A 144,179-nucleotide genomic window follows, 5' to 3' on the forward strand; every position below is an offset into this window, starting at 1 on the left:
ATTCATTCCCTATGGTTGCAGTAACCAATCACCACAAACATAGGGCTTAAAACAACATGGCTTTACCTTGCAGTTCTGTGGGTTCAAAGTCCAAGACAGGTCTTCCCTGGGCTAAAGTCAAGGTGTCACATGATTGTGTTCTTTTCTGCAACCAGTGGAGGAGAACTCCCTTTCTGGTGGTTTCCAGCTCCTAGGGCGCCTTCCCTCCAGCTTCAAAACCACCAAGCGTCAGCCAAGACCTTCGCCGGCTGGTGTCTCGCTCAAGAGTGTTTATGATTTCATTGAGTCCACCTGGGTAATCCAGGCTGCTTGCCCCGTGTCAAGATTAGCTGATTAGCAGACTGGCACTTCAATTCCAACTGTACTCCTAATTTCTCTTTGCCATATATGTATTACAGGTTACAGAGATGAGGATGTGGGCATCATTTGGGGGTCATTATTCTGCCTATCCCCTGGAGAAAGAAATGGCACCCCACTCCAGTACTCTTGCCTGGAAAATTGCATGGACGGAGGAGCCTGGTAGGCTACAGTCCATGGGGTCCCAAAGAGTCGGACACGACTGAATGACTTCACTAACTAACCTAACCTACTCTGCCTATCAATGGACGAAGCGCTTCCTTTTTTAAAAATTGAATAACAGTTGATTTACAATGTTGTGTTAGTTTCAGGTATATAGCAGGGTGATTCAGTTATACATGTATGTATACGTCTATTCTTTTTCAGATTCTTTTCCGTGGTAGGTTATTACTAGATACTGAATATAGTTCCCTGTGTGATACAGTAGATTCTTGTTGTTTATCAATTTTGTACATAGTAGTTTGTATCTATTAATCCAAACTCCTAATTTATCTTATCCTCCCCTCCCTTTCCCCTTTGGTAACCATAAATTTCTTTTCTATGTCTGTGAATCTATTTCTAAACAGCTTCCTTTTACGGTTGTATCCTTGAAATCACACTCAGCTGACCAACATCCTGTTGGACAGAATTTAGTCCAAAGGTCACATTGAACTCCAAGGGAGGTTGAGAAATATAGCCTAAGTAGGCAGCCCTGGGTCTGGTTAAACCATGGAGAGTTCTATTACCAAAAGAAAGAAGTGGGGTAATGAACAGCACTTTCTAGCCTGTGCCCTGTATCAGGCTCCTTTGTTCTTGCCAGGCTCTACTGTCTGTTTCCCTTCACTTCATCTTGCCCTCTGGTGGTTCGGCTAGTTGCACTCACCTACAGGCCCCGAGCCAGGCTTTACCTGGAGTTGTAGTTTCTAATTTAGGAGAACGGAACTATTTCCTAAACGGACCATATCGGATACCTCATCACCAGTTATCTCCTGATCGCCATAATGACTTTCGTGATCTTCATAATGAACTCGTAGATGAGCTGTAAATGTTTCTAGCTGGTCTTTGGTAACAGGGTTTCATCACACTTACTGGCCCACCTGTGTCCTGTGTGACCCACCCAGCCCATGGTTCAGCACCTTGCCTTACCTCCCACATTCAGCGTCTTAGATCCTATCTGCCCGCCCCTGCTGTTGAATCTTCCAGTCTGTCTCTATTGATCTGGCCACCACTCCCAGTAACTTTGGCTCCCAGCTCCTGCCCTTCCCCCAACCCCTCCTCTTGATTCAGCCTAGCTTTCTCTATGTTGGTCCCTCATACATCAACAGACCTCCAAGTGCTGGGTGGATGATTTAGGAAAGTATTAGAAAAATTATAATAGAGGCAAAGGAAATTGATACATATTGATGTCTGTAGGCATTTTATAGGAAGAATTAAAATGTATCTTCTTCTAATCATATTTTCAGTTGACTATCACCTATGGGTGCTTTACATACTTTTAATTCTTTTTTGGCTACTTACATCAAATTATCTTTCTTAGACAGGAGGCTGAGCCATGCCTTTTATCAGGAAAGCTGATGAAGCATTGCTTAGGCAGAATCCATGGATCTAAAAGCAAGAGTGGAAATATATGTGACGCTTCTCACAATTATGCCTAAATGACTCAAAGGCAAAATTTTACTTTCTGTACCCATGACATTAGGCTCTTGTCTCTAAGGAAGTGTGTTTTCACTTAATGACATAATAGTTGTTCTACTGAATTGGAATGCATATCAATTTCCAGTTTTTCAGGCTCCTCATGCTAAATGATAAACAGGTTGCAAAAAATGAGGGGGTGTGGGGGTGGATTCTATAATAATTTCAATGGGATCTTGATTTTTAAAGGGAAATAGAGCTGTTGGGACACAGTGGCTAGAATCTGGACAGTCTAGTCCTGCCCTGTCCCAGGGAAAAACATAAGAGCATTCTCCCCTATTCATGGAGCACCTTCCAAGACTCAGAATCCTCAGGAAAGAAGGTTTGGGTGATTCTACCTGGCAAAGAGATGTTTGCTGAAGACAGAACATAAAAATCAATAACCCCCAACTACAACTTCTTGAGTAGTTATAAAAATGAAGACTGTGACCTCAATCTGTGTTTCTCAGTCTGTGATGTTTTATACTTATATTTTGTATTATAAAATACATTTAACTTTTTAATCTATTCCCCCACCCCTGCTATTCTGTACTTAGCATATGTTGGTGGTGAAATTTGTTATTTTGATTATGAGTTCAGTACATCAAGACAGACTTATAACAGAAGTGGAAAAGAAATGGAGTTCAGCTGAAGACCCAACTTGAAAGCTGGATGCACTGAATACATGATGGGGGACCTTGGGTTGGTTCCTCTGAAGACATGGGATGTACTTTCAGATGGCTGAGTGAATGTAACATTGTGTTTGGTGGAAATGCTTGTGTTTTGGAAGGAAAGATGGGATGAAGAATGTATTATGGTAATAGAAAGCCAAAGAGGTAAGCTAGAATGGAAACGTGATTCTTTGTTGCCTGGCAGCACAACTCTTCTTACTCTGGAAGAGTTCAAAGATAGATGGAGGCCAAACTCCTTTTCTACTACCAAAGCCCAAGGGGGCAGACATTTTTCTCTTCTCACTCCCTGGCAGCCAGGGCACAGGAAAAGGCTCAGCCAATTGGACACTTCCACCAGGGATGCTGAGTCATGAGAAAGTGACTCAGGGTGCAGAGACAGTTGGAAATGAACAGGACAGTGGTGAGTGTCTATCATGGCCAGCCTGAGCATCCTTACTTGAGTGTCACCTGAGGTGTGATCTTGAATATAAGTCCAGATGCATAATTGTCCTTGGATACATTTTCTCCAACTATTTCTTCATTTTCTGTGCTATATCTTTTTGGGGAAATTCCCTTCCTGCTTGATAAACTATCGTTGGTTTTCAGCATTTGCAATCAAGGCAACTCAGACTGGAAAATATCATAGCATTTGGGTTTTTTTGCTGTTAATTATTGGATTTCTTTCATTTTACCATAAGTAGTGCTGCAGCGGAGAAGGCAATGGCAACCCACTCCAGTACTCTTGCCTGGAGAATCCCAGGGATGGTGGAGTCTGGTAGGCTGCCGTCCATGGGGTCACACGGAGTTGGACATGACTAAAGTGACTTAGCAGCAGCAGCAGTGGATTATCCACAAAACTCCCCCTCCCACCCTTGTGTTTAAGATTTTTTTCTTAATGTACAGGGTTAACTGGTCTTAGGTTAGATCTTGCTATGCATTGTCAAATTACTTTGCAATGTATAAGAGATAACGTTCTCACTGAATCTTTGCCTTGGTCACATCTTGAACAGCAAGTAATAGAAGTGAAGATGATTTATCCGATATTACTGAGGAATGAGATTTTCCACCAAGTACATTTTAAAAAAGATAACCAACGCTTATTATTTTCAACACCAAAGTTTTGAAAGCATAACCACTTTTTAATCACCATCTATCCAAAGTCCACCACATAATTCCTAACCTCATCAGGATGCAATCCCTGGAGGCCCACAGAGATCATGGGTTTATCTTTGCCTTTGCACTCACACTTGGCTCCCCAGATCACACTGCTTTTGTCATGACTGGGGAATTTTCACTCTCTCCAGAACTCAACAGCCTTCCCAGTCAGAGGATAGAAACTCTTCCCTCTTTAATCCTTTCTTTGCTCTGCTGCCTATTATTTGTACAGTCTGCCCACTGAAAAGGTAATTGACATGGTTATTGCAAACAGATCACCATGCTTGCAAAATTCAGTCTATCATTTGTACCAAGTTGAAAGTCAGTATCCCAGCGGGAAAGTTGGAGCATGTTCCACTGTCTATATTGGATAGATATTTTGTGATAGCTGTGTTCTTTGACTCTGGCTCATTCTGTGTGCTGTTGGTGGAAATTTCCAAAAGTCCAAGCGCTAAATGTGTGAAGGATTATAATCATGTATTTCAAGAGAGATTTCTGGGATGGTTGTTTCTGTAGAAAATTTCATCCCATTCTTAAGAATCACCAGGGAAACTGTGATTTTCCTTGGTAACCTACATCTAGAGAAATTTCATATTTATATGTAATCATAAAGCCCCTTTGTTGAGTTTTTAAATCCATCTGTTAAGAGTCAGCCCTTAATGGAAATGGCTCCAGCTGCTTTTTCTCTTTCATACTGATGTATATTATTTCTTATTCACAGATGTGCAGCCAAATTCTCTTAAAATAATCCCTCTGAAGGAGAGCTTTCACAATGTGCTCTATTCTATAACATACATGCAAAACAGGTTAATATGAAATAACAGATCCATTTTGAAATGAAACAATCCTATCTTTTATACTAAACAGTAAAATGATCACTAGTCTTTTGAAAATAAGCAGATTTGAAATGAAACAATCTGATCTTTTATACTAAACAATAACATGATCACTAGTCTTTTAAAAATAAGCAGATTTTTACAGCAAATGTGGTTGCAGACAACTTATGAAAAGTAGCTCAATATTTATCTTCCTTCCTCAATATTCCAACACTAGAATATTGTTCTAGTGTCATTTGGGGAAAACAGAATCCTTTGGTTGAGAGAATGAATACATAGGAAAGTGGGTGTAAAAACGAGTTATATTTTGAATTGTATGCATTTTATTCAGAATAGAGTAAGAGTTTTACAGACAAAGCATATCCAAATAAAATATAGGCCAATCTAGTATATGCCATCCATATTTATCCCATTCTAGTATTAGAGATATTGGCTTAATTTGTTTAAATTTATTTATTTTTATCTTATTGTGTTAACATTTAATATGAGATTTACACTCATTACTTTTTAAGTGTATAATATGTTATTGCTGACTATATGTATAATATGTAGAAGATCTTTACAATGTACTCATCTTGTTTAACTGAAACATCTTGCCTGTTGATTAGAACTTTGCACTCCCCCAACCCCAAGTGCTGGCAACTTATTTAACACTTAGGCCATTGGATTGAAATGAGTATAAATACATACTTATTTATAGATTTACACTTGTAACATGCAAGTCATTATTTTTAAGCTATGAAAGGAAAGGAAGGCAAAAGCAAAGTTTTCTGAAACTAGAGATGATCTCTTTACTACTCCATTTCTATTCCATATGAAGTGGCATTTCCTTGGCCAGACTTCACTCCCCAGCCATGCTGGGCAAGGAGAGGGCTCAGAGGAGGAGGCAGAAAAGGCTGGTCATTTGTGCTTCTCAGCTTCAGCACAGCTCCTCAGGTTTGCTCATCAGAAGCCAGAAATGAAGGCACACATGATTCTGCACTTTAACTCCACCTAACTGTAGCAGGTAGCATAATTATTTTCTTGGTCGATAATTTCATTTTTAATGGCAATGACTTGATCTTCCAACTGTTTCAGCTGATCAGCTTTTTCTTGTTTACTAAGATTCAAAGCTTAGATCTTCTTTTCCAAATCTTAAAGAAGAAAATGGAGGAAATGTTTAATTAGGTCCCATTTGTTTATTTTTGCTTTTATTTCCATTACTCTATAAGGTGGATCATAAAAGATCTTGCTGCAATTTATGTCACAGTGTTCTGCCTATGTTTTCTTCTAAGAATTTTTATAGTATCCAGTCTTACATTTCGGTCTTTAACCCATTCTGAGTTTCCTTTTGTGTATGGTGTTGGAGAATGTTCTAATTTCATTCTTTTACATGTAGCTGTCCAGTTTTCCCAGCACCACTTATTGAAGAGATTGTTTCTTTCTCCATTGTATATTCTTGCCTCCTTTGTCATAGATTAGGTGGCCATAGGTGCATGGATTTATCTGGTCTTACTACCCAGTTCCATTGGTCTATATTCTGTTTTTCTGCCAGTATCACATTGTTTTGATTATTTGATTATTGTAGCTTTGTAGTATAGTCTGAATTCGGGATGCCTCCATTTTTCTTTCTCAATTTTCTCCATTTTTCTTTCTCAAGATTACTTTGGTTATTTGGGGTCTTTTGTGCTTCCATTCAAATTAAATATAGAGATACCATTTGATTCAGCAATCCCACTCGGGCATATATTTGGAAGAAACCATAATTTGAAAAAAAGGCATGCATCCCAGTGTTCATTGCAGCACTATTTACAATAGCCAGGACATGAAAGTAACCTAAAAGTCTATCAATAGACGAATGGATAAAGAAGATGTGGTACCTACATACAAGGGAGTGTTGTTGTTGTTGTTTAGTCACTAAGTGTTGTCCAACTTTTGCGGCCCCATGAACTTCAGCCCACCCAAGCTCCTCTTTCCATATTTTGTTCCAGGCAAGAATATTGGAGTAGGTGCCATTTCCTTCTCCAGGGGATCTTCCTGAGCCAGGGATCTAAACCATGTCTCCTGCACTGGCATGTGTGTGTGCTAAGTTGCTTCAGTCATGTCTGACTCTGAGCAACTCTATGAACTGTAGCCTGCCATGCTCCTCTGTCCATGGAATTCTCCAGGCACGAATATGGGAATGGGTTGCCAGGCCCTACCTCCAGGAGTTATTCCCAACCCAGGGATCAGACCTGCATCCCTTATGTCGCCTGCATTAGCAGGCAGATTCTTTATCACTGAGCCGCCAGGGGAATGTTACTTAGCCATAAAAAATAATGAAATAATGTCATTTGCAGCAACATGGATGAACCTAGAGATTGTCATAATGAATGAAGTAAGTCAGAAAAAGACAAATATCATGATATCACTTATATGTGGAATCACAAAATAGAAACAGTCACAGATGTAGAAAACAAACATGGCTACCAAGGATGAAAGTGGGGGAAAGAAAACTGGAAGACTGGGATTGATGTAAATGCACTACCATATATAAAATGGAAAACTAATAAGAACCTACCACGTAGCACAATACTACAATACCACGTAGCACAATACTACAATAATACTCTGTAATGACCTATTTGGGGGAAGAACCTGCAAAAGAGTGGATACATGTTTATGTATAACTGATTCACTTTTCTCTACTGCAGAAACACAACATTGTAAATCAACTATACTCCGATAAAAATTAATTAAAAAAGAAAAAAAAAATGGATTAAATGATATCTTTCTATTTGATAGATTACTCCTAAATATCCCCATTATACAAAACACAGGGATTTATATGTCAGTTAAGGGCATATTTAGTTTTATGGTTTGAATGCATAAATCACTTATTTTCACCAGATTTCTCAAGGTTTTCACTCAAATCAGCAGATAAATTGGTATTTTTGTCTACAGAGAAATAGATTTCATTAGAAATGAAGAGAGATGATGAGCTTTGGTTGGATATGGTGACTTACTGTATTTACAAAAGTTTATTCTTGCTATTTTAACTTCACTTTTTAAACAAGTTTCCATCACTTTAGGGCTTCCGAATTTTTCAGTAAAAAAGCCTGAAGACATTTTTAAAGACATGTACATTTATTCATTCTTCTCGGATACTGAAGTCCCTGAACAGTAAAAGCAAAGTAATGCCTTTCACTCTTATCCATCCTTTCATCTTATCTATGATTGCATAAATCCATCCACACACCCATCCATGAATTCATCCATGCATGCATCCATCCAAGCATTTACTTATCTGTTCTTTATCCAACAAATACTTGGGAATTATAGTAAACCCTAACCAGGAGCTCATAGTGTAGTGGATGAAAGAGGTAGACAGAGCTACAGTTAACAGTGTGAGGTGGCCTTTAGAAAAGAAAGTGACCTTCTTTAGTGGAACTTCTAAAAGAAAGAAGTAAGTGTTTCACTTCACTTGGTTGTATCACATGTGGATACTCAGTTGGTTTGGGGTTACTGTCAAACTAGCATGTAGCATGTAGCATTATAAGCTAGATTGCTGAAGAAACATGAAACTGTCTTGTGAACAAAAGTTGAATTAACTGGTTATGCTTCAAATGGAGAAAGAAGATTCAGGATATGTACTATATCTATTTTCAAGTACTTGTGGGCAGAAAAGCAGAGTGTACACGTTTGGTCATCCCGAGGACATAGTATAAAACCAGCACATGAAAGCTTCATGAAGGAAGATTCTGTCTGAATATAAAGAACTTTCCCTGGTGGTCCAGTGGTTAAGACTCCATACTCTCAACACAGGGAGCATGGGTCTGATCCCTGGTTAGGATCAAACATGTTACAAGGCACAACCAAAAAAAAAAAAAACAACAACTTTCTAGTAGTCACAGCAGTTCAAAGACTAAGAAGTTGCTATGGTAGGTGATGAGCATTCTATTAATCACTAGAAACTTTCACATACAGGCCATGTGGGATTAAAGAGGGGTTTTAGCATTAGAAGACTATTTGTAGGAAGAGAAAAATATTAATAGATCCTGGTGTTTCTACCAAGTAATTTAATAAGAGCATGCTGGATACTCTTCATTTGCCCCACCAAATCCGTTCCCCATCCTGCCTGTCCTGGAAAGCCAGCCTCCCTGGATGATATCACCTGGCTCCCTTGACCTCTGGCTTTCATTCACACTTGGCAGCCAGGCGGTTCTGAGAAGTGATGGGTGGTGGGGGGAGGGGAGTGAGCAGATTGCATCCCTGGGGAGCAGCAGGGTTCTGGCAGTTCTGCCATCTTTTGAGTCCAACTCCTGCAATGCGGCCTCCTCCCTTCTGCCCTGGTGTTCCCAGGGCTGCTTTCTAGCACTCACACTCCTGCTTCTCGTGGCTTCTTCAGGGATGCTAATGGCTTCTCTGCTGGTCACCCAGGACCTCCACGCCCTTGGCTGATGCTCTTAATTCCTGGGCTTCTATTCTAATTCCTTCCGACAAGAAATACAGCCTATTTACCTTCTCCCCTCAAACCAGGTCTAGCTTTCTTTGCCAGATGTTTGGACCAACAGAAAGCAGAAGAAATGATGTTGCTGGACCTCAAGAACCTTGGGCCTTCTACTCACTCAATGGAACCCTGTAACCACCAGGTTGTCAAGCAACCTGAGCTGAAAGACCCGGTGGAGAGAGGCAGTACCTCAGCCAATCCTGGGCCCTGGCAGACCAGCCAGTTGATCCATCAGCCAATGCAGCTGCTTGAGTAACACCCCAGGAGAGACCCACAGAAAAACAGTGCATGCTTGTTGTTCTAAGACGTTAAATTTGGGGAACAGTTTGTGATGTGTTGAATACCTAACTGAGACAACTCTGCTTATAAACACACGATCCAGAATTGTATCCAAGTGTGTTTTCATTTCTTGCTAGGATCCTGACTGACACAAAGCTCTGCAGAGGGATCTTGGCTATAGACTGGGGCCCACTCTCTACTCTCTTCACTTTGACCTGGTCAAGTTAAGTCAGGGCTCCTTTCTGGAATCCCATGGGCCTCTCTTCCTAACAGATGGGATAGAATACAACCCTTGTGGTTCAGCCTGTTCCCAAGTGGCAGAGTTAGGAAGATGGCCAAACCACTGTTTTATTTTCCTATCTTGTGGAGTTGTGAAAACAGCCTTAAAGTGAGAAGAAAGAAAGAAGTAGAAGGCATTATTTTCGGTCTCTCTGAGTAGATGTCCCCTGACTTAAACTTCTCTTCCAACTTAATTTCAAGAACTGTGAAAGTTTTAGTCTATGTGGGAAAGTGGAAACAATGTGGACCCTGACATAAAATATAAGACAGAAAGGATTCTTCTTGTGTTTTTGTTCCCATAACAGGGACCAAGGTCTGGGAATAATAGAAACTGATTCTTCATGGTATTGCCCCTGGAATTCAAGGTAAAAAAATATTTGTCCTTTTGAATCTTAGTATTTTTAAAATTATTAGGAAAATACTGAAAATGAAAAGAAGCTCACTACTTTTAAAACAATTCTACAAATGTAAAAAGTAGTATTTTTCCTCTTCACCCACCCCTTCCCCAGAGATATCCAACAGTAAGAGTATGGTGTTATTTTCCCTGACTTTGGCCCACAGTGACGTCGCATTTTCATTTTTTTTCATGTCATAGCAGTGATATAAATGGTTATAGGGCCAAAGACTCATTTTATAATCAGTTCAGTTCAGTCGCTCAGTTGTGTCTGACTCTGTGATCCCATGGACTGCAGCATGCCAGGCTTCCCTGTCCTTCACCAACTCCTGGAGCTTGCTCAAGCTCATCTACATTGAGTCAGTGATTCCATCCAACAATCTCATCCTCTGTCATCCCCTTTTCCTCATGCCTTCAATCTTTTCCAGCATCAGGGTCTTTTCCAATGAGTCAGTTCTTTGCATCAGGTGGCCAAAGTACTGGAGTTTCAGTTTCAGCATCAGTCCTTCCAATGAATATTCAGGACTGATTTCCTTTAGAATTCAATGGTTTGATCTTGCAGTCCAAGGGACTCTCAAGTCTTCTCCAATACCCCAGTTCAAAAGCATCAGTTCTTCAGCACTCAGCTTTCTTTATAGTCCAACTCCAGTATCCTTGCCTAGAAAATCCAATAAACAGAGGAGCCTGGTGGGCTACAATCCACGGAGTCACAAAGAGTTGGACACGACTGATCGATTAACATACACACACACACACATCCATACATGGTCACTGGAAAATCCATAGCTTTGACTGGATGGACCTTTGTCGGCAAAGTAATGTCTCTGCTTTTTAATATGCTGTCTAGGTTGGTCATAACTTTTCTTCCAAGGAGTAAGCATCTTTTAATTTCATGGCTGCAGTCACCATCTGCAGTGATTTTGGAGCCCCCAAAATAAAGGCTCTCACTGTTTCCATTGTTTCCCCATCTATTTGCCATAAAGTGATGGGACCAGTTGCCATGATCTTAGTTTTTTAAATGTTGAGTTTTAAGCCAACTTTTTCACTCTCTTCTTTCACTTTCATCAAGAGGCTCTTTAGTTCTTCTTTGCTTTCTTTGCATCTGCATATCTGAGGTTAGTGATATTTCTCCCTACAATTCATTTTATAATAAAGAAGCCCTTATAAGTGAGGAGTTTCAGTTATTTTAATATTTTGAGAGTTACTTATATTCCAAATGAATCTGGTTAACTTGAAAGCATTTGTTGTTCAGCTGCTAAGCGGTGTCTGACTCTTTGTGATCTCATGGACTGCAGCACTCCAGGCTTCCTTGTCCTTCACTATTTCCTGGAGCTTGCTTAAACTCACGTCCATTGATTAGTTGATGCCATCCAACCATCTCTTCCTCTGTCATCTCCTTCTCTTCTTGCCCTCAATGTTTCCCAGCATCAGGGTCTTCGGGAAACAATAAACACAACAATAAGTAAAACTAGACCACTCATCATTTGATATTTCTTGATGATTTAGAGGTGGTTCAGGACATGATGACTGCCCAGAACAATAACAAGTATCAGCTGTGGGAAAAGTAGACCGATTAACTTTTAAATTATATGTGTTCTGTGTTTACATAACTATTTATTTACTTAACTTCTGATGTCCGATGGAAGCTAATTCTTTAGCCAAATTGGTCTATGTTTTTCATGGTTCTTTGGCTTTTATTATTTAAGTTAATTTTTATTGGAATGTAGTTACTTTGGGTTCTCCAGGTGGTGCAAGTGGTAAAGAATCTGCCTGCAATGCAGGAGACACCAGTTCGATCCCTGGTTGGGAAGATCCTCTGGAATAGGAAATGGCAACCCACTCCAGTGTTCTTGCCTGGAAAATTCCATGGACAGAGAAGCCTGGCAGGCTATAGTCCACAGGGTCACAAACAATCAGTCATGACTGAGCATGCGTGCACATAGTTGCTTTACAATGTTGGGTTAGTTTCCACTGTAGGCTTAGTTTCTTCTGTACACCAAAGTGAATCAGCTATATATATATACATATATCCCTTCTTTGTGTTTTGATTTCCCTCCCATTTAGTTCACCACAGAGCTCTGAGTAGAGTTCCCTGAGCTATACAGTAGGGTCTCATTAATTATCCGTATTACATATAGTACCAATATTTACTACACTTCTTGTGCATCAAAATTTCCATTTTGTTCAGTGTGTGTTTCCTTCCGAGTTGCTACCTACAGACCCGTGCGAAATGACGTAGCATTCTAGAGTCTAGATCATACTAACTCCAAAAAAGTAATTTGAAGGAGAAGAGAAAATGAGCAGCATAGGTGAGGACAGGGTTCCCCACCTTGGCACTAGTGATATTTTGGGCAGAACAACTGTTTATTATCAGGGAGACATTCTGTGGATTATAGAACATTTAGCAACATCGCTAACCTCCATCCACTAGAACGTTAGTTGAACCACTAGTTGTGACAAACAGGACTGTCTTCAAACATTTTTATCCCCAGGGGAGGGGAGAAAATCACCCCTGATTAAGAAGCACCAAATTAGGGAATTTTCTTGGTGGTCTAGTGGCTAAGACTCTGTGCTCCCGATGCAGGGGGCCTGGGTTCAATCCTTGTCAGGGAACTAGAGTCCACAGGCTACAACTGAAGATCCTGCATGCCACAACTAAGACCCAGCGCAAGACCCAGCACAGCCAGAGAAATAACAGAAGCACCGAATTAGGACAAAGGCATTTTAAGGTGACTAAAGGCGATTTCAGTGTGCTCCAATTAGTACAGGTCAGAGTTCATCAATACTCTTTGAAGTGAGACCAGGCAAAAGGCATGTTCTGTTATAGTCACAAACCCAGCTCCTACTTCTGTCTCAACTCAGTGGACTCATAAGTGGTTAAACTGTGTCAACCATAAATTGAAACCAGTATTTGTCCTACTAGGAAGGTGGAATATTATTAATATGATGTTATTGTCAAACAGGGGGAGTGCATAGAAGGATAGATAGAACTATTACATGATCTGGGAATCTTCAACGTGTGTATTCATCTGAAAGAAACAAAATCTGTATCTCAAAGAGATACTGCTCCCCTGTGTTCACTGCAACACTATTCACAACAGCTGAGACGTGGAAATAACCTGTGTCTGTCCATGGACGACTGGATACAAACACTGTGAGAGGCATATATTCACGTATCAGATATATACATATATACATATAAATATAGTTCAGCTATTAAAAACAAGGAAATCTTGCCCATATGTAACAATGGATGAACCTAGAGGACATTATGCTAAGTGAAAATCAACCAGACAGAGAAAGACAAATACTATATGATCTCACTCGTATGTGGACTCTAAACACACAGAATGAGAATTGCGGCTGCCATGGGTTGCAGGGGCGTAGAGGACATTGCGGAGATGTTAGTCAAAGAATACAAACTTCCAGTTGTAAGATGAATGGTTCTGTGGATCAATCAGATTGTATTGTGCACACCAGTAGATCAGAAGCATTATTACCACATACACGAAAAGGCTGGGCTTCCCTGGTGGCTCAGAGGGTAAAGAGTCTGCCTGCAATGCGGGAGACCCAGGTTCAATCCTCAGGTCAGGTAGATCCCCTGGAGAAGGAAGTGACAACTCACTCCAGTACTCCTGCCTGGAAACTTCCATGGATGGAGGTGCCTGGTAGGCTTCATTCCATGGGATCACAAAGAGTCAGACATGACTGAGCAACTTCACAGGCATCCCTGGCAGCTCAGTCAGTAAAGAATCTGCCTGCAGTGCAGGAGACCCAGGTTCAATCCCTGGGTTGGGAAGATCCCCTGGAGAAGGAAATGGCAACCCACTCCAGTGTTCTTGCCTGGAAAATCCCATGGACAGAAAGGCCAGCCTGTGCAGTCCATGGGGGTCACAAGAATCGGACACAACTTAGTGACTAAACCACCAGCTCAAAAAGGTAGTTATGTGAGGTGGTGGATGTGTTAACTTAATTGTAGTAGTCATTTCACAACATACATATTCATCAAACCATCACATTGTACACTTTAAATACATACAATTCTATTTGTCGATTATACCTCCAAAAATCTGGGAGCATATAAAGAATGGGTACTTGCTCTTCTTCCCATCTTGTCCTCTGTGTCTCCAGCCGGTTTCGCTGCAGCACCTTCTGGCTGTTTCACTTTTCCTAATGTTTCCTTCGTCAGCCCTGATGCGCTCATCTTATGCTGAAGAACAGCATATTGATTCTGTAGCTCAACAAACTCCTACAACACAGTAACATTCTCATTATCAGAAGATACTTGTAAAGCACACACACATGTGATGTCTGCCTGATACTGTTCATAAAAGGAGTGAGAGGCAACCCTCATCTACTCAATATGCTTGAGTCACTCTGAGATGTCCAGCAGGGCTTTCATTGGTATTGCTTGTTTGTTTACAGGCTGAAAAAATTCTCAGCTTTAGTGAACTAAAAATGAAAATTTCCTGTTGTAAAATATCAAACATTGTTTTATGTGATGGCAACTATTTATGAGGTACCAGTTTGTCCTGAAGTATAAGGTGAGAGCTACACAGGACAGAACTGACTCAGGGCTGCCCTGGACAAAGGTCTTGGTTCAGTTGGGTTGAGCACTTACAAGTGCAAGGTGAAGGTCAGAGCGAGTGGTGAACATTCAGAAGCAGCAAGGACACAGGATTTGCTTGGTACAAAGGTGAGATAGGAGCGTGGTAGGAAGGGAGGCAGGAGGTTATGAAGCGCTCCCTCAATATTAGAAGGGAAATCTTCAGGGTCAGCCTGAGTGGCTGACAACCTAGAACGTTAGACAGATGAATACAGGCCCGACCCAGGAATGGACTACGGAAGTGGTAGAAGGTGGGCAGGAAGCACCTTTCTCAACCTCTGTTTCACAGAAAACACCCTCACCTCCCAAGTCAGCAAAAAATGTACCCTGCACATTAGGAATTAAGAGCAAGAAAATACACCAGTTATAAAAAACACTTCAACCTCTTTCTTTTGCTTAAGCTGCTATATGAATGAGACCAACCGGATTTCCTGCCAAGAAAATGAGTTGACAGCCTCTTTCAGCAACCGAAATGAATAGGCCATTTTCCACAACTGGTTCATGAATTCACTCTGATTTTTGTAACTCAATCTATTCTCTTTGGCAGGTGACTTGTAGTTCTTTATCTGCGATGTGATTTAATTAGAGCAAAGGGCAAATACGTAGTTAGACCCGTGACATAAATTGTGAACGTTTGGGAGTTTAGGAAAAAATTCGACTAGATGGGAGTAAACAGTCTAACATAATCTAGTCACAAAACTCTTCTTTGGGAGACAGCCCTCCGTGTACAGAAGAAGCGTCTCCACGCCCAGCGGGTTCCCTACACACACACTAGGGAACACGGACCAGCACTAAAGGAAATGCTGACAAATGACTCAAAAATCTGGGGTTAAGGGATTATCTTTCACAGAAGCACTGTTTGTCTGCTCTTGGTGGCAGAGGTAGGATCAATGACCTCCCCAAGGCCCCCAGCCTGGTGCCGGGCCGCTTCAGCCTGAGCTCGTGCATGGCCAGCCTCTCCTCGATTCCTCTGCAGTGTGGTCTGCAGCTGGGCAAGTCCACCCTCCAACGCTGACTGGTGCTTTGCTACGTCTAGCTTATTCTTCATCTCCTGGGCCTCATTTTCAGCCTGCTGTTGATTGAAACACCAGAAAAGAAGAAGTCTCCTTAGGTAATAAACAAACAAGAAAATAAATGATGTAATGATCCCTCCACAAATAATCTAGGTGTAAAGGGAAAGAAAACTGTTCCTTTGCTTTTTCTGTTCTATTAAAACAATGTTATAATAAGATGCTTCTGATAATAGGGTATAAGAGAAAATATGGCACATATCAATGTAGCCACCCTCTGGCTTCAGAGTAAGTAATGCCATGAGCCAAGGCCTTAGGTGTACCACCCTCCTCTCCATACCTCCCTCCACCTCCTCAAAGGTTAGCACCACCCTGAATCTAACACTTTTCATTCCACATACTTCCATTTCATTCTGTGTGTGTGTGTGTGTGTGTATTAGCTGTCTTTTTGGGTATTTCTAACAAAATACAGTGGAGAAGGCAATGGCACTCCACTCCAGTATTCTTGCCTGGAAAATCCCATGGATGGAGAAGCCTGGTAGGCTGCAGTCCATGGGGTCGCTAGGAGACTGAGCGACTTCACTTTCACTTTTTGCTTTCATGCATTGGAGAAGGAAATGGCAACCCACTCCAGTGTTCTTGCCTGGAGAATCCCAGGGACGGGGGAGTCTGGTGGGCTGCCGTCTACGGGGTCGCACAGAGTCGGACATGACTGACGCAACTTAGCAGCAGCAGCAGCAACAAAATACAGTATTTTCTACTTTTAAACTTTTTACATATATAGCATCCTGTTTTTTTCTGCAGCTTGAATTTTTAAATTAAAAATTATGCTTGTACAGGTCATTTAAGCCAATTTGCATAGCTCTTGTATATTCACTTTTACCAATTTAAAGTGTCTCACAGTTTGACTGTACAAAAGTTGACTTTTCTCTTCTCTGGTGATGCAGGGGTGGCTTCTAATTTTTTTCTCCCTTATAAATAATAACAAACCTTTTACCGTTATTTGGACAGGGAGGCCTGATGTGCTGCGGTTCATGGGGTTGCAAAGAGTCGGACACGACAGAGTGACTGAACTGAACTGAACTACCCTTATTCCTTATTTTGGTGACTATGCTTATGATGTCTAAAAGTCTGATTTGTCATTTGTTATCTCTTTCGTTCTTTGGTCAAAGTTTCATACCTTCTTTGATTTTTCTTAAGCATAATAAACACTCTTATTTTGTATCGGATATCCAGTAATGGTTATATTCAGTCTCCTGCATTCTGATTCTCTTGTTTGCTATTTCTGATGATTCTTCCTTAAGGCATTTTGTTTCTTTATTATGTGTTTTAAGGGAACCCTTTGAGGCTTGGTTTTAAGGTACAGTCCTTTGGAAAGGATTTCTCATGGCCTCTGTCAGGCATCTGAGGGCCTTGACAACTCAGGGTGACTTTAAATGACATTTTTAGCTTGGTTTATGGGGGTCACACAGGTAGTGTGGATTCTAGCCCCATCTTACCTGAGAGCCAGCTTGTTAATAATTCTCAGTGAAGATTATCCCCCTCTACACAGAGGCTAGTGTCTATACCATCTCTCTCTGTGTAATGGTCTAACATTTCCTTGAGGGTGTGCCTTTTAAGGACCCTACCCTCTGCAGGGGCCTCATGGCTTCCTTGCATAGGTTTTTCTATTACTTATGGCAGCTATGAAAACCAGCAGTGCTGATACCCCAGGGATTGGCAGCTGCCTTCTGCCGGCTTCCTGATCAATTACCTCTCTGGATCATGCTTTCCCGTCATTTTTGGCCTCTGAAGATGTCCTCCATTTTTTTTTTTTACCAATTCAGCAATGCATTTAAAAATGTTTTAAAATAACATTTTCAGGTTTCTTTCTTTTTTTTTGGCTAGGCGGGTTCCTTTGTGTACTGGTCCATCACGCTGCTAGAAACAGAGAAGCCCCTTCCTGTGCCCTCAGGTATATGTGGGAGTTTTTCTAGAGTAGGAATCTGTAAGTTTTTTCTGTAATGGGCCTGACAGTAAACATTTTATACATTGTGGTCCAGAAAATCTTGATTGTAACTATTCAACTCAGTGCTGTGGCTGCGCAGATGATCTATGGACAATATGTGGCTGAATTCCAATTGAACTGTGTGACTTTGGACACTACAACAGTTGGTGGGTGCATGTGGCCCCTGGGCTGTATTTTGCCAACCCCTAGTCTAGAGTAGATGTACAGAAGGAGAAAACCTGGAGGCCTTCTTTACTTTTTGCTCCTATATATGTGCAACCTCTTCATATCTAAACTTTTTTTAATTTACTGGTGTCCTAATCCTGTTCTGGTGCTTTCTGCTTTTCTTTTCAGGATGCCTGTATTTAGATATCTAAACTGAGCTGAAGAGCAGAGACTGAGGAGCTTGCAGTCTGCTGGGAAGGGGATGAGCCTTGGAGGAGAGATGTCATGGACTCTCAGACTAGGACCCGTTTTGTCCTTTAACTGCCAGGCTTCCTCGTCCAGACCCATCAAGTGGGTTAAAGCATGGCTTTATTCCTGCCAAACTCTGGATGGAACCCTTTCTTTTGGGTTATCTTTCAGTTTTAGGATATGCTGGTGAGATTTTCTGTAAACTTCATTATAAAAGTCTGGCAACAATTAACTTAATTTCTTTGGTTGGTGAGCTTTCAAAGCTCTATGACTTTCCCTGGTATAAGAAGGGATAATATGACATCACTTCCAGGTGGAATTTAAGATACAACACAAATAAACCTATCTACCAAACAGAAACAGACTCACAGACATAGAGATCAGATTTCTGATTGCCAACATGGGGAGTGGGGGCGGAGGGCTGGGAGGGATGGACTGGGTATTTGGGGGTGGTGGATGTTAAATATTACATTTAGAATGGATAAACAACAAGGTCCTACTCTATAGGACAGGGAGCTATATCCAATCTCCTGGGATAAACCATAATGGAAAAGAATATTTTAAGAAGAATGTATATATATGTAAAACTGAATTACTTTGCTGAACAGCAGACACTGGCATAACACTGTAAATCAACTATACTCCAATTTAAAAATTAAAAAAAAAAGAAGGGACAAACTGTCCTCAAATCTATCACTAATTAGCTGTGTGACCTTAGGCAAATGACTTAGTCTCCCCAGGTCTTAGTTTCTTCATTTACAAGTTGGTGGTAGCACTTGCTTTGTCCCCCAGGCTTGGCCAACAGTGAAAAGAGATAATGCTGGGAGAGCTCTGTAGTACATTAATTACACATACGATACGATCATAGCCTAATTTATCATAATAATTCCATTGAACAGATAAGACAAGCATGACATTGGCAGACATAAAACCTGTGCTGTCTCCACAGTTGAAGTTTATTTCAGGTTAGTTTCAAAGAAGATAAAATACCTGAAGTTCGTCCTTTCTGAATTTTGTTATCTCGGCAGTCAGCTGTGTGATGGTAGAATCTGCCCGTCCTTGAGTGATCTGAACTTGTTGCAACTTATTCAACATTTTGCTGAGATTTGATAGAACATTTTCTGCTTTTCTGAGGTAAGATATTAACATATCAGATTAGATAAATATACAATTATTCATTTATTTCACCTTGAGAGTTCATTCGACTCAACCAAAAACTTTCCTGAATTATTTATAAAGTCTGTTTAAATTACTCTCAAGCAAGGCAAAGCACTGAAGTCTTCATTTTGAAAAACAGGCATATTTAAATGCCAATAAAAACACATATTGTATATGCCTACATAGGTACAGATTTTGCCAGGTATGGAAATCAAAGATATAGATATCATTTCTTAACTTGTCATAAGCAGAGCTGTTTGGGTAATAAAAATGCCAAGCTTGGAACAACAACAACAAAAAACTATCTTCAGCCAGTTCTTTCCTGACTCCTCAAACTTAAGCAATGCTCTTGAAATTCTTATTGGAGGTGAGGGGCTGGGGGTGGGCAAGTCAAGAGGCTCCACAGAGAGCAAAGAGAGTGAAAGGCTTCGCATTTACAGGCTGTGTTTATTCAGGTTTATTTAAGCTTCACTGACATTCCAGGCGCCCAGGGGCCCAGTCAGAGGTTAAAATCACAAGCATTCCAAGTGATAGTCTATTTTACAGAAATGAGCTCACCTCAAGTCAACATTCACCAGATACTTAGATCTATGGGCTCAGAAGAACCTTTGGAAGAAGGTACGAAGTCAGGGAGATAGCTGACTGACCTTAGTAGAGGCATAGTAGAAATGCTTGTGTAGGAGCAAAAATAGCTAAATGGCAAAACATCCTCTTCTCCAATCAACCCATTCTCTCCTCCCAGTGGTAATTTTTTTCTTTTTAAAGAAAAATACTATTTTTTTAAGAGCAGTTTTAGGGTCACAGCAAAATTGAGAGGGAGGTACAGAGAGTTCCCATACACTTATAACCTCCCCAGTTATTGACACCCCGCACCAGAGGGTCCATTTGTTACAACTGATGAATCTACACTGACACACCATAATCACCCAAAGTCCACAGTTTACATTAGGGCTCACTCTTGGTGTTGTCCATTCTGTGGGTTTGGACAAATGTATAATGACATGCATTTATCACTATAGTATCAAACTGAGTATTTTCACTGCCCTAAAATTCCTCTGTGTTTGCCTATTCATCCCTCGCCTCAATCCCTGCAACCACTGATCTTTTTTTTTTTCACTGTCCCCATAGTTGTGCTATTTCCAGAAGGTCTTAGAGTAAGACTCATACAGTATGTAGCTTTCCTTTCCTACACTCCTTTCTCTACAGTTACAGAAGGGGGTTCTGGAGTCTTGCCTTCTCATAACTCCCCCTATCCCTGTATCTTTTTACTGTATTCTTTTTTCCCTTAGATTTTCAATGTATTGCTCATTATAGTACATTTAGAGAGCACTCCCCAAAAGAGAAGAAAGAAGAAAAAAATATCGGAGAGAAAAATGTACCAATGGTTCTACCACTTTTTATGATATTGGCATATTCTAACATTTTTGTCCTTACAAGATTTTTGTTTTCATGACTGAGAGCCTCTTCTGTGTATAAAGTGTTACCTTCTTTTTAAACATATTAACATTATACACTGTAAAAATCTCTGCATGTTACTTCATCGGCATCATTTTTAACAGCAGTATGATCGTGCTGTAGTTACTTAATATTCCTAGTTGTAAATAGTAAAACTGGGAGGGGCTGGGCTTTCAGTGGAGTCTGAGGGACTTTATTTGTATAAGTGGATGGTGAGATAGTTCAGGTCTCAGCTCTGCTTCAGGGCATCCAAAAGTGATGGTGGATGTAGAGGATGGTACCATTATCCACTGACCCTATGACCTTGACTCACAGTACCCCATGATCATAAAAACATCCAGGTGGCTTCTCATCTTTGGTTAATGAAGTCGACAAGGGCAAAAGGAACCAAGAACTGGTTGGCTTTGTGTGCTGTATGTATCATTCTACTCCAGTACTACTCTTGGGGCACTAGAGTCCTTTTCTTCTCTTCCTTACCATCATATCTTTTTAACGTGAGATATATATATTTTAAGTTTAGATTTTCAAAGTACTGCTTATTGCCATAAATATAGAAAGAACCAAAAATCAGTGTAAAAGAAGGGGGAAATACAGATATTCCCACCACTTGTTAAGATATTGGCATATAATTAATACATGAGGAGCCTGGTAGGCTGCAGTCCATGGGGTCACTATGAGTCAGGCACGACTGAGCAACTTTACTTTCACTTTTCACTTTCATGCACTGGAGAAGGAAATGGCAACCCACTCCAGTGTTCTTGCCTGGAGTATCCCAGGGACAGGGGAGGCTGGTGGGCTGCTGTCTATCTATGGGGTCGCACAGAGTCGGACATGACTGAAGCGACATAGCAGCAGCAGTAGCAGCAATATACGGCATTTACTGTTGTATATCGGTATAAAGAGGTAACAGACCACAGGAAGGGCGCTCAGTCTAAGAAAAATGGGAAACCAGCACCTTTATGCACTGCCTCCCAGCTTCCCAGCTTTCTGGGGCACCTCCACAGACAACTTCAATTTGGGCAATGAACTATCAGAGGGTAATTTCATTTGAATGCTATAGCCCCTTATGCTAGCTCCTTGGGCAAATATTTTTCTGATGGCCTTTCAGCAGATTGCCTGTTAGAGCATGAGGAGAATATTAATATTAATTGTACTTAATCAGCTGCTTCTGCCTTCACCAAAACCTCCTAGGCTTCATCTGTTGCTTTGTTTAGCCTGTCCTCTTCTGCCCTGTAGTCCTCACAGAGTTGCATAAGTTTCTGTATTTTGTCAAGTTCATGGGTTAGATTTTGCGATGTTATTGGGAGGTGGATGTCAAGTACACGATTTGCCACCTTCTCTACGTCCTCTGGAGGCACGTGTTCCTCTTAAATAAGAAGATGCATTTTAGATAACTGTGTCTCCTTATCATTCTATCTTGCCAATAGCATCACAATGAATTCTAAGCTAAATCTACTTGTATTTGATTAGTGTCTCTAGAATATAGGAACTAGACTGTGAGTGTCCCATAGACTCTTCTGCATCCTCAATTTTCCCTTCTCTGTGAAAGAAACACTGTTTGTGTAATGATGAACACACCTGAACAAATGTTTGTTGGAAAAATAACAGATTTGGGATATTTTGTGACCTACAAAATGTCTTCACAATAATTGCTTATTGTAAGTACAGATTCAAAAGCAATTAAAATGTTCAGATGCCTGTTATTAAGATTCAAAACCATGGAAAACTATTAAGCATAGAATGGATCAGCAACAAGGTCCTACTGTATAGCACAGGGAACTATATTCAATATCCTGTGATAAGCCATCACGGAAAGGAATGTAAAAAAGAATGTAAATATATGTATAACTGAGTCACTTTACTATGTAGCAGATATTAACAACAATATAAATCAGCTATAGTTCAATTAAAAAAAAATAAAAGATTCAAACACCGTGAATGAGACAATAGGGAAGCCCTGGGTTTGGACTCAACAAAACTCCACTCTAATCTCCCATGACATTAAAAAGGCTCACAATTGCCTATTATACAAAGTGAATTAAGTCAGAAAGAGAAACACAAATACTGTATATTAATACATATATTGGAATTTAGAAAGATGGTAACGATGACCCTATATGCGAGACAGCAAAAGAGACACAGACATAAAGAACAGACTTTTGGACTCTGTGGGAGAAGGCGAGGGTGGGATGATTTGAGAGAATAGCACTGAAACATGTATATTACCATATGGAAAACAGATGACCAGTACAAGTTTGATGCATGAAGCAGGGCACTCAAAACTGGTGCTCTGGGACAACCCAGAGGGATGGGTGGGAAGGGAGGTGAAAGGAGGGTTCTGGATGGTGGGGCACATGTACACCCATGGCTGATTCATGCTGATGTATGGCAAAAACCACCACAATACTGTGAAGTAGTTATCCTCCAATTAAAATAAATTAATTTACAATAATAGAAAGGCTAACAATTTTTGCTTATCTGCATAATGGTAATTTTATATGTGATACTGCTTCTCAAAGGCCTATTTTGAGAAGGGATATGACAAAATACAGTATGGGCAACATATTATCAAGAAACTTCTAAATACTATGCCCTGCTTTTCAGAAAATAGAATTGGCCTCTTTTGAGAACTGAAGTGGAAGATGTACTGTTGGTATTTGGGGTAATAACTCTTTGTGTCTTTCTGGCTCCTTTCTGAGACACAGATCCTGAGTCCCATGGGGGAAGTTAGAGATGAATTAGATACAGATCTGATCTCTGATACAGATCTGACAGAATGTGGTCCACTGGAGAAGGGAAAGGCAAACCACTTCAGTATTCTTGCCTTGAGAACCCCATGAACAGTATGTAAAGGCAAAATGATAGGATACCAAAAGAGGAACTCCCCAGGTCAGTAGGTGCCCGATATGCTACTGGAGATCAGTGGAGAAGTAACTCCAGAAAGAATGAAGGGATGGAGCCAAAGCAAAAACAATACCCAGCTGTGGATGTGACCGGTGATAGAAGCAAGATCCGATGCTGTAAAGAGCAATATTGCATAGGAACCTGGAATGTCAGGTCCATGAATCAAGGCAAATTGGAAGTAGTCAAACAAGAGATGGCAAGAGTGAACGTCGACATTCTAGAAATCAGCGAACTAAAATGGACTGGAATGTATGAATTTAACTCAGATGACCATTATATCTACTACTGCGGGCAGGAATCCCTCAGAAGAAATGGAGTAGCCATCATGGTCAACAAAAGAGTCTGAAATGCAGTACTTGGATGCAATCTCAAAAACGACAGAATGATCTCTGTTTGTCTCCAAGGCAAACCATTCAATATCACAGTTATCCAAGTCTATGCCCCAACCAGTAACGCTGAGGAAGCTGAAGTTGAACGATTCTATGAAACCTACAAGACCTTTTAGAACTAACACCAAAAAAAGATGTCCTTTTCATTATAGGGGACTGGAATGCAAAAGTAGGAAGTCAAGGAACACCTGGAGTAACAGGCAAATTTGGCCTTGGATTGCAGAATGAAGCAGGGCAAAGGCTAATAGAGTTTTGCCAAGAAAATGCACTGGTCATAGCAAACACCCTCTTCCAATAACACAAGAGAAGACTCTACACATGGACATCACCAGATGGTCAACACTGAAATCAGATTGATTATATTCTTTGCAGCCAAAGATGGAGAAACTCTATACAGTCAATAAAAACAAGACCAGGAGCTGACTGTGGCTCAGATCATGAACTCCTTATTACCAAATTCAGACTTAAATTGAAGAAAGTAGGGAAAACCACTAGACCATTCATGTATGACCTAAATCAAATCCCTTATGATTATACAGTGGAAGTGAGAAATAGATATAAGGGCCTAGATCTGACAGACAGAGTGTCTGATGAACTATGGAATGAGGTTCGTGACATTGTACAGGAGACAGGGATCAAGACCATCCCCATGGAAAAGAAATGCAAAAAAGCAAAATGGCTGCCTGGGGAGGCCTTACAAATAGCTGTGAAAAGAAGAGAAGCAAAAAGCAAAGGAGAAAAGGAAAGATATAAGCATCTGAATGCAGAGTTCCAAAGAATAGCAAGAAGAGATAAGAAAGCCTTCTTCAGCGATCAATGCAAAGAAATAGAGGAAAACAACAAATTGGGAAAGAGTAGAGATCTCTTCCAGAAAATTAGAGATATCAAGGGAATTTCATGCAAAGATGGGTTCGATAAAGGACAGAAATGGTCTGGACCTAACAGAAGCAGAAGATATTAAGGAGAGATGGCAAGAATACACAGAAGAACTGTACAGAAAAGATCTTCATGACCCAGATAATCACGATGGTGTGATCACTAATCTAGAACCAGACATCCTGGAATGTGAAGTCAAGTGGGCCTTAGAAAGCATCACTATGAACAAAGCTAGTGGAGGTGATGGAATTCCAGTTGAGCTATTTTGAATCCTGAAAGATGATGCTGTGAAAGTGCTGCACTCAATATGCGAGCAAATTTGGAAAACTCAACAGTGGCCACAGGACTGGAAAAGGTCAGTTTTCATTCCAATTCCAAAGAAAGGCAATGCCAAAGGATGCTGAAACTACTACAAAATTGCACTCATCTCACATGCTAGTAAAGTAATGCTCAAAATTCTCCAAGCCAGACTTCAGCAATACGTGAACCGTGAACTTCCTGACGTTCAAGCTGGTTTTAGAAAAGGCAGAGGAACCAGAGATCAAATTGCCAACATCCTCTGGATCATGGAAAAAGCAAGAGAGTTCCAGAAAAACATCTATTTCTGCTTTCTTGACTATGCCAAAGCCTTTGACTGTGTGGATCACAATAAACTGTGGAAAATTCTGAGAGAGATGGGAATAACCAGACTACCTGACCTGCCTCTTGAGAAATCTGTATGCAGGCCAGGAAGCAACACTTAGAATTGGACATGGAACAACAGACTGGTTCCAAATAGGAAAAGGAGTACGTCAAGTCTGTATATTGTCACCCTGCTTACTTAACTTACATGCAGAGTACATCATGAGAAATGCTGGACTGGAAGAAGCACAAGCTGGAATCAAGATTGCTGGGAGAAATATCAATAACCTCAGATATGCAGATGATACCACCCTTATGGCAGAAAGTGAAGAGGAACTCAAAAGCCTCCTGATGAAAGTGAAAGAGGAGAGTGAAAAAGTTGGCTTAAAGCTCAACATTCAGAAAACGAAGATCATGGCATCTGGTCCCATCACTTCATGGGAAATAGATGGGGAAACAGTGGAAACAGTGTCAGACTTTATTTTTTTGGGCTCCAAAATAACTGCAGATGGTGACTGCAGCCATGAAATTAAAAGACACTCCTTGGAAGAAAAGTTATTACCAACCTAGATAGCATATTCAAAAGCAGAGACATTACTTAGCCGACTAAGGTCCATCTACTCAAGGCTATGGTTTTTCCTGTGGTCATGTATGGATGTGAAAGCTGGACTATGAAGAAGGCTGAGCGCCGAAGAATTGATGCTTTTGAACTGTGGTGTTGGAGAAGACTCTTGAGGGTCCCTTGCACTGCAAGGAGATCCAACCAGTCCATTTTGAAGGAGATCAGCCCTGGGATTTCTTTGGAAGGAATGATGCTAAAGCTGAAGCTCCAGTACTTTGGCCACCTCATGCGAAGGGTTGACTCATTGGAAAAGACCCTGATGCTGGGAGGGATTGGGGCCAGGAGGAGAAGGGGGTGACAGAGGATGAGATGGCTGGGTGGCATCACTGACTCGATGGAGTTGAGTCTGAGTGAACTCTGGGAGTTGGTGATGGACAGGGAGGCCTGGCGTGCTGCGAATCATGGGGTCGCAAAGTGTCGGACACGACTGAGCGACTGAACTGAACTGCACTGATCTCCAAGGGGTTTACCATCAAGTTGGGAAATTATAAGTCATTTCAGATGATTACTGATATTTCATAAGAGGAGAAGTGATAAATGTAAGACAAAATGATGTGGTGTTCAGAGGGAAGAGAAAATATTTCAGGAAGAACTTTAAGAAGACATTCAAATCCGGCCTTAGAAGCCTACACAGATTAAATCTGTGGAGATGTGGGTTGAAGGGACGGGTAAGGGCATTGTCAGCTCAGGCAAAAGCTCAGGGTAGAACAGATAGTGTGTTTGGCTGGCCAGTGGAGGGGGTGTGTAAAAAGTATGTGAAAAAGTTAAAAAGTGTCTTAAAAAGTTTTAAAAAAAGAGGTGAAGTTCAAGAAGGCTGGGAGTGAATCACACAAGCCCCTAAATGTGGGGCTAAGGAAACTGGACTTCATTCAAGAGACAATGGGAGCCATCGATGACTTTCAGGATTTGAGTGACACGACCTAAGTATATATCTTTTTGCAGTAATTTTGCCTCAGCTAGTTTTAATATAAAAGAACTATTTTACTTTTTTTTTTTTTTTTTTTTAGCTGTGCCATGTGGCTTGTGAGATTTTAGTTCCCCAACCAGGGATTGAATCTGGGCCCTTGGCAGTGAATGTGCCAAGTCCTAACCACTGGACCGCCAGCAAATTCCCAAAGTTAATGTTTCATTTCCTATAATGCTTTTGAAAAAATGCAACAAGAATTTTTCATGAATAAATTAAAGCCATATTTTAAACAGAACCATGGATCTGGCTCTTTATAGAAATGGTAACTGTTTTGTTAAAAAGAAAAGTTCCAATAAAAAGTGAATTGAACGTAATTCCACACTCAGTCATGAAACATTTATTGCCATTGATTATGAGATTAAAAATTAAAATTTAAATGATTGTAAATTCACCTTCAGGAAAAGTGACACAAAACTCTGTTAATAAGGAATTCAGATCACAAGGAAAATATTCAGATGGTCAAAGAAGATCTCCATAGTGTGGCCACCATAAATGTAATATTTTTATTTGGGCTTTACAGCCAAGAAAATTGAAGAAACTGGGTGGGCGAAAGGTACCACTTCCTGGTGACCAAGAATCTCGGGACTCTAACCGGGGAAGTGCCTTTTATGGAACAGGATTTTTCTCGATGCCTAGGTCGCTAAGAGTCGGACACAACTGAGTGACTTCACTTTGACTTTTCACTTTCATGCATTGGAGAAGGAAATGGCAACCCACTCCAGTATTCTTGCCTGGAGAATCCCAGGGACTGGGGAGCCTGGAGGGCTGCCGTCTATGGGGTCACACAGAGTCGGACACGACTGAAGTGACTTAGCAGCAGCAGCAGCAGCCTAATTTTTGTTGTAATAATCTGAACACAGTCCCCCCCGCCCCAATTCCTTAGGCTATTTAAAGTGACATTTTTATTGTGACTCTATTTAAAGTGACATTCTAGTAGCAATGAGAACCAGGACCAGGATAGCAATAGGCTCTATGATCCAGTGAACTAGGAGGAAAACAGGTAGAACCTGCTTTGTGATCTGTTGCTTGAGCTCAGGACTGTATTTTACGATTTTCACACAACAGCGGTGGTAGTTCTGACATTTAGTTTTGGTGTCTGAATTAACTTGCATCTGCAGAAATAGCTAATGTATTCCTCACATTAATTGGCATTAATTGTGAGTATAAATCTACTAAATTAAATCACAGATCTACTACGATCTGTGCCTAGTAAATATCAATCCATCTAGTTTCTCATTGAAAATTTGCTTTTGAACAAACAAATGTCCAGCTGACTGATTTCATACTCAGTCATTTTCACTGATTATTTTGGTCATTTTTATTAATTATTTTCACTCCTTATTTTTTTCTTATTTTGAAAATCAGTATTAGAGCTGCTAATACAATTTCTAGAAACAATGAAATAGAACTTGGCCACAGGGGTCTCATAAAAATCAATAGCAAAGAGATTTAATAAAGTGACTGCAAAGATTGTAACTGACACCCTGACTGTCGATTAATTCATGTGGAGATATTAAATTACTGAATTTGGATGATGGCTATGGGAGAGAAAGCTATCGCAGATCAATTCCATGCAGTATGGTACCCAAATGACATTATTTGCAGAAAGTGAGGTTTCAGGTCAATTTCCAGCTGTACTATTTGATTTTTATCTTTAACTGCTAATTCTCTGGAGTTTAAAACAAAGCTTTCCCAGGGACTTCCCTGATAGTCCATTGGTTAAAGCTATGCACTTCCACCGCAGGGGGCATGGGTTCAACCCATGGTCAGGAAGCTAAGATCCCCTATGCGGGGGGTGATCAAAAACAAAGAAAACAACAAATCTCTCCTAAAATAAGGCCCTATGAGGGATATCAAGTTTATAATCATAATAATAATGAATCAAATAGTTCCATCTGGCAGTCACAGAAAGCCAACATGAGTCTTGGAAAACAGTTAGTAACAGTTATCCAAAATAATCAGCATTTTAGATGCCACTTCACTACAGTGTCTGATATACTAACCAACAACCGGCATACCTTGATCTAGAGTCTTCATGTTAGATTTTCTTTTTTAAAAAATAATATAATTTTAAACGCTAAGTTCACTTGTTTGGAATTTTAACTAAATTCTAGGATTTATTACTAAATTAATCTTATATAGAGAACCATATTTTTTGATACAGAGTGAGTATTTTGCAGTTGTTTTCATTAAGAAATTTAAGATCAACGAGTACGTCTTGTTTTGGTTTTAGGCATGTGATTTCCAATTAATGTAATTTGGAATTGGTTAATGCTTCGGTATACATTGAAAAGGAAGAAAAAGGAAGAGGAGATGGGGGAGGGGGGGTAAGAAGGAGAAACAAAAATTAGTCCTAAAATTAAAAAAAATTACCTAACAAAAATATTTTCAGTTTTTTTTACTAGAAGATTCATTTTTTCTTCTTCAGATTCACTTTGGTTTTTCATTTTCCTCAGTTTCTTTCTTAGCTGTAATGCACTCTTTTTGCATACTTCTGCCAGTTTACTTATATTTCTGTTCTGGAATAGAAAAAACAAAAACGAGGCAAACATAACAATCAGGCATATTCTGTGATGTCTCTTTACTTAGCTGACCAAATAGAACTCACTAAAACTAAAACAGAAGTCTAGACAACTAAACAATAAATTCATGAAAAGGACTCTTTTAAAAGGTGATATTGGTTGTTTTCTTAATAATGTAAACTTCTCTCTTAAAACATTATTAGTGATCAAAAGTGCTATTTGAAAACAATGACTTTTCCTGATATAAATTGAAAATACAAATTTTCTCTTTAGGAGATGTTAGTATTTTAGGGTATCAAAAAATTCACAGAATTACAGTGATCATCATGTTTAGGAAGCTGAGAACATTTTCTTTAATATCAGTTAAAATATTAACTTTAATAAGTTTAACATAAGTTAAAATCTTTACTCTTAAACATTCTTCAAATTCAAATAATATACGCTCTTTGAGTGTATAAAGGAAGCATTCTTTCTTTTAATAAATGAGTTTGAACTCAGAGCAGGCTACAAAAATAAATTACAAATACTGTGTATACTTGGTGGAGAAACGATAAGGACTAAAATGCTTACAACTTAGAAGTGCAAATTCTTAACTGTATGATTTGAAAAAGGTCATGGACTTTTTCTTAGGATTCCAAAAAATGAGAGAAAGAGAAAAAATGGAGACTAATAGAACAATATCACCCACAAGTTGAGCTGCACTGAATAAATTAATAGTGACAGAAGCAGGGCTAATTAGGATCAAACATAGTTAGGGGGAAAAAAATCTCCCTTTATTTCCCCATAAAAAAGCCAGCTTAATTTAAGCCATACAGATTCTGTGGAAAAGGATTTAATGGTAGTCACTGGCAAATGATGAAACAAGACAGAAATATTTACATGATGAAAAATATGTACCGTAATTTTTTGGAGTTGTTCCTTATTTCTCTAGAACTTTTTACACTTTAAAATGGATACCAGTTGCTAAGAGAGATTTTAAAAGTTCTTATCACAGGAAAGAAAATGTAACTACATGTGGTGATGGATGGATGTTAACTAAATTTATTGTACTAATCATTTCACAATATATACATATATCAAATCATTATGTTGTTCACCTAAAACTAATACAAATTTCCTATGTTAATTATATTTCAATAAAAAATAAAGTAGAGATATTGTGAGTAAGAATACATAGAAGAAAGATGAGAATTTCAGAAATAAATACTCTGGTCAGGAAGCACCAAGTTACACAGATGAAATCTCAGTGTAGATTAGTTGATGCCATATTCAGAAAGAACAAGATTGCTAAATTACTTCACTCTTAAAACATCTCTCTGCAATCCATCCTCTGTCACGACTCCTGAGAATTCTCTCGTAATCTCTTCTGGCATGCTTCCCCCTTCTAATCAAGAGGAAAATAGCACACCATTTTATCAACATGACAACCTTCATCCTTTTCTAGTTCTCCATTTATATGTTGATTAAGCAAGATTCAGCTATTATATACTTCACAGGTTATCTTTTAAAAGTAATCACTTAACATGGGACTTATTTAAATGGTGTGAGATTTCTGGTTTTTGAGGAGGGACACAATAATAGTTTAACATTACATGGAATGATTAAGGGTTGATTTAAGCACAGGGATGCAAGACCAGGATTCGTATTTGCTCACTGTTGAATTCCCAGCATGTAGATAAATGCCCAGCATGCAATAGGTACTCAAAGAATATTTGTTAAAGCATTGAAGGATAATATATAAGTGAAAAAACTAGGTGGCAATACAAATTTGAATGCTAAGTCGCTTCAGTCATGTCTGACTCTTTGTGATACTATGGACTCTAGCCTGCCAGGCTCTTCTGTCCACAGGACTCTCCAGGTAAGAATACTGGAGTGGTTGCCATGCCCTCCTCCAGGAGATCTTCCTGACTCAGGGAGTGAACCTCTTATGTCCCCTGCAGTGGCAAGCAGGTTCTTTACCACTAGCGCCACGGATGACTATGTAAACAAAAAATGTCAACATTTAGGATGTGTAAGGATGTTCTTCAACCTGACTATCATCAGAGACCTGCTCCAGAACTTGGATTCTGAAGCCTGTGGAGCAACGATATTGGACCAGCTGGGGCTCAGGTCCATGGAGACGAGGCTCATGGAACAAATGGCTGCTCTGCAGTGTGTATGTGCAGGAGTGTGTATCTTAGCTATGGTTCTCACCCATTTTCAAGTCTGGCTCTGTTTCCTTCTTTCAATTCTGAGGCCCAGATGTCTGCATGTACATTTCCTTTTTGTTCAGGAGTTGGTTTCTGCCACTTGCAAACAAGAGGGCTGACTGATATAATATTTATCTTATATTGATTTAAAAAATGCAGCTTTTCTTCTTCAAAGGCTCTATGTATATTGCCCCCAAAAAAGGAAACTAGGGAGCATACCAACTTATTTTCAAGATGAACACAATGTACTCACAAAACTCTTACATTTGTATTTATCCTTTCAAGATGAATATAACGTATTCATCAAAAAGCCTGAAGAAAACTAGGTAACTGAAAATTATACTCATTTTTTAGAAATGATTTTTAAAATTGTTTAAAATTATTTGAGATTCTGTTATCAGGTACTTAAATATTAAAACAACTTTGTCTTATCAACCTAGGAAGGAGTTTAAGGAAGTAAGGGTATAATCCTATTAAAAACATTTTCTAACCTTAAATTCTAACATTAAAATTTGTCTATTTAGTAGAATTTCAAACACCTTCTTGAATTAATGAAAAATTATTCTTGACTTGGAGATTTCTGTAGTTTTCAAACCTTCAAGGCTAGGAATTTACACATTTCTATGCAGTGTTTGCTATAAAGGAATCATAATCAAACGTCTATGTATGTCCTATGAACATATACTTTGTTTTTCTCTTCTCTTTCTTTCCATACACACACACACACACAATGTTATACACATATACATACACATGTTTATATATCATATATATGAAAAAATTTGTTAATATTCTCATCTACTTCTAAATCACCACTTATAGTCACGTCTATATTTTTAGAGCTTCCTTGGTGGCTCAGATGGTAATGCAGGAGGATCCAGGCTCGATCCCTGGGTATGGAAGATCCCCTGGAGAAGGCAATCCACTCCAATATACTTGCCTGGAGAATTCCATGGACAGAGGAGCCTGGTGGGCTACAGTTCACGGGTTTACAAAGAGTCGGACATGACTGAGCAACTAACATTTTCATAACTCTTCTTTATTTTTATTTTGTATTTCCAGGCAAAAGAACACCTAACATCAAGAATCTATTCTTTCACTTAGAAGATAAATGGAAATTTAAAAAATTTCAAGCACTTTGCTTTTTTAAAAATTGCTATAGCTTTGCAAATAAAGCATGAGAAGATATTTACCTGTTTCTTCCACCTGTGAACTTGGTTGTTCAAACTGTGAAGCACAGACTCTGCTTCCTGAGCTTTCTGCAGGGCATTCGTTGAGAAGGGAGGGGAGCCGTAACAGCTCGGGCCGCCGCAGGACGAGAGCACGCAGGCCGAGAGCACGCAGGCTGAGAGCACGCAGGCCGTGTCCTCTCCTGCTCCGCACACCTGAGAGGAAAAAGGATCTGTGTGAAAAAGTGACTTGTTGGCAGAGGGTTTTCCTAGTGTCATCCAGGCTCACTGAGGCAAGACACCGCTCTATTCATGTGTGTTTATTCACAGCTGTTCAAGCTTAATATGTAGATATGACCCATTAAATATTTCCTAGTTAACTGAGTACGTATCTAACTTATTTGTTGTTAGCACCGGTGTCAATCAATAACACTCTCATACTTATGGTTTCTTTGGAAAATATTGAGCATTTCCATGTTAATTTCATCTTTTTAAAAATAAAAACTACCTTTCACTTATGAAGCAAGAGGAGTAAATGTCCACAGTCTGTACCATTTGGGAAATAGTAAATAGTATAAAATAATAAAATCAAGCCACAATCTTTACTTTTTGATTTTTCTCAAACTTGGACTTAAGAAATTTTTTAAAATTACATTATTTTTAGATTAAATATATTTATATTATTTATATATTATTCCTATACTTATAGAATATAAATTAAAAATGAAATAAAACATTAGACAGAGAAATAGAAAAGATTTGTACATCAAGTCAGGCTTCCCAGGTAGCATAGTGGTAAAGAATCCACCTGCCAAGGCAGGAGATGCGGGCTTAATATCTGGGTTGGGAACATCCTCTGGAAAAGAAAATGGCAACCCATTCCAGTATTCTTGCCTGGAAAATTCCATGGACAGAGAAGCCTGGCTATAGTCCATGGTGTCCCTAAGAGTCAGACACGACTGAGTGATCAAGCACACACATATCAAGTAAAAACCACAGATACTTTTACTCTGCTGTCATGAATATTTACCTTTTCTTGCAATATTTGAATATTTGGCATCTTGATCTGCTTTAATTTCTCCAATGACAAGTCTTCTTTTGAGGTTAGTATATCTAAGATGCTAAGTAAGATATTCTTGGTATTTTTGGAGTTGTTAATGATGGATGTAGTTTCATTAGTTTTCTTTTCAGTAGATAAAGAACTCTGATAATACTTCTTGATGTTCTTTGAGAAATCTATATCAACACCAATTGAGGTAAGATAAATTTTGTGGAAACAACTGAAATTATACATGGGCTAGCAACATAATTATTCTCCGACTTGACTAGACTGTCTTGGTCTCAATGATCAGTACAAAAATTCAACATCCATTCCCTTGAGCTTGCACTTCATGGGGAGAAGTTAGAAGTTCTGTCATAGACACAGATGGTAATGCCTACAGAGCACTGAGGTGTAAGTCTGCAGACAGATTTGAATGCTGGCTTCAACCTTGACTGTGGGGGCATGTCCTTGAGCAAACCCATTAGTCTCTTAGATTATGTTTCTTGTAAATTAGTGATAATAATTTGTGAAGATTAAGTGAAATAATATAAAAATACTCTGTGAAATATTCCACATATGTAAGGTATTAATTTTGACTACCTATATGAACTCTAAGATGATGAACCAAGTTTATCTCACTATATAGCACAGAAGTTGACAAACTCATTCTACAAAGGCTGGAGGATAAATGTTTCAAGCTTACCTACCATTACATTGCTGTCACAACTACTCAACTCTGCCACTGTAGAGTAACAGTTACCATGTAAATAAATAGGTGAGATTGTCTCCTAATGAAACTTTATTTATAAAAATGGACTGGGAGGGGAAATATGTATACCTATGGTTGATTCCTATTGATGTATGGCAGAAACTAGTTACAATACTGTTATTGTAAAGCAATTATCCTCCAACTAAAAGTAAATAAATTGTTTTTACAAAAGGAAAAAAAAAAAAAAACCAACCTATCACAGGCTGTGGGTAGGATCCGCAGGCAGACTGTAGTTTGCTGACCTGTGATGTTGAAGCTGATGACAACAGCTACTGTGCTAAAGTGAAAGTCACTCAGTTGTGTCAGATGCTTGGTGACCCCATGGATTGTAGCCTGCTGGGCTCCTCTGTCCATGGAATTCTCCAGGCAAGAATGGGTAGCCTTCTCCAGGGGATCTTCCCAACCCAGGGATCGGACCCACGTCTCCTGCATTGCAGACAGATTCTTTACTGCCTGAGCCACCAAACGGTGCTAAGTGCTTTCTATATACCTGTACTTCTGATGAATTTTCATCCTTAATTTTACAAAACTCCGTGAGAATTAGCCCAACCACCGTTTTACAAGTGGAAAAACGAGGCTCTGATGACAGTAAATTCTTGCTGATGGTAAGAGACGCAGCAAGGATTTGAAGCCAGGTAGTTTGACTCTAGAGACTGTGTTCTTAAACACTTCTCTACATTTTGATAGAAATACAAATTCCTTAAAGCATAAGGTGATGTTTTAATGTAAATGATAGCATATTAGGGTTTTAGACTATTTTAGGAACCAAAGGCCCATGATTCTGATCTTTACTCCATACATAACCAGAGTCCAGGCGTGACAACCATTCTTTATCTTCTAAATATTCCTGGTTTTTATACTAACATACTCGGATGGCATCACCGACTCAATAGACAGGAGTATGAGGAAACTCTGGGAGTTGGTGATGGACAGGGAGGCCTGGTTTGCTGCAATCCACGGGGTGGCAAAGAGTTGGACACAACTGAGTGACTGAACTGCTCTTAATATATCATGATTTTTATTTACCATGAACCACTTCCCTAAACAAACAAAAATCATCTTTCCATTGCTTGTGATGATTTTCTGCCTTGATTTATCTGGCAAATTTATCTTTATTCTATGAAGCCTTTTCTAATATACCCAGGAATAATACCATTCTCTCTACTTTGTTCCTGAAACAGTTTGAAGATGCTCTAACAGAGTCTGTTCTCTGTTTGGGGTTGTTTATATGCCTGGCTTTCCCACATGAGATTGGGATGACTTCAGGGTGAGGACTGGCTGAATTTACTGCCTGTCTCTGATGCCCAGTACAGTGTCAGGCGTTGAGAAAAAGCCCAGTAACTTCTGTTGGAAAGCAAGTTTGAGAGGATCAGCATGGGTCAGTTTTGCTTTCTTCTACCTGGCTTGGTTGACTGCTGATGGATTTTCAATTCTTTCACTGGGTACCTTCTTCTAGATTGGGAATCAGAGCAAATTCCTTACTCTTTATATGGTATTTATTAAGGATCATCAATTATGATTTCATTAAATCCAGGGCCATCTTTTTTTTTTTTTTTTTTCTCTTTTAGCTCAATATCAGATGACAAACAGGAGCATAGACATAGGATAAGGAAAAATAGATGATGCTTTTGCCTTGAGATAGGTTTCATCTCTCAACTAAATGGGTTCTGTGTGAGTAAGATCAGTGCTGCCTCTCCTGGTAGTTAACAAGATGTCTGTCCATTTCCAAACATAACAAGGATCTCATGGGAAAAGAGGATATGACTTAATTCAAGTTTTGTTTCAGAGTTCCCTTTCCCCTCCAAGTTGGTCTTGGCTTTGGCATGGCTCCCATTCATTTTTTAAAACTATGCAATATGTATTACAGCCTGTTAGTGTGTTACATGTCTCCAAATTCCTACAAAGTTCTTACAAGAAATATGTAAGTTCTTTTTGATTCATATCCTTTTGTGTTTATGATTGCTGGAAACTGAGTGGCTTATATTCAGGAAGGTATCAAAACATATCTCTTTCATTTTCTTATGGCCACATTAGTATTTCCAAGCTGATGGTTACACAAGATCCTTGTGTGGCTTGGCATCTGAATACTTTGGGTTTTAGTATATGTTTAGTATTGCATAACTGTTAGCATTTTTTTGTGCAAATGCTATCCAGTCTCTGCAATGTTTTAAGAAGTTGAAATATTCGTGCACAAATAATACCTTTAAAGGGTATGTTTTCATGTTTTAAAGTGCTTGGGTGCTGTGGCAACAAGCACAGGGTGATTCACTAATGTAATGCACTATGGATTTTATCAACTTCTATCCATAAACAGACAGTTAAGGTACATTTTCTCTCTTACCCATGAGGCTTGCATTCCAGGCACTGGAGTGCAAATCATTTCCTTCCTGAAGATCTTCAAGTAAGAAGTTTGTTTCACTCCTCATTCTGACTATTGTTTCTTTCAGGTCTTCAAATTCATCCACTGTTTTCAGCTGCTCACTTAGTTGCATGATTTGTTTACTATAGGGGAAAATGAGAGTAAATGTAGCAAAGCTTGTATTACATTTGACAGATTGGTGGAAAACACACACACACACACACACACACACACAAAGAAATTGCCCTCATTATTAAGTATCCTCATACCATGGATGGAGGAGCCCGGTGGGCTGCAGTCCATGGGGTCTCCAAGAGTCGGACACAACTGAGAGACTTCACTTTCACTTTTCACTTTCATGCATTGGAGAAGGAAATGGCAACCTACTCCAGTGTTCTTGCCTGGAGAATCCCAGGGACGGGGGAGCCTGGTGGGCTGCCATCTGTGGGGTCACACAGAGTCGGACACGACTGAAGCGACTTAGCAGTAGCAGTCACAGTCATACTTGGGATGGATTTCAACTGCAGCAGTCTAACTAACTTCTGAATCTATGCTTATGGACATCCTGAGTGCTCTGTCCTTCCTCTACTGCCAGTTTCATTTGTAATTTACCCAGTGAGCATTTATTATTTAACTAAACCAGGCCTGGCAAATACAATCATAGAGAAAACAGCTTTGCCCACAGGAGCTCCTCAGTGAGGTAGTGGCAAATGAACTACAAAGACGTGGAAAGATGGAGAAGGAGACACATCCTTTCTCTGAGGTCGTCAGGAAAGGCTTCAGAGAGGGGGCGGTGTTTGGGTGGTTGTTAGAGAGGAACAGGAGTTCAAAAGGCGGACCGGGAAGGGCAGGCGCCCCTTACCATTTCAGGCCTGGCACTGGGGCTCCTGCTCCTTTTGCTTCCTTCTCTCTGGCTCTGCTCTGGGCTCTTGCAGTCTCTTTGTTTGGACCATCCACTATGGACAGGCTCCTTCTGCTTTCTCAGTTCCATTTTACCTGCTAGGTCTGACACCCACAAACTAGTGGTCCGTGGGCCAAGCTCATTCTCAGACACGTTTCTTTGGCCTATACAGTGCTTTTAAAAAGTGCTATTGAATTAGCTGCCTATATTTTAAAGTGGGGACATTTCCATAGAAATCTGTGATATATGACATCACTTAAAAAGCAGGGAGCTCTGGGAACCCACAGTCTTTACAAGGGTACAGAAGTGCTTGTTCTCCCCTGCCAGCTTAATCTGAACATATTGCCACCCTGGGCCCTAGAGCTGTGTCTATGATGCCAGTGGCCCTTCCTCTGAACTAACCAAGTGAGTTGCATCATCCTCCCTGTGTAACTTTTAAGCAATTACTATATACTTCTGGAATTTTTGTCTGGTGACAAAACTGACAAAATGAATGGCCTTATATTTACACTTGTGTTTTATATAACATGAAACTTTGTAGCTTCAACTATTCTTTAATCCATGAGCTTTTCTGGGGAGGAGGAATATTTTTTTATAGAACCATAATCTTCTTGGTTTCTTTGTAGCCTGTGTGCTCCTAGATGGGTAGAAACTATACCCAACTCATCCTCGTTCGCCCAAATCAGGTCAGCAAACTTTTTCTGTTAAGGGTGAGAAAGTAAATATTTCAGGCCTTGGGGGCCATAGCAACCCTGTCACAACTGCTCAACCCTGTCATTGCAGAGGGACAGCAGCCACAGAGGATGTAAATGTAGTTATGGCTGTGTTCCGATAAAACTTTATTTACAAAAGATGTGATGGGTTGGATGTTGCTCATGAACCATGTCTTGCTGACTCCTGGCCCACAGCAATCAACATCATCTCTAGAACTATTTGATGAATGAAAAAAATGATACTGCATTTTGAAAGAACTACTGTACTCATTATACAACTTCACAGTAATGTATGGGCATGTAAACAACTGAGGAATTTGGGAACAGTAAGCAAATTTCCCTGAGCACATGGTTGAAAAAAAAATGTGTATTAGAAACCTTCCTACTTCCAATTTTGTGTCCTTCAGCTCTGCTGAGTTTGGGCTTCCCAATTAACCTTGTGGTTGCCTTTTTGTTATAATCAATGATATCCTGAAAAATCATATGCAATCCTAACTAGATAGGAAAGAGACAGACAGATATGATCCTCGGCCTGGTTACTAACTGAACAATGATCATCCTCCTAATGTTAACAAAGGTACATTTCTAAGCTGAAAGCTGTTAAAGCTCTCGGGAGTTAAGGTAAATCAGGAACTTGGCGACCTATTACTTTTGCACAAACCTTACCGAACAGAGTCATGATAATCCTTGACTTTTGAGAATTCCTCAGATGAGAAAACAGGATGTCTCCAAATCCTTTCTATTTCAGACATGTTTTCTCTGAGGCCTTTGAAGTCGGCCTCACAGACAGGCAGGGTCTCTCTTTTATCTTCCATGTTAGCAGCCAGCCTAATTAACCCTTGCACCACTGTGGAGAGGGAAGAAATAGTGTGGTCCCATTGATCAAAGCACAAGTGACACCGAAGACAAGTGGGGAATTCCTGGTCGTGACCCCGGGCACAGCGATCACATCGAGGGCCGCTAATGCCCTCCTGGCATCGACACGTGCCTGTGTCCTGGTCACAGACCGGCTTCTGGGAACCTTCCTTGTTGCAGTCACATGCTGAAAAAGATGGGAGAAGGAGCAGAGAATGTCAGTCACCTGGCCTTTGGCTCCTTACTAGCTCAAGAATAAAGTCCCCTCCTTTTCCCTGAGAAACTTCCTAAATCCCATTTCTAAGGTGAACATTTAAAGCAGGATAATTATAGAGATCTTTGTAATGGCCATTAAAACACAGCATCCCTCTTTTCACTCCAGACAAGTCAGCTCCTGGGGTTTCTGTTCTGTTTTTTTTGTTTGTTTGTTTTGGCCAGGCCACTGGGCTTGCAGGATTAGTTCTCTGACCGGGGATCGAAACTGTGCCCTCTGCAGTGCAAGTGTGCAGTCCTAGCCACTGCACTGCCAGGGAAGTCCCAGGTCTTGGTTCCTACATGGGCATTATTAGATGTCACTTCTACTGCAAGTGTGTGAGTTGTTCCCATCTGGGCTCTTCACCTATGTGAGTGAAGAATATCGACCTAATGACACACTTGTGGGCAGCTGCTACTGTGCCTGCACGGTGGTTCAGGCATGTTACAGACTCTCTAAGAAGGCCCATGATCACACTTTTTCTTAGTGAAACCAGCCTGGATGTGGTGTCTGCCTTGCATAAGAAAGACTGTTCTGTTCTCAAAAAAGTGTGTGTGTAGAATCTCCCTTTGGTATTTACCCAAAGGAATTCAAAACACGTCCACATAAAAACCTACAAATGGATGTTTATAGCAACGTTATGCATAATTGCCAACTAAGATGTAACCAAGATGTCTAGGTGAATGGATAAAGAAACTGTGATACATCCAGACAATTAAATGTTACTCAGCATTATAAAGAAATGAGTGTTAAGCCATTAAAAAAAACATGGAGGAACCTTAGGGGTTTTCTACTAAATGAAAGAAGTCACTTTGAAAAAGGTACATACTGTAATATGATTCCAGCTATAGGATATTCTGAAAAGGCAAAACTAGAGAGACACTAAACCGATCAGTTGTTGCCAGGGGTTAAGGGGTGTGTAAGGATGGATAGAAGGCAAAGCACAGAGGATTTTTAAGGCAGTGGAAATACCCTGTATGATACTATGCTGATAGATACATGTCATTAGACATCTATCTAAACCCAATACCGAGTCAACCCTAATATAAACTATAAGCTTTGGTGATTACAATGTATCAGTATAGGTTCATCGATTGTAACAAATGTACCACTCTTGTGGGGAGGCTGATAATGAGGGAAGGTTATGCATATGTAGGGTCTGGGAGTACATACGGGAAATCTCTGCCTTCCTCTCAATTTTCCTGTGAACTTAAAACTGCTCTAGAAAATAGTCTTTTTAAAAAAATGGGAACATTAAAATTACCATCTTAATTAAAAGAAAAACAAACAAACAAAAAAACACCTCGGATTTAGGTGGTGGTCCAATGGTTAGGACACCCTGGTGGTCCAGTGGTTAGGGCTGCATGCTTTCACTGCCGAGGGCTTGGGTTCAGTCACTGGTCTAGGAGCAGATCCATAGCCATGCAGTGTAGCCAAAAAATAAACAAATACTCTCCCCAAACCTGACACTATATGTACTTCAGATGAGTAGGTTGTTGATTACAGCTAAGGATGGAGGATGAAGAGAGCTACTGAAGTTATTTGAAGCAATTATTACTATTATTGAAGCAATTTCCGAAAGGTCAGGGAATCACTAGCCTATGCCACAGGCTTAACTGTAAGGAACAAGTGATTTAAAAATCCATTTGGCAGCCTGAGTGGGAATAATGCCAATTACAAATAAAAGCTGATTAACACACTAGGCTCCTCCAATAGACATCATCTATCTGGCCCATTCGTTTTGGTCCAGAGGTCTCTGCAGGAACCCTTGGGGGGACTCTGTGCATTTCACCACCTGGAGGCCAAGGCTCCCCCTTATTATCTGTTCTTCTCCAGGAGCACTACTGGGGTCTGTAGCCTGAGCTGACTATTTGCAAAGTTTCCTCTATGAAAGCATTTTTATAAAATAAGATTATTAAAATATTAGAGGGACACAGGAATATAGGCTCTCTAAGAAAGATTTTCTAAGAGCCAACATTCCTTCCTGGTTTTTAAACTAGCAATTCCACTTGGAAAATTGCATCTTTGAATGTGGCAAAAAACCAAAGGCTTTTTTTTTTAAAACCACAAAAGCACATTTATAAAGGAATGGACAGGAAGAACGAGTTCCCATATGTGGCTACACAGCATAGAAATGACTGCAATGGTAAGTCCATCACATCTGATATTTCTTTAGTTTGACTTCTTTTGGAAGTGGATTTCAAAGAGAGATTCAAAAATCCCTCCTCCTAGAAATAATCCAGACTCTACATTTGCACTGTCCAATATGGTAGCTACTAACCACATGTGCTATTTAAATATAAATGGATTAAATGAAATAAGCAATTGTTTTTCTCACTTGCACTAGCCACAGTGCAAGTGCTCAATAGAACTAGTGGTCCCTGCACTGGACAGTTCAGATGTAAAATGGGTCCATGTTTGCAGAAAGTAGTAGGAAACAGCCTTGCCCTGGAAATTCTCTGGCAGTCCAGAGGTTAAGGCTCCACTGTTCCACTGTGGGGACATGGGTTCGATCCCTTGTCTGGGAACTGAGATCCCACATACTGTGAGGTGCAGCCAAAAAATAAATAAAAAGACAATCTCATTTTTTAAAGATGCCAGGAGCACTGGCTGTGTATTAAGAATAAATAAATAGAAAACAGCCCTGCTTTAAATCCTATAACTAGTGCTAATGGAATGAAAGGCACTAGGAACTCAAACTCCTCAAGTTTGGAGGCTTTGCCTTCTTTGTTCACTACCCTGAGTACCCAGTAGACACTCTATGTATATTTTTAAATAAATAAATAATTGAATCTGTGATAAACCCCAAGTTATGAAAGCCATGTTAAGGAAACATCTGCTCTGCTGGCTTCTTATGATCCACTTCCCAGCCTCTACCTTGATCCAAATTAGCTGTTTCTGTCAGCATGCTTCCAGATAGCAGAAAATTGGCTACAAGTTATGATCTCAAAAATCTGTTCCATATTAACAACTTTGAGGAATTTTCATATAACCTAACATTCAATATAGTGCCAAGTTTTAATATAAGAGAAAATACTTTTAAGGGCTAAAAATACTTTTTTTTTTTTTTCAAAACTAAGATTAAAGTTTGTGAATTTTCAAATATAAAGCATGACACCACAAAATTCCTCGATGAGAACTTAGGCAAAACATTCTCTGACATAAATCATACTAATGTTTTCTTAGGTCAGTCTCCCAAGGCAATGGAAATAAAAATGAAAATAAACAAATGAGACCTAATCAAACTTATAAGCTTTTGCTCAGCAGAGGAAGCCATAAACAAAATGAAAAGACAGTCTCTGGACTGGGAGAGAATATTTGCAAATGACCTGATCAACAAGGGCTTAATTTCCAAAATATACAAGCAGCTCATAGAACTCAATAACAAAACAAAACAAGAAAACCAAACAACCCAATTGAGAAGAGGGCAGAAGACCTAAACAAACATTTCTCTAAAGAAGACATACAGATGGCCAACAGGCACGTGAAAAGATGCTCAACACTGCTAATTATTAGAGAAATGCAAATCAAAACTACAAGGAGGTATCACCTTATATTGGTCACATGACCATCATAAAAATGTCTAGGGCTTCCCTGGTGCCTCAGTGGTAAGGAATCTGCCTGCCACTGCAGGAGGCATGGATTCGATCCCTGGTCCAGGAAGATCCCACATACCACAGAGCAAATGAGCCACAACTATTCAGCTGTGCTCTAGAGCCCAGGAACTGGAACTACTGAGCCAGCACTGCAGCTAATGAAGCCCTCGCAGCCTAGAGCCCGTGCTTCTCAACAGAAGCACTGCAATGGGAAGCTGAGCACCGCAACCAGAAAGCACTCCCGCTCTGCACAACTAGGGAAAGGGTGAGCAGCAAGGAAGACTCAGCACAGCCAAAAATAATAAATAAAATTATACATATAAAAAAACCTATAAACAACAAATGCTGGAGAAGTGTCGAGGAAAGGGAACCCTCCTACACTGTTGGTGGGAATGTAAATTGGTTACAGCCACTACAGAGAACCATATGGAAGCTACTCTAAAAACTAAAAATAGAGTTGTCCTGTGGTCTAGCAATTCCACTCCTGGGCATATGGCTGGATACATACACCCCTATGAGCACAGCAGCACTAGTCACAACAGCCAAGACATGGCTACAACCTAAATGTACCTAAATGGATGGATAAAAGGCATGGTACGTATATATAATGGAACACTGCATAGCCATAAAAAGAATGAAATAATGCTATTTGCAGCAATGTGGATGGACTTAGAGATTATCCTACTAAGTGAAGGAAGTTAGAAAGAGGAAGACAAATACCGTATGATGTTGCTTACATGTGGAATCTGAAACATGACACAAATGAATTTGTTTTACAAAACAGAAATAGACTCACAAAGAACAGACTGTGGTTGCCAAGGGGGAGGGGATGGATTGGAAGTTTGGGATTAGCAAATGCAAACTATTATATATAGATGGATAAACAATAAGATCCTACTATATAGCACATGTGTGTGCTAAGTCACTTCATTTGTGTCCAACTGTGTGTGACCCTATGGGCTATAGCCTGCCAGGCTCCTCTGTCCATGGGATTCTCCAGGCAAGAATACTGGAGTGGATTGCCATGCCCTCCTCCAGGGGACCTGACCCAGGGATGGAACCGGAATCTCTTGATGTCTCCTGCATTGGCGGGTGGGTTCTTCACCACTAGTGCCACCTGGGAAGCCCACACTATATAGCCCAGGGAGCTATATTTAATATCTTGTGAAAAACCATAATGGAAAAGAAAAAAGAGAACTCTAACTGGTTTATACAGCTTTCATTTTATTAATATCTTATAGAAAATTTGTTTTTTAAAGTTTGTGAATTTTCTACCAAATAAAGGAATTTAAAATTCAGTTGGTTCACAGCAAGCCTGTGGCAGGACCAGGTTGACTGTACTCACATTTTTAGAACCAATACTTACGAATGCATCGGCCTAGGGGATCCTCATAATGATTTTCCTCACACTCAGAGCAGCCTTTCCCATCATAGCCTAATCTACACGCACACTGGCCTGTAAGCTGTGAGAATGGTCATGGGTAAGAAATTGACAAGCTCTATGATCTAAAAAAAAAAAAAAAGCAAATTAATACAAAACAACTTTTGCCTCCAGTGATTTAGGACATACAGCTGTGCAGAGGCAGGAGGAGGATTCCCATGGCCAGCAACAACCCCCGACAACACCAAAGATCAAGAGTTAATGTGTTTTGGCTGAGGGCTCTTGAATATACCGCCTGCTTCCAGCTGTTCAGGGACAGGTGGCCTCAAACTGGGAAACAGCCACAGATGTAAATGAAAACAAAACACTTAATAGGAAATGGGCCACATTCTTCTCCTCTACGGTTCTGGGAGTTCTCCCCTAAGAGAGAGAGACCAAAGACCTGGTTTTAACATCCATCAATAAGTTTGGCAAATGTTTCAATTATGAAATGTAAGTTGGAGTCTTTCCCAATTAGGCTAGTGTTTTTCCTCCACAAACTTTTTTTTTTTTTTTTTTTAGTAAATGAAGCTTAATCATTTAGTGACAATTATTTAACTGTATTTTGGAGAGAAGGCTGAACTTCTCTGTATCCTCCCAACTGGATTCTTGACCAGATTTTCTGAACACTGAGGAGATTTAAAAATTAGTGAGAAAAAACACAAAGCAAATCCGTATTGTTGTGGTCCTGCATTATACTTGACCAAATCTGCTTACCCAGTGAGGACTCTAGCAGCAGCTGAATTCTCAAAGTGACTGGACTACCGAAGCTTCTACCCATCTCTGGAGTAACCACTGGCTTTTGCTCAAATATAAGGAGCTGCAGGAGCCTGTAGTCCCAAGAGTTGTTATGGTGCCACGTTGTCTCTGACTGTTGGGCAATTCTTTCTGTATGTTGATGCAGAATCCGCTCCTTGCAACTTGTTCCCATTGTTCTAAGCCCAGTCTTAAGGAAACTGCACAAAACGTGGAGCTTCCCTCTTCTTTTGTACAGTCCATCTCCCAACTAGAGGTGGCCACTCTCAACTTGTATATGCTTCATTATTTTAAATCAATCACCCCTAAGGCTTCATCACAAAATAGCATGGTTCTTTTCCACTATCTACAGACACTAGTTCGTCAGTTCAGTGCTTAAAATGTGGCACTCAGAAATGGCAACAATGTTCCTGGGAGTCATCTGACCAGTACAGAGGACAAATGGGGCAAGAGAGGCTGCCCTGGAGCTGGGCGCGGCACTCCCACTCCTGCCTGAATGGGCATCCCCTCTTTGGCAGCCAAGCCGCACCACTGGCTCACTTGGAGCACACAATGAAAATCTGGTGCCAAGTTATTACTCCCTCTCTGCATTTATGCAATGGATTTAAAAAACTCAATTGCAAAACTTTATTTTTATTCCACTGACATGTCATCATTGTTTCCAGTCAATAAGACAGTTGTAAAATATCTTGTCTCTTGTGCTGTCTTGATCATGTTAACATAATTTTGTAGTATCTGCAAATTTGATATGTGTGTTTCTCCATCAAAACTGTTGATGAAAATATTGCATAGCATATTTCTTTCTCTAAGAATGCACTAGGGACCACCTACGGGCTGACACAGAGACATTTATCAGTAGTTGTTTAAACAGCTGGAAATCTCAAGGATCGTGTGGCTCTTCTATACTCCAATGAAAGTGTTTCCTGATTGTAAAGAGCAAACTTCCCCTAGGAATCCCCTGTGGACCAGATTACCCCAAATACCCTGTCATAAGCAGGTCTCCAGTTAAACCGACACCATCTGATCTTCAGCTTTGTAGGCTTCCCTCAGCCTCCATGGCAGAACTGCAGTCACTGCCAAGTGCTCCTACAGACATGCTTCCCAGAAAGTGTAAGCAGCATACCAGACAGTGATGTCATGAGCATGAGGACTTCCTCATGGATTAAGGAGCCAAGCAGTGTGTGGAAATCTGCTAATTTGGTCAACATGTTCTGTGGTTGGTGGCTGGAGGTGTGATGAGTGGAGAGGAGCATATAAAATAGTCATGGTCCTCTAGTGCCCAGATCTTGGTTTCTAACATCATTCTCCAAGAGAAGGAACCAGTGCTCCTTAAAGAAATGGCTGATTCTAGGGCAGAGGCAGGAAATATACAAAAGGAGCTTAGAGCATCTTGCTGTGCAAAAAGTAGGGAGGTACTTAAAATAAAAACGAAAACACACCAATGATATTGAGGTATGTCAAAGGCCTAAAGAAACCAACTGAAAAAGTTTCCCATGACCAAAGCTGGAACAACTTGAACAACAAAATTAAGTAGCGTTGATTTATAACTCAAAGAATAGTACAAATACTGTTGAGTTCACTGATATAAAAAATGATTAAACAAATGAAGAAATGGGAAACAACAGACAAAACTCCAGTGCAGAAGAATAGAATAATTTATGGCGATACTCTGCCCTCAAGGGGACAGAGCATAACTCCCTACTCCTTAAGTGTGGTACTGTGCTTAGTGATTTCTTCCCGAGGAGTACAGTATGGAAAAGAGCAAAAGGATCACTTTGCAGGAGAGAAACCTGGCGCACACTGCTTCAGCCAGGAGGTCAAGGTTCAGGGCAGCAGTGGCAAGTTATGTAAACAGTGTATAGCTTTGATGCAATGTGATGAGAACAGCACTTTACCTCCACGGGTCATCTTTTTCTCAAAACCCATAATCCAAGTCTTACCAGGAGTGAAACACAGCATAAATGTGAACTGAAGGACATTTCACAAAATACTCAAAACTGTTACGGTATCAAAAATAAGGAAAGTCTAAGAAACCCTCACAACCAAGAGCAACCTAAGGGGATATGATGACTGAGTGTCACGTGGTGTTCTGAAGTCTTGGAACAGAAAAAGGGCATCAGATAAAAAACTAATCACATACGAATAAATTATGAACATTAGTTAATGATAATGTAACAACACTTAATTCATTAATTATGAGAAATACACCATACTAATATATAACAAATTTAATAATAGAGGAAACTTGGTATGGGGTACATCTTCTCTATCTTCATGACTTTTCTGTAAACCCAAGTCTATCTTAATATAAAAAGTTATTAAGGAAAAAAAGGCCATGGTGTGCCTTTGTGTGGATATGGGTTGGAGGACGGAAGGTTGGAGATAAAGAAAAAGAGAAGGGAAAACCCATTCTATATATAAGAACTACTTCAAAACTTTCTTTCTACAAAATTTGACCTTTCATAAGTTGAACAGTGGAGCTGAGACATACTTATTAACTGGGAAGATTCCAGCTTCTGAAATGAGCATTTTGATTCTAATTAAGCCCTAATTCCTATACTGTGGATTCAACTCTAAAACTTCTCATCATTATTTTACCCTTCTTTTCACATCTCTATTAATGTGAAAAGTGTTTCAAAGAATATATTTACTAATCAAAAAACCTTATCATGAGATTGTTTTTTCCATAAATAATGTTAATATTCTTAAAAAATTTCCATTCTCATCGTTTCACTGACTGAAAACCATACATGCAGTTAAGTGTAGAGTTAATTGTACATGAAACAATAAGGGTTTGCTCCTAGACTGCATTCTCTAGAAGCAATTGCTGCTGGTCTGGTAGCTTGAAGATAAATGAAATAAGAGGACATCTTTTTTAACCGTACGTAAAGTAACTGGTGAACCATGGGGATGACAGCTTGATTTTTAAAGATGGAATTACGGATTCTGAAGGCACTCAATTTTCATTCTGGTTAGTAATCAATTCTGATTAATGATGGATTTCTTGGGGCTTCCCTATGCTTCTGTGTACGAAACAATGAAAGAGAAGACTGACTTGCTGTGTGTGAATCTTGACTCGCCCAGTCCCTTTGACGACTGGAGAAAGCTGAAGGGGTCAGAGCTTAACTTTCAGACCCTTATTCTCTCTTCTTTGGTGCTTTTCATTCCTTGATAAATGCAGATTCTATGCCCATAAAAGGCCAATCCTATCTAAAAACACTGATTAACAGCAATACATAAAGAAAGCATTCTTTACATGTTTAGAAAGCATGTCTCCCCACTGTGTCTCATTCTGACACCATAGGAAGGTGAGAGTTTCTTGCCTGGTCACAGCGGCTGCTGAGCGAGGTCCAGGGGTCACAATCGCATGGCTGACCTCCTCTTCCAGGGACCAGATTCCAGTATCCATCAGCACAGTGGTCACAGGTCCGGCCTGTGACGCTGGGCAGACATGGGCACATGCCAATGTCAGGATCACAGAGGCAAGGTTCCCCACTGGGGGGACACTCAGTGGGACTCACGCCAGAGGGGTGACAAGAGCACCCCAGAAGCACAGAGCCATCACTGGGGGTGAATCCACGATAACACTGGCAGTCAACAACCCATACAGATAGCTTTTAAGAGTGAAGGCATCCTTTCTTTAAAAGGCCCGAGGAAGAAACATTTTACAAGAACGAATTTATCAAAGAATCTAGGTAGGTTGAATTCATTCAACTGTTTTTGATCTCCCCCAACTATAATTTCCTATGGTTCAGCCAACTACGTCCCAAGAGCTCACAATTAGGATGAATGAAAGTATCACTGTTTCTTCACATCAGTCACCAAAGTTCCACTTAAATCAATGATCTGAAAACAAATCGTTTACTAAATTGACTTGGGTGAACTGATAAAATTAAAATATTTCCTAAAAATGAATAGCATATTCCTTGAGAGTGAAAAAGTTGGCTTAAAGCTCAACATTCAGAAAAGGAAGATCATGGCATCTGGTCCCATCACTTCATGGGAAATAGATGGGGAAACAGTAGAAACCGTGTCAGACTTTATTTTTTGGGGGGCTCCAAAATCACTGCAGATGGTGACTGCAGCCATGAAATGAAAAGACGCTTACTCCTTGGAAGAAAAGTTATGACCAACCTAGATAGCATATTCAAAAGCAGAGACATTACTTTGCCGACTAAGGTCTGTCTAGTCAAGGCTATGGTTTTTCCTGTGGTCATGTATGGATGTGAGAGTTGGACTGTGAAGAAGGCTGAGCACTGAAGAATTGATGCTTTTGAACTGTGGTGTTGGAGAAGACTCTTGAGAGTCCCTTGGACTGCAAGGAGATCCAACCAGTCCATTCTGAAGGAGATCAGCCCTGGGTGTTCTTTGGAAGGACTGATGCTAAAGCTGAAACTCCAGTACTTTGGCCACCTCATGCAAAGAGTTGACTCATTGGAAAAGACTCTGATGCTGGGAGGGACTGGGGGCAGGAGGAGAAAGGGATGACAGAGGATGAGATGGCTGGATGGCATCATGGACTCGATGGATGTGAGTATGAGTGAACTCCAGGAGCTGGTGATGGACAGGGAGGCCTGGCGTGCTGCGAATCATGGGGTTGCAAAGAGTTGGACACAACTGAGCGACTGAACTGAACTGAGGACAGTAACATTACATTGCCAACAAAGGTCCATCTAGTCAAGGCTACGGTTTTTCCAGTAGTCATGTATGGATGTGAGAGTTGGACTATAAAGAAAGCTGGGCACCGAAGAATTGATGCTTTTGAACTGTGGTGTTAGAGCAGACTCTTGAGAGTCCCTCAGACTGCAGGGAGATCCAACCAGTCCATCCTAAAAGAGATCAGTCCTGAGTGTTCATTGGGAGGACTGATGTTGAAGCTGAAATTCCAATACTTTGGCTACCTGATGCGAAGAACTGACTCATTAGAAAAGACCCTGATGCTGGGAAAGATTGAGGGCAGGAGGAGAAGGGGACGACAGAGGATGAGATGGTTGGATGGCATCACCGAGTCAATGGACATGAGTTTGGGTAAACTCCAAGAGCTGGTGATGGACAGGGAGGTCTGGCGCCCTGCAGTCCATGGGGTCGCAAAGAGTTGGACACAACTGAGCGACTGAACTGAGCTGAGGACAATGCAACTCTTTAAACTCAACATTTTAGAAGATGCTCATTTGCTCTGTAGAAAGGTTTTCTGCTTCATATTGAAAGTCCCACAGCTTAGTCATATCATCTAATTTACATGCATATTTTAGGGATACAAAAAGCAAGGTACCAGGCAAATGCAAGTTACTGATTTATCAGACAAAGTCCAGTTCATAACAAGATTTTGAAGGATGACGAAATGATGCTTTATCTTCCCCTGCCCGTCGCGATCACTCTACACTTCAATACAATTGATTCTCTACTCAGTGGTCCTTTAGAGAATGTTGTGAAATCAGAACAAAAGGGAAAAAAAAGGTGCATATGAATGCCATACCTTTCACAGTTTCTCCCAGTTGTAAATCCGCCACAGTTGAAACATGACCCAGTTTCTGGATCACAAAGTTCAGCAAACCCATTACAAAGGCAGGGGCAGCAGTTGGGAAATCCGAAGTAGCCTGCCAGGCACCGGTCACAATGGCGGCCGGCCACTTCTCCATGGCAGGGGCACTGTCCCGCTACTTGGCCACATATGGCGCTCTGTGACCTTTGAGGGTGGCAGTGACAAGCTGAGCAAAACAAAGAGAAACCTGTCAGGGTCAAGGGGCTAGTGGTGGGTTGGTGAGAGTCACAGTTCTGATATCATAATCTCTAATTTACTGTATCAACCCGATCAAGGTAAATAAATTTGAGTCCATACAGTGCTTAGAATAGAGCCTTGCATGTACTGGGTCCAGGTATATGTGCTCAGTTGGCAAGTTATATCTGCCTCTGTGCAACCCCATGGACCGTAGCCCACCAGGCTCCTCTGTCCATGGAATTTTCCAGGAAGAATACTGGAGTGGGTTGCCATTTCCTACTCCAGGGTATCTTCCCAACACAGGGATCAGTCCTGTGTCTCTGTGTCTCCTGCACCCAGTTACATATGATTTGTTAATAAGAATTCACTGATTTCATTTGATCAACAGTATGTTGTAGACAACTGCAGTGTTTTATTTTTTTAATTGTGGAATGACATACGACATTATATTAGTTTCAAATGTACTACATGATGATTCCATATTTGTATATTGCAAAATGATCACCATCATTAAGTCTAATTAATATCTGTCACAACATACAGTTACAATATTTGTCTTGTGATGAGATATTTTAACTTGTTCTCTTATAACTTTCAAATATAGAATACAGTATTATTAACTAAAGTCACCATGCAGTACATTATATTCCCATGGCTTACTTATTATATAGCTGGGAGTTTGTACCTTTTGACTTTGTTCACTCATTTTGCCCACCTCACCTCTGGCAACCACTGATCTATTGGTGCTCTATATCCATGAACTTGATTTTTGTTTGTTTGCTTTAGATTCACATATAAATGAGATCATACTCTTAGAGAGCAAACTTATGGTTACCAAGGGTAAAGGGTAGACAGGAGGGATAGACTGGGAGTTTGGAATTGACAGGTACATACTACTATGATACATGTACATACATAACTGAATCACTTTGTTGTACACCTGAACCTAACACAATATTGTTAATCAACTATCCTGTCATATAAAATAAAAAAATAAATTGAGAAAATGTGATCACACAGAATTTGTTGTCTTCTGACTTATTTCACTCAGCACGAACCCTCTAGGTCCATTCAAGTTGCTGCAAATGTCAAGACTTCCCTTTTTTAAAATGACTGAATAATATTCCATTATTATATTATAGATACATGTATCAGTTCAGCTCAGTTCAGTCGTTCAGTCATGTCTGACTCTTTGCAACCCCGTGGACTGTAGCGCACCAGGCCTCCGTGTCCATCACCAGCTCCTGGAGCTTACTCAAACTCATGTCTATTGAGTCAATGATGCCATCCAACCATCTCATCCTCTGTCGTCCCCTTCTCCTCCTACCTTCAATCTTTCCCAGCATCAGGATCTTTTCAAATGAGTCAGTTCTTCATATAGGGTGGCCAAAGTATTGGAGTTTCAGCTTCAGCATCAGTCCTTCCAATGAATATTCAGGACTGATTTCCTTTAGGATGGACTGGTTGGATCTCCCTGCAGTCCAAGGGACTCTCAAGAATCTTCTCCAACACCACAGTTCAAAAGCATCAGATCTTTGGCACTCAGCTTTCTTTATAGTCCAACTCTCACATGCATACATGACTACTAGGAAAACCACAGCTTTGACTCAACAGACCTTTGTTGGCAAAGCCATGCCTCTGCTTTTTAATATGCTGTCTGGGTTGGTCATAGTTTTTCTTCCAAGGAGCAAACGTCTTTTAATTTCATGGCTGCAGTCACCATCTGTAGTGATTTTGGAGCCTCCCAAAATAAAGTCTGTCACTGTTTCCACTGTTTCCCCATCTATTTCCCATGAAGTGATGGGACTAGATGCCATGATCTTAGTTTTCTGAATGTTGAGTCTTAAGCCAACTTTTTCACTCTCCTCTTTCACTTTCATCAAGAGGCTCTTTAGTTCTTCTTCACTTTCTGCCATAAGGGTGGTGTCCTCTGCATATTTGAGGTTATTGATATTTCTCCCGGCAATCTTGAACTCAGCTTATGCTTAATCCAGTTCAGCGTTTCTCATGATGTACTCTGCATATAAGTTAAATAAGCAGGGTGACAATATACAGCCTTGATGTACTCCTTTCCCTATTTGGAACCAGTCTGTTGTTCCATGTCTAGTTCTAACTGTTGCTTCCTGACCTGCATATAGGTTTCTCAAGAGGCAGGTCAGGTGGTCTGGTATTTCCATCTCTTTCAGAATTTTCCAGCTTGTTGTGATCCACACAGTCAAAGGCTTTGGCATAGTCAATAAAGCAGAAGTAGATGTTTTTCTGGAACTCTCTTGCTTTTTCCATGATCCAGTGGATGTTGGCAATTTGATTTCTGGTTCCTCTGCCTTGAGTATCTGGAAGTTCACAGTTCATGTATTGTTGAAGCCTGGGTTAGACAATTTTGAGCATTACTTTACTAACATGTGAGATGAGTGCAGTTGTGTGGTAGTTTGAACATTCTTTGGCATTGCTTTCCTTTGGGATTGGAATGAAAACTGAACTTTTCCAGTCCTGTGGCCACTGTTGAGTTTTCCAAATTTTCTGGCATATCGAGTGCAGCACTTTCACAGCATCATCTTTTCGGATTTATATATCATATTATATCATGGAAATACATATCTATATATACATCACATTTTATCTATTCATCTGTTGGTGGAAACAGGTTGTTTCCATACCTTGGCTACTGTAAATAATGCTGCAGTGGACAAGAGGGTGCAAGTATATTTCCAAGTTAGTATTTTCATTTTCTTTGCATAAGTACCCAGAAGCAGAACTGCTGGATCATATGGTAGTTATTCTTAAGTTTTTGAGGAACCACCATGCTGTTTTTCATAGTAGCTGCACCAATTCACATTCCTAGTGTACAGGGTTCCCTTTTCTCCACATCCTTGCCAACACTTATTATTTCTTGTCTTTTTTGGCAATAGAATTTCTAATAGACATCAGGTGATATCTCATTGTGGTTTTGATTTGCATTTCTCTGATGACCAGCGATCTTGAGCATCTTTTCATGTAGCTATTGGCCATACGTGCATCTTCTTCAGAAAAATGCCTATTCAGACATTCTATCCTCTGTTCATTTCAATCAAGTGTCATAAATGCTGTTTATACAGAGCATCTGAGTAAGTAATGTTTTTAGTGATTCAAACTTCCATGAAACTTAGGATTCAAACTTTCCAATTATAAAAATAAGAAGAATCACACTTAAATGGCTAGATTTTTCTTTTCCCTATGTGAGATAATAGAAATTCAATCTTTTTCTGGTAAATTGCAGAATTCTTTGAGCCAATCTTCCCTACACAAAAGTGTGATGCTTGTTTGTTTGACAGGGTGGTACATGGGAGAAATGTTTTCTCCTTTGTGTGTCAGCATTTCATAATTTTTTTAAAGAAAAGAAAAAGAAATGATGGACCAAAGCACTGTCTGCTGAGTAGACAACCATGCCCAGGTGATGACCAGGAAGGTATGCCATCTCTCTGAATCATAACTGAAAAGATATGTTCCCTGATTTGGAAGGAGAATTAACCTACCTGGGTGTTTTCATGGTTCATAAGGAAGATTTCTCAGCAGGGAGCAGTGTTTTCACTAATGGTTTACATTGTGAACAGAGAACTATTTACCCTGAACATGACAGTCTTGGTAAAGAATTAGCAACGCTAGATGAAGCCTCACCTAAGCCCTTATTAAAGGGTGGCTTATGAAATGAGTTCCAAGGTTAGTTGTGACCCCAGCAGCAGAAAGGGTAAAATTTTGGCGACAGGGTCATCCCACTTTTCAACTTCCCAATCTTATGGTTTTAGCCTTTCCAACCACTGGGTTTATGCACCACGTGATAAAGCTGGGGTTACACAGACAACTCCATGGGGTTCTCACATCCTCCCTGGGCTACTACGTTCCTATCATCACGCATGGTACCTAAGAGAGCTCTGCACACAGTCAGTGCCCACTGCATGAAAGAATAAAGTATGGCAGAAAAATTTTCAGTGTTTTACCTACATTGATAGTCTGAACAAATATAGACAAATTCCCAATTCCACCTCTTTTAAACTCCCCACATTGATTTTCCCACCTTTAAAACTCCAAGGTTGAGAACACGTGTGTTTTCCCCATCTGGGTTTTGCTACGTACAGTGACAGCCACGTTGCCCCAAACCATAGCTTCCTGTTGAGCACGTGTCACAGCAGCAGCCAGTCACACCAGGCTTACATCGGCACTGGCCTCCCAGTCGGCTGCAGCTGGGTCCCTTCGAGCCCTGTGGATGACACTTGCAAGCTGCAGGGAACAAAGAAAGTTAGAGGGAAAGGAAGTGACAGCAAAGCACCTCAGCCCATTGGTGGCTCTAGTTTTGATCTGTCTTTCTCTTTGGATACCTCTACCCCCTCAGATTATAAGGATTAAAGACAATCATGCCTGTGAAGTACTTAGCACAGTGTTTGGCACAAAGTAAGTACTCAATAAACACTACTTAACACACATCACTTAGCAGTAAACATTACTTAACAAGTTACTGAAAGGCTTGAAATAGATCACTTCAATCATTAGTTGTTCCAATGTTATTCTTATTGATGCTATTATTTCTTCAATTCCTGATGATCTATGTTGATGCCAGATTATGCCTTTCATTTCCCTTATTCCATCTTTCATGAAATTGTGGGCATCCTGAAGCCGGAGTCCTGCATGGAAGAAGCATCTGACTGGAACTCAGGAAGCCCAGACTCTCACTGTGGCTGTCACTCGACAGCACTGATTCTCAGCTAGGGGGAGATCTTGGTCCCCAGGGGACATATGATAAAGTCTGGGGGCATTTTTGGATGTCACACCTAGCAGGAGGGTGCTGCTGATATCAGGTGGGCAGAGGGTAGGGTAGCTGCTAAACATCTTACAACACAAAGGATAGTGCCCCCTTCCCAGCAAAGTGTTACCCAGACCTAGATTTCAAAAGTGCTAAAACCCTATTCTACAGTTTAGTGAAATGGGCAAGTCACCTCATGTTTTGGACTCAGTCTCATTTATTAAATGAAGGTTGAGGGATGAAAGAGGTTGTTTATAGTTCATTCTAGCCCTAACATTCCAGGATTCCAAAGAAATATTTTAGGACCGTTGTTCCAGAAATCTGGCATTCCCCAAGTGACTGCCAGGCCCTTCTTTTACATACTTTTTCCGTACTGTAAGTTATGATTTCAACACATGGAGAGAATGCACTGTGTATTTAATCATTGAGCAATTGGTATTTACATTGGCTGTTAAGCTAAAACATATTAAACCATTTCACTCATGTTCCTTTGTATAGACAACGGTGCTTCAGCGGAGCCCATTGAACAGATACCCACGGCCCCATTGTGCAGCCTGGCAGACAAACTGGCTATAAGCCTTTCACATGCTCCAGGGAGCACCTGAGGTCCCGATGCTGAGGCAATTTCAACACAGTTATGTAGCTGATATTCATCGAAATCCTGCTTGCTGCAGAAATTCTTCAGTGAGTTGATTTGGGGAATAAGACCAAGCTTTTAAAATAATGGGAAAAAAAAGGTTTCTGTTCATAGTAGGATCCTGTTCAAGATTCCAGTTATTAAAATAATTAGATCTATGAGAGTCATGGTTGAAAAGAGACTCAATTGCATCCTTTTAATTGCATGCAACTGAAGATTTTAAGATTTTCAGTTTATTTAAGAAATCTTCAACTAAATATTTACATTTGTTGACTTATGGCAAAGAAAACAAGCCTTTATCTTTTTATTATTATATTTTTTTACTTGCTAATCAATTTGTCTTAGATTAGAAAGACTGCTAACTAGACTACTTGTGATGGATTAAGAAATGACAGCTTAGGGAGTTTCCTGATGGTAGCGTGGATAAGAATCCACCTGCCAATGCAGGGGACACAGGTTTGATCCTTGTTCCGGGAAAATCCCACATGTCAGAGAGCAACTAAGCCAGTGTACCACAACTACTGAGCCTGCGCTCTGGAGATCAAGAACTGCGAGTACTGAGCCCACATGCCGCAAAATAAATAATTAAAAAATTAGGACTTAGATGGTGCACTCTGTAGTATTACTGTGGAACTCTAATTCCACAAAACCCTCCTTTAGAAAGTTTTGTCTTTTTCTATGGCTAATTCATGTTGATGTTTGGCAGAAAGTAACACAATACTCTAAAGCATCATCTTTCAATTAAAAATAAACACATTAAAAAAAAGAAATTTTGTCTTTTTCAGTTACACATGGACAGTGCTGTTCTACATCAAACAATCTGCCTCTTAGGTGACTTGCAGTACAGATTAACATATTAAACCTCTGAGAAGTACTGCAAGAAAGTTACCTTTGTTTTTATTGAATTATAGTTGGTTTTTAATGCTCTGTTAGTTTCAGGTGTACAGTACAGTAGTTCAGTTGTATATATATAAAAGAATATATATTGGAGTAGGAAATGGCAACCCACTCCAGTATTCTTGCCTGGAAAATCCAATGGGCAGAGGAGCCTGGCAGGCAACAGTTCGTGAGGTCATAGAGAGTCAGATATGACTGAGTGCACACACTCATATAAAGAATATACATATACATATGTATTCTTTTTCAGATTCATTTCCCTTAGAGGTTATTACAGAATATTGACTTTAGTTCCCTGTGCTATACAACAGGTCCTTGTTGTTTACCTATTTCATGTAGTTTATACCTGCTAATCCCAATCTCCTAATTCATCCTTCCCCATATTTTTCCCCTTTGATAACTATAAGCTTGTTTTCTGTTTTGTAAATAAGTTCATTTATAGAAAAATACTTTCAAAACTCAGCATTTCCACACTTATTTTATGGCTTGGTCCTATATCCAAATAATATTTATTTACATCCTGTATGCTTAGTGTTCCACAGATGCATTTTGGGAATTGCTGGCTAAAACCACACAGCTATTATGGGGACAAGGACATCATTTCAAGCTTATTCTCAAGGAGAAATGATCTATAGTTTTAATAGTTACATGAAGAATAACTGTTTAGGTTTCTTGAGATTTTATCTAAATTATAACCTAATACTATTCAAAACGTTTCCTAATGACTTGGTTGAAATAGTGAAGAATGGTATAGCAAACTGATCACCAAGTTTGTCGTTTTGAACAATTGGTGGAAAAAACAGCACTGGAAATAAGTTTGAATTCAACAGGTCAAGTTGGGAGGTGAACCTGATGGCGCAGATAAATCTCCCCTGATCTTTTTGCTTTGTCTACACTGACGTTAGTTTCCATGGGCTTTACTTCAAGCCTCTCCAGTCTTTTCCTTCCTGTCCTCTGACACACCTGCACAGCGGGGCGCAATCTCAAACTTGGATGACGATTTCAGTAATCCACGCTTTTCTACTCCTCAGATTTCTAACCTCATCCTCCCAGCATGTCAGCCTCTCACCCCTCAAATTTCGTAGAGAAAACAGCAACCACAAAGGGACTGGAGTCCCCTACTTCCTGTTGCCCAGATCCTGTCTCACAGGGACTGACACCCATCCTCACCCCTGCGAGCTGGTGAGGGAGAGGTGTCCCAGGGAAGAGATGTCCCGGCAGCTACGCCCTGTGCCCGAGGGGACTTTCCTGTGGAATATGGACGGGGAAGCCTGCTGTGCTCCAGTCCATGGGGTCTCAGAGAGTTGGACACGACTTAGTGACCAAACAACACTGCCCTCCTTCTTCAGTCGTTCCCTTTCAATCGACATCTGTATGTGCTTAAATCTCTCCCATCTGTAGAGTCGCCTCCTTGATCTCAAATGTGTCTCCCGCTACTGCCTTGTCTCTTGATTCCTTGGAAGTCAAATTTCTTTAACAATTGTTTCCTTGCCATCTTCACTACCTCCTCGCCCATTTACCCTTATGCCAACGCAACAGCCCTCCCCTAAATGTTGGGGCTCCTTGGGGTTCTCTCACAGGCTCTCTTCTTACCCCACGTCCATTTCCTAAGTGATTGTCATGAAGCTGTGTCTTTGCTTTTCACCTGCATTTATGTCTGCTGCCACATCTCAGTCCTGGTTCCAGCTCTGCACAGACAAGCCTATCGGTTGTCCCACAGGTACTGCCAATCAAACACACCCACAGTCTCCTTTCCTTTCAGTGCCTATTGCCAGGAAATAGTGCCACCATCTGCCAAGCTGCTTGGTGCAGAAAACTGAAGGCCATCTTTGATACTTGCCTCATCATAATCAACACGCCCAATCCATCCCACTTGCTCCCACCCCCAACATCAAGTTCTTAACAAGCCTGGTCAGTCTGACCGACTGATATGTCTCAGATGTGTTTATCGCTCTTCATTTCCCATCACTTCCCTAATCTAGGCCACCCGGATGACCATGGTGAGAGCCCCAAAGATGTCCCAGTTCAGTTCAATCACTCAGTCATGTCCAACTCTTTGCGACCCCATGAATCACAGCACACCAGGCCTCCCTGTCCATCACCAACTCCTGGAGTTCACTCAGACTCACGTCCATCAAGTCAGTGATGCCATCCAGCCATCTCATCCTCTGTCATCCCCTTCTCCTCCTGCCCCCAATCCCTTCCAGCATCAGAGTCTTTTCCAATGAGTCAACTCTTCACATGAGGTGGCCAAAGTACTGGAGTTTTAGCTTTAGCATCATTCCTTCCAAAGAAATCCCAGAGCTGATCTCCTTCAGAATGGACTGGTTGGATCTCCTTGCAGTCCAAGGGACTCTCAAGAGTCTTCTCCAACACCACAGTTCAAAAGCATCAATTCTTCGGTGCTCAGCCTTCTTCTCAGTCCAACTCTCACATCCATACATGACCACTGGAAAAACCATAGCCTTGACTAGACGGACCTTAGTTGGCAAAGTAATGTCTCTGCTTTTGAATATACTATCTAGGTTGGTCATAACTTTTCTTCCAAGGAGTAAGCATCTTTTAATTTCATGGCTGCAGTCACCGTCTGCAGTGATTTTGGAGCCCCCCAAAATAAAGTCTGACACCGTTTCCACTGTTTCCCCATCTATTTCCCATGAAGTGATGGGACTAGATGCCATGATCTTCGTTTTCTGAATGTTGAGCTTTAGGCCAACTTTTTCCCTCTTCTCTTTCACTTTCATCAAGAAGCTTTTTAGTTCCTCTTCACTTTCTGCCAGAAGGGTGGTGTCATCTGCAAATCTGAGGTTATTGATATTTCTCCTGGCAATCTTGACTCCAGCTTGTGTTTCTTCCAGTCCAGCATTTCTCATGATGTACTCTGCATAGAAGTTAAATGAGCAGGGTGACAATATACATGCTTGACATACTCCTTTTCCTATTTGGAACCAGTCTGTTGTTCCATGTCCAGTTCTAACTATTGCTTCCTGACCTGCATACAGATTTCTCAAGAGGCAGGTCAGGTGGCCTGGTATTTCCATCTCTTTCAGAATTTTCCACAGTTTATTGTGAACCACACAGTCAAAGGCTTTGGTATAGTCAAGGAAGCAGAAGTAGATGTTTTTCTGGAACTCTCTTGCTTTTTCCATGATCCAGTGGATGTTGGCAATTTGATCTCTGGTTCCTCTGCCTTTTCTAAAACCAGCTTGAACGTCAGGGAGTTCACGGTTCACATATTGCTGAAGCCTGGCTTGGAGAATTTTGAGCGTTACTTTACTAGCATGTGAGATGAGTGCAATTGTGCGGTAGTTTGAGCATTCTTTGGCATTGCCTTTCTTTGGAATTGGAATGAAAACTGACCTTTTCCAGTCCTGTGGCCACTGTTGAGTTTTCCAAATTTGCTCGCATATAGAGTGCAGCACTTTCACAGCATCATCTTTCAGGATTTGAAACAGCTCAACTGGAATTCCATCACCTCCACTAGCTTTGTTCATAGTGATGCGTTCTAAGGCCCACTTGACTTCACATTCCAAGATGTCTGGTTCTAGATTAGTGATCACATCATCATGACTATCTGGGTTGTGAAGATCTTTTTTGTACAGTTCTTCTGTGTATTCTTGTCACCTCTTCTTAATATCTTCTGCTTCTGCTTTCCTGTCCTTTTTCAAGCCCATTTTGCATGAAATGCTCCCTTGGTATCTCTAATTTTCTGGAAGAGATCTCTAGTCTTTCCCAATTTGTTGTTTTCCTTTATTTCTTTGCATTGATTGCTGAAGAAGGCTTTCTTATCTCTTCTTGCTATTCTTTGGAACTCTGCATTCAGATGCTTATATCTTTCCTTTTCTCCTTTGCTTTTCACCTCTCTTCTCTTCACAGCTATTTGTAAGGCCTCCCCAGGCAGCCATTTTGCTTTTTTGCATTTCTTTTCCATGGGGATGGTCTTGATCCCTGTCTCCTGTACAATGTCACGAACCTCTGTCCATAGTTCATCAGGCACTCTATCTATCAGATCTAGGCCCTTAAATCTATTTCTCACTTCCACTGTATAATCATAAGGGATTTGATTTAGGTCATACCTGAATGGTCTAGTGGTTTTCCCTACTTCAATTTAAGTCTGAATTTGGTAATAAGGAGTTCACAGTCTGAGCCACAGTCAGCTCCTGGTCTTGTTTTTGTTGACTGTATAGAGCTTCTCCATCTTTGGGCATAGAATATAATCAATCTGATTTTGGTGTTGACCATCTGGTGACGTCCATGTGTAGAGTCTTCTCTTGTGTTGTTGGAAGAGGGTGTTTGCTATGACCAGTGCGTTCTCTTGGCAAAACTCTATTAGTCTTTGCCCTGCTTCACTCCACATTCCAAGGCCAAATTTGCCTGTTACTCCAGGTGTTTCTTGACTTCCTACTTTTGCATTCCAGTCCCCTATAATGAAAAGGACATCTTTTTTGGGTGTTAGTTCTAAAAGGTCTTGTAGGTCTTCATAGAACCGTTCAACTTCAGCTTCTTCAGCATTACTGGTTGGGGCATAGACTTGGATTACTCTGATATCAAATGGTTTGCCTTGGAGATGAACAGAGATCATTCTGTCATTTTTGAGATTGCATCCAAGTACTGCATTTCAGACTCTTTTGTTGACCATGATGGCTACTCCATTTCTTCTGAGGGATTCCTGCCCACAGTACTAGATATAATGGTCATCTGAGTTAAATTCACCCATTCCAGTCCATTTTAGTTCACTGATTCCTAGAATGTCGACGTTCACCCTTGCATCTCTTGTTTGACCACTTCCAATTTGCCTTGATTCATGGACCTGACATTCCAGGTTCCTATGCTATATTGCTCTTTACAGCATCGGACCTTGCTTCTATCACCAGTCACATCCACAACTGGGTATTGTTTTTGCTTTGGCTCCATCCCTTCGTTCTTTCTGTAGTTATTTCTCCTGTGATCTCCAGTAGCATACTGGGCACCTAATGACCTGGGGAGTTCCTCTTTTGGTATCCTATCATATTGCCTTTTCATACTGTTCATGGGGTTCTCAAGTCTTCCATTTTTGTCTCCCCTCCGTCATCAATTTTCTTCCCTATTGCCACAGCAACCTTTTGAAAGGCAGTCTATTCAGATAACATTCCTTCTTCAAAGTTTCAGTGACTTCCCATCGCCTTAGGATATCTAAGTCACATCTCTTTTCATTCTGCTGCTCCTTGACCTCTCAGCTCACTGGTTCTCTATGTGGGAGGTACCCACCCACATGGGGCATTTTAGAAATTCCAAGGGGTAATTTTGGTTGTCAAGGTAATTGGGTGAGGTGTGTGACTGGCATTTAGTGGGTGGAGATCACAAATGCTAGACATTCTCACAAAAAGGAAAATCATCTCATGTCTCTGATAGCTTTTGAATGTTTCACCGAAGATCCATGAAGGAGGATTCTGTTTATAGTTATGAGTTGAAAGCTTTACCCTGTGTTTTTAAAACATGTTAAACATTTTTACAACACACCTGCTTGCATGGCTGTCTCATATGTAGTGATTCTACACGTATGAGCATCTCCACACTTCACTGTCTCCCAGTGTGTTCATGTCCATGCATGTCCATATTGAAGGACATACTATAGCTCCATAAATTACTTCCCTTTTATTTCACCTTTGTGTTTGCACATAACACTGATAGTATTTAGAAGTTGTGTGTTCAGGTAGACTACAATTCCTGTGAATTTCACTGGAGGATAGGAAAGAGTGATACAAAATATTTGTAATAAGAAGGGAAGGTTGTGTCAGCTGACATTTAGAGCCACTGCCTGAGCCAAACCAAAGGACCTGTCACAACTCCCAGTATCTGCATGACTGGGCTGCCACTTCTGCGTAACTGCCTACATCTCCTCCTTAGAGCGTCAGCCCTGGTGACGGCAAGGAAGGTTCTAGTCTGTCTTACACCTATGCCTACCCCAGTGGCTAATTTTCAGTAAATGCTTATTAAAAATTCTGCAGTAAAGAAGTATACATGCATTCTTAGTATTATTGTATCTTTAAGTTGCTACTAAAACAACTCTGCATTCTCCAAACACAAACCAAGCAGGGTGACACTCAGAAGGAAACCAGATGGGTTAGGCTTAGGACTGAGGACAGCCAATCCAGGACTGCTGTTTACAGTTCTTGGTCAGAGTTGGTTTAAGAGCTGGCCATTCTTGGTGCCAAGCCGATGGAACAGATGACAAGAGTTCCTGTTAGCTGCAGAGGTTTATAATGCCGACTCACTTCGCCTAGAAACTTCTAAGGACTTTATATTACCAACTACAGTCCATCCCAGGGTTTAAAAGAAGAATGCCAGTTTTATATTCTAGAATGCATTATCTACGTTTGAGTCTCAGCACATTTTTATGGACGCACCTATCATGTAGTTAGGGCGACTGAAAAAAAAATGAACTGACTCATAAACAAAAGATATTTGTGCAGAAGGGTTGAACACAGCGCTCCTCTGGTTTTCTTGGTAATGCATCTCAGTTAATCAGGTTACAGAGGAGAATGAACTTAGAGAGGGTCAAATTCCAAGCAATCAAGTATTTCTCAGAACAGCAGAATTGCTTTAGTCTGTAATCATAATGTGCAAGGATTTTCTCCTACTGTCATCCTGGGTCAGGGACTCTCGGGGACATTGCAGGTGCCCTGCTTAGATCTCCCCACCCACCAGCTGCTGTGGCACTGGATGCTGAAAGCTCACAGCTGTTCCCTTCTCCAGAGAATTGGACTCAGTCAGTGTCCAGGAGTGGGTGTACTCCCAGGGGGCAAGGGGTGGGGTGGGAGCCTGTAGCTGATGATGACCCGGGCACACAAAACCCTACCCCTCACCTCCATGTGGAACCAACCCATGGGGCAGTTCATGCCCCAGAGCTCCCTGAGCCCATCCTGGCTGAGTTCCTTCTGCTGTCTCCTCACTCCTCTTTCCCAATGAGCACCTCAAATCAGGAGCACCTGAATCTCTGCTTATAAGGAATCTCACTCTAAAATGAGGACTAAAGGCCTCTTCTGGGGTTTTGGACAGTTTGCCAAGATCTGGTGGCTCTCTTAATTTTTATTTTGGTTTTAGGATTTTTCATGACTATATGTAAGAGAATGATCACTTGATAATTGACCAAATGGACCTATTTTTAGTTAATTTCAAATTGTCCATGTATATTCTACACCTATCAAACATCATTGCGGTGGTTTTGTTTACACGCTGTCTTCTATATCAGGCTGAGGATGTGTTGAGGGCAAGAACCAGATTTTTTCCCCCTCAGGAATCAGCACAGTGCCTGGTTGTACCCTCAGAGAATGAGTGATGAATGGACAATTTGATGGATGCATTTAACACAGCATCCAGTGATTACTTTGGAATTTATAAACTTTAGAGATATTTAGGACATGGATTTAAAATGAGAAGTAACTTGGATCTCATAAATGTAAGTTTCATGACTGTTAATGATTACAATAATAACATCCCTTTGTTACTAGGAATCCTTATTTTCTTCCTTTCCCTTTCTTTTCTCTGCCTGGGTTCCCACCTGTTAGGGTTTTTTCCCCTTAATTAAACCTGTTGGATTTGATTCTCTTTCTTTGTAACTCACATGTTGGTTCATGAGCCCAGTTCTATTTAAAGTTCCTCGTCAGAATATGAATTATATGGGTTAGCGAAATCATGACAGTTTACATTTCCCATTCAGGAGTTGGCTTCCACTTTTCATTTCAATTATATTGAATTTCAGAGAAACAGTGAATAATTTTTTAGTATGTCTCAAGTAATATTTGAGGGCAATATTTGGCACATATTTATGTCATATGCAAATGTAACTGGGTGCCCTGTATCTTTCCTCCCTCCATCTCTCCCTCTTTCCTTCCTTCCTTTCTTTCCTAAATCTTGCAGTCCCATCTTTGATGAAATAATCTTAAATAATGGCCTTTTAAAAATGTTATAATAGCTGAACTTGCTAAATACAAATCCAAGATATACCTGCCCCATACTAAATTCTATAATAGATAATGAAATTAAGAAGTTCTAGCTTGTAAATTAAAAGTGTTCAATAGTTATAAACTGAAGTTTAGAGATACAATACACAAAATATGGAGAGAGATATATACATATGTATATACTTATATATAGCTAATTAAATCAGGGGTTGGCAAACTTCCTATAAAGATCAGATAGTAGAGGACAGAAGGAAGGCTCAAGAGGGAGGGGATATATATTCATATTCACATATACGTACGCATATGTATGTGTATATATATGAATGACTGATTCGAGTTGTTGCACAGCAGAAACCAATAAAACATTGTAAAGCAATTTTCTGCCAGTTAAATTTTTTTTTTAAATCCAGGAAGGCCAGATAGTTAATATTTTGGCTTTATGATCATAAGATCTCTGCTGCAAATACTCAGTGGTGCCTTTGGAGCTTGAAAGCAGCATAGATAATACGTAAACAAACAAGGCGTGTCTGTGTTGCAATAAACATTGGTAGGGTTGTAGTATGCCAATTAAATCACGATATTAGGAGATTCTCGCAGATATTTAAAAACAAAATTTAACAAAGCAATTTGATTTTTATCCACAAAATTTTTAAAAATCTCACACAATTCTGTACAATTCTGCTAATGGTGGGATGAAACTGGCACTTTCATGCATTACTGATGATCCTGAAAATTAATTGATGAATACCTACCAGAAAATTAATTTGACAGATTTCAAGAGCCATGAAATTTTGGTAAAGTAGGACTGCATTTTAAACTATTAAAAAAATATACCAACTATGCAGAGTTATAAAAAAAAGAAGCAACTTAAAGACCACAAGTAGGGGAATAGGTAAGTAGATCAAGTAAACTTATTCAGTGTCTAAACTCTGCCCAGTGACAGGACTGAGCCTAAAGATGTGGACCGAATGAAAGGTTTGGAATGAATACCTGTGGCCCAAATTTAGAGGGGAAAACAATGAAAGAAGTTACTCAAGGCAACACTATGCATGGTTCCTAAAAATGGTAAGCTTACAAAAGCACCAGAAGAAAATGCTTATGATGTAATATAAAGTACCAAAAAAAAAACATGAAAAAAAAATCTTGTCTGAGCACTCTGATTACAATGATAGAAAAGCATAATAGGTAGAAATTGGAAAGTTACAAGATGACAATAAGTAATTAATTATTGGTGGACTGTCTCCCCAAACTTTCTATAATGCAAGTACACAGCTGTGGCTCCAGGCAGAGATGCTGAAATCAGGCCTTTTGGCTCTGAATTCTCACTCCTCACTCACTAACTCTGTGACCCTTTCCTTCAATTCTGTCTGTAAAATGGGAATAAACACAGACTTCCCTCACAGAGTTGTCATGAAGTCTCAACAATAGAATATGGAGAATACTTCAAACTGGGGCTGACAAGTGTGTTCTGGAAGATTTGCCATTGTTATTCAACGACCTTCATAAACAGGAGATGATTTTCATAATGAAACAAATAGATTTCTATTTCTCATGAAACACTGCAAAGTACAACCCTACATGTACAATTAGAACGGAACTCAGTTCAGAAGGAAGCATCCACAAGGCTTTGTAGTACTTACAGAATCAACCAGGATGTGTGAATGAGCCTTGAATCTTCCTTCCAAAGGCTGGGAAAAATAGACATCAAGGGAATATTGTACATCTGGTTCTAAACAGATGGGTGTGGGAAGTAGCATGATTCTGTATTAAAAGAAATAAAGCAAAAATTCAGTGTCAAAAGTACAGTTATATAAGCTAAGCAGCCATTGCATTTGGTGTGTTCCACGTGTGCTGTGAAGCGGGTTCCACTGCCGGATGGAGGCTTGGTTTAGATCTAGACCAGCTCAGGTGGGTTGGGCGGTCAGTTCATTCAGACTCTCTGGCTCTACCACAGGATTGTGCCACATAGCGAAACCCTGGGAACTGGCCAAGGGGTGTCACGACTGCTCTGGGGAAAGGATGGAGCAAGTGTACTCCCTTCCATCTATCAGGCTAATATTAATAAGATTTCTGTTTTATTCAGCCACAAATCTCCAATGCAAAATTACTGGCCTGAAAACTAGACTTTTGGCTGCTGAGCTAACTCAAACTGAACATTGTACTCTTATTTTTGTAGCATTTCGTTTGTTCACATCTCCAGGCATCCAGGGGAACAGAAAACAAACATTCAGGATCGGAGTCAGGCTGTCTGGGCTGGAGCCCTGGTTCTGCTATACATCAGCTATAAAACTTGAGCAAGTCATTGAAATGTTCTCAGTTTCCTCCTCATCTGGTGAAAGCAATATCTACCTCACTGAGTTAGGAAAATTCAACGTGATATTCAATGTAAATCATAGTGTAGCATATAGTAAACACTTAATAAACATTACAGTCTCCTTTGATACACCTCTTCTCCCACATAGATCCTGGTTACAAAATACTGATAGACAAACAACATTCTAAGAATTCTTCAGCATTTGAGGCCAGGTCCCCAAGCATACCTGGAAGCTGCTGGTAAAGCCTGAGGCTTTGGCTGTGGGGTCTCGTGTGTGCAGTGCTTGTTTGCTCCAATGGGGTTAATCACCATCTGGATGGTCCAGTCATCTGCAGACTAGACAGGCATCACATAAGGGCATGTTCCTGCGAGGATGCATGCACCAACATATTTCTAATGGGTAGTGCACGGGATAAATTTGCAACCCAAAGTCTGCTTGGAAAATGGAGTTTTGCATTTGTGAGAAGAGAGTCACCCTCAGGCCTAACTTTCTGGTATTTGAATTATGATCCAGGTAGAAAGAATATTGTTTATGGCCATAGATGTAATTCCTGGGTCTAGAAAACCCCTGGGACTCTTGAAGGTCTAATCTTTTAATTTTTTTTTAACTTTTTATTTTGTATTGGGATATAGCCAATTAACAAACAATGTAGTGATAGTTTCAGGTGAACAGTGAAGGGACTCAGTCATACCTATACATGTATCCATTCTCCCCCAAACTCCCCTCCCATGCAGGCTGCCATATAACACTAAGCAGAGTTCCCTGTGCTCAACAGTAGGACCCTGTTGGTCTTCCATTTTAAATACAGCTGTGTGCACATGTCCATCTCAAACTCCCTGAACATCCCCTTAAGGTCCAATCTTTAACATCTGTCTCCCAAAGAGTCAATTAATTCATCATGTTCTTGGATCACAGCACTAAGGGAAAAAAAGGAATCTTTCACAAAAATATATATATTTCTTTCATAAATATTCTTATATAAATTTATTATTTATATAATTCCTTTTTAAATAATTTTAATATCATATTACCAGATATATTTACATGTGTATAAATACATATATATATATATATAGAGAGAGAGAGAGTGCATATATGCTAATTATCTAAACTCTAGAAGTATCACAATCTGGAAAAGTTTTTTAAAGCTGTCAGAGATATGTTCTATCTATACAAAAATTTATATATATTTATACATACACGTTTATACACATGTATCTTTTTTAAAAATGACGTTTTTGTCATACTCATCATGTCAAAGTGCCTTCAAGTTCCTTGCTTTTAATTTGTTAAGTGAGAAATTAAGAAGTATGTCATATTAAGAGTTTCAAAGTAGACCATCCACTCTGGTCATACAGCAGACAACGAGCCCTTTCAGAATGTGGTCCCCAGAGGGACTCTGGGGGCTCTGAGACCACCCCCAGCCACATAAAATACTTTTCAGGGGAGATGGTCTATGGAGTTTCAGACCACCAAAGAAAAGATTATGCAAAGAAAACTCTAGATCAAGTGTTTTTCTAATTTGGTTTCTCTTCTTTCTCAGATATTTCTCAAAAGGCAGGGGAAGGGCTCGAAAGGGAAGAAGCAAGAGGACCAGGTTGGTTTGTCTTTTTGTCTCCTGGTAAAATCCAAGTGCAAATAAATGCCTCTTCTGCATCCCCATGAGTCTAAATCTCTGCACATATGTTGTTTATTACACTTTCAGGGGGAAAAATGTCCTAGGAGGGCAGGATTTGCATTATTTGAGTTATTTATCATTCTTATACAAACATTTCATCACCACTTGCCTAGACTTAGTGTCTTAAATCTGTAGCTCCGGCTTTACTTTCTCTCCATGGAATAATGTGTGTGTACATATGGCTCCCTGTGTTGCTTTAATATCTTCAGGAAACACTTTGGTTTACAGTGCTCTCCAGATGTTCAACTTTCTGCAAATCCTGTTATGATGAACCTAGGCAAGACTGGAATGGAAACACTTAGCTTGAGAATGTATTTCTTTCTGCTTGGAACCACCAGCACAGAAGGGGAGTTGAAGGATGCCCGAGTTTCATAGCGAATGGCAACTGTGAAATCCATGGGAACAGGGCTGTTCCCCACAGCAAATCTCAAACCAGCCCCAGGGAGAACCCTGGCAAATCCAGGTCCTGTCCATGTAACGGGCATCCCAGGAACTGGCTCTCGGAGAAAGATGGAAACAGCAGGCAGTTGGTCAGAAGTCACCGAGCTCTAAAATAGGAGAGGAATGAACACAACTTTGCCTAGAGTGAAGGGCTGGAAGAGAAAATAAAAAACCTCATGTATTTCTTGATGTGTATATGATCCATCTGGGTCCCGGATAAATTATTCCAACCAGGACACATCCCAGAATACCACGGAGAATAAAGTGCTGATTCTGCAGCTGTGGAACATATGTTACTGTATAGAATGATCACTTGGAAAGCAAGATCACTGGCCAGCACGTGAAGTACCCCATGTGTCATAAACTGAGTGATTCCACACTGGTGACCTTGGCTTTTCTCAGATATGACTATGGAGTTCTGGCCAAAATATGAAGGGAAAGAAAATATTCCCATGCCTACTTCATGGATTTTGCCTAATTGTGCATGACAATGATAAAACCACATGGATTTGTTTTTTCTAGATATTTCTTTCATGCAAATGTGAGAAATGATCTTCTGCCATCTGTGTGGGGGCACATGAGTACAAAACTGCTCACACGCTTGGCTGATTAGCAGCCCTGCTGGTCTCGATGCTGGATGTCAGCCTGGGACCATCTGGACGCTGTAGATAATACTTCCTTGATGACTTCTGCATCTGCCTCTCAACACTTCCAGCCTCCACTGGAATTCTGCCTCTCTCTTACTTTTTGCCTGTGTTGCTGCAACAGTGTCTTGGCTGTTCTCTCTGTGGTCCCTCTAGTCCAATACATACCACACACTGCTGCCAATGAGCATTTCAAACGCGTTCTCACTGCCAACAACCTCACGCCCAAATTACTTAGCCTGAAGTTCAAGTTGCTCTGTGATCTACCACAAACTGCTCCTCACTTGACAAATGTTTACTTAGGAACAATTCAATCCCAGCCTCTGAATCAGATGCAAAGATGAATAGACTAGAATCCCTGCCACAGAGGAGTTTAAGGTAAATAAGAAATGAGATGAAGGTGTGTGTAAACTCATTCTGCAACATTTTCAAACTTTAAAAAAGTACTCTGGCGACATCCCTGGTGGTTCACTGGCTAAGACTCCATGCTTCCAATGTAGAGGGGCCTGGGTTCGATCCCTGGGTGGGGGAATTAGATCCTACATGCTGCAACTAAAGAACCTGTTCTAAGACCTGGAGCAGTCAAATAAATAAAAATATTTTTTAAATAGTAAAATAATAAAAAATTTAAAAGTATCTTAGAAATGGCAATAGACAGTGTAGGTGCCCCATGGGATCCTCTTTACTTAGTTGGTACACCCATCCCCTATTTGTTGTATAAGTGTGACTTCTAACAGCTCACCCTTGCCCCCTTCTCTGGAGAATTGCCCTCTCACATTCCCACCCCTACGCCTAGGGTAACTCACAGCCAATGACTTCCTGTGTGTTAGTTGCTCAGTCGTGTCCAATTCTTTGTGATCCCATGGACTGTAGCTCGCCAGACTCCTCTGTCCATGGGATTTTCCAGGCAAGAATACTGGAGTGGGTTGCCATTTCCTTCTCCAGGGGATCTTCCCAACCAAGGAATCGAACCCAGGTCTCCTGCATTGCAGGCAGATTCTTTACTCTCTGAGCCACCAGGGAAACCACCAATGACTGCCTGATAGGGTATAAAAGGCTGGCCCTGTGGTCTCAAGAGGTAGGAAAACTTTATCTGCAGTTTATGCTTCTGACTTTCTCTATGGGTCAATCCAAGGTTTGCTTTGCCTGAGACCACCTCTGACTCTTTCTCCTCCATCTTATTTCCTTCATTCTCTTAAAGAGTTTTCCCAAAGAAGACTGCCTTTGTAAATCACTTGCACATGACTCCAGTTTCAGGCTCTGTTTCTAGGGCCCCTGACCTGAAATAGTTGGTAGCAGACAGTGTACCTAAAAGTAGACTCGAAGATGCGTTCCTGGAGGAGAATAATTTACTCTTCAGGTGGCAACGAGGACCTCAGTGGGTAACATGTATTGATGACCCTTGTGGGGCAGCAGAGCCATTGCTAAAACTGTGATCTTGGGCAAACTGGGACAGGATAAAGAGGGAAGGGGAGGCTCTGACATGAGCAATATTTCTGGCATCGACAGATATGGGTTTTAAGGACTGTGGGCCCAGATGGCTACTATTGGTTGTCATTGGTGCATTTGATGAAGATGGAAGCCTCAGGGCAATTTACAGTCAAGTGTGAGAATCAGAAGGGCTTCTTGGCAGCGTTTAAAGAGACTCTTGGGACTTCCCTGGTGGACCATGGTTAAGACCCTGCACTTCCAATGCAGCGGGCGTGGGTTTGATCCCTGGTTGAGGAACTAAGGGCCCACATGCTGCACAGCACAACCAAAAATAAAATAAAGAGACTCCCATCTCTTTTCGTGAGAGGGTAGGAAAAATCCAAGACCAGGCATGATACTTTATTGGAAAAGTTGTAGAACTTCAGGGAGGGCTCACTTCTCAGCCTGGGTAAGTCACCCATGCCAAAGTCAGAGCTTCCCTTCACAGGGAATCAGGGGGGTCTTAAGACATGAGTGATGTACATGAGAACCATGAACCATGAGGTTCTTCTGAGCACTTTGGACTATGTATGTAGTCCGCTCACCCTTATTAGAAAAGAGCCCTCCCCCAGTCTGCCTCCATTCCTGCCTCATTTGAAGACTATCCACAAATCTCAAATGATGCAGGTGCCTTAAAAGAAAACAAGTATATTCCTCAGCATCTGCCCCCCTGAGCACTTGCCTAATAATCAGGGTCAAATTTCATCATGGTGTGCTGGATCTCCTAGAGAGACCTGCTTAACACGAAACAAGTAGCAACTGGGAGAGGATGGCTGGGCATGGATCATGACGGGTGTCAGACCAAGGGGCCAGACTATGAAACCAGGTAAAGAGAGCTTGTTTGTTTGGGGTCACTGGTAATACAGGATTTAGCTGCTTGGCAAGGGCCCTGGAGCCCTGCGAGATGAACTAATATATTGCTGGAGTAGTTCTTAGAAGCTTGGCAAAAGCTGTGGTTCAGAGTACTGAAGCAGAGCTGCCAGAACTGCTGTAGCAGCCTGGGGAGGATGGGCCACAAGGCTCAAAGAACTATGGGTGCTAGAATGGATGTAAAGTCCAAGGCTGGAAAACCCATCTACTGACTATGCTCCATTTGTCAAGAGAGTGAAGAATGAACTGGTGAGGGGGCCACCAGGATCACTGAGAAGCTGAGGACTGTGCACCTTCTGTAGGGTGGTAAGACAAACCATCATAAATCTGAGCTCCTTAGTAGCAGTGCAGAGGACACAATCACAGATTATCAAAGGCCAGGGAACATTTAACTCTCAAAAGCAAGATGAGTATAAATATAATGCGTAGCAAAGCTGGGATAGGAGACAAGGTGGCCTGACCTATGGGAACCTTCTATGAAGATGATTAGCAGATGTTCCTAGAAGCATGACAAATGAGCAGTCAACAAAATATTGCTTAATATATATAATCGACAGTGATCAAGGGACTTTCCTGGTGGTCCAGTGGTTAAAAATCTTCCTGCCAATGCAGGGGACCCAGGTTCAATCCCTGGTCAGGGAAGATCCCACATGCCATGGGGCAACTAAGCTCATGTGCCTCAGCAACTGAAGCCTGGGCACCTAGAAGCCTGTGCTCCGCAACAAGAGAAGCCACTGCAATAAGAATCCTGTGCACTGCAACCAGAGAGTAGCCCCTGCTTGCTGCAACTAGAGAAAGCCTGTGCACAGCAGTGAAAGGCTGGTGCAGCCAGAAACAAATAAATGAAGTGTTAAACAATCAATTGAAGAGCTTTTTAAAAAAGTGATCAAGTGTGAATTGACAGAAATCTGGACTGTTGGAATGTACCTGCTTAGCAGTTGGCATTGATTCTCTGATCTGTAGGGTTAGTCCTCTTATGGTAGGAAATGTCGAGTAAAAGCTTGAGAAATGCCCATCCTCCATTGCCCACCCCACACACCAAGCCAAGAAAGTAAATAAAAACCAATATTGCAAATCAGAGGTGTCCTCAAAGCGCCACTCTCAAGACTTGGTGGGTCCCATATCACATCCACATTACAAATTTAATACAAGCATAACCAAATTGTAGCCCCACTTGCAGACATTATGATGGATGGAATATCATGACCAGAGTGTATCAACACCAGAGTGTACACTCTGGTATGTGATATGCAGCTACTGAAATGAAAAGGAAGAGAAACAATTTATATTTGCTTGGGATGGGCAGTAGTGTATATTGTATATATTTAGTCTTGCCCCAAAGTTGTTAATTCTCTTGCTTGCTGTAACAGCATAGTCCAAAAGAATCTGGACCAACCAGATGTTCCATAAAATATCATACTGATCCCCTATTTGAAGGACAGTGAAGAGGGTTCTTTGGTCTATGGCAATGTTACGTGGTCTTCCATAACATCAGTGAGAATCACCCTATGGTCCGGTCAGCACCCCTACGCTCTGATGGCTCCCAGAATGTCTATTTTACCAGTGCGGGAAAACACAACTTCCTCAGCCCAAAGGATCCACTTTACAGTAAAAGCTATCAGTGGTCATGCGACTTTGGGATTCACTGTTCCTACACAAACCATGGCATCCAGAAGATGCTAACTTGAGATAGCAGTGGGACGGGGCCCCTAAAAGATCCATCAGCTCTACTGGCTTGGAAATGACATGTTATGAGATGGGGAAGGAGGAGTACATAAACCAACGGTCTTTATGTGATGCTATGGCCCCAGGAGGGAGAAAGCACAGGTTTGGGAATGAATTGGAAGTATCCAAATTCACCGTCATTTTCAGTGACCATGAATTTCTTGTGCTGGCAACTCCAGGCTCTATGGGATTAGATGTCTTAATTCTTGGGTAGGGACAGATAATTTCACTACTTTAAAGCTGCTGGATGGTCACACTCCTGCACAGAGTGAGCTTAAGAAGCAAACGGGTAGAGTTAGCTTCATGGGCATATGGCCTGTGCAGCTGCATGGGGCCCCATGCTTAGAAGGACCCCATGCTTGGTTTAATGCTCTGATCTTATCATCTTGAAATAATTAAGATTTACGAAGTTGTTTCTTAAGTGAAATGTCTTGGGACAATGGAGCATGCACAAGGACAGAAGGTATATGCGCAGCGTGTGTCTTCTTCCTTGCTACCTCATTTGCATGCAGGGCACACAATGCCCATGAGCATGGGATTCAAACGGATCTCCTACGCTTAGGCATTCAGTGAGACTCAGAGGTAGCTCAAAGTTAGTGTTACATCTATGACTAAGTAAGCAGGGGTGCCAACAGCTCCAAGAAGCTGCGTTTTCTGTTCCAACCAGAAATTTCTTTGAAAGCAGAAAGAAGGGAATGACATTCTAAGAAACACATTATTCATGTTACTTCCTTGTGTCAGCCAGCTACTTACACTGAAAATGATAACTAGAAGGAAAAAGGACAATAGGCAACTCAGAGTTTCTTTTCCTTTCAGTCCCTCCTTACTCATCAATAAGCTGAAGGTACTGTTGGTCAAACACATACGAAGACGTGAAATAACAGCCGAGTTAGTTTTGTGCAGCATTCCGGTTATTCTAGGAAGAATTAAATATACATGCATGGTGATGGTATCGTCACTAAAGTGTGTCTGACTCTTTGCGACTCCATGGACTGTAGCCTGCTAGGCTCCTCTGTCCATCGGATTTTTCCAGGCAAGAATACTGGAGTGGGTTGCCATTTCCTTCTCCTGTATATACACATACATACATATATATGTATATGACTCCAAAATAAAAATTGTGTAATTTCAATGATTATGTGTATGAATTCAGTGCTCTTATGTTTGCAATTAAATTGGCATTGCATGCTATGGAGATGAATAGTATAATTCATGCTAATAATTAAAATGTTTACTATTTCTTTACTTAGAATGACATTAAATAGCATATAAAGTATTTTGACAAGTTGAGAGAGACTATGGAAGAAAGTAAATTTATATTTCACTATCTTCAAGGGGCCCCTTCCCTATTTTCTGTTTGGCTGTGCATCATTCAGGATCTTAGTTTCCCTGTCAGGGATCAAACCCATACACCCTGCAGTAGAAGGATGGAGTCCTAGCTAGAGGCCCACAAGGGGAGTCCCCCTGATTTCTCAATCAGGGGGCTCTGCATTTAATTTCTATTTTTCCCTGGCCCTGCCCATGGGTCTGAGCATGCCAGGAGTGAGCTGGAAATGATGCTCTTGGTGTGCTGCCTGGTTCCCTTTATTGGACAACTCTATCTTGCCACCAGTTCCTGGGACCGTTCGCTGCTATGTCTCACCACTGCTCCCTTCTTTCGAGAACTGCCCTTGGCTGAAGGGAGCTGCCTCACTTGGGAGGTGACCTGGGTCTGCCCTGGCAGTCTGTAGCCATGACTGCCTGACATGAGAATACAACAGGCCAGCCCAGAGGCCTCAGTGGAGGACAACTCTGTGGAGCCATGTGTGCTTCAGAGTTTCCCCAGGGAAGCAGGCAATGCTAGACTACCCTAGATGCCATCCTTGCCTCACTTTCCCCCTCCCCAGCCTCCTGCCCACCTTCCTGACAGGTTTCTCCTGATGAGCACTCCTTCAGTAAAGCACATGCTTCAGACCTCTGTTGCAGTCTCTGTTTCTAGGGAACCCAACCTAAGGCAGTGATTTAGGGTGTACATATATGCACACACACACTCATGTAAAAGTTTCACCAAAAAATATGCCCTTGCTTTATAGTCTTTTATTGTACTAAATTGATCCAGTCAATTGATTGCATGACCTACTTACCAACAGATATGACCTGCAGTTTGAAAATTACTGACCTATGGGACCCTAAAGATGGAAACAATTACTTATGTCCGGATGTTAGGGTAACGAATGTCACGGAAAGACAAGTCTGAATCAGGTCTTAAGGGATGACTACAAGTTTTCCAAGTGAGTAATACAGAAGTAGTTGTTTCAGATGAGAGTCAGGAGAGGAGTCTGTGGCTGCTTACAACAGTGTTTCTCAAAGTGCTTCCAGGGATCACTCATATTATTAGGGTGCTTGGCAAACAGGAAGATTTCTTTTTTCCCCCAAATGATCCAAAAAGTATTTATTAAAAAAAATCATTATGCCAAACTTCTCAAATATCTAAATCCAATTGAAGATCACAAAATGTATCTATGTTTTCCTAAACTCTCTGCAGGTTCCAAATTGAGCCTCACCGCTCTAGAGCAACACTGTCTAACTGAACTTCCTGCAATAATGAAAATGTTCCTTATCTGCACTGTCCAGTATAGGAGTCCAATGTGGCTATGGAGTTACTTGAAAAAATATGCAGGTTTCATGACACTAGTCAGATTCCCCGATTCAGCATCTCAAGTGGAAGGCCCTAGCATCTGCATTCTAAACAAGTTCCCTGGGTGATACTTCTGTGCAGTAAAATCAGGAACTTCACTGAGCTGTGCCACTGGGAACAAGAGCACTCCCAACCCTTCTTTTTCAAGTGGACTTCAGCTTGAGATGCCTGGAGTCAGAAAAGGCTTTACGGACAGGTGGCATGGGGACAGAGACACGTAGAAGAGCAAAACTGCTTTGCCGTGCATGTGGGCCTGAACGGAGGACCACCACTCATGAAGCCTTCTCTGACCCTCTCAGCTGGAGGTGGTTTTCCCTAAGGGGAATTCGTGACATGTTTTGTGCACCTCTTCATGCACCCCACCCTGAAATGCATTCATTGTCTGTATACATGCCTCATTTCTTCCACAACAATCTCAAGGGCAGGCTTTCTATGTCTAGGTATTTCTGTTTTCATTCTTTCAATCAAGAAAGTCTCTTAGGCATAAAGAACTGTTTCAAATGCTGGTTGTATGAACAGGACAGCCAACATCTGCTTTCTTTTGCTTTTCCAACCGGTCCCTTCACGCAAACACACAGGAATGCTCGGTAAAGACCCCGGCATAATGAATGAACAAATAGACCTAAAGTTATTCTGCCTTCAATTAATTAGCAGTTGAATGGCCACAGGGTTTTCTGGTCTCTTCTAGCCTGCAGAAGCTATTGGAGGCAGGGCCCTGAGGAGGCAGCATTACCCTGTCGCTCATACCAGCACTAATCAACTATAGCTATTTCAGAATCAAGAGCATAGTCACACAGCATCCTCAGGGACACCAACATGTCCTTTGTCTTCAACTAGGAAGACAGCCATTTCTCAGCACTGTACCTCTCCTTTCTAAAAAGACAAGAAATATGAGTGCACGGTCTGACTCTTCAACTCTCCAGAATCTTACTTTCCCAGAGTTTTCACTCTGTAGAGAAATAAAGCTCAAGAAGTTTGCCCCAGAGGCTCTAGTGACTTTGAGTGTGCTTCTTCCTTTCCTTCACTCTGTTCCTGAGGATAATAAGAGCTTAGAGTGACTGAGCACAGACACGAGGCAGCCATGGTTCTGAGTGCACTACCCAGGTTATTTGCTTCTAGCAGAATAGACAATGACCCTGAGGAAATGGTTTACCTCATTCTGTTCATCTGCTGGTATGCTTTGCTGATTTTTTCTCAGTATTATATTTCCTTTGTCAATTATGAAATCATCTCCTTGTTGCTGGAAATACACATTGCATGTAGGCAAAGCTGTTGCTAATACCTTAAAAAGAAAAGAAATGGTAGTTTAAGTAATGAACAACAGTTTCAATTTTACCATAGTTGAAGAGTTTCAGATTCTAAAAGGGAATCATGATTCTCGCTTAATAGCCTAGGGAAGAGGTCATGGAGGCAGCTTAAAATTTTTTGTTTCTCTATGAAAATGTGAAATTTTAGGTGGTTAGAAGGCTATGTGTTGAGTTTTCTTTTCAAGGGCTATTATACTGTAATAATTGTAACTGAATAATTGTGTAATTCTACACTGGGAAAACATTTCTTCTTTGCTATTGGTTTTATGGTGTTTTGAACATTAACAATATGCATGATATACCAGTTCAAAGATTTATTAGATGTTGTAATTTTGGCACCTTCAGAGCAATTTCTCTTAGTTCTCATGGTCTGTAAAATTTGGCTTTAAATGTTTCCATAAGAGATTATATCAGGACAGCAAAATTCTACCAACTAAACTAAAACAGCAGAATTATATCCATGCAACTGCAGTTTCCTTAAAATCCTGGGTTTTGTGGGACTCACTTTTATATTATCTCCTAGTCTTCAGTTCTCTACACAGTTAGAATCTCCAATTGTTCCTTTCCAAGTTTTCACTGTTCAGTTCAGTTCAGTCACTCAGTCGTGTCCAACTCTTTGTGACCCCATGGATCGCAGCACGCCAGGCCTCCCTGTCCATCACCAACTCCTGGAGTTCACTCAGACTCACATCCATCGAGTCAGTGATGCCATCCAGCCATCTCATCCTCTGTCGTCCCCTTCTTCTCCTGCCCCCAATCCCTCCCAGCATCAGAGTCTTTTCCAATGAGTCAACTCTTCGCATGAGGTGGCCAAAGTACTGGAGTTTCAGCTTCAGCATCATTCCTTCCAAAGAACACCCAGGGCTGATCTCCTTCAGAATGGACTGGTTGGATCTCCTTGCAGTCCAAGGGACTCTCAAGAGTCTTCTCCAACACCACAGTTCAAAAGCATCAATTCTTCGGTGCTCAGCCTTCTTCACAGTCCAACTCTCACATCCACACATGACCACAGGAAAAACCATAGCTTTGACTAGACGGACCTTAGTCAGCAAAGTAATGTCTCTGCTTTTGAATATGCTAACTAGGTTGGTCATAACTTTTCTTCCAAGGACTAAGTGTCTTTTCATTTCATAGCTGCAGTCACCATCTGCAGTGATTTTGGAGCCCCCAAAAATAAAGTCTGACACTGTTTCCACTGTTTCCCCATCTATTTCCCATGAAGTGATGGGACTGGATGCCATGATCTTTGTTTTCTGAATGTTGAGCTTTAAGCCAACTTTTCCACTCTCCTCTTTCACTTTCATCAAGAGGCTTTTTAGTTCTTCTTCACTTTCTGTCATAAGGGTGGTGTCGTCTGCATATCTGAGGTGATTGATATTTCTCCTGGCAATCTTGATTCCAGCTTGTGCTTCTTCCAGCCCAGCATTTCTCATGATGTACGCTGCATATAAGTTAAATAAGCAGGGTGACAATATACAGCTTTGACGTACTCCTTTTCACTGTACCCTCTGTATTAATCACTCAGTTGTGTCCAACTCTTTCTGACTCCATGGACTGTAGCCTGCCAGGCTCCTCTGTCCATGGAATTCTCCAGGCAAGAATACTGGAGTGTGCAGTCATTCACTTCTCCAGGGGATCTTCCCAAGCCAGGGATCGAACCTGGGTCTCCTGCATTGCAGGCAGATTCTTTACTATCTGAGCCACCAGGGAGGCCCCTATATGTTTGCTTGATGTTTCACTGTTAGTTTTACCGACAAAGTTTTTAATTCCACAGATGCTCTGGTTGTTCACTGTGAGTGGGACGCAGACTCTTGACCAGACTGTTGAGTCAGCTCCTTTGGACAGCACCCACAGGATTATGTTTATTTGTCCTCTTCATTTTTTCCCTTCACTAATTATGTTCATCTTACACTACAAAATCATAAACTATTTTACTAATTTTACACAGAAAACATGGATACTATATTAAATGCCATACTATGTTAAATCCAATCAATATTAACTTTAGTGGCCACGTTTAATTTCTATAAGAAAACAAGTCAGGTGCTTCCCAAACTGTGTACAAATCACCTGGGGGTCTTGCTAACATGCAGACTGGATTCAGTAGGTCTAGATGGGGGCTGAGAGTCTGCAAGTCTAATGAATCCACAAATGATGCCACTATTGTTGGTCTGCCCATCATATTATGAGTAGCAAGGATGTTGCCATAGATTGAATGCTTGTGTCCCCCTGCTAAATTCCTATGTTGACATCGAATCCCCATTGTGATGGTCTCAGGAGGTGGAGTTCTGGGAGCTGATTAGGTCATTGAGGCAGAGTCCTCATGAAGGATTCAGTTCAGTTCAGTTCAGTTCAGTTGCTCAGTCGTGTCCGACTCTTTGTGACCCCATGAATCTCAGCACGCCAGGCCTCCCTGTTCACCACCATCTCCCGGAGTTCAGACTCACGTCCATCAAATCCGTGATGCCATCCAGCCATCTCATCCTCGGTCGTCCCCTTCTCCTCCTGCCCTCAATCCCTCCCAGCATCAGAGTCTTTTCAAATGAGTCAACTCTTCGCATGAGGTGGCCAAAGTACTGGAGTTTCAGCTTTAGCATCATTCCTTCCAAAGAAATCCCAGGGCTGATCTCCTTCAGAATGGACTGGTTGGATCTCCTTGCAGTCTAAGGGACTCTCAAGAGTATTCTCCAACACCACAGTTCAAAAGCATCAATTCTTCAGTGCTCAGCCTTCTTCACAGTCCAACTCTTACATCCATACATGACCACAGGAAAAACCATAGCTTTGACTAGACGGATCTTAGTCAGCAAAGTAATGTCTCTGCTTTTGAATATACTATCTAGGTTGGTCATAACTTTTCTTCCAAGGAGTAAGCATCTTTTAATTTCATGGCTGCAGTCACCATCTGCAGTGATTTTGGAGCCTCCAAAAATAAAGTCTGACACTGTTTCCTGTTTCCCCATCTATTTCCCATGAAGTGATGGGACCGGATGCCATGATCTTTGTTTTCTGAATGTTGAGCTTTAAGCCAACTTTTTCGCTCTCCTCTTTCACTTTCATCAAGAGGCATTTTAGCTCCTCTTCACTTTCTGCCAGAAGGGTGGTTTCATCTGCATATCTGAGGTTATTGATATTTCTCCCGGCAATCTTGATTCCAGCTTGTGTTTCTTCCAGCCCAGCGTTTCTCATGATGTACTCTGCATAGAAGTTAAATAAGTAGGGTGACAATATACAGCCTTGACGTACTCCTTTTCCTATTTGGAACCAGTCTGTTGTTCCATGTCCAGTTCTAACTGTTGCTTCCTGACCTGCATACAGATTTCTCAAGAGGCAGGTTAGGTGGTCTGGTATTCCCATCTCTTTCAGAATTTTCCACAGTTTACTCTGATCCACATATTCAAAGGCTTTGGCATAGTCAAGAAAGCAGAAATAGATGTTTTTCTGGAACTCTCTTGCTTTTTCCATGATCCAGCGGATGTTGGCAATTTGATCTCTGGTTCCTCTGCCTTTTCGAAAACCAGCTTGAACATCAAGGAGTTCACGGTTCACGTATTGCTGAAGCCTGGCTTGGAGAATTTTGAGCATTACTTTACTAGGGTGTGAGATGAGTGCAATTGTGTGGTAGTTTGAGCATTCTTTTGTATTTCCTTTCTTTGGGATTTGAATGAAAACGGACCTTTTCCAGTCCTGTGGCCACTGCTGAGTTTTCCAAACTTGCTCGCATATAGAGTGCAGCACTTTCACAGCATCATCTTTCAGGATTTGAAACAGCTCAACTGGAATTCCATCACCTCCACTAGCTTTGTTCGTAGTGATGCTTTCTAAGGCCCACTTGACTTCACATTCCAAGATGTCTGGCTCTAGATGAGTGATCACATCATCATGATTATCTGGGTCGTGAAGATCTTTTTCGTATAGTTCTTCTGTGTATTTTTGCCACCTCTTCTTAATATCTTCTGCTCCTGTTAGGTCCATACCATTTCTGTCCTTTATCGAGCCCATCTTTGCATGAAATGTTCCCTTGGTATCTCTAATTTTCTTGAGGAGATCTCTAGTCTTTCCCATTCTGTTGTTTTCCTCTATTTCTTTGCATTGATCGCTGAAGAAGGCTTTCTTATCTCTTCTTGCTATTCTTTGGAACTCTGCATTCAGATGGTCTTGATCCCTGTCTCCTGTACAATGTCATGAACCTCCATCCATAGTTCATCAGACACTATGTCTATCAGATCTAGGCCCTTAAATCTATTTCTCACTTCCACTGTATAATCATAAGGGATTTGATTGAGGTCATACATGAATGGTCTAGTGGTTTTCCCTACTTTCTTCAATTTGAGTCTGAATTTGGCAATAAGGAGTTCACGGTCTGAGCCACAGTCAGCTCCTGGTCTTGTTTTTGTTGACTATATAGAGCTTCTCCATCTTTGGCTGCACAGAATATAATCAGTCTGATTTTGGTGTTGACCATCTGGTGATGTCCATGTGTAGAGTCTTCTCTTGTGTTGTTGGAGGAGGGTTTTTGCTATGACCAGTGCATTTTCTTGGCAAAACTCTATTAGTCTTTGCCCTGCTTCATTCCGCATTCCAAGGCCAAATTTGCCTGTTACTCCAGGTGTTCCTTGACTTCCTACTTTTGCATTCCAGATCCCTATAGTGAAAAGGACATCTTTTTTGGGTGTTAGTTCTAAAAGGTCTTGTAGGTCTTCATAAAACCGTTCAACTTCAGCTTCTTCAGTGTTACTGGTTGGGGCCTAGACTTGGATAACTATGATATTGAATGGTTTGCCTTGGAGATGAACAGAGATCATTCTGTCGTTTTTGAGATTGCATCCAAGTACTGCATTTCAGACTCTTTTGTTGACCATGATGGCTACTCCATTTCTTCTGAGGGATTCCTGCCCACAGTAGTAGATATAATGGCCATCTGAGTTAAATTCATACATTCCAGTCCATTTTAGTTCGCTGATTCCTAGAATGTCGACGTTCACTCTTGCCATCTCCTGCTTGACCACTTCCAATTTGCCTTGATTCATGGACCTGACATTCCAGGTTCCTATGCAATATTGCTCTTTACAGCATCGGATCTTGCTTCTATCACCAGTCACATCCACAACTGGGTACTGTTTTTGCTTTGGCTCCATCCCTTCATTCTTTTTGGAGTTATTTCTCCACTGATCTCCAGTAGCATATTGGGCACCTAATGACCTGGGGAGTTCCTTTTTTGGTATCCTATCACTTTGCCTTTTCATACTGTTCATGGGGTTCTCAAGGCAAGAATACTGAAGTGGCTTGCCATTCCCTTCTCCAGTGGACCACGTGAATGGGATTAGTGCCCTTACAAAAGACGTCTGAGTGAAAAGACAGTCATCTAAGAACCAGGAAGAGGGTCTCAGACATTGAATCAGTAGGTGCCCTGACCTTGGACTTCCCAGCCTTCAGAACTGTGAGAAATAAATTCACGTTGTTTATAAGCCATCCGGTCTATGGTATTTTTAGCAGCCTGCACAGACTAAGAAAGATTAGATTGACAGGTAGGTAGATATGGATGGATGGATAGATGTAGATATATAGGTATCTTTTTGAAGACCTACCAAGAAAGTTAATCGTCATTCTTCTTAGCTCTCCAATTTGAGTATTAAAACAATTACTTGTAAGATGGGTTTTGGATCCATGTCCCTGTGTGTCTCCGTTTTCCATCCTCTCTCTTTGCCCTGAACCTGGCCCCTTCTCCATCCCTGTCTGGACTACTGCAGACGGTGCTGCTCCAAACCAGGCTCTACTCCTGCTGGGTGGTGTCTATGGGGACAGTCTTCATCACATCATTCCTTTGCTCAGAAAGATTCAAAGTTTAGCCTCTTTAATGGTGGTGGTTTAGCTGCTAAGCTGTGCTCGACTCTTGCAACACCATGGACTGTAGTGCACCAGGCTTCTCTGTCCGTGGGATTTTCCAGTCAAGAATACTGGAGAGGGTGGTCACTTCCTTCTCCAGGGGATCATCCCGACCCAGGGATCAAACTCCAGTCTTCTGCATTGAAGGCAGACTCTTTACTACTGAGCCAGCAGGGAAGCCCCGCCTCTTCAGGAGGAAAATCTAGTTCTATCTTCCAGTACTTCTCTGAGTAAACTTTCTGTTCTACCTGTGAATACACCTGCGTTGTTTCTCCTCTGAGTTATTACTTGGAACTTTTCTGGCTGGATTGTCTTCTCTAGTCCACCAATGGAAACACTTAATTAGTTTCAAGTCTCAGTCCAGATGATTCTACCTGTGTGTTAAGTCCATTAATTAAGGTTCAGTCATGGCTCTAAAATCCTGAAGCACTTACGGACTCTTCTTGTTTTACGGCACTGTCCCCATCTTGAGCTATTTATGAAAAGGTCTAGCTGTGGTTAAAAACTTCTGGAGGGTGGAGACCTTAACTAATCCCGTTCTATGCCAATCAGCCTGGGTCTCAGCATTATGCGCCTGGCTATAAACTGGGGTTCTTGTGACACTTTCCCTGGGTTTGACCATTTGCTAGAATGACTCACAGAGCTCACAGAATCACTTATTTATGCTTACTGGTTTTTTTGTATAATAAAGGCTATGACCAAAGGATATAGATGAACAGTCAGATGAACATGTACATAGGGTGAGAACTGGAAGAGACCCAGACACAGGAGCTTCTGTCCCCTTGGAGCTGGGCTGCACCACCCCCAGCACACCGATATGGCCACCAACCTGGATGTTCCCTGAACCCAGTACTTGTGGGAATTGTTTGGAGGCTTCAGCCCACAGACATGACGGATCGTTACCTCAATCTCCCTCACTTTCTTCCCTTCCTGGAGGATGGGGTGTGGGGCTAAAAGTTTCAAGTGTCTAATACTTTCTGGTGACCAAACACTGACTGAAGCCATCCAGAGTTACCTCATCAGGACAAATGACACTCCTCTCACCCAGGAAAGTCCAAAGGATTTAGTAGTTCTGTGTCAGCAGCCAGGGTCAAAGACCAAACATTAGAACAAAGGATGCTCCTAGTGCTCTTATCCCTTAGAAAAGCTCAAAGGTTCTAGGAGCTCTGGGCCAGGAACCAGGGACCAACATCATTCGGTATATTTTTTCTATTATTTCATGAAAGTTGCAGCCTAAATAACAATATCCCCTTCCCAAAGTTCTCCCCTCCCCCGCCCAGTTATCCTCATAAACCTGCAATACTAAAAACCATGAAGAAAATCCAGACATAGGATTGTTTTGTCCTGACTCTACCCACCGCAGTGCTGAATCGAGGTCAGGACAGTGCAAGCCTTCTCTTCCTGCCCCAATTTCAGTCAGTAAAAGAGCAAATTCCACGCCTCTTCAGGGTATCTTCATCCCTCCCACCAGTCATGTCCAGATTAGGAAGAGATCTCAGGAAATGACTTAGTCACTGGAACCTGGGATGAGTTCCCAGTTTTCCATCCAAATCCTGCCTCTAGAATCAACTTTCAAATGCCTTCTCCCCTTGAAGTCATTCACCTCACATAGCCTTTTCGTGTGTCAGACTCCTCCTGTGGCTGCAGTCACAGGCATGCGAGTGCTATCGGAGTCTAACTTAACTTTTCTCTCTTGGGTTTGGATGCTTGTGTTTGCCCCCCTCATAAGACTTTGAGATAAATATTTTTAGGGAGCATGCCCCACAGGACTGTGACTTGTAATGAATGGGACCAAGAGGCATTTTCAATCACACACCCCTACAACCAGCACTGAGGACTGCCAATCCAAGATCAGCTTCAGGAGGTTGGTGAGCGCATCTGACACTTGGTTTGGTACCAGATTCATTCATTCAGTAGCAGAGATTCATGGCTTTCTGTTATGCACCAAGCACAGTGCTCTGCACTAGAGCAACAGTGGTGATGGGATAACACACGCCCTCCCTTCCCTCTCACGGTTTATAGTGTCATCAGGGAGACAGACCAGGAAACGCTCCATAAACATTCCCTATCTGACGGGTACCTCGAAAGAACAAGAGTCAAGTCTGTGTCATCACAACTTAATCCAGTTCACACTTCTGTGCCAGCCTCTGTGTTGGAATGGGGATATAAAAATAAAATAGAATGGAAACTCTGCCCTTAAGACTTTATAGAATCTGCAATTCTGTAATAGGATCAACTCTGCTCCAGGTTTGTGGGCAAAACCACTCTCTTCCGGGTGCCTTACCCACAATCTCAAGGGTGTGCTTTATGTATTTACCTACACTCCACCAGATGAAGTCTGTAAGGAGAGTCAGTGAAATACGAACCAAAGGTGCCAGTCCCTGAAGTGGTGTGGCTTCCTCTGCCTCGTAGAGGTAGAAATTCAAAGGAGCAAAAGAAATAGCCAGGGGCTGGCTCAGTGCAGCTGCGACCTGTGACGTGGGGGCGACAATCACACTGCCCATTCTTGGGTGAGCACCTGTGGGAAAAAAGAGTGGAGGTGGGGTGGCAAGTGTAAGATAAGGGCCTAGGGGTGCTGGCCCTCTGGATTTGAGTCCATTCTTTGAATCCATCAACCAGTCATCCTGGGGAAGATGTGGAGAGGCAATGGGATCTACAGGTCTGGTGTTTTTTATTAACTTTTTGTTTTATGTTGGAGTATAGTTGATTAACAACGTTGTTCCAGTTTCAAGTGTACAGCAAAATGATTCAGCAATACGTACACATGCATCTGTTCTATTTCAAATTCTTTTCCCGTTTAGGTTATTACATAATATTGAATATAGTCCCTTGTGCGATACACTAGATTCTTGTGTGTTATCCATTTTAAATACAGCAGTATGTTCATGTCAATCCCAAACTTCCCATCTATCCCTCCCCTAGCCATTCTCTCCTTATGGTAACCATAAGCTCATTCTCTCAGCTCTGCAGGTCTGATCTTGACAAACCAACCCAGATCCATGAAACCCTGGCCACCACTTCTGTCCTCAGTGCCTCTCTGCCTCTCCTCTAAAAACTGCACAAAGGAGAATGCTGGACCTCTCTTTACACGCTGGCAAAAAGTTGGGGTTTCAGGTGGGTCAAGTCATACATGCGCAGTGATATTTCCCACCACCTTGGGATTCCCAAGTAACAGAACTGTCTTCTCAGCCTCAGAAATACCTGAAGTGAAAGAAATCAAGTGGGCTCTCTTTAATGTCTCAAGATTGCTGCTTTTCAATGCCCTTTGCCTGCCATGGAATGACTTCACTTCTGACTATCAGCATGTCCTAATAAGCGCTTTTACTTATTTTATGGAAATGGGATTGAGGAATACTGCCACAAAACTCACTCATTTTACTGACTTACGTGTTGGAATAAGCACCTCCAATATAACAGTCGCAGGGAGAACATCCATGGAGGTGATTTTCTAGTCCCCAGTAGGCAGCCTACAAACAGAAAATGCTCAGTTGATTCCAGTTGTGAAGATACCTGCTTCTCTGAAGTATGGTATTAATATTAAAAGCACTACAAGTCAATTGTCAACAGTAAACAGCCACAGGGCCTGAACAATCACACAGCAGCTTGCTTGCCTACATCCTTGATGCTGCTGCTGCTGCTGCTGCTAAGTCACTTCAGCCCTGTCTGACTCTGTGCGACCCCATAGACGGCAGCCCACCAGGCTCCCCCGTCCCTGGGATTCTCCAGGCAAGAACACTGGAGTGGGTTGCCATTTCCTTCTCCAATGCATGAAAGTGAAAAGTGAAAGTGAAGTCGCTCAGTTGTGTCCGACTCCTAGTGACCCCATGGACTGCAGCCTACCAGGCTTCTCCATCCATGGGATTTTCCAGGCAAGAGTACTGGAGTGGGGTGTCATTGCCTTCTCCGACATCCTTGATAATGATCTTCTAAAAGTAAACATCTCTTATTCCCAGGACTCGAATGAAGAGAGTAGGTAGGTTGTCTCTGTATTGCTTCGAATGGAATTGCAATGGATAATCAACAAGACCTACTACATAGCACAGGGAAGTCTACTCAATATTCTGTAAAAACCTAAATGAGAAAAGAATCTGAAAAAGAACAGATACAGGTATAACTGAATCACTTTGCTGTATACCTAAAATACAACATTGTAAATCACCTACACTCCAATAAAAAGAGAAAAGAAACGCAATAGAAACCTCACAGTTCCTTTGACAGCACCAGTTTTAGCTTCAAGCTAGGTTGTTTAAGGCCAGTCAGGGGAAATTCTTCAACTAGCCTACTTGCAACTGTTTGCATAAAACCAATGGAGTCCCTTACTATAAAACCCCTAGGGATTTTTACTTCCACACTAGAGCAATGTTTGTGAGTTAAAAAAAAGAAAAGTATTCAGCTGATAGTGAGATCTTGTATGAATTATCACCGTTCAGTAGAATCGCTTACTTATAAATAATTGTTTTGGCATAACAAACTCCCCATGTGAGAGATCCAACTCTCTTCTTCAAGATTTTTCTCATCATTGCAACATCTTGACCTTTATTCGATATAAACAGCTGGTAAGATACAAACAACTACCTCTCAGTTCTGACGTTTAGACTCAGAAAAAGACTCCCCTGCTCAAATATCTATTTAACAAGCTTAGGTGAAATTAAGACCTAGGTTGGCATGGACTTCTCATTTGAAATGGGTTTGTTAAGTATCCATATTTTTTGTTGTTATCTTGGTACAATTTTATGCCCAGTTTTACTCAAACAGATTTATTTTAAACATTAAAAGTTGACATAATTTGTTACATAACACAGCTAAGGGCTTTTGAAATCTTTTTTCTCCAAACCAAACTTCAGTTTCAGCAAAAGCAATGTGAACTGAGCTGCTTTACTCAGGCTGGGGTTATGAGAACTCCCGCGAGGCAGCTTATCCTGTAATGCTGGCTCCCTGCTGCACCATCGACAGATCTGCCTGGGGTACCAAGCAGAGGCCTGGGCTCAGCCGTGATGGGAAGATTCCCCAGTAGTGGCCCCCGCTCAGTTAATTTCCTTTTGCAAGAACAATGGCAGTTAACTAGCTAAGAAAACAGTCAGCTGAGTCTAAGGTTTGTCTGGAATGATCTGATGTGGTGTCTCCGTTGACTGTTCACTAGCTCTGCACTCCTATTTTGTGTCGCCCATTCATGGTCATGGAACTCGGCACAGCTCACCTTCCAACAAGAAACATCTAGATTACCTGTCCTGTGGTAGAGTTCCCTTTTCACATTTTCTCCTTGCTTTCTTTTCCCTCCTCCTCTGCCTCATCCCCATGTGTTTTCAGTAAAGCCACTTACAATATTAGCACAAACTATGTTGTAACAGACATATGTTTCTTATTTATCAGCTACATTTCTTCAGACACATCAAGGTCACTGTTCTTTTATTAGGTTAAGTTTTTGTTTTTTCTTTCTAAAATGTCACGGTGGGCTGCCAAGTTTGGAGGACAAAGGAAAGAGCTGGATTTTTAACTCTCTAAATGCATGACACATTTCTTATGGCGGGAACATGTTTTATTTTGCTAATTCGAGACATATATGCTCATGTGTGTAGTAGAGTCTGTGAAAAATCCAAGGGTTTATTTCCCACAGGAATCTACAATACATTTAAACTTGATTTTTATTTTTTTTAATGAGCTCACCCAAAAATAATTTTGGGCAAGGAGTGGTCAGGGTGGGAAACTGACTGTATATTAAAAGACTCCATGATCTGGTGGCCTTAACAAGGGGTGGGTGGGTGGGGCAGCAGCAAATAAATGCTCTTACACTCTATTGCTTGCACTTTCAGGAGAAGAGTAGATAAAACTATTGTCTGGGTGGGTTCAGATACATTGGGTAAATGTTGTGCTAGTAAATACTTAACAACTAGCTTTCTGAAGAACGATAGGGGCTGATTTCCAGTGTGTGCTGACTTCTGCAGTATAAATACTTTGACCACAGGAGTACTGAAATACAACAGGGCAAGGAAAGTGATCAACAAGACCAAGTCTCTTCTAGGCAATGGCAGTAGAAGACCACATCACTCCCTAAAGCAGGGGATTTTGTGCTCAGTCGTGTCCGACTCTTTGTAACCCCGACAGGCTCCTCTGTCCCTGGGGATTCTCCAGGAAAGATTACTGGACTGGATTGCCATGCACTCCTCCAGGGGATCTTCCCAACCCAGGGATCAAACCCAGGCCTCCCACGTTGCAAGCAGATTCTTTTACCATCTGAGCCACCAGAGAAGCCCTCCGAAAAGGGGAATCAGAGGTAAAATACATACAGTGCATTCTTCACAGTGTAGTCCAGTAGCAAACGGCTGACACAAGCATTGGCCTGTATCCACATCACAGGTCAAGGGCGGCAGACTCCCAAGGGGGTGACAGTAGCAGGCTGAAAGCACATCATACATAGTTATTCTCATTTTTACTTCTTCACACTGGTAAACCTTATTAGCTTACACTGAGCAAAACATGGCCACGAGAACCCTGAGCAGCCTGCCCTGCCAAGTCCACTGTCTGCCTGGCCACACCACTACTGTACTTCATTCAGCTTTCCCCAGGAAAGCCAAAGTCAGACATTCTCAGAGCCCTTGTGTGGTTTTGCTGCTGCTGCTGCTGCTGCTGGTAAGTGGCTTCAGTCATGTCCAACTCTGTGCGACCCCATAGACAGCAGCCCACCAGGCTCCGCCGTCCCTGGGATTCTCCAGGCAAGAACACTGGAGTGGGTTGCCATTTCCTTCTCCAATGCATGAAAGCGAAAAGTGAAAGTGAAGTCGCTCAGTCGTGTCCTACTCCTAGCGACCCCATGGACTGCAGCCTACCAGGCTCCTCCGTCCATGGGATTTTCCAGGCAAGAGTACTGGAGTGGGGTGCCATTCCCTTCTCCATCATGTGGTTCTACTGGGTGCCAATTAGGAGGAGACAAGAGGTCATGCATGTTGGGGAGTGGGGCGCAGTTCTAAGTGATGCTGGCTGGATCAAGTGACAAGGGGCAAGGGTTTCTAAGCATCGTGGTTATTATAAATGGCTCCCTCTCTGGCAGATGCCATCTATTATAATCCTTTCTCTCCTCTGTTTTAGCACCTCTTTATTTTTTTCTTTTTTATTCTCTTTTTTTCTTCCACTCATAGATATTGTTGAGTTCTGTTTATGTTGTGAAGGCTAAGAAACTGTGTAACCAGAGAAAGATAGGTGTTTTCCCTGCTGAATCTACTACAGGAAAAGCTAATGTGCTTGGAAACAGCCCAAATGTTCTTCAACTGATGAGTGGATAAATAGTGGTGTATCCAAACAATGGAATATTATTTAGCAATGAAAAGATATCAAGTTGCTACAACATGGATAAACCTTGAAAACATCGTGGTAAGCAAGAAAAGCCAGACACAAAACACCACACATTATATGATTCCCCTTTATGAAATGTCCACAATAGGCAAATCTATAGAAACAGAAGCATCACTGACTCAATGGATATAAATTTGAGCAAACTCTGGGAAATAGTGGAGGACAGAGGAGACTGACATGCTACAGTCCATGGGGTCACAAGAAGTCAGACACAACTTAGTGACCAAACAACATAGAAACATAAAGTAGATTAGTGCTTGACTAGGGCTGGTGGGATGGGACGTGGTAGCTAGAGTGCTTCTTTTCTCCTTTATAGTAAAATAGGTATAACATAAACTTTACCATCTTCACCGTTTTAAAGTATATAGTTCAATACTGTTACGTACACTAACACTGTTGTGCAACCAGTCTCCAGAACTCTTCATCTTGCAAAACCGAAACTCTGTATCATTAACTACCATCTCCCTATTCCTTCTCCCTCCCCCAAGCCCTTGGCAACCACCAGTCTATGTTCTGTTTCTATGGATTTCACTTAACAAAATGCTTTCAAGGTTCATCCATACTGTAGAATGGATCAGGATTTTCCTTCTTTTTAAGGCAGAATAATATTCCATCAGGCATACATACCACATTTTGTTTATCCATTCATTCATCAATGGATGCCTGGGTTACTCCTACCTGTTGACTGTTGTGAATACTACTTCTATTAACATGGGCATGCAAATCATCTTTAAGATGCTGCTTTCAATTTTGAGGGAATATAACCAGAAATAAGAATATGGAGTTTCTTTAAGGTAATGAAAATGTTCTAAAATTGATTGTAGTGATGGTTACACACTCTGAATATACTATGAATCATTGAATTGTATACTTTAAAAAGTGAATTGTATGGGATGTGAATGTAACTAAATCTTTGACAAAAGAAAAATCAAAACAAAAACCAATGTTTGGCCCATTTCTTGGAGGGCGTAATGTTAGTCAGTGAACCAGGGTAAGCGCCTGGAGTACTGAGAGGTATACTGGGAAATTGGCTTAACTATATAATTAATTACCCTGAAATTAAATTTTACATCAATCCAAAAAGAAGAGCATTTAAAAAATAGAATGATTCATCATGCTGCTTTCTAAACATGCAAATAATCCACAGTTCCTTATATGGGTATAACACAGAGCATGACACTGTGATCAAAGGGAAATAATTAACCCAGACTCTCTGAGGATTCAGCAGCTCTCTGAGACCCCAGGCAGCCTTAAATTTCTGTGATCCTAGAGCCAAGGGGCTCCCCATTTGGCCCTCAAAAACTCTGCAGTTATTTCTATTTTCCCACGACTCCTTCCTTGCTTTTTTCCCCCAATTGAAAATTGCCTAAGAAGTCATCAATCTATGCAAAAATGCATAATGTAATTTAACAAGCTTGTAGAATGGAATCCTGGTGGAGGATTTTTCTTTTTTAATTTAAAGGTTTCATAAAGGCATTAAATTTCTTGGCAAGTTATCCTGCGTTTGCTCCAGCAGTGAAAATGTGAGCGCCCCCTGCTGGTTCTTGATGATAAACTCAGTAAACCACCTAAAATAGTTCACTAATTCACTAAAATTTGCGAGAGGTTTTGTATCACTAAAAAAAAAAAAAAAAAATCAGAGAATGGTGGGATTTAAGTCTTTACAATGACCAAATGTTAGCATTGACAGGGGCAGCTCCAAGCCTCAAAATGCACTCAAGGTGATGATCCAGCCGCTGCTGACTTACACTGACAGCCGAGGGGGTCCGTGACGCTCAGTCCATAGTGGTCTGGCTTGCATCTGTCACATTTTGCTCCTTCCACTTTCTCCTTACACAGGCATCGGCCGGTCATAGACCCCAAGTCAGGATCAGAGTGGCTCACACAAAGCCCACCCGAAATGGTCCCATCAGGGTCACACTCAAGAGCTGGGGACACAGATGTGCATTATTTTAATTAACTGCAAACTGTGGGAACCCTGAAATAGAAGCATACTGCTTTACCTTCACTATAACTGTTTTAGCTGTTTAAATACAATAAATATGTTTGAATAATTAAACCAATGAGCAAGGGCTGCTTGGATATGTCTCCCATGTCTCAGAACTAGAAAAATATTGAATAATACATAAATATATTTTTAAAAGAATTTTAAGTGATTCTAAAGGAAGAGGATCAGAGAAAGTCTATTATGAAAGCCAGATGTTAAGAATAGATTGATTTAAAAAAAGCAACAAACTGTAAAATTTATATGGATCACAAACAACCCTGAATAGCCAAAGCAATCTTAAGAAAAGAACGAAGCTGGAGCCACCATGCTTCCTGATTTCAAATTATATTACAAAGCAACAGTAGTCAAAAGAGCATGGTATTGGTATAAAAATAAACACATAACCCAGTGGAACAGAACAGAGAGCCCAGTGACAGACCCACACATGTATGGTCAACTAATTTATGACAAAGGAGTCAAGACTATATGCCAGGGAAATGCCAGTCTCTTCAATAAAAGACATTGGGAAGATTGAACAGCCATGTGCAAAAGAAAAAACTGGATCCCTCTCTTACACCATTCACAAAAATTAATTCAAGATGGACTGAAGACTTGAATGTAAGATCTTAAACCAGAAAACTCCTGGAAGAAAACACAGGCAGCAAACTTGCAAAAATGAATATCTGGATTCTAAGAAACAACTATGTTAAGATTTATACATGTTTGCTTTGGAGTAATAAAACAAAACCCTCAAGTCTAAAGCAGTGTTTACCTAACCACCATTTAGGTTAGTGTATTGAGGGGAAAAAATTCAGTCAGTCTGGAATCAATGAAGCAAACAGTTGTCTGACAGAATCTTCTGTTTGATTTTCAGTTGTTTATTACTGGATTGTGACTGGTGATAAAATCTTACTATGGAAAACTAGCACTGACTTCTGTTTAGTTTGGGGAAAAACCCCACAATTTTCTTCTAATTAAAGCCAGTTGCTTCTAGGAAGGAAGGAAGGGACAAACTAGGTTCATTTTAGAAGTAGCCAAAAGGAAAAAAACTCATCTTTATTTGGGAGACACTCCAAAGGGTCAGCAACGAGTTCCAGAATATAATTTAATTATACACAGAAATATCCTTTGGGAAAGGGAAATGGGTAAATGGCCAGTAAGTTTGAAATAATCCTGCATTGTGGCCTTTAGAGTAGAAGTCCAATAAAATCTTTTAAGCTCACACAATTAAATTCTAGCAAACATTATTGGTGGAGTCTACCAAATATTTGTTTCCTCTGTATCACATTCAACTGTGTCTTAAATCATAGAAGACTTAAAACTGGTCAACTCTTAGGCCTGGAATCTGATCATGTAAATATTTAGGCTCAAACTAGGACAGCTTAGAGAAAATTTATATGAGAATGCTGGTCAAATACACATCATCCGTGTACACACACTTACAAATACATAAACATGTGCTTAGAGAAGCTAAGAAGTCTCAACAATTTTTTTTTTACAAGCTCCTCATTTGCCGTTCCTCGAGAAATTCCTTATTCACAAAGAATGGTTTTTAAATTTCAAATCAAGGGTACTAATTTTCTTTCCTTCTTTTCCTCCAAAAGCACCATTAAGTTAATACTAAGTGCTCTCACAGAGCAAGACTCTGGTTGATGAACTTGATTTGAAATATTTGGTTTAGTTATTTCAACCTCTTTTCAGATTCCCAGATTATCTGTTTCTAAACACTGTATTTTCCTGATTCCATCTAAGAAATTTCATCTTCATTTACAAATATAGAGCTTTATAAACATTAATAAAAGTTGTGTGTGTCTGCATGTGTGTGTGTGTGTGTATGTGTGACAGAGAAAGATGGGGGCAGAAGGACAGGGAGGGAGAGAGAAGTGGATTATGGATTCTGGTAAAAAAGTAGGGCACTTAGCACATCAATTTAAAGAAATATGTTTTATGAGGACCCAATTCTTTATATTAAACAGGGCATGTAAGGTAAATTTCTTTTTTTTTAAGGTAAACTTTTATACAATCAGCTACCTACTGAGTAATCTGAGCAAAAAAATTTCATTTATGCTTATTCCACATCATGATGATTTAAACTTTAAAATCTAGGACATTGTATGTATTGGGGTGGCTGTTGCTTTACTTTTGCATAAGACTTCAGTCTATGTATTATGATTATGTAAAGTCTGAAATTGGAGTTTCATAGCAAATCCCTCAGACTTCCCAGGTGGCACAGTAAAGAATCTGCCTGCCAGTGCAGGAGCCATGGGTTTGATCCCTGGGTCAACAAGATCCCCTAGAGGAGGAAATGGCCACCCACTCCAGTAATCTTGCCTAGAGAATCCCAAATACAGAGGAGCAGGGTGGGCTGCAGTCCACAGGGTCGCAGAGTCAGACATGAGTGAGCAAGCACACAGCCTAATATCATTTATCTCAAGTTTGAAAACATGTCAACAGGTATCATTTGTTGATAAAAAGTGTGAAAAGAAGCAAGGTAATGATAATTGCTAAATATATGAGAGTTTATCCACAGGAAGGAGGGTAGACAAAGAGGAGAAGTGGGTAGCTAGAATATCCCATTCATAGAGCTGTAGTGTTGTAGTAATGTCCTGAAGGTGAGAGGGCAAGATACTATGTCCTGACAAAGCTAGTGGTGGGTATATTATTTATACTAGATATATAAAATGTTATTTTCTATTATTTTTATCTAAGCCTAAAATATTATCTTTTAAAAAGTTGAGATTAATAAAACGAAAAACTTTTAAACGTTAAAAAAAGAAAAATGAGACACTTCCCTGGTGGTCCAGGGGCCGAGACTCATGGGGACGGGGTTCAATCCCTGGTCAAGGAACTAGATCCCACATGCCACAGCTAAGAGGTCACAGGATGCAATTAAGGATCTCACATGCCACCACAACAAAGATTTAAGTTCCCACATACCACAACAAAGACCTGGTGTAGCCATAAAGACACTTTTTTTTTTAAAGGAAAAATGAAACAAGGTAAATTAGCTTAGCAAAACTGAATCATCTACAGCCAAATGATATCGCCAATCTCCGTACTTAATTACTTCCCTGAGCTGACACTGCAGGTGCCTGTGGCAGCTTCTGAAACTATCGCCCCCTTCTGGTTGAATCCAGACCAGTTTCCTAATTCATCAGTATCAGCCCTGGTAGCTAGCTCAGTGGGTAAAGAAACTCTCTGCAGTGTAGGAGACCCAGGTTCAACCCCTGGGTCAGGAAGATCCCCTCGGGAAGGAAATGGCCACCCACTCCAGTATTCTTGCCTGGAAAATCCTATGGACGGAGGAGCCTGGCAGACTACAGTCCATGGGGTTGCAAGAGTAGGACACGACTTAGCAGCTAAACCACCACAGCCCTGGCTGTGAGACCACAAGGAGGGACCTAGATTATCTGGCCCAACTTTTCAGAGAGAGAAAAGCTCAGAACCGAAGTGATTTTGCAATTCCCACCACTGAGAGCAGTTTGGAGATGATGCTTAGCCCCCCTGCTCAGATGAGGGGCAAGGATGAGGCTTGGGGACTCACGAATGCACGCGTCAGGATCTGAGATGGCCGTACGGGGGTCCCTGTAGAAGAGACGTCTGCAGCGGTCACAGTGCTGGCCCTGGGTGTTGCGCTGGCAGTCGTCACACACGCCCCCACTGCGGCCCCCGCGCGCCAGGTATGCAGTCATGTCGAAGTGACAGCAGTCAGAGTGGCTGTTACAGTGACAAGCTGAAAACCCAGCAAAGTCATGAGAGATTGCCAAGGTCCCCACGGTGAGCATCCCAGGGATGGTGGCTCCCTGCTCCATCACCCATTTTCCCCTCCTGCACTTTCTTCAGCCTCCCTACACCAAGTAGGGAGCTTAAAATAGTTGCTTTCAAGGATCTCCTTAGCACTCCAGTTCTGCTCATATACTCTCTATAAAATGTGTTCTCAAAATGCTCACTATGTAGATTTTTTTTTTAATGAAGCAGAGAAATACTAGTCATTTGGGTGATCTAAAAGCCATAGGATGCAATATTTTTTGTTGCTGTTGCTGTTGTTCAATAAAGAATATGTCTAGGGCTTTCCAGGTGGCACAGAGGTAAACAATCTGCCTGCCAGTGCAGGAGATGTGGGTTTGTCTGGGTCGGGAAGATGCCCTAGAGGGAGAATTGGCAACCCCCTCTGGTATTCTGGCCTGGAGAATCCCAAATACAGAGGAATGTGGTGGGCTACAGTCCATGGGGTGGCAAAGAATCAGATATTAGACACAAAGAATATGTTTACTGACTCAGACTGGTAAATCTGAAGGTTTTACATCACATGTTTGGTAGTATGGTAGTACTGGATTCTCCAGATTAGATGCTAGAGCTGGGTCCAGCCAGCCTCTCCTTCTCTAGGGCAGAACTGCTGGAAGCGGGACTAAATGTCATTTTCCTCCCAACAGGCACTTGCCCAGATCATCAGAAGGAAAGGCAGTCTGTTTAAAGGGATCTGTGTATCTTTGTGGTAATATCTATGCTACTTGCCTGGTTGGGTTTTTCCCTGTAAACAGCATAAGCTTGGGCCACATTTTGCTGGGTCATGTGCACTGTGACACCCATGGATGGGGAGTTTTCATAAAAGCTCATCTAATAACCTCTTTGTCAAATCCTGTTTTTCCCACATTTGGGAAAAGAAACTGAATAACAGCTTTAGAAATGCATCAAAATTCAGAGGCAGAAAACACATGAGTAAACTCCCTCCTATCTTTTTAAGTCTAAATATTTTATTAAAAAACAAAATAGCCTGTCAAACTCCATCCTGGGCCTCATTTCTCATAGCTTATCTGACATATGGGTTTAAGGTCACATTCACTAAGTGTATATTTATTCAGAAAAACAGTGGGGCTCTCTGTACAAATTCCAGTGGTCACCAGATTGCTGGAGTGACACCATCCCCACTGATATTACTCTCCCATGGCTGTGCCCCTCCTATGGAAAGGGCCACACAACATATAATCTAGTTCTTCAAATTAATGTTAAGTTTTGGTGTGAGGGTTGGAGAAGCTGGTATTCTTCTGTGCAGGAGACATGAGAAATATCACACAGTTGGAGCTGGAAGTCACAAGTTCACCCCCTGCGGTGCCAGAAGCCCAACCGAAACCAGCTAAATGTTCTCCAAAAGAAGGGAAAGCAGAGACTGTGTAAGGAGTTTCATATAAGGAAATTCAGTCTATGCTAAGAACTGAGGTCCACCCACCTCGGCAAGCACTGTCCTGGAGGCCCGTAGCTGGCCTCCGAGGAACATCCTGGAAGAAGTCCTTGGACCTCTCACGGTGTGGGCCATCTGTGTTGTGCTGACAGATGCAGCGACCATGAACCTGCACGCGTGAGGAACATGAACGGTGTGGACACGGGGCTCACCTCTGAACTGTGAGGACACTGGGGTTCTTTAAATGGAAAATGAAATACCAGCTCAAGGGGGTCTCTCTGGGTCTTGGTTTTCCATGTGTTAGTTACAATATGAACCCTGACTGTCTACTATTACTTGCTTAATTATCTTTTAAACTTTTTAATTTTAAAAACTTTTTAAATTTTAAGATGCTTAAGTGAACATTTACAAGGAATTCATTGTTTTTCTGAATTTTGGTATCAGGGAACACATGGCCTGAACACAGGCCCTTGGCAAACTGAGAGCCAGGATGGAGAATTTGTGTGTGTGTGTGAGTGCGTGTCTGTGGGGGATGATTTAGGAACATCAGGGAATTAGAAAACTAAAACCGGAAAAAGGTGTGGGATTCTCTTGATTTTTCACAAAATGCCCTCAGTGCCCACATTCCCAAGGAAAAGTTCCATTTCTGGTGAAACATATGAGGTGTCTAAGTGGAAAGAGCTATAGCCTCTGGCCTTGTCCGTTATAACCAATAGTTCAAAACTATTTTTAGTTAGACACACTCCCAAGACTCTGCACAAAATTAAATGCTTCTACTGTATTACTCCTTTGAGATCAGTCCCAGGAGTGGAGAAGATCTGCACTGCTTAGGACAGAGTCATTCATAGAGTGTCACTCGAGGTGACGGCTTTAGACAGCATCAGATGTCACTCAAACACTTTGGCACTGAGCCCAGGCTCTCACATGAACAGACCTTCAATACATTTTTATGAGACAATGTATGTGGCATGGTTCCTCCCCATCAAATCTCCATTCCCTAAAAAACCAATAAACAAGAGAGAATAAGATGGACCATCTGGAAATCATAAATGACAAATTCTGCCCATTAGCTCAATGATGGCCCCATGTGGCAGAATTCACAAGAACTTCTGTCCAGAGGACCAAAGGCCCCCAGATGGCCTGATGGGCCAGATTGAATGATATCTGCCTGGCACAAAGAGGGCTCTTGGATTGTTGACCCCCACATACCGAGTCTGACATACATTCAGCACTAAGACAGTGACGGGAAGATAGGAAAGCCGATCTTGCTCTCAGGTGAGTTTGTAACTCACCATGCCTGGAGGGCTGAAAACATCACTGTGCATCTTCTGTGTTGAAACACATTCGCTAGCATGGCCATTGCAAAAACAGCTTCCACGAACCACCATCTCATACAGAGCATAGTAGTATTTATCAAGGGAATCATTTTGCCTTCTTCCAAGCAAAGTATCCCCAAGAGTATGGAGCCTGGTAAAGTTTATTCTCAGGTTTGTTAATGTCACAAGGTCTAGAGAAAGGAAGATAATGAAATTAATAAATCAAAGTGCATTAGGTTGGATGGTATAAAGCACCCTCCTTGACTGATACTCCCTTACCATCCTATAGACATGCAATGACAAGGAATCCCCCTCACATGAAGTTTTACAAAAGAAGTCAGTGTGAAAAATATAAAGCAATTCATACCCTGGATATAAGGGCTGTAAGGGTTTTCTATTTCAAAGCTGGGATCCAGCACCTTTAAAACAACCTGTAAAACAAAGGTAGGTGAATTTAGAGTGCTTTACCCCCCAAAATGTAAGTGTTCAATATACTCTTTTTTTTAATTAAGATTACAATACATTCTTTTTTATTTTTTAAAGCATGATTTTAATTTTATTTATTTATTTTGTTGTTGTTGTTGTTTTATTTTTTTTATTATTTTTTTTAATTTTTATTTTTACTTTATTTTACTTTACAATACTGTATTGGTTTTGCCATACATTGACATGAATCCGCCACGGGTGTACATGAGTTCCCAAACATGAACCCCCCTCCCACCTCCCACCCCATATCATCTCTCTGGATCATCCCCGTGCACCAGCCCCAAGCATCCTGTATCCTGTATCGAACATAGACTGGAGATCATTTCTTACATGATAGTATACATGTTTCAATGCCATTCTCCCAATCAATATACTCTTAAAGAAGATATCCTGACCTTACAAGAAGGCTGAGCCACTATTTCCCACCTGGTGTAGAATGTAGATTATCATTTGGGTTATCATCTGAATAAAAGCACCAAGAATGAATATGAAGGAAGGCTGTTAAACAGTCATTCTGCCTCTTTATGCACAAGTGGTCCATGGAGACAGAAGTGCTGATACCACTGGTGGAAAGGACTCCTATGCTTGCTTGGGGTGGAGTGATGGGTTCATGATTCAGCAAGCCCTCATCAAAGTGGATCTGGCCCTGGGGGATTCTGGAGCTGCCTTCTGTCACCATTCTTACTACTCTACCTGATAAGGTAATACCTCCCAAGCCAACTCTAATCCCCTGACTTTCTGCCCATCACCAGCTTTGCTCTCAGGAAGTTCTGGGCAGATCCCACCCAGGTGGGGGGCTTGCAGAGCATGGAGGGCTGCCATTTATGGTTCCTTTGAAAGGACTAGAAAAAGATATTCCTACCTCTGGCATCCTGCCCACAGTGTCCACCTTGCATTTTAGCCCTTGTTTACCTTCAGCAGGGGCACTCTTGTACAGGATCATTTCTTGTAAGGTATTTGTAATTTATGTGAATATGAGCTGAATTCAGGACTCATTTCAATTTAGACACTGCCATTCCTAAACAAGCAGCAGCTCATGTTCTGTTTCAGTTCAGTTCAGTTCAGTTCAGCTGCTCAGTCGTGTCCAACTCTTTGCGACCCCATGAATCACAGCACGCCAGGCCTCCCTGTTCATCACCATCTCCCGGAGTTCACTCAGACTCATGTCCATCGAGTCCGTGATGCCATCCAGCCATCTCATCCTCGGTCATCCCTTTTTCCTACTGCCCCCAATTCCTCCCAGCATCAGAGTCTTTTCCAATGAGTCAGCTCTTCGCATGAAGTGGCCAAAGTACTGGAGTTTCAGCTTTAGCATCATTCCCTCCAAAGAAATCCCAGGGTTGATCTCCTTCAGAATGGACTGGTTGGATCTCCTTGCAGTCCAAGGGACTCTCAAGAGTCTTCTCCAACACCACCGTTCAAAAGCATCAATTCTTCAGTGCTCAGCCTTCTTCACAGTCCAACTCTCACATCCATACATGACCACAAGAAAAACCATAGCCTTGACTAGACAGACCTTAGTCGGCAAAGTAATGTCTCTGCTTTTGAATATGCTATCTAGGTTGGTCATAACTTTTCTTCCAAGGAGTAAGCATCTTTTAATTTCATGGCTGCAGTCACTACCTAAATTGTTTTCATCTCGATTAACCACGGTAACAACAACAAAAAGATTTCATTTCCAGGAAAGAAATCGAAGAAAGGAAATTCTACCTCACCACCAGTGGCGGGTTCAATATCCGAATATTCGGAGTCACAAACAAGGTCTCCCACTCCCTGGGCCTGGCCAGATGTGATGTTAGGGAAGGAAGTAGCACAATCTTTGGCAAAATATTTGAACACTCTCTAGGTGTGTCCGTAGTCTGTGGAGCGTTCAACTAACATTGCAGCAGGCCGAAAAGTCTAGAAGAAAAATCAGTTAAACTTGTCATGCTTCGCAAAAGTAGAATTTATAACCCATTCCAGATTGACAATATTTTTGAATTCCATTTTTAATGGAATTTGTATCTTTTCAAATCTGTTCTAAGGAATTCTCTGGTGGTTCCACTGCAGAGGGCACAGGTTGGATCCCTGGTCAGGCCACTAAGATCTTCACATGCCATGCAGCAAGGCCAAGAAAAGGAAAAGAAAAAAAAAAAAAACCTATTCTATCATGAACACACCAAAGTCTCTTTCTATTAAGTGGGCAACTATTAATGAGCACATGCTTTGTTCCAGAATCAAATTTCATTTTTTAATTGTTTCTGCATAAATTAATTGAAGAAAAATGGCATGTACTTTTTAAAAAAAAGCCAATGCAGTCGACGTTTTTATAGCAATCTGCATGTGGTTTTCTTTGCTCAGAATACTTTTCCTCTGGCAAACTCTTATACATCCTTCAAAATCTACCATGAAGTTTCCCCTGTTTCCCCAGAGTTGACCTAGCCATGTCAAATAACCCCCCAGCATTCTAATCGTACACCTATTTCTGTACTGGCCACTCTGCATTGTAATTTCAAAATTATATATGTTTGTACCTATGACTAGACTGTGAGTTCATTGAAATCAAAGACTACTTCTTAAATTTTTAAAACTTCTAATTTTATGTTCATCTTTTATGACTAAAACCTAGCACCAGGCCTGACAAAATTAGAGTTCTGATGAATCATTAAAGAATGACGATAGCACAGATTTTCTCTGGCATCTAACTCAGTAAAGACCCTTCAAATTTTCTTCCTCTTTTGATCACAATTTTTTTTTCCTTAAATAATTTCTAGTGCTTCTCCTTTTACCCTCCAAATTGTCTTTCTAGTTCTTACCATCTCTAGCACCCCAGAGCTTGGAGGTTTTCTTTTTCCTGTATCTTCCAAGATTCTCTCTTCTCTTTTTTGTTAATCGTGTAAGTTATTATTTAATTAGCACTGGTGTTTTTTGTTTTTCATACAAGAGCAAAAAGCCCAGATAACAAAGCTCCAGTCTGGATTTGAACAGCTTTTTGTTCTCTGCAGGGGAGCAAGGAAGTGAAATCTAAGGTATGCCAAGCATTTGGTAAGTAGATAAGGGGGCAGCACTCTACACATCTGTACCTTAAAGGTCAGAATAAGGTGACTGAGCTGAAATAAGGCCTCTAGGTCCAGTCTGATGCTGACATGATCAAGACCTAAAGGAAAATCCAGAAAGAAGAAAATCAGTGATTTTGAGAGACAAAAATTTACCTTGCTAATTCCTCAACTGTCTGTAATGAAACCCTTTGGAATCTTATGGCTGGTGATTAACACTCTTGGATAAGGTCTGTGTGAGGGTATTATCAGTTTTCCCCTGATTGTGCCCACATTTATATTTTAGTGACAACACACACAGCCACAGTGTGGCAGTATGGCATACCACCAGGGGAGTTCCTGGATGGTCCCTGTAGGTAAAAAGAGAGGGCTGTGTTCACCTGAAATCTGGACTTCATATAAGCTAGTAGCCAGCACCTGGCAAACACCCACCCCCTCTCCTTCCAACAGCTACAAGGAAGCATGTGACCTAGCTGTACTGTCACTCAGCAGAAAACACATCTTGGATTTTTCTCCTGGGACTGAGGGTCTGTGGGCGCCTCTGTGGTGACCAATCATGTTCCTGTCCAATGGATGACGCTGAAAAAGCCTCATAGTATGCTTGCCCTAAATCATCTTATATACTGATGATGATGATTTCCTTACTCCCGCATCATGGTCTAGAGTCCCCTACAGGAAATACATTTAGGTATCCAAAGACAACAGAGGGACTATAGCCCGAACATCCTGGCCAGGACTTTGCACTGAGACACCTTGGTGCCATCCAGGTATAGCACGGATGTGAAGTATCAGCTCCAATCCTGACATGATGGAAGCTGCTCTCTAGAGCGGAACTGTCCAATGGATGTATGAGTCCCACAGGTCATTTAAAATTTTCTAGCAGGCACATTTTAAAAAGTAAAAAGAAACAGGAGAAATTATTTATATTTATTATATATGTATAGTCAACATATCTATAAAATATATTTATCTATATATTATAAATAATATGACATATTATAAACAATACATACTATAGATAATAAATATATATTATAGATAATATGTGAACCGTGGACTTTTGGATGTTCAAGCTGATTTTAGAAAAGGCAGAGGAACCAGAGATCAAATTGCCAACATCTGCTAGATCATCGAAAAAGCAAGAGAGTTCCAGAAAAACATCTATTTCTGCTTTATTGACTATGCCAAAGCCTTTGACTGTGTGGATCACAACAAACTGGAAAATTCTGAAAGAGATGGGAATACCAGACCACCTGACCTGCCTCTTGAGAAACCTATATGCAGGCCAGGAAGCAACAGGTAGAACTGGACATGGAACAACAGACTGGTTCCAAATAGGAAAAGGAGTATGTCAAGGCTGTATATTGTCACTCTGCTTATTTAACTTATATGCAGAGTACTTCATGAGAAATGCTGGGCTGGAAGAAGTACAAGCTGGAATCAAGATTGCCAGGAGAAATATCAATAACCTCAGATATGCAGATGACACCACCCTTATGGCAGAAAGTGAAGAGGAGCTAAAAAGCCTCTTGATGAAAGTGAAAGAGGAGAATGAAAAAGTTGGCTTAAAGCTCAACATTCAGAAAACGAAGATCATGGCATCCGGTCCCATCGCTTCATGGGAAATAGATGGGGAAACAGTGGAAACAGTGTCAGACTTTATCTTTTTAGGCTCCAAAATCATTGCAGATGGTGACTGCAGACATGAAATTAAAAGATGCTTACTCCTTGGAAGGAAAGTTATGACCAACCTAGACAGCATATTCAAAAGCAGAGACATTACTTTGCCGACAAAGGTCCATCTAGTCAAGGTTATGGTTTTTCCAGTGGTCATGTATGGATGTGAGAGTTGGACTGTGAAGAAAGCTGAGCACCACAGAATTGATGCTTTTGAACTGTGGTGTTGGAGAAGACTCTTGAGAGTCCCTTGGACTGCAAGGAGATCCAACCAGTCCATCCTAAATGAGATCAGTCTTGGGTGAGTTCATTGGAAGGACTGATGCTAAAGCTGAAACTCCAATACTTTGGCCACCTCATGCAAAGAGTTGACTCATTGGAAAAGACCCTGATGCTGGGAGGGATTGGGGGCAGGAGAAGAAGGGGACGACAGAGGATGAGATGGCTGGATGGCATCACCGACTCAATGGACGTGAGTCTGAGTGAACTCCGGGAGGTGGTGATGGACAGGGAGGCCTGGTGTGCTGAGATTCATGGGGTCACAAAGAGTCGGACACGACTGAGCGACTGAACTGAACTGATAGATAATAGATTGTGTGCTGTGCTCAGTCATGTCAAACTCTTTGCGACCCCACAGACTTTAGCCTGCTAGGTTCCTCTGTCCATGGGACTCTCCAGGCAAAAATGCTGGAGTGGGTTGCCATTTCCTCCTCCAGAGGATCTTCTCAACTCAAAGATCAAATCCACATCTCTTGCATATCCTGCATTCACAGGTGGATTCTTTAACACTGTACCACCTAGGAAACCCTAGATAGACAATACATTATCTGTAATTTATTTATATATTTAAATCATATGTATAATACATTGCCTAAATATATTATATATAAATATATACTATGCCTAATCCAATATATCAAAAATAGTCTCATTTCAACATGTAATCAATGTTTTAAAAATTAGGAATGCTTTATTATACATATTTCTTTCCCCAAACTAAGTCTTAGAAACCTAGGATGTTTTTACACACATAGCACATCTTGGTTTGGATTCAGTTCAGTTTAGTCACTCAGTCATGTCCGACTCTTTGCGACCCCATGGACTGCAGCATGCCAGGCTTCCCTGTCCATCACCAACTCCTGGAGCTTACTTAAACTCATGTCCATCGAGTCGGTGATGCCATCCAACCATCTCATCCTCTGTCGTCCCCTTCTCCTCCTGCCTTCAATCCCTCCCAGCATCAGGGTCTTTTCCAGTGAGTCAGTTCTTTGCATCAGGTGGCCAAAATGTTGGAGCTTCAGCTTCAGCATCAGTCCTTCCAGTGAATATTCAGGGCTGATTTCCTTTAGGATGGACTGGTTGGATCTCCTTGCAGTCCAAGGGACTCTCAAGAGTCTTCTCCAACATTACAGTTCAAAAGCATCAGTTCTTTGGTGTTTAGCTTTCTTTATAGTCCATCTCTCATATCCATACATGACTACTGAAAAAAACATAGCTTTGCTTCCAAGAAGCAAGCATCTTTTAATTTCATGGCTGCAGTCACCATCTGCAGTGATCTTGGAGCCCCCCAAAATAGTCTCTCACAGTTTCCATTGTTTCCCCATCTATTTGCCATGAAGTGATAGAACCAGATGCCATGATCTTAATATTCTGAATGTTGAGTTTTAAGCCAACTTTTCTCTCTCCTCTTTCACTTTATCAAGAGGCTCTTTAGTTCTTTGCTTTCTTCCATAAGGGTGGTGTCATCTGCATATATGAGGTTATTGTTATTTCTCTCGGCAATCTTGATTCCAGCTGTGCTTCATGCAGCCCGGCATTTAGCATGATGTTCTCTGCATATGGGCTTCCCTCATAGCTCAGTTGGTAAAGAATCCTCCTGCAATGCCGGAGACCCCAGTTCAATACCTGTGTTGGGAAGGTCTGCTGGAGAAGGGAAAGGCTACCCATTCCAGTATTCTGGCCTGGAGAATTCCATGGACTGTATAGTCCATGGGGTTGCAAAGAGTTGGACATGACTGAGTGACTTTCAGTTTCACTCTGCGTATAAATTAAATAAGCAGGGTGACAATATACAGCCTTGACGTACTCCTTTCCCTATTTGGAACCAGTCTGTGGTTCCATGTCTGGTTCTAGCTGTTGCTTCTTGACCTGCATATAGATTTCTCAGGAAGCAGGTCAGGTGGTCTGGTATTCATCTCTTGAAGAATTTTCCAGTTTGTTTTGATCCACATAGTCAAAGGTTTTGGGATGGTCAATAAAGCAGATGTTTTTCTGGAACTCTCTTGCTTTTTTGATGATCCAACGCATGTTGGCAATTTGATCTCTGGTTCCTCTGTCTTTCCTAAATCCAGCTTGAACATCTGGAAGTTCTAAGTTCATGTACTGGGTAAGCCAAGCTTGGAGAATTTTGAGTATTACATTGCTAGCATGTAAGATGAGTGCAATTGTGCACTAGTATGAACATTCTTTGGCACTGACTTTCTTTGGGATTGGAATGAAAAGTGACCTTTTCCAGTCTTGTGGCCACTGCTGAATTTTCCAATTTTGCTGGCATATTGAATGCAGCACTTTCACAGCATCATCTTTTAGGATTTGAAGTAGCTCAACTGGAATTCTGTTACCTCTGCTAGCTCTGTTCATAGTGATGCTTCCTAAAGGCCCACTTGACTTCACATTCCAGGATGTCTAACTCTAGGTGAGTGATCACACCATCGTGGTTATCTGGATCATGAAAATCTTTTTTGTATAGTTCTGTGTATTCTTGCCACCTCTTCTTAATATCTTCTGCTTCTGTTAGGTGGATTAGCCATGTTTTATGTGCTCAGTAGCCATGTGTGGAGCCACAATATTGGAAAGTCTAGCTCCAGAGAACAATGACCTGACTGTGGTAAATTGGGATATAGCTTAGTGTGCTAGGGTGCATGGCTTGGGGAAGGGTTTGTTGCTGAGAGGGCAGGCACATTCCAGGCTCTGTGTCAAAGGCTCCCAGCTCTTTCTGGAAAGGAGATCACCTGTTCCCTCTTGTTCTCAACCACTCACTCAGTTGAGAACACATCTCCTGTGCAGTCAGCTTTGACAGGGCATTTCCTCTTAAGGAGACATGAATGAATGCTGGGCATGTGGATCAAAGCAGCTGTGAAGCAAAAATGGTCCCATTCATCAGTGTGGTAAAGACCACCAACATTAACTAAGGAGAGTCCAACAAGAGACCAATCATTAGGATCCAAATTGAACTAGCATTTAATAGATACCAATCATGTCTGTGTCCAGTGGATGACATAGAAAAATAGCCTTATACTATGCTCACCCTGAATGACCTTACCTATTATGATTTTCCCCACACTCCCCTCTTATGGCCTGGGATTCCTTTAGGGAAATATGTTTAGAGTCTGAACAGAACAGAGGAATTGTAGTCCAAGGTGAGAGATGCAGGGATGCGGCAAATGGGATCCTTCTCTGGAGGGATAAGAGCTCCAGCCCAGTGTTGAAGAGGGTCCATCATGAATGAATGAGCTCCCTTAAACACATAAAGCTGGAGTGGGAAATAGGAAATCCTTGCTCAGGTCCAAATTCACAGTGGCATCTAGGAAATAGGACCAGTATGAGGTTCAGGATCACAATGTCATGAACAGGGAAGGGCAAAAACCAGGAAGGAAAGAATTGAAGTCAGTATCCCACTCCAGTACTCTTGCCTGGAAAATCCCATGGACGGAGGAGCCTGGTGGGCTGCAGCCCATGAGGTCACTGAGAGTCGGACACTGAGCGACTTCACTTTGACTTTTCACTTTCATGCATTGGAGAAGGAAATGGCAGCCCACTCCAGTGTTCTTGCCTGGAGAATCCCAGGGACGGCAGAGCCTTGTGGGCTGCCGTCTATGGGGTCGCACAGAGTTGGACAGGACTGAAGCGACTTAGCAGCGGCAGCCAACTACCCTTTCAATTAAATTTTTACATTAAAATTTTTGATTTGCAGAAAGAAATATCCTTTCTCTTTCTGCCTTCATATGTTGAAGAAGGAAAAGGCACATGGTATTAACTCTCAGACTCCCCCTAGCATTATTATTTCTGTTTACATCAGTGTGTTTTTTATTAGGCTTAATTTACCAATACCTCATAAACTACTCCCATCCTCCTTTTTATTTTCTCAAAGAACAAGAGCATACAGAACTGTTCCCCACATGAAAAAAGTAAAACATTCTCAGGTATGTGCTTAAAAAATACTTCTGTTTCTCAAGAGGAAGATATTCTTTCTTAAAATGAAAATTGAATTTTGCTTTTATACAGGGTTTTACATTCTCAGTGCAGAAATCATACAGAGAGAAAGATACCTTACAAAAATGTGAAGAAATAAAAGATTGGACAGAAACTTGGTCATACCATTTTCAGATTGCCACCACTTCTTTTCTCTCTCTGGTTCAAAACTTGTGATTACGTTCTCGATGGTGTGGCTGTTGGGTTGGGTGTGTGGATCATATGGAAATCTGGAACCACAGATGAAGCATTTTTGTTCCCCCTGGAAAACACATCATTAAAATTAAAAATAAATAGTCGTCATTACTTATTGTTGATCTGAATTTAAAAACAAGCTGGATGTGCTATATTTGTCGTTCAATCTAGCTAAAAATAAAAAGCAGAGGAAATTACAAGACATAAAATTTTCCATCAGTAGGTGCTTGACTACCAAAACAAACAAAATTAAGACTTGACTTAGAAATTTTATAAATGTAAACATTTGGGACAAAATTGCAAATTTGTAGAACTAATCATTTTTTTCTTGTACAAGGAGCAGAGTGTTCAGAGTTTGTTTTAAACTATAGAAAAATAACTAGAATATACTCTTGAGTTGGGATGACTTCCTTTAGTTTAAAAAAAAATTAGTAAGAAACTAATGAAACAGTTGGCCGTTAGTTTATCTGCAACCATCATCCTTTCTCTCTCAGATATTATTTTTGGCATAAAAGCTTCCAGAGCCAAAACCTTTACTATGCACATGTGGATTTTGTAAGAATTTCATTAAACTCATTACAGAGAGACCCAACCTCTTGTCTTGCCGACTAGAAGGTTTTTGTGAATTGGAACTAATTTTGCTTGGGATGGATTTTCAAAGGTTTGAACAGTCAAGAGTGGCCTTTGAGTTTGCATACACTTGTAGATGTACTTACTTATAACTCCTGAGGAACTCTCCAAAATTTCCAAAGGCCTGTCCATGGCCTGCGCAGTTGTTCTGGCTAATATTTGTGGGACTCTGCAGGAGCATTTTTGCAAAGCTTCCAGGAAGCAGGAGTGATTTCTTACAATCCTCCATATTGGAAATTGCCCAAAACAGCAAATATGCTGGTAGGTATTCAGCAAACGTTGGATTTTATGCTTGATCATGACTTACAAGGGCCTAGTAATCTGACCAGTTCCACCTTTTTTGTTAAACAAATGCATGATGATTTTAATGACTATTTCAGCTACAGATTGTCAAAGTAAACCAGACTTTCAAGAGAGTGTTATAATCTTCTTATGATCACTGGCCATCATAAGCCTTTACACTTGAAGAAAACCAAAATGCCCTTTAGAAATTAAGGACCAGTACAAGTTAGATCAGTTCTGCATATGGGGAGATTTGCCCCAGATCTGTCCTAATAGAGCAACAGGAGTCCAGTGATTCCACCAAAAGTTGCCAAGACTTGAAAATATTTCCAATACTATGGAAAATATTGGGGAAAATGTTTAACTTCAGGCCATTTATTTTTTTCTGTAAACATTTCAGAAGTACAGTCTTTGATGGAACTGGCTACAGAGGATGCTTAGTTGTGGCAAATAGATATGAGAGACCCAACCTGGGTTAACACTCGGAGTCAATGCTGACTTAAACTCTGGAAGAGAATCTTTTGCTTGAAAGCTCTTTGCTAGCCGATGGATGAAAAAAAAAATTATCCTCCATGCCACATGAATTTTATACAATTAATACTTATAGTTTCACCTGTAATGCTTTGTCAGCTGGAAGATATTTTGGGATTTTTTTCCCCCAGTTCTAAGATTTTTAAGATTTCTGATTCCCTAGACTGAAGAAGTTCTGGAGTTTTTTCACTTCTATTGGGTGTAACTTTGCCATATAGGAATATCAAGTTCTAATTATTTTAACATCGAGTTCAAATAATTAGGCTCATGACAATGTAAGCAGATGCCAATGGCGGAAAGACAAGATAGGTGATGCCAGTGTTGCAAAGTTTCTAATATTAGAGTTGGGAACCACTGCTTTGTCCAGGGGACCTGGCCTTAGGAAAGCTACTTGAAGGGCCTTCCATCCCATCTGATCTAAAATTGAGCAAAACTTCTACAGCTTCACTTTCTTGCCCATGTAGAGAATTTGTTTTCTTATACAAGTACTTCCTAAGCTTAGACCAGGGCTAAGCACTCAGGTATTATCTCCACTTAATTATAATCATCCTCTTTTACTAAAACCAGTGAGGACACAAAGACTTCCCAGAGGCCTCCAGGAGTTGCCTTACACAAACAATACATGGAAAAACCTGGTCACTAACATTAGGCTTACATCCAACTTCCTTCCTGCACATCCTCTCAGTTAAGGGGTTGACATAATTGCCTCAGGCTTTTGAGCAGGTGTGATACTGAGATGACTTTGGATGCTTGGTTCAGAGCCCAGGGAAGAAAAAAAGCAACTGATCCTTTTATAAAACTGGTCTTTAAGAATAAAAGGTACAAAAAGATGTTCACACTGGGACTTGATAGTCTCTGAACAAGACAGTTTCTAAGTGGCATTGAGACACTGGCAGACAATCAATTCCAAGTCTACACTCTGTCTATCTCCACCGAAAGCAGGGCAGTCAGAGCCCATGATCAGCATAATAGCCCTGAACCCTGAGAGATCTTCCATCTTCATCCAGCTCATCAATTATTTAATAAGTCCACTCCACTGGAGTCAATTAGAACATATATTATATAGCAGTCCCTTCAAAGACCGAACAAAAAAAAATCCCTTTTTTTGTTTAATTCTAAAGGGAACAAGAAATAGATGAAGCCCATCTTCCTTATTCCCCAATTAGTGAAGGTTTCCCAGATGGTGAACTGAATCACTTGTGTCTCTGATGTTTGGGAAGGTGGACTGTCTCCTTGTTTCTCCTGTTGTCTGGACAGCCCCAGATGCACTTGGAAAAATCTACATCACTGATGAAATCATGTCCCAACAAGTAAACAAAGATCCAACCCACCTCGAGGTAGCTGAGGATGCAGTATTTCCAGGCTCTGTCCAGTCCACAGGTAGAAGAAGCCGTGAGCTGCCTGCTGCGACCCACCAGGAGATCGCCGGTTAGGGGGTGACAGGCATCTCTGCTGCATTCTTCTTGAGCGTCCACGTAACTGAGCAACCCTTGAAAACATGATAGAAACAGGACACATGAGGCAGTCTAAGGGTGGCAGAGGCTTAAAGAAGTGACTGCTTAAGTGGGAGAGTTAACAGTCCACCTGTTTTTAATACTAGTTCTGTGATCATGAAGACCCTGGTGGTGGATACTGTTGGCACCTTCAGCCTGATGGAAATCTCTTAGCCGAGGAGGTTATGCCATCTGTGCTCATGTCCCCACCTGGATCAGCTGAAGGCAGTGACTTATGGATGCATGTTTCTCAGCCATTGCCTCAGGCTGGGATCCACTCTGTGATGCAGTTTATGCTCAAAGTTTCTTCTAGAGGGGAGGTTGAAGCTGGATTCCTGCTGGGACCCCATTCTGGCTCCACTGCTCTCACTCTCTCCCTCTCCAGAGCACTCCCTCAATAAATTACTTGCACATAGATCCTTGTCTCAGGCTCTGCTTCTAGGAACCTGACCTTAAACAACCTCCATTCACTGGAAATTCTCTATGTGTCGTTTTAGGGCAAATAACAAAGACAAATACACAGACATGAGGGAGGAGAGTCCTAATCCTGCCTCTTATATCTGTTGTTCCAACCTGGAGGAAAATCAACTGGAGAAATTAAGAAATCCTTGGGAAATAACTTTCTCTTAAAATATGTAAATTCAGTTGACCTCCCTTTACAACCTGGAGTGCTGGATTCAGGCACACCATGGGACAGATCATGTTTCTTTGGGATAACAGATGGCACAGATGGAATTCCAGACTGTATAGTACACTTAGCCCTTGGCATCTGCCATGCAACCGATCTATCATGAAGGGTTCAGTCACAGAGCCTTAAAGGGCAGCTCTATCTCAGCTGTCACAATTCTCTACTTTTCATGAGAAACCTCTGAGATAATATCCTTAAATGTTGGTTTAAAGATGATGATTTTTAAAGTTCTGTTTGTCTTAAAATGTTAAATTCTGAGTTAATATAACTTAAGTCTCTATATGTGAATACAGGGTGGGTAACCCACACTATTTCCTGCCTGCACAGCTGGTCTGCTTTATTCTTTAACGTTAAAGTTACACACTTATAATCCATAACATATTAGTCGATTTTGTTTACTGTTGGGACTGAATAAAAGAAAGCAAAAATCTTACTGGGAATAAGGTCTAAACTGAACACACACTAAAGCTAAATACATTATACTAAAGCTATAATGTGAGTCCTCTATTTTATTGATAACTATTTATAGAAATAGTTACACTTCTTTTATTTTCTTTTTTGGGCTTCCCTTGTGGCTCAGCTGGTAAAGAATCCACCTGCAATGCGGGAGACCTGGGTTTGATCCCTGGGTTGGGAAGATCCCCTGGAGAAGGGAAAGGCTACCCACTCCAGTATTCTGGCCTGGAGAATTCCATGAACTGTAGAGTCCATGGGGTCGCAAAGAGTCAGACACAACTGAGAAACCTTCACTTTCATACTTCTTTTAAAAGCATATTTGAACGGGACAGTATTTTTATTTATTTATTTTTTTTAGGACAGTATTTTTAAAAATTCAATTAAATGGTTAGAATTTTTTTTTGCTTCTTAAGACTAAAATCTAAGAACTAGTTTTCTCTTGATTTCCACTCAAACTGAAGACATGATAATTTTGCAGAAATAAAACAGCCTCTGGATTGAAAGACACAGGACCCAGAAGAGCTAAAACAATTTAAAAAATTTTCTACTTGATATTAAGGTTTACTGTGTATCCACAGTAAGCAAGAAAATGTAATATTGGTGGAGAGACAGACCCATAGATTAATCGAATAGAGACCTTGGAAATAGATCTACACAAATACGATCAACTGATTTTTGAGGTTCAAAGGTGGATGAAGGACAGTCTTTCAACAAGCAGTGCTGAAGCAGTTGGACATCCAGAGGCAAAAAAATGAACTAAAACAAAAACCTCACACTGTATACAAATACTAACAAAAATGGATCATGGACTTAAAAAGTAAAATATAAAACTCCTACAAACACAGAGGAGATTTGAGCAATTTAGGGCGAGGCAAAGCATTTTTAGAATTGGCAATAAGAGCATGATTCATAAAAGGAAAACTGGTAAACTGGAACCTCATCGAAATTAAAAACGTTATGAAGGGGTAAAAAAGCAAGGAGAATATAATTACCAATCACATATCTGACAAACCTCTTGACCTAGAATATATAGGGTTAGTCATTCAGTCATGTCCAACTCTTTGCAACCCCATGGACTGTAGCCCGCCAAGCCCGTCAGGCTCCTCTGTCCATGGGATTTTCCAAGCAAGAATACTGGAGTGGATTGCCATTTCCTTCTCCAGAGAATATATAAAGAGCTCTCAAAACTCTACATTAAAAAAACAATCCAATTAGAAAATGGCAAGCAGCATGAACAGACATTTCACCGAAGGAAATACATAGATGGGAAATAAGCACCTGAGAAGATGTTCAGCATCATCAATCACTGCTGCTGCTGCTGCTAAGTCACTTCAGTCCTGTCCGACTCTGTGCGACCCCATAGATGGCAGTCCACCAGGCTCCCCTGTCCCTGGGATTCTCCAGGCAAGAACACTGGAGTGGGTTGCCATTTCCTTCTCCAATGCAGGAAAGTGAAAAGTGAAAGTGAAGTTGCTCAGTCGTGTCTGATTCTTTGCGACCCCATGGACTGCAGCCTACCAGGCTCCTCTGTCCAGGGGATTTTCCAGGCAAGAGTACTGGAGTGGGGTGCCATTGCCTTCTCCATCATTAGTCACTAGGGAGATGCAAATCAAAATCACAATAGTACTACATACCCATCAGAATAGCTTAAAAAAAAAAAAAACCAACCTGGTAACTCCAGCTGCTAGAGAGGGTGTGGAAAAACTGGAATACTTATACACTGCTGGTAGGAATATAAAATGGAACAGCCATTCTGGGGAAAAGTATGGTAGTTTCTTATAAAGCTAAGCATGTGCTTATCATACAGTCCAGCACTTACATTCTTAGGTAATCATCCCAGAAAAATTAAAACTCATATTCACACAAAAAACTGTACAGCATCTTTATAATAGCTCCAAACTGGAAAGAACCCAGATGTCTTTCAATGGGTAAATGGTTAAGGCTTCCCTGGTGGCTCAGATGGTGAAGAACCTGCCTGCAATGCAGGAGACCTATGTTCAATTTCTAAGTCAGGAAGATCTGCTGGAGAAGGAAATGGCAACCCACTCCAGTATTCTTGCCCGAGAGAATTTCATGACTGAGGGGCCTGGTGGGCTACAGTCTATGGGGTTGCAAAGAGCTGGACATGACTGAGAGACTATCACTCACTAAGTAAAGTGTAGTTTGTCCATACCATGGGATAGTACTGGGCAGTAAAAAAGGAAGGACTCACTGATACATACAACACTGTGGGTGAATCTCCAAGGAATTACAATGAGTAAATAACGCCCACCTCAAAAGGTATGTACTGCATATTTCCATTTCTTTAATGATGAAATTATAGAGATGGGTAACAGATTCATGGTGGCCAGGGGTGATAGATGCAGGGAGGAAGGGAGCTGGATGAGGATATAAAAGGGTATTACTAGGGAATCCTTGAGTTTGAGAGAGCTCCGGGAGTTGGTGATGGACAGGGAAGCCGGGCATGCTGCAGTCCATGGAATTGCAAAGAGTCGGACACGACTGAGTGACTGAACTAACTGGGGGAATCCCTGAAGTGCTAGAACTATCCTCTATCTCAACTGCTGTGACGGGCTCATGAATCTAGGCTTTTGATAAAATTGCATAGAATTAAATATACAGACACACACTCACACACACACGAAAGGGAACATGTAAAACTAGGGGACTCTAAATAAGGTTAATGGACTATTTCAGGGTCAGTTTCTTGGCTATATATTGTACTGTAGTTACTCAAAGTGCTATCATTTGTAGAAACTGGGTAAAATGGGATCTCTCTGTATTATTTCTTACAACTGCATGAGAATCTGCAATTATCTCAATGCAAAAAAATTTTTAAAAACCAAACAATTCTCTCTCTCCTCAAAAATCATCCCCATCGGCCTCTGGATGGTGAATCATGTAAATCCCACACTCTAAAATAATACACACGGGATGGGTTCCAGCTGCTCCTGTATATCATTACTTTGAGACAAGAGAATTTATGCCAAATCCTGTTTTAAGCAGACAGAGGTGGGAGGGACGAACCGAAAAGGAAAAATAATCACCATACTGTGGAATAAGCTTGCTTTCTCCTCAGGTTTTTCGGTGGTAAAAGTAAGAGTTTTCTTCATGGACTTGTTTTGCATTTAATGGATTACTTTCCTTCAGCTTGCCCTTCAAAAATACAGGCTATTGAAAAATACTCTTTCTCTTGTGTACACATTTCCGACAACTATTCTGTTCATCTGATGATTTTGTGATTATTATCAGGCATTAAACATATGTAGATCATGGTTCTACAGCTAAGAATATGATCCATAATGTCTCCTTCCCCACCGGTTACCAAACGTCACTTTTGGGAATTTTCCATCTTCCATCTCCTTGTAAAGATTATTATACTACAACAAAGCGTGACATTTCTTTCTCTTTGAGATATGATAAGTTCCCCTCATATACTTTTAAAATTTTATTGTATAATAAATGATTCTAGCTTGGTTAACATGGATTTTTTCTTTTTATTCACCCAACAATCCAAACCCAAAGTTCCTTTTGTTTCCTAGAATTGGCATCAAGGATAAACACCTAATTTGAAGTTTGGACTTAACAGACAGAGGCTTTTTCAAAAAGGTCAGGTATAAAATCTCTGCTGGTGCTACGTGTGGACTAGCTAAGATTTCCCTCCCAGGGATTTATTATTTTAGACAAATTTCCTCCTGAATTATTTCACTGGAATTGTTACCTTAGAGATTAAACATGTTTTTATAACCTGACTTGGCCAAACTTGTTTTAATCAGGTATGTACTTTTCAGAAATAAAAAGTATTCCAAGACTTTGGGAAATGGAACTATTATTCGTGTAATATTCTACAGTCGAATATGAACTTTTGATCTAAAATACTTGGCAGAAAGAGGCTAGAAACATTAAGTAGTTAAAGCTTCATGCCTGAACATAGATAGACTCAGAAATATCCTTCCTGGATTAAAGCTTTCAATTGCCAAGTTATTACAAGAGCATTAGGTTGGAAATGATTCAGAGAATAATGGTGTTTCAGTCTTCAGAAAACCAATGTATTGCTAAAAAATTACATACAACTTGAGTACAGGATCTTATTAAAAATGAATTTTGGAAAGCTGGTGATTTAAAGAAAATATACAGTAAATTTTCTGTAAAGTCAAGGGTCCTTTTTTAGATATAACCATTACTATATGATCTCAGTAACTGCACATTGTTACAATTTTCTTGAACACCTGCAATGTTTTCATCTACTTTAGAATTCACTTCAGAGTTCAGAAGCTATAAACATACACATTCATTTACATACTCACATACATTACTATGAGTGAGAAAACCTGCAAAAGATGCAGATTGGTTAAGATGTGTACTTTGTAACCAGTTCCCCAAACCTGGGACCAATTTTATGATTCTTTCTCTTTATCTTCCTGTGCCAGAATGCAAGACAAGGGGTTTAAATAGGCATAGGTATTTATATAAATGCCTGTGGTTGAACTATGGGCTTCCCAGGTGGCTCAGGGGTAAAGAATCTGCCTGCCAATGCAGGAGATGCAAGAGACAAGAGTTCAATCCCTGGGTTGGGAAGATCCCCTGGAGGAAGGCTGAGTAGAGGCTGGGGGAAAGGAAGTGTCTCCTGATTGAGGAGGCCTCTCTGAGATGCTGTGGGGAGGTTTAGAACTTTGGCAAGATGTGAGTAAGTTACCCTGTGGAGGGGCTGGGAGAAGATGCTATGATTGGTTGCTTCTGGTTTTGAATGATGGATTAATCCCTAAGAGAACAACCAAAGCAGATGGAGATGGGCACTTCCCTGGTGGTCCAGTGGCTGGGACTCTGTGCTTCGTCTCCTGACCAAGGTGTGGGTTCAATCGCTGGTCAGGAGACTAAGAATCTTGCATGCCCACGGAGTGGCCAATAAAACCCCACCCCCTTCAAACAACAAAGAAAGCAGAACAACAATAAAAAAAGATGTAGATGAAACCAACTCTTCTCGGCCTCTCTGAGGCCAGACCTAACCTTCCCAGTTCTGACGGTGTGCAGACCAGTGAATCTCCTCTTCCACTGGCTGGTGGCTCATCTCTGAGGCAGAAAATTTTCTACAGAGAACAAATGAACATTTACCATCGACAGCTGTTCTTTCCATCAGGACCAGTCAAGCCAACTGAGAATTTGTCTCAGCGTTTGGGAATTGTATGCAGAAGGAAATGGCAACCCACTCGGGTATTCTTGCCAGGAGAATTCCATGGACAGAGGAGACTGGCAGGTGACAGTCCATGGGGTTGTAAAGAGTCGGACAAGACTGAGCGAATATCACTCACTCACTTGGGAACTGTAAAATTAAAAGTGATTCTTTGAGTCTGCTGCCATGAAGAAATTCAGCATGAATCTTTGAAGATTCTAAGCAATTTAGATGCTACTCACCCAAGGCAGGGCTGTTACAGACAAAAAGTTCAGGATCAAAGAGAGTAATTGTTGGAAACCTCTTCTCTATGACTAATGTAATGATTCTCAGCTTATTAAAGACTGCTCAGTCATGGAGAATTTGGCCTTTTAGCTTAGAGCTGCTACTTATTCAGAAGAGAGAATTTTGCCTATAAATTCTTTATGAGATTTCATCACTGGGTTAAGTGCTACATTCAAAGCAGAGCTATTTTTTAAAATTAAAATGCATTGTATTTTTAAATTAAGAATCTGAAAGTATTTTGCTCTTTTAGTGTCTGTATTTATCTGCTGCTGTGAATACTCCATTAAAGACTGACAGAAATAGCTGTGTGCGGATACTAGCCATGTTTGAATGAAACTTTCTGGTTGCTTGACACAATTATACAACAGAAGAGTCATGCGAATATCTGTTAGTATAGAAAAAAGGGGTGGAGATGTTTAAAACCTATTTCCAGTAAATATTTTAGAACAATTCAATTCAAACAGAAAATGGATTTTGACATTACTCACCAAGGTGCAAAAGAAAGGTCAGTTGAAATTGCATTCTTTTGTCAGGAAAAAATTAAATTCAATTCTGCTAGGTTTAGGGAAAAAAAAAGGAAGGTAAAGTCAGTAACTGATAGAATCAAACATTGTCATCAGTTTTAAGTGACTTGAAAATTTGTCTGATGGTCTTTCTTTGGGTACTTATTACCCTTTAGTCTTCTTTTTCCCTCCTTTTAAAAACCTAAGTGAATAGTTAATTTACAATGTTGCATTAGTTTCAAGTGTATCTGATGGTTCTTTGAGACACAAAAATACCCACAGCGCCCAACTCCTTAAATAATAAGTGTATACACTTTTTTGCAAATATTTGTTTTCTAGTTTTTGAACTCACAGAATGTAATCATTAATCTATTTTGTCCATTTTATTTACTTAGAAAAAACTTTAATTGTACAATGAACATGTGTACTTACTGTTGAAAAAATAGAAAAATCAGAAGGCAAAATTGAATTGTTATCCATTGAACTACCATCCAGAGAAAAGTAGTTAATATCTTGCTCTGTGTTTTTCCATACTTTTTTGCTTGCATATAAATATTTCCCAAAAGTGGTACAATGCTGCATGCTTGCTTCAGTCTATACATCCCAGGCATCTTTTTGTACCAAGAAAAACATTTTTACATCAGGGAATTTCCACTTACGGAAGAATATCAGGACCACTGAGGGGCTTCCACAAACCCAAGCTGTGTCCCCCTTTGTAGATTCAGCTGTGCCCCTCTAGACAGAGGGCCCCCACAGGTCACTGTTGTAAGGGACCTTGACACAGATGGAAGTACCCATGGGCCTCTGTGAGCTGGGAAGAGAGGAAGTGAAATGCTTTCCTGTACCAGCATTTTAAATGCCTGGATGGCATACTCCTGAATGCAGGAACCAGAGTTTAACAAATGCTCTACAGGTTGACATGTACTTCCTTCCTTATATTTTCCTGTTACATATATTTTTGCCAAGTCTTTGTTCATATCCTTAACTATTCCTCAGGATATGAAGTGGAAGCACTGGATCAAAGAGTGTACCTATGCTTGTGTGTAAATGAAATGTTGATGCTATTATCAATAGCCACATGGAAAGTTTGTCCCAGCTTATACTCTCACCAACAGACTATGGGAACAACCATTGGCCTGAATAGAAATTTTTAAACCTTGTCAATTTAAAAAGTAAAAAGTTATCCCTCATCATTATTAATGTTTTTGCTAGAAGAGCAGTGAATATAAAATATTTTTCATGTACTTACAGGAGAGAATTTTTTTTTCCACTATGGCTTATTACATAATATCGAATATAGCTCCCTGTGTTATGAGATTATTTTTTTTTCTTTTGACATTCTCTTCTTCAAGGCTTTTCCTAGTGACTTTTTGGGTTCTCCTGCTAGTCCCACATTTAAATCCCTCTAATCTTTCACTCCCTACCCTGCAGCATCAATACAGCATTTCCTACTTCCTGAACCCTTTTCTCATGCAGATTCCTTTGCCTTGAATGCCACTCATCTGAACTTCAATGCCAGCCTCTTTATGAAGTTTTTTTAGGGTGTTTTGAAATGACTGACTGTAGGCAAATTTCCCATTCTGTCATCCAAGCTCTTCACATGACTTGGGGTTCATTCTGCATCTTGAATGCTATATGGAAATCACTCACTGAGAAGCAAACTCCCTGCTGTATCCTTATTTGAAAATTAGCTCTATCTGCTTTAAAAGTTTGCAACTTTGGACTAGTGATCTTACACAAAACCTTGCAAAGTCCTATAGGAGAATCCAGAATGGAGCCTTAGGAAGGTTTATTGCTGTGGGCCACCTGAATCTGGGCATTTTTTTTTAGGTGGTACTTTCTTATTGTTTATTTATTTATTTTTCCCATTTAGGGCTGGTCAGTTACCCAACTACACTTTTGATAACATGAAATTCCCAAATCTGATGTCCTCTTGGATTCAGGACTCCAGCCTACATGCTTCTTTCATTCTAGATATGCACAAACATTAAGAGTGATTATCCTTTTAATAGGAATGGACAATATAAACAAAGTTTGAAAATATTATTCTCTATAATCGAATAAATAAAATTCATTGAGACAAAATTTACCTGTCTACGTAGGGCTTGAAATATTCTAGGCTGAGTGGATAAAGGTGATTAAAGTGCTGCATGGGAAATATAATGGCATACCTGTTTCTCCCTGGTGGGAATCCATTCACAGAGCAGATTCCACACTGAAAGACTGCTTCCAACTACAGGCCATGGACTAAAATTTCCCTCCTTTGCAAAGACGGGAGGGATGCAGGTTTCAGAATTCTAAGGACTCGGATTTAGAGAGAAAGGAGGCAGAATTGCGCTGCTGATGGCGGGAGGGAAAGAACACATGGAATACCCTCTGCAGAGCATCTGGAGGGAACGGAGCTTCCGCTGTGATGAAAACGAGCCTCTGGGGACTTTCTCCCTCCACGAATTGTCGTCAGGTGTTAACATAGCCATGACAGGAAGAAGCGAGCCTCCCAGCATAGATCAGTTGGTTCAAGAGTGACTTGCCCCAAAGAGGAGGAGGAGTGGAAGCAGATCCAGACTGGATCAGAATAGATACCCTTCTCTTATCAATAACTGCTTATGGGTTTTCATCAGTTTCTCAGGGAGGGAATGAATGACAGAATCACAGAGCTTATCTGATCACTGGAGGTCGTGGTAAAGAATCTGTCTGCCGATGCAGGAGATGCAACAGATGTGGGTTTAGTTCTTGGGTCGGGAAGATTCCCCTGGAGAAGGAAGTGGCACCCCACTCCAGTACTCTTGCCTGGAAAATCTCATGGACAGAGGAGCCTGGTGGGCCACAGTCCATGGGGTCACAAAGGGACACCACTGAACGCGGACACGGACACGGACATGGACACGGACACGGACACACACACACACACACACACACACACACACACACACACCCCTGATCAACTCCTGCCTGTTGAGTGCCTCCACTTAGAGCAGCAGGTCATAGCCCTGGCTGTACCTTAGAAACACCTGGGGAGATTCTTTTTTAATGAGTTCTCTAAAAAATATTTATTTCATGATAAAACACACATAAAATTTTACCCTCTTAACTATTTTAAAGTATACAGTTCAGTAGTCCTAAGTACACTCACATTGTTACACACCCCATTTCTAAAACTCTTCTCAGCTTATAAAACTGAAACTCTGTACCCATTATCAACCTGTCATTCTCCTGTCCCCCAGCCCCATTCTGCTTTCTGACCTTATGAAGTTGACTACTCTAGGCATTTCATGTAAGTACAATCATGTGGTAGCTGTCTTTGTGACTCTTATTTCTCTTAGCATAATGCCTTCGAGGTGCATCCATGTTGTAGCATGTGCCAGAATCTCCTTCCTCCTTAAAGTTGAATGATATTTCACTGTTTGTACCTGGGGAGATTTTTTTTTAAACAGTAAAGGCTCAGGTTCACCTCAGACCACTTCAATCAGAATTGCTGGGGGTGGGATCCAGGCATCAATGTGTTTACGATACTCCCCAGAGGATTCTATATATGTAGCCAGTGGTGAATGCCACCTTGAATGCCATATGGAAATCACTCACTGAGAAGTGTACCCACTGTGGCATACTTATTTGAAAATAAGCTCTATCTAAACATCTAAAACCAAAACATCTAAAACTCATTAGTTTGTCCCATATACATGCTTGCCTCTTGAATTCCATTCTCAGAGAATTGTTAAGCCTGGGGAGCTTTAAAAATCCTGCTGCCCATAGCATTCTCCACAAATTAAATCAGAATATAGATGACACAAATAGATGGATAAAGATATATTATGTTCTTGATTTGGAAGAATCAATATTGTCAAAATGACTATATTGCCCAAGGAAATCTACAGATTCAATACACTCCCTATCAAATTACCAATGGCATTTTTCACAAAACATTTTAAATTTGTATGGAAACACACCCCAAATAGCCAAAGCATTCCTGAGAAACAAAAACAGAGCTAGAGAAATCAGACTGACTGACTTCAGACTATACTGCAAAGCTACAGACATCAAAATTGTATTGCAGTGGTACAAAAACAGAAATATAGATCAATGGAATAGGATATGAAGCCCAGAAATAAGTCGAGACCCCCACAGTCAATTAATCTGTGACATAGGAAACAAGAATATACAATGGAGAAAAGACAGTATCTTCATTAAGTGGTGCTGGGCAAATTGGACCCTTACATGTAAAAGAATGAAATTAGGACATTCTCTAATAGTATACACAAAAATAAATTCAAAATGGATTAAAGACCTAAATGTAAGGCCAGAATCTGTAAAACTCTTAAAAGAAAACAGGCGGAACATTCTTTGACATAAATTACAGCAAGATCTTTTTTGATCCACATAAAGAAATGTGACCTAATCAAATTTAAAAACTTCTGCACAGTGAAGGAAACCATAAACAAAACAAAAATACAACCCATGGAATGGGAGAAAATGTTTGCAAATGAAGCCACCAACAAGGGATTAACCTCCACAATATACAAACAGCTCATGCAGCTGTATATCCAAAAAACCAAAATGACCCAATCAAAAGACAGGCAGAAAATTTAAATAGACATTTCTCCATAGATGACATACAGATGGCCAAAAATCACATGAAAGTATGTTCAACATCACTGATCTAATATTAGAGAAATGCAAATCAAAACTACAGTGAGGTGTCACCTCATACCCATCAGAATGGCCATAATCAAAAAGTCTACAAAAGATAACTGTTGGAGAGAGTATGGAGAAAAGGAAACCCTTCTACACTGTGGAAATGCAAATTGGTGCAGCTGTTATGGAGAACTGTATAGAGGTTTTTTTAAAAACTAAAAATTGAATTACAATATGATCCAGCAATCTTATGCCTGGGCATATATCTGGAGAAAACCATAATTAGAAAAGACACATGCACCCCAATGTTCATTGCAACACTGTTAACAATAGGCCAGACATGGAAGCAATCTAAATGCCCATTGACAGATGAATGGATACAGATGTGTTTTATATATATATATATATATATATATATATATATATGAGAAAATGTTAGTCATAAAAATGAACATAATAATGCCACTTGCAGTGACAAGGATAGACCTAGAGACTGTCATAGTGATTGAAGTTAAGTCGGACAAAGACAAATATCATGATATTGCTTGTAGGTAGAATCTAAAATAAATGGTACAAATGAACTTCTTTACAAAACAGAAATAGTCACATGTGTAGAAAACAAAACAGCGTTACTGAGGGGGAAAAGGTGGGTGGCGGGGTTGACATATGCTCACTACTATATATAAAATATATCACTAGTAAGAGTACTGTATAGCACAGGGAACTCTACTCAATACTCTGTAATGACCTAGGTGGGGAAAGCATCTAAAAAAAGAAGAGTGGATATGTGTATAACTGATTGACTTTGTTATACAGCTGAAACGAACACAGTGTAAATCAAGTATACTCCGATAAGAATTAATTTAAAAAATAACATTGCAGGACCCAAAAAAGAAGTTCAACACCCTTGGGCAGTCACCATCCCTGCCCCCTTCCCCCCAACAATCTGCCTCTTTCTGCAGCCCCTGGGAACTACTAATCTACTCTTTCTGTACATTGCCCTAGTCTGCATACTTCAAATAAATAAAACCATTTGTGGACAATTTGTGGTCCTTTGTGACTGTCTTCTTTCAATTACCATGATATTTCTAAGATTCATCCATGTTGTAGCATGAATCAATAATGCACAATTTTTTTATGCTAAAAAATTCCATTATATGGATATGCCATATTCTATTTATTCATCATTGGGTAGACATTTGGGTTTTTCCTATTCTTTGGCTATCATGAATAATGCTGCAATTAACATTTATCTACAATTTTGTATGGATGCATGCTTCCAATTCTCTTGGGTAGATACCTAGGAGTGGAAACATTGGTTTTTTTTTTTTTTTTTTCAAATATGATTTTGTCTAAACCTTCCTATTAGATTGTAAACCCTTAAAGGCAAATATTCATCTTTTAGCCCCTGGAAGTACCTAGAAAAATATAAAAAATATTTGCTGACTTGAATTCATTGCAGCTTGCATTTGGGGGTTTAAAATATGTCAGTCTCTGACCTCAGCACTAAGTGACATATGGTATTTCTAGCTTGATTTTTATTTACTGGCTATTCCACTAACTTCAGCTTCTCTGCCTTCACTGGAAGGCCTCAGCTGTACCCTAGAGGCGCCCCTTAGTCTTGGTTTCAAAATGCTGGTGTAAATTGTCAATCCTGGGTGTTCCCTGGTGCTAAACTTCTTCCTGCCTCTTCCTCCACAGTCTCTTTCTGTGGCTTCAAGTTCCTGATTTTCTTGATTATATATGTAAATATTGTTTTCCAGAACCCCGCTATGAAACTGGGGCTGTCTTTTAATCTGAAGATTTAAATGATGTAATAGGAAGCACTTGGATGGTATAGAGGGCTAGAGATGATTACACAGTGCTACGTATTTTTATATCACAGCTGGAAGACAGTCCTTGTCTCCATTTAGAACTGATCTTAGAACTGTGCTTTGTGAAACAACCCTGAACCACATCCTGTGAAGGATTTACAGCTTTCAGGTCAGAAGAACTGGCCTGGAGCCCGAAGCATTCATCCTGTGGGGTTCTCCAGGGCCCAGTAGAATGATGGGTGGAAAATGGGCTGGTGTTCCCGGCTCCCTTTCCTCTACTGAGATAATGGGAGTGGCCCCAAAGGACTGCCAACATGGGGGTTTAAAATCCTTCAGCTCTCTGAAATCCGTGAGGCAGAAGTGAGTTAGTTCTGGTTAATTCAGGTGACTAAAATATTCTCCCTGAAATGAACCAATAAAATATGATGAAGGGACAGAAATTATCCCCGATTTTCTAACTTCTCTGTGTTATACAGCAAGTGGACCCTGGACTTCTGTTACCAATTTGATTCCTCGTATTTCCCCCTCAATTCTACCTCCTGGAATTGAGTCTCCTTCCTTCTCAGTGAACATGGATGATGGCCGATTTCTGCAATTACACTGAAATGTTTAAGCCTATAGCAGCTTGCCTCTTCTCACGTGCGCAGGGGTTCTCATAGGATTGGTTTCCGCGCCCTGCCATCTCCCCCTCCTCACCCCAAACTCCCCGCAGAGCACATTTGGCAAGTGTCTGCAGATGCTTCCCCTGGTCACAGCAGGGGAGGAGGATGCTACTGACATCTAGTGGGTAGAGGCCAGAGATGCTGCTAAATGAATATGGACAATGCACAGGGCAGCCCCAGTCCCCCTAACAAAGAACTATCAGCTTCAACTATCAACAATACTGAGCTCTGAACCCCTGCAGGTGGCTTCAGTACCCCTAGCTGAGGGCCTGCCACCCCACCTTTCCTTCCCTAAGTGATTCAGCCCTAGTCTTACTCCCAGTTTTCTGTTTCCCATTTAAGGTGACTGGCTTCAAACTAGAAGAGTGTTGTAGTGAGCTGTGCTTCCCTGATGGTTCAGCGGGTGAAGAATATGCCTGCAATGCAGGAGACACAGGAAACACAGGTTCGACCCCTAGGTCTGGAAGATCCCCTGCAGTAGGAAATGGCAACGGCTCCAGTATTCTTGCCTGGGAAATCCCGTGAACAGAAGAGCTAGGACAGAGAAGCCTGATGGGCTACAGTCCAAAGAGTCAGATAAAACTGAGAGACTGATCATGTATAGTAAGTCTCTAGCTTTTTAGGAGTTCTGTTATTTGCTATCACTTACCCAGTCATGATAAAACCCCTCAGTGTACATAAAGCCCAATTCCAGGTATTGTGGTCATCTCATCCATACCTTCCTTTATCAAGCTACACATTTAACTGGTCCTGCTTTTCTAGTTGGTTTACCACACTGACATTTGCAAAGCCTCAGTGGGGCTACATGAAATTTTTTCTCTTGATAAACTCATTGGTAAGCTTAGTGATCTATGTATTAATCACATAGAAGGGGACAACAGAGACGGTTGGATGGCATCACTGACTCAATGGACATGAGACTGAGCAAGCTCCAGGAGGAGTTGGTGATGGATAGGGAAGCCTGGCATGCTGCAGTCCATGGGGCCACAATGAGTCACACATGATTGAGAGACTGAACTGACTGAACTGAATCAGCAGGAATTGGGGATTTCTTTGGAACGAATGATGCTAAAGCTGAAACTCCAGTACTTTAGCCACCTCATGCGAAGAGTTGACTCACTGGAAAAAACTTTGATGCTGGGAGGGATTGGGGGCAGGAGGAGAAGGGAACGACCGAGGATGAGATGGCTGGATGGCATCACGGACTTGATAAACGTTGAGTCTGAGTGAACTCCGGGAGTTGGTGATGGACAGGGAGGCCTGGCGTGCTGCGATTCATGGGGCCGCAGAGTCGGACACGACTGAGCGACTGAACTGAACTGAACTGAACATAATATTATTGCATTTTGGGATGAAAAGCATGTCAATATAGTTACAAAGGAACTGGATGCATTTTGGTAATTGTTTCACGAAAGTTGCTAGATTATGCTGGTCTTAAAGGAGAAGGCAATGGCAACCCACTCCAGTACTCTTGCCTGGAAAATCCCATGGACGGAGGAGCCTGGTGGGCTACAGTCCATGGGGTCGCAAAGAGTCAGACATGACTGAGCGACTTCATATTCACTTTTCACTTTTCACTTTCATGCATTGGAGAAGGAAATGGCAACCCACTCCAGTGTTCTTGCCTGGAGAATTCCAGGGACAGGGGAGCCTGGTGGGCTGCCGTCTATGGGGTTGCACAGAGTCGGGCACGACTGAAGTGACTTAGCAGCTGGTCTTAAAATGAGGAAGTGCTATGATAAACAGTAAAATATATGAAACTGACAGTACTAATTTTCTGGCCTTGCTAACTGGTTTCATTACTGATTGTGGCACTAGCTTTACCTCATTTGCCTTCAACTTGAAGACTGTGCTCAGGCCTACATCTTGTCCAAGCATTTCCTCTTTTTTTTTGTCCAAACAGTTTGGATGAAAATAAATGAAAACACGAGGGGCATATCGTGTCAAAGTGCCCAGCCCCTCAACCACAGTGCGGGCGCAAATCGTATTCGGTAAGTAGCCTCTCCATAGATAGTCCTGCATTCCACTCTTGTTTATACTACTGTCCCTTTCATTTGAAAATGGTACAGTAATATCTAACACAGGGGATAATTTTAATAAATTTATAACATTATATGCTTCCTTTGTGGCTCAGACAGTAAAGAATCTACGTGCAATGCAGGAGACCTGGATTCAATCCCTGTGTCGGGTAGATGCCCTGAAGAAGGGAATGGCAACCCACTCCAGTATGCTTGCCTGGAGAATCCCATGGACAGAGGGGCCTGACAGGCTACAGTCCATGGGGTCTCAGAGTCGGACATGACCGAGCGACTGACACTTCTTTTTTGACTCACCTGAGTTACTGTATACATTTAAAATTACAGTTCTCATAGAAATCTTATGCTTAACTTATTTAACACATTTGATTTTTCACATTACATCAGGAATCATGAACTATTTCACCCATGTCACCTAAATGGCATAAGCATGAGGAATGCAATGCTCTAAAGCTAACTTTTCTTTTAATGACAGCAGACACCATGTTTTCCTTGAAACTTATCATTTACATACACCTAGGATATTAACTAACATATTTTATATTTTGAAGATATGGACAGCTCTATAGAATTTGAACTTTCTCTAAACTGTCACAACGTAGATCACCATGATAAAATAAGTGTTCCCCTAATCAGTTCAGTTACTCAGTCGTGTCCAACTCTGTGATCCCATGAATCACAGCACGTCAGGCCTCCCTGTCCGTCACCAACTCCCGGAGTTCACTCAGACTCACGGCCATCGAGTCCGTGATGCCATCCAGTCATCTCATCCTCTGTCGTCCCCTTCTCCTCCTGCCCCCAATCCCTCCCAGAGTCTTTTCCAGTGAGTCAATTCTTTGCACGAGGTGGCCAAAGTAATGGAGTTTCATTGTGCAGCTCAACACTGTATCATTGGAAGCTTTCTTTAAGGAACAGAAAAGCTCAAGTTATTGGCTGCACCCTTCTCTAAACTATGTATCGACCCTCCCACTGGATACTGTATTATGTATACAGGTCTAATGTATAAATTTGTTGTTGTTGTTATCGTTACTTAGTGGCTGAGCCCTGTCCGACTCTTTGCAACCCCATGGACTGTAGCCTGCCAGGCTCCTCTGTCCATGGGATTCGGCAGGCAAGAATCCTGGAGTGGGTTGCCATTTCCTCCTCTAACGGATTTTCCCGACCCAAGGATAGAATCCACGTCTCGTGCACTGCAGGCAGATTCACCTGGGAAGCTGAGCCACCAGGGAAGCCTTATATATAAATGTTATTGTTCTGAAAAAGGAATGATTATTCTCTATGCTGGTCCCCCACCTTCCCAACAACTTTTGAATTTGCAGCTGCCTTCACTTAATCCAAAAAATGCCAACTGGCCAGCGAGACCCAAAGGGAGACTTACCTGGATTTCAGAGCTCGCGTTGAGAGGTGCAGGCAGCAAACAGGGCGTGTAAAGGCATACCTGAAAGTGAGAGTCAATTTAAGTAGAAAATGCTTTCCCTGAGGCACCAGAGGGAGGAAAAACAGATGAGAGGTATACCGAAACCCGCCAAAAAAGGTGACCGTGGAGTCGCTTGTCTTAGGTTCTCTCTCTCACACACCCCGAATACAGAGGCAAAGAGCTGGACTCCATGGCAAGTGCTCTTCACCCTGATTTAGGTGCTAAACTTCAGAAAGCAGTGACTAGGAGTTGATAGCAGGGCTACAGGAACAAACTGCAACATTCCTACCAAATCTGTAAGTTCTTAGGTTATGGGTAGCTGCTGTAATACTAAGGAGACGGATTCACAAAGAATCAGAGGCTTACGCGAGCTCACTAAAGCAAGTGAGTTCCCATGTCCTCTTGAGAAAATGAATTGTTTGTTGTGAGGTGGGGTATGGGTGAAAGGTATGAGCCTATTCAAACAGTGTTTAATTACTACTTGCAATAATAATGTTTTACAAAGTAGACTCTGAACCGGGAAGAGAGTGGTTGACACGTGCAGATGTTTCCTCTGTTCACTAAGTAGTAGTGTGTTCTGCTTGCACATCCAACTTTGCCTTCAAAAACCAAGATTCTGGTGGCCTGGAGAAAAGAAGCCGTGTCTGATGAAACTTACAAAAGAGGAGCGAGACAGTCCATGGCATATTCTGGCTCCTAGAATATAAGTAGTAAACGTATCCTTTACAAATACGACTTTAAGACAAAATTATCTAACCCATCCACTGATTGGCTCATTCTGAACAAAAAGATTAAATTAAAAATCCAGAAGGCTAGCTCACAGCTGGGCCATGGCCTCTGCTGTTCTTGCCTATAACTGCTGCCCATGACATAACGTGTGTTCACCCTCAAGGCACAAAAGGTCAGTTTTTCAGGATCCACTCAGCCTTGAAAGACTTCCCCCCATTTTTACCCTTACCCAGAGACTTTGGCAGTACATGCTCTAATATAGAAGTTCTGGAAATGATGCTATTCAGTATCTTCTAGATTGCAAGTGATGGGTTTATGGGCTCCATTATTTAATTGAACTTGAGTAAATCAATGTCACCAAGCAATGTTTATATTTTCAGATACCAAATAGGTAAAACAGAAAATATTCTCTTCTTTTATCGTCTTCTTGGGCTTCCCTTGTGGCTCAGCTGGTAAGGAATCCACCTGCAATGTGGGAGACCTGGGTTCGATCCCTGGGTTGGGAAGATCCCCTGGAGAAGGGAACAGCTACCCACTCTAGTATCCTAGCCCAGAGAATTCCACGGTCTGTATAGTCCACGGGGTCGCAAAGAGTCGGACACAACTAACGACTTTCACTTTCTTTAATGCTGGTGTTTCTTCTGGCTTTATCGTCTGAGAGCCCCCTGTCTCTTCCTATGTGCATTTCTCAGAAAAACTCATTCAGACAGGTTAGTGACTTAATCCACTTCTTTCTCTTCTCTAACCCACCTACTTCCCTGAGCTTCAGCTCCTTGTTTCTAACCACTTATGGACATCTCTATCTGGATGACTCACCAGTACCTCAATCATACGATGTTTACAGGTGAACTCTTGTTTTGTTCAAACCTGTCCATCTTCTTCATTTCCATCTCAGTTAATGGCATCTTTATCTACCCATTTGTTCAAGCCAGGAACCTCAGCTATGAGACAGGCCCGGCACCTGGGACCCTTGACTGCAATGCTTGCACCTGGACAAATGTTGCATCGAGTAACAAAGTACAAAGAAACTATACGGGACTAAAAATACCTGTGTGCCTGAGCAGCTGGGGAAATTCTGGACCCACAAGATACAAAGAGACCAAAAAAACCCAGCTGCCACTTTTGAAGAGCCTGGAACAAAAACAAGGTACTGTGTATGTCCCCTGTACACACCACCACCTAAGGGATGGGCAAAACACCTAAGCCACCCTCCAGCCTGACCCCTGGACACACCCCTACCCTCATCCCATATAAGGAGCAGGCTTGCCCCCATGCAGGGACCAAGTGAGCAAAGGAACTTGCTTGTTTTCACTCCCCACTGCAGCAGCAGGGATCCCAATAAAGCCTTGCCTGAAGTTCTTGTCTGGCCTCTAGTCAATTTCTATTGACTGAGGAAGGCCAAGAACACTGGTTGGTAACAGCTATGCTTAAGTTCTTCCTTTCCCTTCCATTCTCCTGAGATACAGAGGCAAAATCTGAGCATGAACTCTGAACAATGGATGGGGTCCAGTGAGAAAGAGGGAAGTGGCCGTAGCTATTCCTTCTGCTGTTTCCCCCTCAGCGCAGCATCAGTGACTGTCCTTGGGCCCTGGCTTGCACCAGGACACTGCTCTTGTCCTTTCAGAGGGAGCTTGTGGGGCTCAGACTGGGTCTCAGACAATACCCAACTGGAAGACTCAAAGACGCAGTTTGAAATAGCACCTGACCCTCGGCATTTCTACTCCCCCAAGATTGTTAGGAAGTCTTACCTTTCACTGGCTGTTTACTCCAAAGATCCTTTCAAGAACACTGTGGTGCAGGAAAGGGGAGTTGGTGTTGGGAAGTGGGGAGAGAAGGCTATTATTGACTGTTTTATTTTGCTTAGAAAGACAAATTCAGCATTTTGTGGGCAAGGTCCTGATGACCAAACAAAGTTATGTGTGCCTCACTGACTGAAGGCAGAAATTTTAAAACATTACATTTTTAGTATGGTTCTTAGCCTTTCTCAAGATGAGATCATCAAATAATTTTTATGAAGGAAATCCTCTGATTTCTAAATGCTGTCAAGCCAGCTTTTTTTTTTTTTTAAACAGCAACTGCATTTATCCTTTCTTCTATAGCCTTACATCAATATGTTAAGCAGGGCTATCCTCATTTCTGACCCAGACTCCAGGTGCCTTCTAACCCTCATCCTTATTCCTTCTGAGCCTCATCCTCATTTTTACCAGAGCACACAGACTTAGGCTTACAAACCTGCATTGGGTCCATTTTACTGGCAGGAGTTTCTTAGTTGGGAGAACAACACATGTTCCCAAGCTGGCCCCAAACTCTCCACGTTCCCTGCAGGAGAGTGGCTATGTGCCACCCATTCTGTCCTCAGTATTCATGTCCTGTTATGCCTTATGCCTCTGCACAGGACACCATCCTGCCATCCTTGTTTGTCCTTTAGCTTTCACCCTGTCTAAAGCTTTTCTTCTCTCCTCCAGGAAGAGCTGGCTACTCCATCTTCTTCACAATGAAATGATAGCCTTTCTCTGGTGGTGAAGTATCGCTCTTAGTCTCCCCCTAGTTACTGTTCACAATGTGGTGGCATGGACCACAGGGAAGACCCATCCTTGTTGCTCTTCCTCTGACTCCATGAACTGGGCTGCTCATGTTTCCTGTGCCAAGAAGCCAAAGGTTCAGTTCTGACAGGTAAAGTCCTCTGTATCCTCTGATCTTCATCCTTCTGACACTCACCACCCAGTACCCAAGGGCCCAGGGCTAGATATTCTAGTGCCCACAAGGGGGCAGCACTCCTCACCCACCAGGCGGGCTTTCTCTTCCCTTCCTGTTCTAGAGGGTTGGTCTAGGGTCTCTTTCTTGCAGGTAGCTTGGCCCAATATTAGGTATCTGCCTTTTCCATATCTACCTTGAGCCTCTCCTTTTACTGGGATCCGAGCACTTTGTTTTCTCCTTTGAGGTGGGTCCCTCTTTACGGTAGCTTCTTTCCATGGCTCTGCCTCAGGGGACAGATCGTCAATATTTTAAGTCTTGCAGATTTTCCATTGCTGGTTTTTGCTTAATCTCCACCGAGGAGACCATTAGCAGAATTCAGACACAGCTGGCCTGTTCTCTGCTTCCTACTCCAGTCCTGGAATGCACTGATTCTCCTTGAGAAGGTGCTATCCTGGACAGTTTTTGGAACTATGGCAGTTTGTCATCTTTCTTTCTGTGATGAAGTCACCTGGGCATAATCTTCTATCCCACAAAGTTTTTGGCCAAGGATATAAAATATATCACACGCTGTTTTCCCACATGTCAAGTTTAGGTCAGAGCACACAGTGGATGCTTTCTTTTTGAATGGACTAATATTAAATTGCTGAAACTACCAACAAAATCAAAATGAGAGGCCTTCTTGGTAGCTCAGTGCGAAAGAATCTGCCTGTCAATGCAGGAGACCCCGGTTTGACCCCTGATCCGGAAGATCCCACATGCTGCATGGCAGCTAAGCCTGTGCGCCACCACTATTGAGCCTCTGCTCTAGAGCCCAGGAGTTGCGACTACTGAGCCCATGTAGCACAACTACTGAGCCCATGTGCGTCCTAGAGTTCGTCTCTGCAACGAGAGAAGCTACTTCAATGAGAAGCCTGCACACCGCACCTAGAGAGTAGCCCCTGCTCACAGAAACTGCAGAAAAAGCCAGCACAGCAACGAAGACTCAGCACAGCCAAAAATAAAAGTTAATGCATAAAGTTACCTAAGAAATCATATGGAGGAATCTATAGATGAGAAAAGGCTCAATCTCTTAATATAGAATTAGATTCCAAATTCTGGGGCATGTGATTTGAACTGTGTCAGCTTTCATTCAGCCTAAGTTGTCAGAGTGGATGGACCCAGAAAGTAATCAAATGGAATTTTCAGGGAGTAGAGCATTCAAGACAAGAGAGGGGCAATTTTCTCTAGTGTCTAACAATTTAGAACAGCTAGAACATTCTCCTGCATGCCCTAATAAGGCCCTGTGGTAATTTGTCAACTGTTATTTCTCTAATCAATCACCGTCTGCCTTTCTTCACAAAATGTAACTTCCTTTCTTCTCCCCCCATCTCTTAGACCTTCTTTGTTTTCTTATCATTTTCTCTTGTTTTCTCTAAAGCCAATTTTAATTGCCAGGGAAAATGCAGGGATATTTTGTTTCCTTTCTTTATTGATTCATTTTTTCTAGTTCAAGCTTTAGTAATCATTTTCAGGCAGCTCGGCACTTATCAGCTATAAAGCATGCTGAATTAGACAGAAAGACCCTAATCCCACTCCAATCTCCTTCCAGGGGGACCAAGCATAACACTTCCTTTTTGGTTCTCAACACTTGGTCAAGTCCCAGTTGACTCAGGTTCGTCCTAAATGATGGCTTCTCTTGCCTTGTGACTCACCAAGTAGAACCAGTGCAGAAACTGCAGGTTTAAGTGGTTCAGGACTCCATGTGGTTTGGAACTGCATTCTCCTCCAAAGATGGCTTATATAATAGGAAGAAAACTAAGGCAGATCTTAAATTTCACTCACCTGTCAGTATATTAAACTCCCCATTTTAAATCTCCTATGCAGTTTCCATGGTTAAGTTTGTTAGCTGCTTGAAAGGACTATTTGGGATCCCTACAAGCTCATGGAGAATGATAGTCATGAATTAAGCCAAAACTGTTTTTATACAACATTGACAGATTATAGATTCCATAAATGTTCCTCTGACACTACTTTCTGTAGGCCTTTAGGCTCTTTCAGAATAGTTTTTCAGTGGTCCTTGTTACTTGTGTTTTTATTTATTGCTATATTTTAAGTTGATGCCATGGTAATTTTCAATTTTGTTCCCTATAGGCCAGATGAATCTGTTCACTTCTGACATACCGAAAAGCAAACTCCGAAGACTGGAATCACATCTTTTTCCTTTTGGGACTGAAAGGAAGATTGTGGACAGTATCTGCTGAACTAACTTGTTTTATTTCTTTTTAAAATCCAACAGCTCCCACAAAGCACCATGGAATAAGAGACCAGAGAGCAACATTTGATTTTTAGGTAGAAACATCCACAGGGGTTAACTGAAATAAAAGGATTTTTCTGTTTGTTCATTTGATTGGTTTGTGATCTGTTTTATTAATAAAATGCTATTTCCCCGTTTAGTCTTTTAAATTATTGTGCAAAATGTGAAACCCTAAACACTAAATATTGGTGTATATTTAAAAGTTGTTTCAAACATCAGGGATTTCATAAAAAAGTGTTTTCCTTTTGAAATAAGTAAACTTAAAAGGCTTGTTGCATTCTTGGGTGATTTTATCATATCTTGAGGGTTTTTTGCCTGATATATGTATCTAGAGTTTTATAATGAAAATTGAAGAGACAGCACCATTTACATTTTGTAAATTTGCTTTCAAATAACCATGCATGGGTTACTATGCCACTTAGAAAGCCCAGCCTCTCCGTACAGCTCATATATACACATACATATATATATATATTTGCCCATGTCGCACAGCATGTGGAATCTCAGTTCCCTGACCAGGGGCTGATCCTGTGCCACTTACACTGAAGGTGTGGAGTCCTAACCCCTATACCTCCAGGGAAGTCCCCCAGTAGAGCTCTTCCTAATCAAAGGGCTTGGCTTCTCTCATTTTCTTTTCCAAAAAGAAAATAGCTTTAGAGCTTTTCCTGAAATACAATATATGCTCATTGACCCAACATCAGATGACATAAAGAAGCTGAAAATAAAAATCACCTCAAAGCTCACAGTCTTTTAAAAGGTGGGGATCTTTCCAGATGTCTTCCCCTCTCATTCCTGCTCTGTCATCTCCCAGAAACAGGGGTGGGCGGCCCACAGGGTGGGAGCAGCTCCCAGACTTAGCAGTGTGAGGTCCTAGCTCTATTTCTCTATTCATAAGACCTTTGAAATAGGTAAATTCCATTAGGTATAATTTACATACCATAAAACCCACCTAAGTGTATAGTTAAATACATTTGGTTGAATTCAATTGTGGGAGAAGGTAATGTTTCATACCTCTGGGATAAGATATTTACTTTGAAGGCAGCCTGGAAAGAAATTTCCTGGTGCAGCCTTATCTCAGCCAGGCAATCGTTGTCCTGCTGGTGGCCTGGCCGGCCTTTTGCTCCTTAGTGACCCACCTCAATATCCTTCCCAGACTCAAGGGGATTTTGTGAGGGCTCAGGAGTCTTCCTTGGGTACAAGGCAGTTTGCAAGTCCTGATGGGATGTCTGGAGGGCTACAAAGTCTCAGGAGACACTGAAACAGCTAAATGGCCTTTCAGAAGATTCTGTGAACCTAAAGGAGGCTAAGATCACAATGCTCCCTGGAGCTGACACATGCTGCCAAAACTGTGAAAGGACAGATGGGTGTGGGCCTGCTTACAAAGTGTTCAGGCAGAAAGGAAGCTGCCAAATCTCCCTGAGAGAACTGATGTCAATTGCCCTGTGTTACCTCAGAGTCACCAAAGGCAAAGCCCATTGGCACCTGGAGAGAACATTCACTCTTTACAAAGAGTAGATTTACTCTTTGGTCTCTTTTAAAACCAGCTTTCCCATTCTTGTCTTCATAGAGGAAGAAGGGAAAATTCATATAGTCTACAGTGACCTGGGCCTGAGGTAATCCTGGCACCTCCCACGTCAGAACCTGCCTTGGAATGTTCTAGTTACCAGACTATGGCAGATGGAGCTCACAGGGCATTTTAGAGCAAGCCAGGGGACTCAAGTTCATCCATGTACCTGTATAAGTCTTATCAGAATTTCTAAAATGTATTTCAGTACTTATGGGAAAGTGTTAAAACAGACCAAGTGTTAAGTTGTTGATAAATGTGTACAGCTGTGTCAGTCCTATGCACAAGTGGTTAACACACAGTCATGGATAATTACAGTCCTAAGTCTTTGCCCTCAAGATGAGGAAACTAAAACCCAGAGCATATAATGACTCGGCTAAAGCATATAGTGGTCCACAGCCGTCCTCCATCCTCTTTACTCTATCAGCTCCGGTCGATGCTCATGCTTCTTTTATTTCACTCCTTGGTGGGTGCCTTTGTGGCACGGTGTCACACTAGCATACCTTAGGGTTTCAGTGTGTCCAAAGACATGGAGTGTTTTGAAGGAGGATGAGGCATACTCACAGTTACTGAATTCACATATTCACCTTGTGCACTAGGTACTAAGTCATTTTACAGATGGGGAAACTGAAGCACAAAGAAGCAACTTGCCCATGGTTACCCAGATATCAACATTTCCTCTGATTCTCCTGAAATAAACTGACATAACAAGGAGGCAGAGGAAGTAATAAAGACCAGGATGTTGGGTAACAAGAGACAGAACCAATCCTCTTAGGGCCCTTCCCTCCAATCACACTTCACTGTGCCAGGAGAAATTGTGGCAATCGTAGAAATGAGAGTAAAATTACTCGTGTTCACGTGTACTGCGTTCTTCCTAATTAGTGTCGTCCATAGTCTTTGAGTTACTTTATAACTCTGCTAAGTCTTAGAGTACTACCGAGAGCAATGCAAATAACGCTTGTCCATAGAGGTGCAAAATGTATTCTGAGAGGCCTTCCTTGATGGTCTAGCGGTTAAGAATCCACCTGCCAATGCAGGGGGACATGGGCACAATCCTTGGTCCAGCAGGATCCCACATGTTGCGGAATAGCCAAGCCCACGCACCACAACTACTGAGCCTGCACTAGAGCCCGTGCTTCACAGTAAGAGAAGCCACCACAGTGAGTAACCTGTGCACTGCAATGAAGAGAGCTCCTACTCTCTGCAACAAGAGAAAGCCTGCACGCAGGAATGAAGACCCAGCACAGCCAAATAATAAATAACTCCTTTAAAAATGTGTCCTGAGGAGATGCAACTGTAAGATGCTTATAAATATTGACTAATTGAATTCAGCATTTCTGATGGCTGATATACATGTGCTTTTGAAATTTCCCCTTTGGACTGGTTGTAACTGGTAGTAACATTTTGCTGGTTCCCTCATTAATTAACAAGTTAGGTAAAATCTTTAGCATATGTTTAAATGTTTCAACAAGAGTAAGAAGTGATGCTTCAAGGAGAGTAAAAATGTAGATTATTTTTAGAATGTGTTTGAGCCTATATAACTACCAGTCTAAAGGAAGCAGATATAGGAATAGGTTAACAGAAAAACAGGGCAACCACAAATCAAAAATATACACTAGATTCACAAAAACCAGAAACAGAACTGGAAATCATCAAACCACAAAAGGAAAAGAAAGGAAAAAGGAGGAAACATAGAATCAATTGGAAACAAGGTTTAAAGTGGCAACAAATACATATGTATCAATAATTACCTTAAATGTCAATGAACTGAATGCTCCAATCAAAAGACAAAGTGGCAGACTGGATAAAGAACAAGAGCCTACAATATGTTGTCTACAAGAGATGTGCCTTACTGCAAAGGACCCATATAGATTGAAAATGAGGAGAAGGAACAAGATGTTACATACAAATAGAAGTAAGTGGAAGCTGCAATACTCCTATCAGATGAAACAGACTTTAAAATGACAAGCCACACAGAAACAAAGACAGACATTATATAATGAGAAAAGGATCAGTACAGAAGAGGGTTTTACATTCATCAGTGTATACACACCTAACTTAGTAGGAGCACTCAAACACATGAGACAAATACTAGCAGGCATAAAGAGAGAAACTGATGGGACTACAATAATAGGACGTTTTAACGCCACATTTGTATCAATGAACAGATATTCTAGAGAGAAAATAAATAAGGCAACAGAGATCCTAACTACACAACAGTTAGATTTGATTGATATTTTTAGGACACTACATCCAAAAAACCCAGAATATACATTCTATTCAAGTGCACCTGGAACATTCTCTAGGACTGTCCACATACTAGGACACAAAACAAACCTCAACAAATTTCAGAGTAAAGAAATTATTTTGATCATCTTCTCTGACCACAATGGCATGAAACTAGAAATGAACCACAGGGAAAGAGAGGGGGAAAAAGATTACATGGAGACTAAACAACATGCTACTAAAAAGTCAATGGATAAATGAGGAAATCAAAAAAAGAAATGAAAAAATACCTTGAGATGAACACTGAAAACACAACCATATGAAATCTATGAGACACAGCAAAAGCAAAACTGAGATACTCCCAGTTCTTAGGGGGAAGTTCAAAGTGATACAGGCCTTTCTTCAAAAACAAGAAAAACATCAAATAACAACCTATCACTTAAAAGAACTAGAAAAAGACGAACAAACAAAACCTAGTCAGCAGAAGGAAGTAAATAATAAAGATCAGAGAGGAAATAAATAGAGGCTAAAAAGCAATAAAGCCAACAGCTGGCTTTTGAAAGTGTAAACAAAGTTGACAAACCTCTAGTCAGGCTCACCAAGAAGAGAGGAGAGACACAACATGAGAAATGAAAAAGGAGAAATCTCAACTGATACCATAGAAATAAAAAAAAAATACAAAAGAGGATTATGAACAATTATATGCCAACAAATTTGATAACCTAGAAAAAATGGACAACGTTCTAGAAACATGGTGGTGGTGGTGGTTTAGTCGCTCAGTCGTGTCTGACTCTCGCAGCCCCACGGACTGTAGCCTGCCAGGCTCTTCTGTCCATGGGATTCTCCAGGCAAGATTCCTGGAGTGGGTTGCCATTGCTTTCTCCATTCTAGAAACATACAGCCTTCCAAAAGTGAATCAAGAAAAAAAACGATAATTTAAACAGACTGATGACTAGAAGTGAAATACAATCTGTAATAAAGAAGAAAACCCACAAACAAAAGCCCAGGACTAGATGACTTCACAGATGAATTCTACCAAACATACAAAGAATTTATACCAACCCTTCTCAAACTCTTCCAAAAGACTGAAGAGCAGGGAATACTCCCAAAGACATTTTATGAAGTCTGATACATAAACCAGACAAAGAAACCACTGGAAAAGAATATTACGTGGACTTCCCTGGTGGTGCAGTGGTTAAGAATTCGCCTGCCGCAACAGGGGATGCAGGTTCAGTCCTTGGTCCCGGATGATTTCACATGCCGCGGGCACTGCAACTGCTGAAGTCTGAATGCTCTAGAGCCTGTTGCAACAAGAGAAGCCCCACATTGAGAGCCCGAGCGCTGGAACTGGAGGGTAGCCCCTGCGTGCAGCAGCAGCGACCCAAATTAAAGGAACACACCTCATTAATAAAAGGAGAGACAGAAACCACACGATCATCTCAGCGATGCGGAAAAAGCATTCGACTCTGCTCAGTGTGAGCTGGCAGCCTGGATAGGAGGGGGCTGGGGAGAAAGTGGATACACGTGCATTGTGACTGAGTCCCTTTGCTATCCTCCTGAAACTATCACAACATTGCTAGCTGGCTCTACTCCAGCACAAAATTAAAAGTTTAACACAATTCAATATCCATTCATGATGAGAGCTCTTACCAAAGTGGGTTTAGACGGAACATATTTCAACATAATAAAAGCTATTTATGATAAACCCACAGCCAATATAATACTCAAAGGTGAAAAGCTGAAAGCCTTCCCAGTGAAATCTGGAACAAGGATGCCCACTCTTACCTCACCTAGTCAACACAGTATTGGAAGTCCTAGCCACAGCAATCAGACAAGAAATAAAAGGTATCCAAACTGGAATGGAAGATGTATGTGCTGACATGATACTATATACAGAAAACTGTATGGACTATAAACAAAAGCTAGTAGATAAATAAATTCAGCAAAGTAGCAGGATGTAAGATTCCAGAAAACAGTTGCATTTCTTTACACTAACAATGAAATATCAGAAAGAGAATGTTTAGAAACAGTGCCTTTTAAAATCACACCAAAAAACAACAACAACAACAAAAACCAACAACCCTAGGAATTATCCTGACCAAGGAGGTGAAAAACTTCCAAGTTGAAAACTATAAAACATTAATAAAAGAGACTAAAGAGGATTCAAGTAATTTATAGATTTTGTGTGGCATCTATCAAATTACCCATGATATTTCAGAACTAGAATAATCCAAAAATTTATATAGAACCATACAAGACCCAGAATTACCAAAGCAATCCTGAGGCAAAAAATGCAGGAGGCAAAACTTTCTCAGACTTCAGACAATAACCACAAAGCCACAGTAATCAAGACAGTGTGGTACTGGTACAAAAACAGACACAGATCGATGGAACAGAATGGAGAGCCCAGAGATCAACCCACACCCCTATGGTCAATTAATCTTCCACAAGGGAAGCAAGAATATACGACAGGAAAAAGACAGTCTCCTCAGCAAGGGGCTGGGGAACTTGGACAGCTGCATGTAAGTCAGTGAAGCTAGAACACACCCCGACACTGTGCACAAAAACACTCATAATGGCTTCAAGACTTAAACATATGACATGACACCATAAAGCTTTTAGAAGAGAGCATATGCAAAGCGTTCTCTGACAAACTGTACCAATGTTTTCTTAAGTCAGTCTCCCAAGGTAGCAGAAATAAAATAAAAAACAGATGGGACCTAATCAAACTTACAAGTTTTTGCACAGCAAAGAAACCAAATAAAAAAGAAAAGACAACCTACAAAATGGGAGAAAATATTTGCAAACAGTGTGACCCACCAGGGCTTAATCTCCCAAACATACAAATAGCTTATAAAACTCAACAACAGCAAAAAGCAAGCAACTCAATCAAAAAGTGGGTAGAAACTCCAAATAGACATTTCTCAAAGGAGGACTAGATGGCCAACAGGCATGTGAAAAGATGCTTAACATCACTAATTATCAGAGAAATGCAAATCAACACTACAGTGAGGTACCATCTCACACCAGTTAGACTGGCCATCATTAAAAAGTCTACAAATAACAAATGCTAGAGAATGTGTGGAGAAAAGGGAACTCTCCTACACTATGGGTGGAAATGTAAGTTGGTGCATCCTCTCTGGAAAACAGTATGGAAGCTCCTTAAAAAATCTAAAACTAGAGCTACCGTATGACCCTGCAATCCCACTTCTGGGTCCATATTCAGACAAAACCACAATTCAAAAAGATACATGCATCCCTATGTTCATGGCAGCACCATTCACGGTAGCCAAGACACAGAGACCGCCTAAACGTCCATCAACAGAGGAATGGATAAAGAAGATACGGTATGTATACATAATGGACCACTACTCTGCCATAAGAATGAAATGACGCCATTTGTAGCAATATTGGTGGACCTAGAGATCATATAAGTGAAGTCAGAAAGAGAAAGACAAATACCGTGTGGTATCATTTATATGTCAAATCTAAAATGTGGCCAAATGAACCTACCTACAAAACAGACTCACAAGGAGAAAAGACCTGTGGGTGCCAAGGAGAAGAGGGATGAACTAGGAGGTTGGGCTAGGTGTATGCTAACTGTTACATTCAGAACGGATAAATAACAAGGTCCTACAGTAAAGGGCAGGGAACTATATGCAACCTCCACTACAGCTAACCCACTTCCTAACTCTTCAGTCTGGACTCTCTGCTTCCCCCACTGGGCACATGTAACACCTGTGTGGGTGTATCTCCTGTAGCTACTGTCATCTGTGTTATGATAATTGACTCTCTTTACGCTGACATTCCTCATCTGCTAACCCCTTGAGGACACAGATTGGATAACAAATGTATTTGAATATCACAGCATTATTAAGCATCACTTAATAATTATTTATCAACCAATTTTTATTTTGAGGGGGCTGAATTAACAATAAGGACCAATCTACTTTTTAAAGATAAAATGATGGGG

At 41.1% G+C, this 144,179-nt stretch overlaps 1 protein-coding gene across 1 annotated transcript; it reads right to left on the reverse strand.

Moving 5' to 3' along the window:
* Window positions 1–5,662: 5,662 nt before the first annotated feature.
* LAMB4 (laminin subunit beta 4) lies at window positions 5,663–120,155 on the reverse strand. Its single transcript, XM_068972397.1, is given in 33 exon segments — window positions 5,663–5,802; window positions 14,185–14,338; window positions 15,591–15,764; window positions 19,097–19,235; window positions 21,878–22,085; window positions 23,697–23,700; window positions 29,477–29,617; window positions 33,003–33,194; window positions 34,009–34,214; window positions 37,131–37,291; window positions 39,429–39,804; window positions 44,833–44,929; window positions 48,966–49,206; window positions 51,119–51,350; window positions 55,472–55,615; window positions 56,670–56,847; window positions 67,253–67,373; window positions 68,153–68,262; window positions 69,968–70,153; window positions 86,992–87,060; window positions 87,062–87,143; window positions 88,013–88,092; window positions 90,910–91,019; window positions 93,721–93,900; window positions 97,504–97,692; window positions 99,187–99,307; window positions 100,431–100,645; window positions 100,822–100,885; window positions 102,651–102,839; window positions 104,003–104,076; window positions 110,030–110,165; window positions 112,873–113,030; window positions 120,122–120,155. Coding segments are annotated over 33 exon segments (4,905 nt in total).
* Between the last annotated feature and the right edge of the window lie 24,024 nt (window positions 120,156–144,179).

Source organism: Capricornis sumatraensis, chromosome 5, assembly GCF_032405125.1.
Source record: "Capricornis sumatraensis isolate serow.1 chromosome 5, serow.2, whole genome shotgun sequence".
NCBI classification, from domain to species: Eukaryota; Metazoa; Chordata; class Mammalia; order Artiodactyla; family Bovidae; genus Capricornis; species Capricornis sumatraensis.